This window comes from Gymnoscopelus microlampas (genome assembly GCF_963454915.1).
Source record: "Gymnoscopelus microlampas genome assembly, chromosome: 17".
Classification (NCBI taxonomy): domain Eukaryota; kingdom Metazoa; phylum Chordata; class Actinopteri; order Myctophiformes; family Myctophidae; genus Gymnoscopelus; species Gymnoscopelus microlampas.
Window position 1 is genome coordinate 11,117,121 of NC_139954.1, and position 114,138 is coordinate 11,231,258.

Sequence of the window (114,138 nt, forward strand, 5' to 3'; positions counted from 1 at the left end):
AATATGTGATATGGGCAGAACACTTCAAACATGCTTTTCCATTACTTTCATCCTCAACAGCAGGGGTTCGAAAGGGTCTCAGCGTAGGCTGCTCATCCAGTAGCTGGACTACACACACACACACACACACACACGCGCTTAAGTGGGTCTGTGAGAGTCAAATTTGAAGGCAGTCCAGACATTGGTAAATAGTTAAGTACTGATTATTAGATAACAGAGAGCACCTGAGACTCATTCATTATTGCTCTTGTAGAAGCCCTTTTATTGAACAGCAGCAGAGCGTTGCCATGGAGACATATGGTACACATGACGGCTGTTCCCTGTATCTCGTCATCGCTGACACCCAGAAACACTAATCTTTCATTCCACCAACAACAACATACTGTATGTAACCTGTCTGTCACAACTCTCATCATCAACAGCAGACACAACACAACAAACACATACTGCAGATTCACATCAGCCTTCAATTCCACAGAAACAGCAATGGGCTCTATGCACAGCAGCCACATTGGAAAGAAATTGGGCCTCTTCCTTACTTCCTTCACAGGTCTTACCAATTATTAGCCTGACACTCAGCCTGAACTAACTCCATTATTCAGTCTGAAAGCCCTCTCAGTGCAGCCGTTTTCTGAGATGGGGGGCGAGGCGAAAGTGGGACTCTTTAGCGAGTGATTCATACTGGATTAACCCAATCCCCATTGGGCCGGCCCACCGGTTAGATTTTCAACCGAGAAAACTGCCTTTTACAGCGTCCACAAGACCCTGAATGCGAGGCTAGCGATTTCAGTGGCTGGAGCCAGGCTAACCAATTATAGGCTCTTATTACATTCTGGTCAAACAGAGTCAGGGTGCTTATATTGTTGGCTCATTGGAAAGACATGGATTTTTGAGACTCAAATTGGGTTCCTTGAGGGGGTTCCAAATGCCCCCTTGCGAGTGTGTAACTCTGAGAGTGTACAAATGGAACCAAATGGACCCGGAAGGGTCCATTTGGTTCCATTTGTACACTCTCAGAGTTGTGGGGGTCCTTTAAATTAAAAAGTTTGAGAACCACTGTGCTACACTAAATGGAACAGAGCCTTCATTAGTATCATTGGTGACACCTGTAAAGGATGTAAGGAAGAAGCCCACTTTCTTTCCAATATGGCTGCTGTGCATAGATAGAGCCTATAGAGAAACAGAAAGAAAGAAAAAAAAAAGAACGAAATTCCTACCTTCAGCCATCTTCTTCTTGATTTCATGTTCATCTCTGTAACCATTGTCATTTGGGAGCATATATGGGTGGTACAGTACATCTCCACAGCCAGGAGACAGATGGACTCACATCTCCTACAGGATGAACCAAAAACACATTTTGACTATTATGTAACCTGAGATGTAACACATACAATATCCTGAATCATGAACACAAATCAAGGATTGTTTTTATTTTATTTTTTGAGAGTTGCAATTCCGGCTTTAAAAATCTCCAAGGGAAGCTTGGCTAAATATCTTTGGCTCGCTTCTTGAAGTTTGTAGAGACATTGCGTACCGTTTTTCTAGTCTTTGGTAAGATTCTGCCAGGGATTGAACCTCTCAATCAATGCGAATGCTCTAATGACTTTATGCCGTTGCATTTCTTCTTCACTTCATTTGCCCTCCACGGTTCACAATTCAAATGAAACATAGCTCTATGTTATGTTGTCTGATTAAATACTGAGTATGGTTCTGAGGTATAATCAAGCCACAATTAAAATGTGGCATGTGTGCATGCATGTGCATTTGTGAATGCATGTATACACAATAAAATCCTCAGTGTCATATATATATAGTATATATATATATCCAACCATCCAGAGTATACAAATGCTGCTGTTGTTGTCTTTTTCCATTTGGTTACATTTTACACTCTCAGAGTTAATTTCAAGATGTAAGACATTGGTTCTCAAAGTGGGAACAAAAGTGGGGGGGGTTCCAGGGGGTCCCCAGCTAAATGTGTTAATATAGCGTCACAATAATTTAGACCACTTGAAGTGCCGTGTTATGAGCTTGTAGATCTGCTATTTTTTATATCATTTTGGTCATTTGTGATTTTCCTTTGGCCCTGGCTAAAACCTCTAGGGGGCACCAATAATCCTCTATGCAGGAACAACCCTGATACAGTAGGCCTACTATTGTTTTTACTTACTAAAGTGTTTTACTTTTACTAAAGTAAAAAAGCATTTGTATCAAAATATACTTAAAGTACCAAAAGTAGAAAGTAGTAGTAGAAAGAAGTTTTCAAATGTATAAAATGCATAAAAATATTTTTGAAAATAGCAGATCTACAAGGTCACCCATTGTCTATTCTTTCAAATAGACAAAATTAGGGCTTAAGTGGTTAATGTATGTTCTCTACCAATAATTCAAATCTACAAAGTAACTAATAACTAAAGTTTTCTAATAATTGTACTGGAGTTGAAGTATAATATTTGTCTCTGAGATGGAGTAAAAGTACTGAAAATTGGAAATACTCCAGTAAAGTAATAAATACCTTGGAATTGTACTTGAGTAAATGTACTTAGTTACATACACCACTCGGTTTTGCTTAACCATATTCTCAAAGTAGCTAAAAGAATAGTGAAATGAACCTATACTAAGCAGCTAACAGTAGCCTAGGTAGCTAAGCTAACGCACCTGCATGGGAAATCCATTCAATCAGAAAGAAAACGCCCAATGCAGTTCTTCAATGATGATAATTAACTCCTCTATCAACTGTCACACTGTGCTTTAGTTGTTTTAACTCCCTGACAACATTGTATTAAACTTCCATGTCTTACATATAAGAATCTTACATTCAAGGTTGTTTACTTTTTCTTCCAAACAAGCTTGCAAACAGCAGGTGGGAGTGGGAGGGTAGGATATAGTGTTGCCATAGTCTGCGAGAGAAACAAGCAACCAGGTCTATGAAAACAAGCCCAAAAGAAGCGACGGCTATTTGAAAATAATAATCTGGGGGGGGGGGGGGGGGATAGGTCATTTTGGAACATTTTTTAAACATTTTAATAACACAAATCTTGTATGGAGGGGTCCCTGGCACAAAATACTTTCAGATTGTGGGGTCTGTGGACGCAAACATATTAATTATGTATATAAAAAAAAATATATATATAAAAATATTTAAATGTTAAAAAGTCAAGCATTTTTCAAAATAATTTCCTAAATAAAAAATAAATAAATACAAATTCCATAAATGTCAAATTAATAATAATAATTATAAGAAAAAATAGTGAAAATAGCCGATCTACAAGCTCACATTGTGACACATTGTGAGCTTGGAGATCGACTATTTTCACTAGTTTGTGTAGACTAAGGAGACAGCAAATTCATCTTTTGGGTCACGGGCTATGAAATTTGGGAATGGCGTAGTGTGATGTCACACAATCAAAGACCATCATAAACAAATGTCCTGTTCACAGCGGGCTGTGCTGCAGGAGATAAACAGCGGCCAAATAAACACGGTTCCCTCTGCGCATACAGATGTCATGTGTATCCAACACTGCTCCCATGTGTCACATCTTTCAACAGCCTGCTCCTCCAGTCAAGCTGGGATCAGAGACAACTACCATACAGAGAGAGAGACAGAGACAGAGAGAGACAGACAGACAGACAGACAGACAGACAGACAGACAGACAGACAGAGAGTGTGTGTGGGGGGGGGGGGGTCACTGTGTTCTTTTTGGTAAGAACACTACTAAATAAGGTTTGCTGAACACATTATTTTTAAATTACTCCTACAGATTTTGTCCAAACATCACGCAAATTGGTACACATGATCTCTATAGTCATGTGATCAAGATGGATCTGTCTGATTTTTATTTTTTAGACCTTAGAATCTGGCAAATCCCAGCAGTTCTGAAGTTCAAGCTTCCAGAGTGACAGGTATATCTAATATCAGATAGCATACAATATTAGTTCCTCTCCTCTTGATATTAAATATCCTGAACTAATTCTTAGGTCACTCAGCATGAAAATACTCCATTTATCTTAATGAAATCTGGGTTGTAATAAGGATTGTCAACCATCTTCAAGATCAGGGGATTCAAATGAATTCCAAATCATACAGAATGTATGGAAAACCACAAGATGACCATTTCTCAAGATTCCACAAGTTTCCTGTCATAATATTCTTATAGTTGCCTTGCTAAAAGTCATCTGTCTATCTATAAATTATGCAAATGTGTGTGTGTGTGTGTGTGTGTGTGTGTGTGTGTGTGTGTGTGTGTGTGTGTGTGTGTGTGTGTGTGTGTGTGTGTGTGTGTGTGTGTGTGTGTGAGTGATTGTGTGCGTGTGTGTTCGTGCGTGCGTGCGTGCGTGCGCATGCATGCGCGCGTGTGTGTGTGTATTCAGGCCGCTCTAGCTGGCCAGAATCACTTACAACAAAACAAAAAGTCCAAATAAATATAATTCACCTGAAATCACCCACCGTATGCATGCAATAGCACAGGAGAAAGCAATCAGATGCCCACTGACCAATTTAAATCTCAATGCATTCCATATACATTGTGTATAATAGAGGTAAAATGGGGAATTGGCAATAACAAAAACTAAACAAACTAACAAAAACAGCCACTACTACAGTAACAGAGAGTAAACAGACCTTCCTTTCTCTGAAGCTAGACAACTCTTGCACAATCTTTAAATGCTACAGAGTCTGTAAGTACGCCTTATAAAAGTCACTAACAGGAAGCTGTCATCTGCTCTTCAGACTGGAAGGCTATTCAACCAATCATGACACTGTTCACAAAAATGTACTTAAAAATGTATTTATTTTCTATTTTCCATTTCTGCTAAGTCGCTAGGAGTTATTTACAGGAGTTATTTATACGCGACTGCAAAGGCTAAACGGAAGTGGGAGGCAGGCAGGACATACACTTCTGATGGATGTGTGATGGATGCTTCTGACATACAGGCTGTCTGGCGGAAGCATTTCAAAATTGTGTAAGCCAACAGTCTGCCTCTAGAGACTATCATAATGCAAGAATACTTGGTAATCACACCCAAACCTTTCTTGAACTTGCTCCTCAGAAAAAACTGAATGAAACATTATGCAAACGGCACGTACCCAAAGTTGCAAGCTGCAGCAATTGCTCAGCACCAGGTGCAACAACTTAGGCTACCGGAATGAAAATAAGTGGTTAACACAAGCGGTGAAAGCCTTTATTTACATGCAAGTGAAAAAATCACACCCAGTGTGAAGAGAGAGCCAGTGCCTTTGAAAGTGTAACTGGTTGCATCCGCAACAATCAGCAACAATATGTTGTCACGTGACACGTGACAACATATTGTCACGTGTCACGTGAAGCTTGACCAATCAGCCGTGCTCAAACATACGGACGGACGGACGGACGGACGGACATACGGACACACGGACACACGGACAAAGTCAAATGTAGGAGTGGTTGGCACCACTCAAAAAGAAAAAGGCGCACAAATGAATTGCTTTCTATGCGGAGGATAGCAAGGGAAAGCCATGTATAATCCTCAGGGATACAGCACCTGCACTGCAGTGATGGTGTGTTGAGGATAGGTAGGCCTACTGTAGATGGGGACATCATTCAAGGAACACCGTGTTGAGTGGTGGATGTCTGAATGAGGTCAAAATAGATATTAAGTTCACACTCTTTCCCACTCCCTGCGGCCTTATGGACATTTCATTCAAGACTTTAGTCACTTTTCAAACATGACTCAGAGCTAAATTTGGCGGCCAGCAAACAAGTGCACTCATAGGCTAGCTTACAGGCAGGCCCGGATCCATGGGCCTGTCTCAAGGGACTGTCCTGGGTCAGGGTCAGGGTTTGGGTCTGGGTCAGGGACCCCTCCTCCCCAAGTGTACACTCCACACAACTGCCTGTCTGTTCTTTATAGGAAACCAAACACAATAATATTAATTTATATAATTAATGGCTGTGTAGATGCCGCATCTTACAGGATTTACTAAACACCGATAATTGCAATGGGAATAGACATAAAAAAGAAACACATGTTTTGCATTCAATAAGAATCACACGCACTCAATCATCATAGTAAGTTTATGCTGGGCAGCTCTGCTCGGTGCTTTGCAATCCATATGCCGCTCAGCTCGGCTTCACTTCACAGTGGAAGTCCTTACACACCAGGAGGGTGACGAATAAACAATCCGAAAATGTGTTGCAGAATATTTTGCATCAAACTATTAATTTAGTTACACCTCATTTATTCATTTTATTCATGGTTAATTGATCATTGATCTTTTTTTTTTTGTTTTAAGAAAAAAGAAAGAGCAGTCTGTGTGGATGTACTGATGACACAAACAGCGGTTTAATAAACAGGATAGTCAGAACCACAAAATATAGCTGCAAGCAGCGATAATACGGGGCCAGGAGAGAGAAAGAGAAATGATAATTCCTTTAACAGGTCAGTTCATGAAAGTCCTTGCGGTCTTGTTTCCAATGAGGGCCTGTGTGAGAGAGAGAGAGAGAGAGAGAGAGAGAGAGAGAGAGAGAGAGAGAGAGAGAGAGAGAGAGAGAGAGAGAGAGAGAGAGAGACGGAATAGATTGAAGAGACAGAGAGAGAGACATGGAAACGGAATAGATTGAAGATAGAAACGGAATAGATTGAAGAGACAGAGAGAGAGACATGGAAACGGAATAGATTGAAGATAGAAACGGAATAGATTGAAGAGAGAGAGAGAGCCATGGAAACGGAATAGATTGAGTCATGTTTTTTGCAATTCAACTTAAATGAGTCTGCATCAAGTGAGGCTTGAACCGGCAACCTTGCGATCGTGAGGCACTCTTAGGTAGCTGCAACACTACCTATAGTGCTATAGCTTTGTCCAGACTGTTATTGTCTGTTGAGGATCACAAACTCTTGCCTTCTGTCATGACCCAAGCCCCTGTTTCACTAACACAAAGATCACTCGTTCACAAACCATACCAATGAAGAAGTTGTACATCTCCTCAGAACCAAAACTAGTGAAAGTAGCCGATCTACAAGCTCACAAACCATTAAAAGTTGTCAGATTGTACATCGGCTATTTTCACAATGAAGTATGTTATACATTGAAAAAACATACTCTCATTGCTATCTGAAAAGTTGTGAGATTGTAGATCAGCTATTTTCACAATGAAGTATGTAAAAAACACTCAATTAAGTATTTCATGTTATCTTTAACAATTGCAAATGTATTCATTGATAGTCATGTTGTGTGAAATGCAACTTAGATGAAGTCTGCACCAAGTGAGGCTTGAACCTGTGACCTTGAGGTTGTGAGACATACACTTAAGCGGGACGCTATTGGACCAACAGACAAACCTCTGAAGGGCCAGTGAGAGAGAGACAGACAGACATGGAAACTGGAGAGAGAGAGTAATGGAAACTGAGAGAGAGAGAGAGAGAGAGAGAGAGAGAGAGAGAGAGAGAGAGAGAGAGAGAGAGAGAGAGATGGAAACTGGAGAGAGAGGGAGGGAAAGAGAGAGAGAGAGATGGAAACTGGAGAGAGAGGGAGGGAAAGAGAGAGAGAGAGAGAGAGAGAGAGAGAGAGAGAGAGAGAGAGAGAGAGAGGGAAACTGGAGAGAGAGAGAGAGAGAGAGAGAGAGAGAGAGAGAGAGAGAGAGAGAGAGAGACATGGAAACGGAATAGATTGAAAAGAGACATGGAAACGGAATAGATTGATGAGAGAGAGAGAGATGGAAACAGAATGGATTGATTGGACATCTCAACCTATTGCCATTGACAGGAATCGAATTCTCAACCTTCGGACTAATAGGCTTCAACATTACCTATAGTGCTATAGCTTTGTCCAGGCTGATGTTGTCTGTTGAAGATCATAAACTCTTGCCTTCTGTCATGAACCAAGCCAACACTAAGATCACTCGTTCACAAACCATTTACCAATAGAGAAATTGTATGTCTCCTCGCAACCGAAAACAGTGAAAGCAGCTGATCTACAAGCTCAGAAACACGTTGCTATCTGAAAAGTTTTGAGATTGTAGATCGGCTATTTTCAGAATGAAGTATGTCATACATTGAAAAAGCGTACTCTCAAATAAGCATTTCAGGTTATCTTTACCATTTGCACATGAATTCATTGATACAGTCATGTTGTTTGCAATTCAACTTAAATGAAGTCTGCATCAAGTGAGGCTTGAACTGGCGACCTTGAGATTGTGAGGCACTCATTTAAGGGAGACGCCATTGGACCAACAGATAAGGAACTGTGAAAAAGGAGACCACACAGATGATACAGTTTCACGCAAATAGCTGAAAAATCCATGGGTTTAAGTGATTTTCAAACGTTCAAAATTGCGGACAATCTAAGGGCGGAGCTTACTGGTCAAAGCGATAGATGTGTTCCTCATGAGTCAAGGCACAAGTGTAAGCAAGTTTCACGACTTTCGGCCAAACGAGGCATGACTTTTGCCTGTTTAAAGTTTGCATTTTCAAAAAATTGCTATAGCGCCCCCCTTTGGCCAATTGGAGTGAGATTGGTTTCAGTGATATTTGGAATGACTCTCTACATTACTGCAACGTTTCAAAGAAATGTGAGTCTTGCATGTATGTGTTAGGGGCAGATGAATAATTTTCATAAAACTGCAATAGTTAAAATCTATTTCCTCCTGGGATTTTTGAGTAATCTGCACGAAACATTTTACACATGAACTTAGGACCTTTGCCGACAAAACAAAAGCGGCGGATTTTCCATAAGTGAAAAAATGCAGAAGTTATGAGCCAATGGCTGTTTTTCATATAATTCAAAATGGTGGGCGATCTAAAGGTCAGAGGTCAAAAGTCAGACCACGAAAGTTGTCGGGCATGAAGAGACACATGTGTGTATCAAAGTTTCATGGTTGTAGGTCAAACAGGGCATGAGTTGTACCTGTTCAAAGTTGGCACTTTCAATTGAGTGCTATAGCGCCACCCTTTGACGAATGAGTGTGAGAATTATTTCTTGATAGTTTTTCATGTGCATCTACCATATGGCCGAGTTTCGTAAAAAGCGTATGCACGGTTAAGCCAGAATTGCCAAAAACAAGTATTTTTCAAACTGCTCAAAATTGCGGACAATCTAAGGGCGGAGCTTACTGGTCAAAGCGATACATGTGTTCCTCATGAGTCAAGGCACAAGTGTAAGCAAGTTTCACGACTTTCGGCCAAACGAGGCATGACTTATGCCTGTTTAAAGTTTGCATTTTCAAAGAATTGCTATAGCGCCCCCCTTTGGCCAATTGGAGTAAGATTGAGTGATATTTGGAATGACCCTGTACATTTCTGCAAAGTTTCAAAGAAATGTGAGTCTGCATGTATGTTTTAGGTGCAGATGAATAATTTTCATAAAACTGTAATAGTTAAAATCTATCTACTCCTGGGATTTTTGAGCAATCTGCACGAAACGTTTAACACTTCAACTTTGGACCTCTGCCTACAAAAAATTCCAACGGATTTTCCATAAGTGAAAAAATGCAGAAGTTAGGAGCCAATGACTGTTTTTCATATAATTCAAAATGGTGGGAGATCTAAAGGTCAGAGGTCAAAAGTCAGACCACGAAAGTTGTCGGGCATGAAGAGACACATGTGTGTATCAAAGTTTCATGGTTGTAGGTCAAACAGGGCATGAGTTGTACCTGTTCAAAGTTGGCACTTTCAATTGAGTGCTATAGCGCCACCCTTTGACGAATGAGTGTGAGAATTATTTCTTGATAGTTTTTCATGTGCATCTACCATATGGCCGAGTTTCGTAAAAAGCGTATGCACGGTTAAGCCAGAATTGCCAAAAACAAGTATTTTTCAAACTGCTCAAAATTGCGGACAATCTAAGGGCGGAGCTTAATGGTCAAAGCGATACATGTGTTCCTCATGAGTCAAGGCACAAGTGTAAGCAAGTTTCACGACTTTCGGCCAAACGAGGCATGACTTATGCCTGTTTAAAGTTTGCATTTTCAAAGAATTGCTATAGCGCCCCCCTTTGGCCAATTGGAGTAAGATTGGTTTCAGTGATATTTGGAATGACCCTGTACATTTCTGCAAAGTTTCAAAGAAATGTGAGTCTGCATGTATGTTTTAGGTGCAGATGAATAATTTTCATAAAACTGTAATAGTTAAAATCTATCTACTCCTGGGATTTTTGAGCAATCTGCACGAAACGTTTAACACTTCAACTTTGGACCTCTGCCTACAAAAATGTCCAACGGATTTTCCATAAGTGAAAAAATGCAGAAGTTAGGAGCCAATGACTGTTTTTCATATAATTCAAAATGGTGGGAGATCTAAAGGTCAGAGGTCAAAAGTCAGACGGTGAAAGTTGTTCAGCATGAGGAGACGCATATGTGTATCCAAGTTTCATGGCTGTAGGTCAAACAGGGCATGAGTTGTACCTGTTCAAAGTTGCCATTTTCAATTGAGTGCTATAGCGACACCTTTGGACGAAAGATTGTGAGAATTATTTCTTGATAGGTTTTCATGACCATCTACCATATGGCCGAGTTTCGTAAAAAGCGACTGCACGGTTCAGCCAGAACTGCGAAAAGTGGCAGAAGAAGAAGAAGTGACAGAATACTGCCAATAACAAAACAGGTCCAGAGCTGAGCTCTGGCCCCGTAAATACTTGTTTTCACTTCTTTCTTTTTTTTCGGCCAATTCCCATCAGGGTGCGCCACATCATCTGTTTCCATCTTCTTCTGTTTTCGGCATCTTCCTTGGTCACTCTAGCCACCTGCATGTCGTCTCCCTCCTCATTCATAAACTTCATCTTTGGTCTACCTCTTCTCCTCTTGCCTGGCAGCTCCATCTTCAGCATCCTTCTCCCAATATACCTCTCATCCCTCCTCCGTATATATCCAAACAAACATCCAAACCTCGCCTCTCTTGCTTTATCCCAAAACCTTCTAACCTGGGCTAATCCTCCAATGTAATCATTGGCATCCTCAATTTTGCCACCTCTAGTTCCGCCTCCTGTCTTTTCATCAGTGCCACCATTTCCAAGCCGTACACATCTTCCCTCTCACTCTAGCTGGAACCCTTCTCTCACAAATCACCCCTGACTCCATCAGTTCCACCCTACCTATCGCTTCTTCAGCTCTCTTCCACACTACCCATTACTTTGGACTCAATTCAACTTCACTATATGACTTTTTACTCACGAGAAAAAAGAAAATAAATTCAAAACATTGTGACTTAACTATGCTTTTCACCCAAACACCCCATTATGGGAGATGAAATGTGAAATACATCCACATAAAGATGATAGCCCCAGGTGGGAAAATTCAGTCAAAGGGTATACAGATGACCGAAGTCTCCAGCTCAATACTTACACTTGCTGGTATGTGTTACAGCTGAGGTTCCTGCTGCTGAGGCAGTATAGAAACTCTCCTGATGCAGATGACAGGAACCCTCTCAAACGCCCAGAGAACCACTTCCCAATGACATCACTGTCCCTCAACTGTTCATCAGTCAGAATCGACACTCTCAGCTCTCCAATCACATCCAGAACCGCAGACGCCGATGGACCAGTCATCGTCATGGACTAGGGGAAGGATTACATGGGTCAATGTTTCATTTAAATGTGCATTACGTGTGAGCTCATTTGGTGTAAAGAATAGTGGACAGGGCTTTTCGCTCTACAATAGAGAACTTTCATTCCAAACCTGGGTGGACTTTATGTGGACAAATAACAGCTTCTGGGCAGAAATAATTGATTCTTTATTTTTATTTTGCATTGGTGCATTTTATAATTACTAATTATAAACATAGACTGTAATTATGTGTAGGTCTGAGATGTACTAACTCAGACATCATTGTTCATTTTAATTAGTTTCAGTGATTGGTCATTCTATCTTTGCCATAACACTTAGCAGTTTATTTCAGTGTCTGGTTAGATCTAGTTTTTGTACCGTGTTGGCTAGAAGATCAAGAGCTGCATCCAACACCCCAGAGGCCTTGGAGAGGAACAGCTTCCAGACTGGTCTGGAACCAGTGCAGCTGGGGCACCAGTAGTTCGGTAGGCTTGCGTGCCGCACGTCCGGGGGCCAACATCCTCCGAGACTAGGCAGTGGTACTATTTAACCCATAGTTGGGGGCTGGTTCGTGGGCACCAGTAGTTCGGTAGGCTTGCGTGCCGCACGTCCGGGGGCCAACCTCCTCCGAGACTAGGCAGTGGTACTATTTGTCCCATAGTTGGGGGCTGGTTCGTGGGCACCAGTAGTTCGGTAGGCTTGCGTGCCGCACGTCCGGGGGCCAACCTCCTCCGAGACTAGGCAGTGGTACTATTTAACCCATAGTTGGGGGCTGGTTCGTGGGCACCAGTAGTTCGGTAGGCTTGCGTGCCGCACGTCTGGGGGCCAACCTCCTCCGAGACTAGGCAGTGGTACTATTTAACCCATAGTTGGGGGCTGGTTCGTGGGCACCAGTAGTTCGGTAGGCTTGCGTGCCGCACGTCCGGGGGCCAACCTCCTCCGAGACTAGGCAGTGGTACTATTTGTCCCATAGTTGGGGGCTGGTTCGTGGGCACCAGTAGTTCGGTAGGCTTGCGTGCCGCACGTCTGGGGGCCAACCTCCTCCGAGCATTATAATTGCACAAATTTAATGACCAGAAGTCTAGCGTCACATTTGCGCTTTTTATAGAATTGTCACATCAGAAGACAGACCCTTGCAGCGTAGAGAATAGAGAATAGTTATACCCTTCCAGACAAGAGCCATATCCCGGCGGACACGGACCGTCTTCAAGGCAAGAGTACAGTCAGTGATGCCACATAAACCTTATAGACGCCGGTAGGGAGGGGAAGTATTATTCGCTTATAGATTCCAAGGAACTTGGAATCAACACTCGATTAAAGATAGAACCAATCAACAGATTAATCCTATTGACACACTGTCCCTAAAGGCAAGGCTCCTTTCAGTCAGAGGTGGATATGAGCTTCAGAGCTTGCGCTATCCGGGACAGACATTGCTCCTTCAAGACAGAGCTCTGAATGGAAGGGTAGAACTATTCTTTACATTGCGATGCTCGGTCTTCTGATATGACATTCTATAAAAAGTACACATGTGAAGCTAGAAGTATGGGTATTGAATTCATTGTTATATGGGTATTGAATTCATTGTTATATGGGTATTGAATTCCCATCATATGGGAGCGCCAATGGAGGGGGAAGGCTGCTTCTGTACACGCTCCTCAGCGTCGCAACGTTTTTCCTTCTTTTTAGTATTTTTAAGCCTTTTATTTTTTTACATGTACTTAAAAGACGTATGAAAAAATTGCCTTTCCCTGTTCTCAAGTAAAATATTGATATGCGATTAAAATGTGATTAATTGTGATTAATTCATTACAAAGCCTCTAATTAATTTGATAAATGTTTTTAATCGAGTCCCAGCCCTAGTTCTTATTATATATATTTATAATGTTCTTACCCTTCATCACAGACACCTGTAGCAGAGTCTCCAAACTTTGATCCGGTGTACACAAACTGACCGTTGGAGATTTCCCCAGCAGAGCCACATGACTTCCCTGTGGAAGAGAAAGAAATATCCTTCAATACACTGGTATGAAATATCCAGTGGTGTAAAGTAACTAAGTACATTTACTAAAGTACTGTACTTAAGTACAATTAGAAGGTACTTTTACTTTACTGGAGTATTTCCAATTGTCTATACTTTTACTTACATCTCAGAGGCAAATATTGTACTGTTACTCCACTACAATTATTTGAAAACTACCTCTCCACTGTATATGATGCAGCCTAAGAAAAGAAAAGTGCAGATATTAGGATTTTGTTCATTTCTAAAACACCATGGAAAAGCAAAATAACCAATACAAATAAAATGTAAATGTAACGGCAATGTTTACGTCATGTAGATAGAAGATCTCACCTGGTGGAACGTGATGAGCTAAAGTTAGCTTCACGTATGCGATGGATGATGCCACACTCTGAGGAAGAGTAGGCATGGCCTGGTCCAGTCTGGTGAAACTGAGACCCAACAAGTCAGGGGTTAACATCAGCCAATAATAACGAATGAAATCACATCTACCTGTCTTCAAAAACCATAATACTATATATTGATGGATCTACTTACATTATTTGGTATGATGAGCAGGAAATGTTTCCCTGAAAAGTGGCAAAAATATGTTGTCATTTCAAACCTTAATGTGCATGGTTACATTTTCTATTATCTTTACTTTATGTTTTTTACCGTTCCAGAGAACATAACAAGGTGGGACACAAACTCACTCAGCCAATCCAGTTGGAGATTCAGTCAGGGAGTCAAACACTGCGTTGATGACAACGTCTTTCTCAGCAGGAAGAGGCAACACCACAAGTTCTGCACTCTGCTTTGGAGACAGGAGCCTTACAGCCTCCAGCTGGACAGAAAGACAGTCAAGAAAAGATTATCACCACCACTGGAATTTATTTGATAATAATAAGGTAACTATTTGGTCTAATCATTCTTTAGAGTTTTTTTTATGTGGCAGCGATGAAGTCTTACAGGGGAGAAGCCTGGGTTGAGATTCAGGAATTCTCTGACAGACACAAGGGCTGAGAATGGCCCAAAGTTGTTCTGCAGCCAGTAAGCACTGCTGTTGTAGGGGACAGATCAGAACAAAGTATTAAGGCATTCAAACAGAAAAATGGCTGCAAATACCAGTCAAAACATTTTCCAGTAAAGATATCCCATTCTAATTGAGAATAGAATGGGAATATATTTATTTAGCAAATACATTTGAAAATGAGAGCCAAACTGTTATTGAGATATTGCAGTTAGTCAGTACCTGGCTGTGGTCGGGAGAGGAAAGGGAGGATTAGTTCCTTCAGGCCCAAATGCTGCTGCTGTGAGGTCATGTTGTCAAACTGATGGCTAAACTCCTTCAAACTGGTGAATCAAACACAGAATGAGAAATACTTATTTCTTAGCTTATTGGTGAAGCTAGAGAAAAGGCAACGGAGTCATCAAAATCAAAATCATCCCCCAGGAAGAATGAAGGTGCACAGAAAAGTCTATGGAAATCCAGCAGTCAGAATTGCCACTCTCATCTCTCCAATCACATCCAGAACCACAGACGCTGATGGACCAGTCATGGTCATGGACTAGGGGAAGGATTACATGGGTCAATATTTAATATTATTAAATTTGCATTAATATTACGTGAGGATATTTAATGTATGGAATAGTAGATAAAGATTCTGGCTCTATAATAGAGATATTCTTTCAAATCTTGATAGACTGTTTGCCTGACAGTGAATAGGGAATTTTTATTAGCATTTTTTTTCATTAGCAAATCTTTTTAAGATTATTAAAAACATGAGCTTTAAATTTAAATAATTTCAGAATTCAGATGTGTTACTTTTAATTCGTTTTAGAGATTGTTCATTCTGTCTTCACCATAAAAGTTGTTTTCAGTGTCTGGTTAGAGCTACTTTTTGTACCGTGTTGGCAAGAAGATCCAGAGCTGCATCCAACACCCCAGAGGTCTTAGAGAGGAACAGCTTCCAGACTGGTCTGGAACCAGTGGAGCTGGGGGACTGGTTACACTTCATCACTGCTGCCAGATCCTGTGCTGTCAACATGGACACCTGGGTGGAGATAATGGACAAAGCAGAACAGAAAAAACAGGAAACCTTTAATGAAGTAAAAATTGGAAAATGATAACTGTTGCGTTCAATGTGAGAGACTTAAGTGGCTTACTGAAGCACACGTGTATTCTTCAATGCCAAAGCCACAAAAACGTCCATTCATCTGTCCGTTGTTGAGGAGGAGCTGTAGTGCAGTGCTTTGGTAGCCGAAAAGGAAAACATATCAAATGTTTCTTGAGTTGCAAAACGAAAAGTTTGTTCATTAAATATATTTGAGATATTGTAAGCATTTCCTCAGAACACTCACCTGTTAATTCCAACTCAAATGTCTGTTTCTGTGAAAACATTAATTCATTCATTCATTATGAAAATAAATCACATTAAAATTCATAACAATGAATCAAAACTACTATACACTTACCATTTGCTGAAGTAACATTGCACTTGGGAAAGAAAGAAAGAGTGAAATGTTTTTAATTTGGTGACATTTAGTCAATTAGACTTTAAAATGTGAATATCATTTCAGGTACCTACCTCTCCACTGTAGATAATGCAGCCTAAGTATACACAGAAAAAGTTTTGTTGATTTTAGAAATGCAATGGGAAAAACATAACCACTGCTAATAACATGTGAACATAACAGCATAGTGATACATCACTTTTAACTCAGGTACATACAGTCGAAGATCTCACCTGGTGGAATTTGATGAAGCAAAGTCAGCTTGTTGTATGTGATGGATGATGCTACACTCGGTGGAAGAGTAAACATGGCCAGGTCCAGTCTGGTGAAACTGCTTCACAATTTTACACACAGTAGAGGGATTGAAGTCCATTTTGTCCAGCAGGCAGAGATTATAGTCTGACAGCAATTTCAATTACAAGCTTTGACTCTTGCATGGATCAAACCGTTAAGTGTATGAGTTGGTCAAGTAAATTAAAACACCAGATTGTAGAAGGCAAAAATGATTGTCAGTTAAACAAACAACTTTTGTGTATTATGTTCATATGTGTATGGGCTTAGGCATTAATGAGAGGTTACATTCCAAAGTTTCACTTTTTGTTCAGCTTTAGTAGTGAAGAACCCTTCTGATCGTGAATAGTAATTCCAAAAAAAAAAACACATCTGTATTCATTGTAAATGTTAAATACATGTGACTAAATACATTACCAAACATATAGATTCACTTTTCAAACACAGGGTAAAAAGAATAATAAGTAGAGACAAAGCAGAGCAGATATAGTTTAAAGTATTTATTAACACAATTGTATTATTGGTACCTTTACTGTAAGCAACACCATCAATATATTTGGTATAATGTCCTATCAATTATTGTTATTATAGTTGTTGTTATTGTGATTATATATGTAATAATAGTATGGTTATATTTTATGATTCTATATATAGGTTAATTATAGTTATTAGTGATAATTATACAATTATATATTATGGTAACTATTACAATGCCTGGAAACAGTTTATTATTGACAGATATATTATTGATGCTATAATAATTATTATTACTGTTATTATCCAAAATGATATTCTAAATTTTAAGTAAATTCAGCCAATTTAGGAGTGCACGGGGAAAAAAAATCTTGCACGGAAAATAAATAGAGGATGACTTTTGAAAAGCTCACCATCACAAAAGTCATTAAGATCTTCTCTTGAACAGGAATCACTCTGCAGCATCTCTTTTATATTAGGGTGTTTGTAAATACAATCTAATGTTTTCAAAATTGGGATATAAACAAATTTATCAGTAACAACAGCCGGATCATAGGTTCCAGTAGTCCGATTGTGCAGGGTATCAAATCTTGTACCAAGAACATATTCAACTGGGTCTACCCTTCCCCACTTCTCTTTAAAATATTTCCTTCTCTTAGTTTCAGAATTTAAGACACCAAAAGGATTTTCAATTTTCTTAAAACACTGATCAATTTTACCCTCAACCTCACTTTTAGTCTGGAGGGACAGCGTTTTGGTTTTGAAAGTAGGCCTATAAGAGGAAGGGGCCCCAGATGGAGTAAAACATTTGAGCTGAACCTCTGATCGAGTACTTTATTTTTTCCAATTTTAAAAAGAACATGAGGTCCTGTAACCAAAGTGATATTTTAGGTGGGATGGCTGATTTCCATTCTAGTAAAATTCTCCTATGGGCTAACAAGGACGCAAAGGAAATAGCATTCTTAATTTTTTTCCAAGGTGGAGATTGGACGCCGGCCACCCCAAAAATAGCAACTTCAAAGCTAGGTTGAATATACCTCAAAGGCATCTGAGAGAATTTTAAATACATCTGTCCAAAAAACTAATAAACTGGGGCAGGACCAGAACATGTGAGTCAAGTAAATTGGCTGGGTCATGTTGACATCTCTCACAGCTCCCATCCAGGTCGGGATATATTCTGCTTAGTCTGGCTTTGCTAAAATGGGCACGGTGGAGAACTTTAAACTGTATCAGATTAAGACGGGCACAGGAAGTAATCCCATTCACTGCGCTCATAGCCCGGTCCCATGTGTCTTCCGGTATCACTACACCAAGTTCCCCCTCCCAGTCCCCCTTAATCTTGTAAAGTGAGGCGTCATTAAAAGAGGATATAGAGCTGTAGATGTTTGATATGAGACCTTGAAGTTGAGCAGGGGTCTGTAACAAAATATCAAATTTCAGGTCTGGATCTAAATTAGGAAAGGTTGGGCTTTGGGCTTTAACAAATTTTGTCTAATTTGGAAGTACCGGAATAGATGTGAGCGGGGGAGTTTGAATTTTAGTGAGAGGTCATTGAAAGTGGCAAAAGTCCCGTCTATGTAGAGGTCAGTAAATTTATACAGCCCGGATCTTTTCCAGTGTAAAAAGCTGGCATCCAATTTAGCAGGGAGAAATAAATGGTTGTTGCATATGGGGCCTTCTAAAGAGAAGCCACAAAAATTAAAATGCTGACGGAATTGGGCTAGGTTTAAAAGGCAGCCACTTCTCTCTTCTACAAAGCTAAAACATAAGCCTTAAGTGCAATGTGGTATTCTGTCCACTGCGTGGCACTGTCTATCCAAACTGTTGCTGTAAACCCCAGTATGGAGTCATTTGAATGAGCCTTAGTTCCCATTGCTGGGAGTGCCCATGGTGACGTGATTGGACAGATTGTCGTCATAGAAACCCTGAAAACCCGAGAACCCCATGAAAACCCCAGTATGGAGCTATATGAATGAGCCTTAGTTCCCATGGTTGGGAGTGCCCGTGTGGTGACGTGAATGGACAGATTGTCGTCATAGAAACCCTGAAAACCACTGTAAATGGAAGACGTTTCCCTCAGCCAGCTACGTGATGGATGGATATTTAGTTGTCCCTGTGGCCGTTAGCTGCGGGGATAGTGTCACGGAAAACAAAGTCTACAGTATAGTCATGTTTTAGTAAAAAATAAAACTAGCCTGCTACTGCTGATAATAATAATATTGGTAATAATAATACTGGTAGTAGGCTAGTAGGGCTATACTAATGAACAGCAGCAGTAGCTGCGTCCAGTTCAAACACCCGTGGTTACTTAAAAAAAGTGATAATGTTAATAATAATAATAATATAAACCATAGCTTTGTATTAGAGTGATTTTAGGGTTGGACAATAAAGGCGGCCATAGGTTGTTTTTAACCCAGTTTCAGAGGCTGCTTAAAGTTAGTTTTAGCAGATACAAGCTCAATTTTAACAGACAAGATATAACAAATGCAATGTTGATTAAAAGCTGCATTCTGCGTTGTATAATGAATTGTTATGGACAGGTCGATTGTGACATGAGTTTATGAAAACAAACCAACAGAGTCCTGGGGCCTGAAACAAACCGAACCTGGCGTTTGCACTGAATTCATTTAAGTACCGTACATGTACATAAACGTTCAAATTTCAAATATAAATTTCTTACCTCATGGCCACGGATGTGACAATTCTGTTCGAGCCCTCAGAAGTAACCGTACCTTCAGTATTGTTCAATAAAAAGCATTTTAATCCGATCGGTGGCCATTTTCTCAGCATGTCCGCCGTATGCTTTCAACTGCATTACCCATCGGTTGGTAGGTGTACTGCACTCTGATAGAGTGTGCCAGCTATGAGCAAATGGCCACCGATCGGATTAAGATGCGTTTTTATTGAACAATACGGAAGATACGGCTACTTCTGAGGGCCCGTACATAATTATAACATCCGTGGCCATGGGGTAAAAACTGTGTTTGAAATCTGAACGTTCATGTAGTCCAAAAAAGGCGGGAAAAAATAAAAATAAAGTAATAAAGGCGGGAAAAAAGTATATATCAAGTAATATTACTCACCTCAGACAAAAGACGACGAAATGAAAGTAGATCAGTGATATATGAACCGAAATCAAATAGAAGAGTTTCCATAGTAATCTATCATCGACCGGAGAGACCTCGTATCGAGCGACCTAGCATCCGATGTAAACCTTGAGAAGTGAGCCGGGCACTGCAAGAGCCGCGTAGTTAAGGGGAGGGACAACACAGCAAGGGCTGTGATTGGTCTGACAAGCAGACATGCGTACATGCGAGAGGGCATCCCCGGGAATGCCCTCTCGCGTGTACGCAAGCACAGCCCCCCCCCCGCCCACACACACACACGCTGTTACACGCACGCACATGCGCACGCACCCAAACAACTCTATGACGTGCACACACAAACACGACACGAACACGACACAAGCCCCGCCCCCCTTCCCTACACACACACACACACACACACACACACACACACACACACACACACACACACACACACACACACACACACACACACACACACACACACACTATTACAAGCACGCACATGCGCACGAACCAAAAATAGATACATTTGTTTTCAATGCAAACGTCATTTCACTAATTTAAAAGTTAAAGAGAAGAAGTTAGCGAAATATATAACAGCAATAATAATAAAAAATAATAACAGACATACATTGTAATATTTATTTAACAATGAATATCAATGAATCAGTTATATCAATACTCCAATTGTAGAAACACTCCGTTACAAGTACAATATACTTAAAGTGTGGTAGATTGTTGATAGTATTACATTCTTCTCAGTTAGTAAAGTATGTTAATGGCAGTGGATATGAATGAATGAATATATTAATCTATTATTTGAATAGCTTGAATGCACAACATGGTACGTATGTCTATACATATGAAACACAATGTTATACATTATACCAGGGATCTTCAACAGGGGGTCCGGGACCCCTAGGGGGTCCTCAGAGTTACTACAGGGGGTCCGCCAAATCTTTGTGTGATATGATTTTTCTTTTTTTATATTAACCACTTGAACCCTAGCATCCATTTTCTGAGGAGAATAGTAGATCGGAATGTAGATCGGTTATTTTTTGCAAAGAGTTATAGGTGTAGAGGGAGAAAAGAGCAGCAAAAGCATATCTGAAACACCATTCTATACAATATAGAGGGGGTCCCTGATCATCTCTCTCTCTCTCAGCTAGGGGGTCCTTGGCCTGAAAACGTTGAAGACCCCTGCATTATACAATATATGCTGTACCACCCCCCAACGGGGGTCCCTGGCCTGAAAACGTTTAAGACCCCTATGACTGCCACATTTCTGTGCCCTTGTATTAGGTGTTACAGTGAATAATAAATCTACAGAATGAATATATGCTTCCAAAAAAGATGCACACCTTAAAGGATTTGTCTCTCAATGATCAAGTTATTTGAAACTTGTCCGCCATCTTATCATATAATCATGTAATCATCCAACTATATTACATCTATGGTCTTGTATAAGATCATCCTGAACATTCCTCAAAGCCCCTTTGTTTAACTCATCACCCTATATCGGTTACATTCATCAAACAGGTGGTATACCTAGTTTGTGTAATCTGAATCAGAACAGAAAGTCAAGACTAGTGTATAAATTATGTTAACACACATTGTTAGCACACAATCACACACAAACCTGAAAATAAGTATATTTAAAACCAAATCTTATCAGATGGGGGTCTGTGGACAAATACATGTTAATCTGCGGGTCCTTTTGTCGAAGCAGAAGCAGTACTCCCTGTCATCGTCGAGAAGGTGAAGGTGGCAAACGAAGAAGACTACGTCCTCACACTCTATGGGAAATGAAATCACTGAGTCTGAAGGGACAGCAGTTAAATAAATAATCTTTATTTATATTTCTAATTAAAGTTACAATTGTGTCCTTTCACCAGACTCCCATGAACTACCAAAACACAAAGTACAAAGTAACCAATAACGAAAATCATACCAAACATTAAAAACACTTACAATCAGCCCATCGTAACTGAAATAAAGAAAGTACAAATAGTCAAGGGAACCAATAAACTCTTGTGCTCTGCTGGGGTGCTGGGGGGGAATAGCCGAGAGCTGGCTACAGCTCCTCTTTATAGTGTCAGGCTCTAATCACACATGAGCTGAGAAGGGGAGTGACAGGTGTCTAGCCAAGACCAGGTCAGCATAGACACTAGGACAAATAATCATTAGTGAACACATAAGCATAGAAAGACTGTAGACTGAGGTGTTAATATTTGGAATTAACATATGCTTTATCGAGAGTGAGAGCTACTGTGATACTTCTTAGCTGTTGAATTTGAATCACTCTGCTGGGACGTGCATGACAGATTTCAGTGAAGGCCTCACCCAAGTAATGCCATTTTTTTTAACTTTAGTAACTTTAACCTGGTTACTGTACTTAGGAACTATAATGTATAACAGAGAACAGGAAAACAGTTACTTTAATGCCAGGAAGGTGCTGGCTGTGGATGAAACGGCCTTCAGGTAGTGGTGCGAAAGACAGAGTCGGGTATTGTAAAACAAAATATCTTTTTTTTTTTTAAATTAACAGTTGCTTTATCGAGAGTGAGAGCTAACTGTTGAGTGAGTTTTTAGCTGTTGAATTTGAATCACTCCATCAATAAGAGAAATTGTTCCTCTATGTCTAATATCAGGGATATTTCTTGCTTACAAACTGATGGCTGTGCAAAGCAACTTAAACCATAAGGAATGCAGTAGGACTAAGATTGTATTTTCAGTTTTTCACAGCAGCATAAAGTACGTCAATTGCCAATATCATTTATTTTCCTTGTTTACAAACTGATGGCTGTGCAATTAGGGCAACAATGCAACTTAAACCATAAGGCATGCAGTAGGCCTAAGATTGTATTTTCATTTTTTTCACAGCAGCATTAAGTCTGTCAAGTGCTTAAGTATGCACTATAATCCTGCTTCACCTGTTTTTCACTCCAGAATGTTTGTTCTCAAAGCTTAAACTTGATCTGCTAATGATTTGTGAAATGTCTCAGTTCCAGAACTGAGCCGTCCGAACTGCAGTCCCTGAGGCAGCATGTGGGCGACCTTCTAGATGGAGCTCAAGGCCTGCAATAGGTCACACAGAAAATTCAAGGTGTAGTGTCTGCTACCCAGGAGCTGGTGGAACCACAGGCAAAATGCCAAATAGGCATTTTGCCTGCCTACTCTGCAGAGGTATTGTTTCCATTTTGCATCGGTAACACAGTAATAATCCAATATAGTATTGGAATTAGTGTTGTGACAACTGGCTTGAACGGTTAAAATATATTGACTGTATATAAAATTTTGACGTAAAAGAAAAAAATATGGATTGAGAGACAAGTAAATAAAATGTTAAGACTTTACTTTTCAGGAAATAAAACAAAGAGAATCAAAAATCATTCAACAAATATGAATGGAGTCAGCTATCCATACTAGCATAGATAAATGTCTGATTTTCAAACCCAACTTTTTATCAAACCAAAATTGTATCTATTGATGACATCATGTCACAAGATGGACATTTGTCCACCTAGACTAGTCCACACCAGTTATGGCTGGTGTGGACACTGAAAAATGTGTGTATAATATCAATGATAAAATATAGCTGCAAGCAGCGATAATACGGGGCCAGGAGAGAGAAAGAGAAATGATAATTCCTTTAACAGGTCAGTTCATGAAAGTCCTTGCGGTCTTGTTTCCAATGAGGGCCTGTGAGCAATTAGGGGTTAAGATAGTAGAGTCAAAAATGGAGGTTCCGTGACCATCCTTTGGCAAGGATGGTTTGACGATTGATTTGACCTCTATGGACCCTTTAGAAAAGATTTAGCCCCCAGGTCCCTCCCAAAAATCCTGGCATTTTTTGCTAGACAGCCAAATTCAAAATGGCGCCCGGCGCCATCTCTAAAAATTAACTTTTGATCTGAATGACCTAGAATCATGTATGAAGGCACTTTTCCATACAAGTCAACCATGAGGATTCCAAATCTGACACAATTTTAATTGTAAGACCTCGTTTTGACTCCGAAATTCAAGATGGCCGACATCCAGTAGAGTAAAAACTTATACCCACGGGGCAAAGGGGGGTATGCTGCATTTGCCCTGCCATAAAAGGTTGGCCACCAGAAATAATATCTATGACCCAGTAGGATCACAACCTATATGGACAACCCGGTCACCTTGCTGCTGGAAATCCAATATGGCCGCCTCAATATTATCAGAAAATAGCTTTGGCAATAACTTTTGAACTAGATGGGCTAGAAATAAAAACTTGGTGTCTATGTCATGGTTTCAGAGCATGAGAAACTCAATGGAATACTTATCTTTATGATTGGGTGTGTCTGGACCTTTCATTTGCATATTTCCAAGATGGACGCCACGCGAAAATGAGTTTTCCTATGACTTTTACAGCAAAAAGTCTGCTTTTTAAGCAATATGAACACATTTGGTCAGTTTGAGCTTTAATTTATATGTTGTCAATATGGCTGCAGTCATAAATAATGTATGGCATTACATTTTCCCTCAGATTTATTGATTTATAGATCTATAGTTGTGGGGATGATTGCAGAGAAAATCTGAGAAAAAGCCCACAACGTATCTTATGTATCATTTTAATAAACTAAATACAATATAAACAGACACATGCACACTCCAAGACTTGCCAAAAACTTCAACTTTAGGGCTATACAAATTAACATAGTGGTATGCATTCAAGTAACATAACAAAAGATAGACTACTTAGTGACAAATAGAGTAAAGGCGGAGTTGAGGTTGCCTACAAAAGGTTCATTTTGACCTCTATGGTGCTGTCTTGCCTGCTTCTAAAGCCAATGATACTATGGTACAATGCTATTCACTGTCACTGTTGTCATGTGTTGCACTGATCCTGCTGCATTGTGTCTCCAGTCCCTGGCAACGGCATCCTAAGTAGCATGGAATTGCCTTCTTTGCACGGGAACAGTTTTTTTTTGCAGCCTTTGATACAGCTGCATGATATTGCCTTGTTCATTGACACAGGCCAGGCTGGCTCGGTAGATGCAAGGGGGACTGCATTGCTAGCACTGAGAGACCATCCATACTCTGTGAAAGAAGGAATATCCGGCTTGGCGATATGTGCACATTTATCTATTATGGTTGCTAGAACAGCTCTTCTCAGGTGCAGGTCAAAGGCATTCTCTGTCGGGGGCAGCAGCTTTAAGAGGGTTGATCTATTATTGAGGAACTTGTACACTCTAAGCTTACTCAGGTCAAAATCCTCCTGGTGGTCCGCTTTGGATGTATATACAGCAATTGTGAGGTCTCGTGCCGGATTTATGGACGTCATCTGAGAGGGAATCATAAGAGTTTTCACCAAACTCCTCAAGTGCAGAGATCCAGACGCATGATGGCCTTGAACCATGCCTTCTTCCCAGTGAAGAAGGGATAGCTGGTGGTACAGTATCTCTGCCACTTAAACTATGGATAAAGGGCAGGGCACGACACTGTGCGAGCCCCAGTGCTGATACCATTTGATGGATAGGAAGGTATGAATTTTGCTCTGTTCTCACCCACAGCTCTGGAAGGCATCTGAGATGGGTTGCTGCATAGCAAAGGCACATGATGATGATGTCTGTGTCATTGGCATGGATGACAACTCTGTCAACTTTGTCATTCTGGACGCTGTACAGGGTGTGGAGTATTATTCTTGTATCAGCCTCCTGTTGTGTGGATTCTAGTGCAGGGACATCTTCAATAGACCCCTCATTGATCAACACACTCCTTGTCTCTTCTTTAAACCCCCCACCCAGGTAAAGATGTGTTGGACCAAGGGCCGTCTTAAGTTTCTCATTTTCACACCATTCGTCACAGAGGAAACTCAATAGGTTTGCCTTGTTAGCTGACACAGCAAAAAAACTCCTGAGGATCTGGAGCTGTGTAATGCATACTGACTTCATATTCTTTGGTAGGTTTTGGTCAAGCATATCTGTGTTCTTGCTCAGCTGTCTTAAGACTAGGTCCACTGTACCGGTCAAAACAGAAGTGAATGATCTCTGTGCCAGCAGGCACATCATTCAACAGCAGACGTTGGTATCGTTCAGCGATTGTTCCAAATGCTTCACCTTTCAGGAACGACCAATGGCGCATGGCATACATGGCATCAATAACTACTGCTGTTTTTATGTCTTCTGTAGGCAGGTCAGGGATGCATGCAACTTTGGTCTCCTCTTTCATGACCTTAACAAGGCTTGCCTTGGTACCTGTTCTCATCCTGCCATCTTCCTGGAAGAGGGAAGGGGGGAAGTCACTGCACTCGTGGTTGCCTATAAAGACAAGGTTGAGTTCTCCACCACTGGCTATGATTTGGGTCATGTGCAGGAGGGCAGTAATTTCATTGCTCTTGCCAGGTGCTGAGGTTTTCCCCTTAGATTTTTTAGATGATGTGTTTTGAGTGTAGAAAGTGTTAAGCTTCATTATGCTTGTCTTCTTCTGTTCACTGGACAGTGACTCACACAGTGCCTTCAGACCCAGTTCTTTCACACTCATCAAGTCGTCCTTGACTGTGGAATCAGCACACTGTCCTGTAGATATGTTGATCATGGGTTAGTCTCCACTGCTGCCATGACCTTGACTACCATCTCTGCGTCCCGGATTACACGACTCTGACCAGACTCATGGTGTGGGTCTGCCATATTGACAACATATAAATTAAAGCTCAAACTGACCAAATGTGTTCATATTGCTTAAAAAGCAGACTTGTTGCCATAACAGTCAGCTGTCACTGTAAAAGTCATAGTAAAACTCATTTTCGCGTGGCGTCCATCTTGGAAATATGCAAATGAAAGGTCCAGACACACCTAATCATAAAGATAAGTATTCCATTGAGTTTCTCATGCTCTGAAACCATGAAATAGACACCAAGTTTTTATTTGTAGCCCATCTGGTTCAAAAGTTATTGCCAAAGCTACTTTCTGATAATATTGAGGCGGCCATATTGGATTTCCAGCAGCAAGGTGACCGGGTTGTCCATATAGGTTGTGATCCTACTGGGTCATAGATATTATTTCTGGTGGCCAACCTTTTATGGCAGGGCAAATGCAGCATACCCCCCTTTGCCCCGTGGGTATAAGTTTTTACTCTACTGGATGTCGGCCATCTTGAATTTCGGAGTCAAAACAAGGTCAGATTTGGAATCCTCATGGTTGACTTGTATGGAAAAGTGCCTTCATACATGATTCTAGGTCATTCAGATCAAAAGTTAATTTTTAGAGATGGCGCCGGGCGCCATTTTGAATTTGGCTGTCTAGCAAAAAATGCCAGGATTTTTGGGAGGGACCTGGGGGCTAAATCTTTTCTAAAGGGTCCATAGAGGTCAAATCAATCGTCAAACCATCCTTGCCAAAGGATGGTCACGGAACCTCCATTTTTGACTCTACTTAAGAGTCTTGCTCAGGGACAAATTTAATTTCATCGACACATTTGCTGACCTGGCCTGGAATCGTACCTGGGTCAACCAGAGCCTCTGGCTCCCTAACCACTCAGCTATGGCCGACCCTCAGAGAGAGAGAGAGAGAGAGAGAGAGAGAGAGAGAGAGAGAGAGAGAGAGAGAGAGAGAGAGAGAGAGAGAGAGAGAGAGAGAGAGAGAGAGAGAGAGAGAGAGAGAGAGAGAGAGAGACATGGAAACGGAATAGATTGAAGATAGAAACGGAATAGATTGAAGAGACAGAGACATGGAAACGGAATAGATTGAAGATAGAAACGGAATAGATTGAAGAGAGAGAGAGAGAGCCATGGAAACGGAATAGATTGAGTCATGTTTTTTGCAATTCAACTTAAATGAGTCTGCATCAAGTGAGGCTTGAACCGGCAACCTTGCGATCGTGAGGCACTCTTAGGTAGCTGCAACACTACCTATAGTGCTATAGCTTTGTCCAGACTGTTATTGTCTGTTGAGGATCACAAACTCTTGCCTTCTGTCATGACCCAAGCCCCTGTTTCACTAACACAAAGATCACTCGTTCACAAACCATACCAATGAAGAAGTTGTACATCTCCTCAGAACCAAAACTAGTGAAAGTAGCCGATCTACAAGCTCACAAACCATTAAAAGTTGTCAGATTGTACATCGGCTATTTTCACAATGAAGTATGTTATACATTGAAAAAACATACTCTCATTGCTATCTGAAAAGTTGTGAGATTGTAGATCAGCTATTTTCACAATGAAGTATGTAAAAAACACTCAATTAAGTATTTCATGTTATCTTTAACAATTGCAAATGTATTCATTGATAGTCATGTTGTGTGAAATGCAACTTAGATGAAGTCTGCACCAAGTGAGGCTTGAACCTGTGACCTTGAGGTTGAGAGACATACACTTAAGCGGGACGCTATTGGACCAACAGACAAACCTCTGAAAAAAGAGATCACACTGATCATACAGTTTCACGCAAATAGCTGAAAAATCCTGGGTTTAAGTGTTTTTCAAACTGCTCAAGATTGCGGACAATCTAAGGGCGGTGCTTACTGGTCAACGTGATAGATGTGTTCCTCATTAGTCAAGGCACATGTGTAAGCAGGTCTAATGGCTGTCTGACAAACGAGGCATGACTTTTGCCTGTTTAAAGTTTCAATTTTCAAAAAATTGCTATAGCGCCCCCGTTTGACCAATTGGAGTAAGATTGGTTTCAGTGATATTTGGAATGGCCCTTTACATTTCTGCAAAGTTTCAAAGAATGGTAAGTCTGCATGTATGTGTTAGGGGCAGATGAATAATTGTCATAAAACTGCAATATTCATTGGCTCATTAAAGCTTCATTTTTTCACTTATGGAAAATATTTTGCAAACGTTTTTTGGCATAGGTCCAAAGTTCATGTGTAAAAAGTTTCGTGCAGATTACTCAAAAATCCCAGGAGGAGATAGGTTTTAACTGTTTTTCATATAATTCAAAATGGTGGGAGATCTAAAGGTCAGAGGTCAAAAGTCAGAGTGTGAAAGTTGTTCAGCATGAGGAGACGCATGTGTGCATCGAAGTTTCATGGCTGTAGGTCAAACAGGGCATGAGTTGTACCTGTTCAAAGTTGGCATTTTTCAATTGAGTGCTATAACGCCACCTTTTGACGAAAGATTGTGAGAATTATTTCTTGATCGTTTTTCATGACCATCTATCATATGGCCGAGTTTCATAAAAAGCGACTGCACGGTTCAGCCAGAACTGCCAAAAGTGGCAGAAGAAACGGAATAATCTCAATAACAAAACGGGTCCATGCTGGAAGCCTGGCCCCGTAATTACTGACTGTGAACTGACAGTGAACTGAGAAAAAAGAAAGAAGGAACTGAAATCTCACGTGTACCATACATGAAACTTATCAAGTGCCGTCAGCAGTAATTTAAAAGCCCCATTAATCATTTTTCATTATTGTTTGATGTGCATAACACTTTATTTTCATAATTTCTGTTGCCTTTAGATAAACAAATATTTAAAAAAATAAAATAATAATTTTAAAATAAGTTTGTATACATACATGAAAATAAAAGTCACGGATTGCACCTTTTAAATCCATCTTCCTGTTATGCTGTCTGGCATCCAAGTCCAAACACAAATGATGGTGCTCAAAATTGTGTACCGCTCATAATTCCGACATCCCACTACTCCGACTACGTGGCTTCCGCGTGCGGTTAGGGTTAGGTATAGGCTTAGTAACCGTCGGAAAGGCTCCCCGACATGTAACCCTCAAAATGATATGAACCCTTTGACGAACATCTGAACTTTTACAACTAAACTTTGACATTTCCTATGTCACTCACTGTCAAATCTCTAGCTGGGTTGAAGATGTGCGTCCATGGTGACTTTGTTTCTGAGCGTGGCCATCAGTTGTCTCCGGAAGATCTTACACAGGAATATGTAGATGAGCGGATCCAGACAAACGGTTGTAGTCGACAGCCACAAGGTGGTCTCCTTGGCGATGTAGAGGCCATTCTCTGCTCTGCAGCCGTCTGCTGTGTTTTGGGTTTGGTTCAGCACGTAGGGAACAAGGACAAAATGGAAGGGGGCGAAGCAGATGAAAAACACTGCTACCACCACAAAGACCTTTGCTTTGGTTCTGCGACTGGTCGCTTCAGAGCTGCTCCTGGAGGCCTTGTATGACTTGTACACCGTCCTGCTGATGAAGGTGTAGCAGACCACCATCAGAGCCAGTGTGCCCCAAAACACCACCTGGACACAATACATCAAAAAAAACATTGAAGACCCCTGGTCTAAATGCAACTGATATACTGTATTATTGTTTGCAACATCATATCAGGGGGAAGAAAGCCTTGATACTATTTTAATGCAGGGGTGCACAAACGTTTCAGCAGTGACCCTAGCTCTGCAAAGCTGGACGCCACTCACACTGCTTTTTGTTGCAAACAATAATACAGTATATCAGTTGCATTTAGACCAGGGGTCTTCAATGTTTTTCAGGTCAAGGACACCTTATCTGAGAGAGACATAGCAGGGACCCCCACTGTATATATTGTATAAAATTGTTGTTGTTGGATGTTAAACTTTTCTTTCTTTTTTCTATGCAACCTGATGAGGCTTTCAAAGCTAGCTCTTTACTGTATTTTCTCATCAATGTCTGTTGACTGTTGAGAGATTTGAGACAAGCGTTTAAGTGTTCCACAGGTTTTTCTTTTAAGTGCAGCTTTGATGTCTTCATAAATTCATTTTACAGCACTATCATAAAAAAATATTTTTGTGTACACATATTTGCTAATAATATGCTGGAGTCATGGGTATGGGTAATCATGGGTAATCATGTTTCTATCACTATACATTTGGTGGCCCCCCTTGTAGTAACTCTGAGGACACCCTAGGGGTCCCAGAACCCTTGTCGAAGACCCATGATTTAGACAATTACAGTGCAACGTTTAGATGTGTTACCTGACAGAAGTGTCTGGATACTATATACCAGTTGAGACCAGATTCACTCTTCAGGGACATGCACATCAGTTTGTTTCCAGAGAACTGTGGTTTCTTGTCAGTCAGGATGCTGTTTGGCAGCACTATAGATGACAAAACCACCCAGACAGTTACACTCAGCACCTGACCAACCTTGACCTTCTGCAGAGCATATTTCTTGAATGGCCGGACTATCTTCATGTAGCGGTCCAGGCTGATGAGGCCCAGAAAATAAATGCTCATGTACATGGAGAGGTAGAACAGAATGGCCGAGTATCGACAATAGAAGACACGCAGGCGCCAGGAGTCCAGAAGTTCACTCAGCACTTTCACAGGGATGGTCAGTGTCATAAGCATGTCAGCCACCACCTATTGGTGAAGAATCATATCATTTATCACTGCTCTGTTTTATTTGCACTGACAAAAATATTTCCAGCACAAATGCCTTCACTCACCAAATGTTTTAGATAGACCCTTATTGTGGAGGTATTGGGGATGTTGTAGAAGATCCATGCAGCCAGGCTGTTCAGTGCCAGCGCCACTAGGAAGAGGATCGTATATAGACAGGGTAAAACCACAGTGGTCACTTTGGAATATAGATCACACTTCATGGACTGATTGGATGTTGTGGTGTTCATCTTCACAACCTTGGTCCACCTTTAGAATGGAAGGGGTCCAGAGAGATTAAGAAAAGAAAAGGAAATAATAATAATAACAAACTTTATTTGTATAGCACCTTTCATGACATGAAATGCAGCTCAGAGTGCTTTACAGAGCAAGAATACAATTACAGAAAAAGTACAACTAATTTAACAATAAAGCAAAAAGAAAAGCAAAAGCATAAAACAACATTAAAATAAACAACAATAAAATAGAGAGGAATTAATTTACAGCGTGAGTGAAAAATCTGTAAATGCATGATGGATGGATGGATAAATACATGTTTTCCGACAATAAAGAGTTGTACTTTGTAGGCTGACTCATCTTAAGTCTTGGGTATTGGTTGCTGTTTTTGTTTTGTCTTTTGGAACAAAATATTATAAAATTGCCACCTTTTAGGATGGACTACTTACAATAAATACCTGTTTGCAGTGAAACAACCGTTTAAAATTGAGGCAAGATTTTAACATATTTACAGTAATAAAATGTTAATGAGACTTTACCTGACCCGACGTTGAGAACCTGTGTTGTAACGTATACTAACTGGAACTAAGTCAAAGAGAATAGGGGGGAGGGGGTTATTGTTTGCAGGGTAGCAGAGTGACACTTCTGTTTGCTTCGCTGTGGTTGCTCATTTGCTGACAGGAAGCCACAGGTCTGAGGCTCTAGAAACTGGCACACCATCAAACCCTTTACAATTTACGTTACGTTAAAAGTTAGAGATTATTGCTTTTGCAACACTCTTGGCTAGAAGTAGAATATTACTATCTTGGAAATCTCCAAAACCACCCTCTCACTCAATCTGGCTTAATCAAATCAAATCAAATCAAATCAAAGTTTATTTATATAGCATTTCACATGACAAGAATCAAACAAAGTGCTGTACAGGTAAAAACACACAACAAAGAGCAAGCAATGCAATGTAAACAGACGTAGCATACAAAAAATAAGTGCAAATAAAAATAAAACAAACATTAGCACCGGTCAGTGGAAAGACAGGGTTGATGTGTAAGGGCAAAATATTCCAGAGCCTAGGGGCAGCCACCGCAAAGGCCCGGTCACCCCTGTTGTTTTTTGTGGGTGTTGCCGGCACCTCCAGCAGCAGCTGGTCGGCCGACCTCAAGGCTCTAGGTGGAGAGTGGTTGGAAACTAGATCGGCAAGGGACGGGGGTGCCAACCCATTTCGAATTTTAAAAACAAACATTAAAATTTTTAAATCAATTCGGAAACGGACAGGGAGCCAATGGAGCGAGGTGATGTGTTGTACTTCGTAAACTTAGAAAAAAATAATTTCTAACCACTGAAGGTTTTTTTGAGGCATGAGACCTTTCATTGAATACTTTAATAACCATACCTATCCAGAATAGATGCTCTTTGTGTTTCAAGTGTAGTGGACAGTGGATTTCAGTGTTTCTCCCGCTGGTGTATTGACACAATAACAATTAGAAAAAGTGCTCCTCGGAGCACAGGTCTCCACCAGGTCAGGTAGGTCATTGTGGGCCAGCAATGTTCGGAATTCGCCAATCAGGATGGAATATGAGAAATCGGACGGAACCGTCTTGATCACTTGACTATAGAGATAGTGTGTAACGATTTGCATGATGTTTGGACAAAATCTGTAGGAGCAATGTATTAAAAAAATCTGTTGCAAAAATCTGCCTTCTGGTGGCGCTATTATAGGGCAATGTTAAAAGGGTGGCATTTGTTCCTCATCATAGTGCGAATGTGCGTGCAAAGTTTCATCGCAATCGGATGCTGCATTCATGATTTGCGGCATTTTGTTCAAAACGGGCCACTCCTGCAAACTTTAGATGTCAATCTTTAGCCTCGCGTGGCCAGACTATATCACTGCGCGGATATGAGTCTGGTGCTTCTATCAAGGTAATTAGAAAGGAAGGTAGAGTCAGCCTAGGGGGCGCGCAGAAGCCATTGATGGGGGGGGGGGGGGGGCTACAACATATATTGTATAATTATGTATAAAATTGTTTTTCTTATGTATAAACATACCATGTTATTTTGCATCAATACTAAGCTATTAGAAATAATAGACAGATTAATATAGTCATGCTTTTGTTTTAAACATACATGTACAAGGTACAGTGAGTAGGGTGGCCATACTGCCATTTATAAACAAACCTTATTAACTGAGCTCAACAACAATCTGTCAATTGCACAATAATCACATACAAGCTATTCAAAATGGACATAATCATGATTTATTTTAAACATAAATGTGGAAATGTTTTTTAAAAATATGTGAAGACAAATGGACAAATATATATATATATATATATATAAAAAAATATTTGTATATATATTTATATATTTTTTAATTGTCTAATCAAGCAGCAATTTCACGGACCCCCTGGAGTACCTCCTCGGACCCCCTAGGGGTCGCGGACCCCTGTTGAAGACCTGCACTAGGCCATTATGAGCACTTTAAACCTTTATACTGTGTACATTGAAAATAGCCTATCTACAAGCTTGTAGATCTGCAATTTAAAAAAAAATTGAAATATTTGAGGATTTTTGAAACACTAACAACACAAATCTGGTACGGTGCTCCCTGGCACAAAACATTTTCAGATCAAGGTTACAAATACAAATTCATTTGTGGGTCCATGACATAAACGTTTTTTTTTCTTTTTTTTCTTTTTAATTGTGAAGCAAGCCCAAATAATCAACACTTTAGAAGAAGAAGAAAAAAATGCAACCCTGGGCCCTGATTGGTAACCCCAGACTTCGGGAGCAGGAAATGGATTCACAGCGGAGCGGGGCCAGACCCAAATCACAAAGTGCATTTTTATTTTGCACTGGCAGATTCATCTGGTCCCAGGCTAGCAATCTTAGCCAATCAGGATGGAATATGAAAAATCAAACAGATCTGTCTTGATCACATGACTAGAGATCATGTGTACCGATTTGCCTGAAATTTGGATAAAATCTGAATAATATATATAACATATTTAATTTTTTTTTTTTAAATGTCAAGTGTCATTTCTTCCTCGGCCTAGTGGGAATGTGTGTGCAAAATTTCACGGTAATTGCATGCTGTGTTCATGATTTGAGACATTTTGTTCAAAACAGGGCACTCCTGCAAACTTTGGAAACCAATCTTAGCCAATCAGGATGGAATATGAAAAATCTGAAAGACCTGTTTCGTTTAATGACTATAGAGATACTGTGTACAAATTTGCGAGATTTTTGGACAAAATCTGTAGGAGTACTTTCAAAAAAAAATGTTTTGCACAAACCAGCCTCCTGGTGGCGCTATAACAGGCCCATGTGAAAGATGTGGGGTTCCACTCTGGCATCCAGGGAGTGTGTGTGCACAGTTTGCTGCGATGGGGCCTACGGTGTCAGAGATTAGCTGTTCACAGACGGAAGGACGGATCACACACACGGACTGACGGACTGATGGACAGACGGACGGACAGGGTGCAAAACAGTCTCGGCCATACCTTTCGGCCTGGCGGAGACAATAATCATTAAACGTTGTTAATGAAAACAATGAAAAAAGAGAAACGACATGCACATCCCCAACCCAAACATGGGCAGGTGCTGAGCGACGAACAGTATACAGAGAAAATAAACGCTGTTCCTCAGACTGGGAAAAGTGTTTTGCTCGAAACGTCACAGCTTTCTTTGGTGCAATAAAGCATCTGTCGCATTGGAGCCCTCAGTGTGTGATTGTTTATTATTTTCTCTTTTAATGAAAACAATAAAATATCTTGGAAATTTACAAATGTGGTCTTGTGTGTCTGATTCCTTTTCACCAACAAAGGTAGGTACATTTATGTCACTAAGGCCAATTCAATAAATGTTTTGGCTTGTTTGTGACCATTCATAACCTTGTACTTTATACAGTACACTACACAGCATGCTTTCTTTAACACACGATTAATACAGAAAACACTCTATAAAAGCCAACAGTTCTGTAGAGAAGGAGGAAGAGAGGAAAGAAAACATTCTTGAAGTTTTCATTTAGACTTCCATTTCAGTTAGTTAGTCTCTCTAGTATGTCTAGAGATGATTATTGTTGTGTGATGCTGTGGTATTTCTCTATAAGTGTATATAACTAGCATGGGTGTCTAAATATGCTGCTAGGGGGAATTTACACTGGCATCCACTGTGACTCATGTCACTCACTGTGACATCTCTAGCTGGGTTGAAGATGTGCATCCATGGTGACTTGTGGGGGGCTTTGCTTCTGAGCGTGGCCATCAGTTGTCTCCGGAAGATCTTACACAGTAATATGTAGATAACCGGATCCAGACAAACGTTTGTAGTCGACAGCCACAAGGTGATCTCCTTGGCGATGTAGAGGCCATTCTCTGCTCTGCAGCCGTCTGCTGTGTTTTGGGATTGGGTCAGACTCAGCACATAGGGAACTAGGACAAAGTGGAAGGGGGCGAAGCAGATGAAAAACACTGCTACCACCACAAAGACCTTTGCTTTGGTTTTGCGACTGGTCGCTTCAGAGCTGCTCCTGGAGGCGTTGTATGACTCGTACACCGTCCTGCTGATGAAGGTGTAGCAGAACACCATCAGAGCCAGTGTGCCCCAGAACACCACCTGGACACAATACATCAATAAAAAGCATTACAAAATGTGAGTGTCATCCAGCTGCAGCTTTGCAGAGTCCTGAGAATGGCCAACCCCAGAGAATAGTCAGTGTGTGTTAATTTACTTGTCGACATACGAGGCCATCAGCTGCTTGCCTTGTTGTGATATAAAAAGTAGTGCATTTATTGTAATACCATTACTTATTACTGGAATGTCAAAAGCAACACATAATCTCTGCCTCCTGACCTGCCTGTCAGCCTGACAGACACATACTACAGTAATAGCTAACACGAAAAGTGCATGTGCCGTTTGTCCATCGACGCTTGCTGTCCCACAAATTGCGCCATTTATCCATCAATGTTTCATTCACAAAATGTCCACAAAGTGTCCATCAGTGTCATGAATTAGTCATTGTATGCTCACAGCTTGGCTGCTGTTGCCATGGGATTTTTTTTTAAATCACTTTTATCACTTAACTTCTTTCAGTGCACAAATGCTTTAGACTTTTCTTTAGCTTTTAATTGTTAAAAACATATACACTGCATATATTGTATAAAATTGTTGCATGTTAAACATTTTTTTCCTATACAACTTGATGAGGCTTTCAAAGATAGCTCACCATACTGTAGCTGATTTTCTCATCAATGTCTGTTGAAAAATTTGAGACTAGTATATAAGTTCTCCACATATTTGTCTTTTAAGTGCAGCTTTGATGTCTTCACAAATCAATTTTACAGCACTGTCATCAGTGTTGTGTAAATTAAATGTTTCTGTTTACACATTATCTTCGAGTCATGTTAATGATGTTTCTATCACACATACGGTCTATGAATTGAATACCAAGGCCCTCATTGGAAACAAGTCCGCAAGGACTTTTATGAACGGACCTGTTAGACGAAGTATTTTAAATGTAAATGTGTTGTTTTACATTTTTTGGCCTAATAAAATATTCAATCAATCAATCAATACATTTGGTGGCCCCACTTGTAGTAACTCTGAGGGCCCCTAGGGGTCCCAGAAGTACAGTGCAAAGTTTGTATGTGTTACCTGACAGAAGTAACTGGATGCCTTATGCCAGTTCAGACCAGATTCACTCTTCAGGGAGATGCACATCAGTTTGTCTCCAGAGAACTGTGGTTTCTTGTCAGTCAGGATGGTGTTTGGCAGCACTATAGATGACAAAACCACCCAGACAGTTGCACTCAGCACCTGACCAACCCTGACCTTCTGCAGAGCATATTTCCTGAATGGCCGGACTATCTTCATGTAGCGGTCCAGGCTGATGAGGCCCAGAAAAGAAATGCTCATGTACATGAAGAGGTAGAACAGAATGGCAGAGTATCGACAAAAGAAGACATGCAGGCGCCAGGAGTCCACACCCGCCTCACTCAGCACTCTCACAGGGATGGTCAGTGTCATAAGCATGTCAGCCACCACCTATTGGTGAAGGATCATATCATTTATCACTGGTCTGTTTAATTTGCACTGACAAAAATATTTCCAGCACAAATCCCTTCACTCACCAAATTCTTTAGATAGACCCTTAATGTGGAGGTAGTGGGGATGTTGTAGAAGATAAATGCAGCCAGGCTGTTCAGTGCCAGCGCCACTAGGAAGAGGATCGTATATAGAGAGGGTAAAACCACAGTGGTCACACTGGAATATAGATCACACCTCATGGAGTTATTGGCAGTTGTGGTGTTCATCTTCACAACCTTGGTCCACCTTGAGAATGGAAAGGGGTCCAGAGAGATTAAAAAAAAGAAAGAATGAAAAGGAAATAATAATGATATAATTGTATAGCACCTTTCATGACATGAAATGCAGCTCAAAGTACTTTACAGAGCAAGAATACAATTACAGAAAAAGTACAACTAATTTAACAATAATGCAAAAAGAAAAGCAAAAGCATAAAACAACATAAAAATAAACAACAATAAAATAGAGAGGAATGAATTTACAGCGTGAGTGAAAACTCTGTAAATGCATGATGGATGGATGGATAAATACATGTTTTCCAACAATAATAAAGAGTTGTAGGCCTACCTTGTAGGCCGACTTATCTTAAGTCTTGCGTATTGGTTGTGGTATTTGTTTTGTCTTTGGGACCAAAATATTATAAAATTGCCACCTTTTAGGATGGACTACTTACAATAAATACATGTTTGCAGTGAAACAACCTTTTAAAATGTAGGCAATATTTTAACATATTTACAGTAATAAAATGTTAATAAGACTCTACCTTTTGGACCTGACCCGACGTTGAGAACCAGAGTTGTAACGAATACTATAGCTGCAACTTCGGATAAGCGCACTCATGTATTGGTTTGTATTGGACCAGTGCGCACAGTGCCTTATATCCGAACACACCCTAAGTCAAAGAGAACAGGTGGGGGAGATTGTGGAATAGTTATAGGTCATACAAACATAGCAGAGTGACACTTCCGTTTGCTTCGCTGTGGTTGCTCATTAGCAGAATCGAATAGGCTTTCGTGTGCACGGACACTTCCTTTTGCATGCCTAAGAAGAGGAAGCCACTGTCTGAGGTTCTAGAAACTGCACTGCAGAAATATTTCTATCTTGGAAATCTCCAAAACCACCCTCTCACTCAATCTGGCTTAATGATGTGATGTACTTTGTAAGCTTAGACAAAAAATATTTCTCTCTTGGAGTAACGACTGAAAGCTTTTTTGAGGCATGAGACCTTTCATTGAATACTTTAATGACCATACCTATCCAGAATAGAATGCTCTGTGTGTTTAAAGTGTAGCGAACAGTGGATTTCAGTGTTTCTCCCACTGGTGTATGACACTGGACAAAGTACTCAACCCCAGTACTTGAGTAAAAGTACAGATACTAATGGTGAAATTTACTCCACACTTTTACTAAGTAAAAGTAGCTCAGTCAAATATTAAAATATACTTTATTCAAAAGTACATTAATTGTAAAAGTGCAAGTACAAGCAAAGAAAGGGTAGAAGTACATTCATTCTATATATATATATATATATATATATATATATATATATATATATATATATATATATATATATATATATATATATATATATATATATATATATATATATATTAGGGCTTATCTATGACTCATTATATCATTATATCATATTTGTAATTATATGAAGTATGTACACTTTTACTAGACTGGGTCTATGTTGTTTAACTTATCTGTTGCCTAAATTGCTACTGTCCTTCACACAGTGGGGGTTGGGGGTATAGTTGTGTAGTCTTTCTTATCATCTATATTTGCTAATAGTATGTTGGGTTCGTGCATATTTTCAAACAAAACAAAAACAAGTATCAGAAAATGGGTGGCCCCCCTGAAGTGACTCCGAGGACCGCCTAGGGGTCACGGACCCCCTGTTGAATACCGATGATGTAGATCCCAGTGCAGAGTGTGTACTGTGATTGTGATGGTTTCCTTCTTTGAAGAACACAGTGTATGGCCAATTGCATTTTAGGGAAGAAGGGGGAAAAAAGGGGGAAAAAAGAGCAGCCAACCTAAATGTAACCTGGAGATTTCACAGTTATAAGAAGGGCAGAGGGGCCCCTTTTAATCTACTGGCCTACATACAGGAAATGCAAAACCACAAAAAGCCTCTGCCTGCTGCAAACCTTTGAGTGCATCTCAGCAGTCATTTCAACCAGTCAATATCATATTCTTTCTTTAGGCAAATCAAGTGATAAAATAATTTAAAGCCTATATCCTAAAGTGAGCTGTTCAACATAAATTAATTATCGAGTAAAAATCTGCCTTCTTGTGGCGCTATAATAGGGCAATGTTAAAAGGGTGGCATTTGTTCCTCAACATAGTACAAATGTGCGTGCAAAGTTTCACCGCAATCGGACGCTGTGTTTATGATTTGCGGCATTTTGTTAAAAACGGGCCACTCCTGCAAACTTTAGATGTCAAACTTAAAATCAAATCAAACTTTATTTATATAGCACGTTTACAACAGCTGAACTGACCAAAGGGCTGTACATGGTCAAAACAAAAAACAGTTAAAAGCATACAAACAAAAGAGAAACATCAAAACAATTATTTTGGCTTTGAAAACCCCAATAGACTGGGCAGATCTGATGGGGAGAGGCAAACTATTCCAGAGTTTGGGGGCCGATCTTAGCCAATCAGGATGGAATATGAAAAATCAAACAAATCTGTCTTGATCACATGACTATAGAGTTCATGTGTACCGATTTGCGTGAAATTTGGATAAAATCTGAAGGAGTAATATAAAAGAAATAGTTTTACATAAGTCGGCCTCCTGGTGGCGTTATAAAAGGCAGATGTGAAAAATGCAGAGCGATGTTTTTTCCTTGGCCTCTAGGGAGTGTGCATACAAAGTTTTACACAGATCAAATGTCAAGTGTCATTTCTTCCTCGGCCTAGTGGGATGACTATAGAGATACTGTGTATACCGATTTGTGAGATTTTTGGACAAAATCTGTAGAAGTAGTCAAAAAAAATATTTTGCACAAATGTATTGACAGCTTATTGAAGAACAGAGAATAGGCCTACAGTACATTTGTTGGTTGTGCACTTGAGATCCATCAGAAAATGGTACAAAATTAGACCCATCAGTGGTAAAATGATATATTTGTATAATTAAATTAGTTTTATTTCTTTAATAGTTCAACTAATTTTGTTTAACTTTTACTTCAAAACTTTTAAATTCAAATGATAATCACTTACTATACTAAGCTAAATTGCCTGCAATAAAAGCATATCTAAAATTAAATTTCTGACTTTGTCACTATTTTCTGTACGAGTACTGTCAAAAATTGTTTTGCGCAAATTGGCCTCCTGGTGGCCCATGTGAAAAAGATTTGGGTTTCTGCTCTGGCATCCAGGGAGTGTGTGTGCACAGTTTGCTGCGATGGGGCCTACGGTGCCGGAGATTAGCTGTTCACAGACGGAAGGACGGACACACACACACGGACTGACGGACGGACGGACGGACGGATAGGGTGCAAAACAGTCTCGGCTAAGCATTTCGGCCTGGCGAAGACAATCAATAATCGTTGTTAATGAGAACAATGAAAAAGGGGAAACGACATGCACATCCCCAACCCAAACTTGGGCAGGTGCTGAGCGACGAACAGTGTACAGAGAAAATAAATAAACGCTGTCACCCCTCAGACTGGGAAGAGCGTTTTGCTCGAAACGTCAGCTTTCTTTGGTGCAATAAAGCATCTGTCGCATTGGAGCCCTCAGTGTGTGAGCGTTTATTTATTTTCTCTTTTAATGAAAACAATAAAATATCTTGGAAATTTACAAATGTGGTCTTGTGTGTCTGATTCCTTTTCACCAACAAAGGTAGGTACATTTATGTCACTAAAGCCAATTCAATAAATGTTTTGGCTTGTTTGCGACCATTCATAACCTTGTACTTTATACAGTAGGTACACTACAGCATGCTTTCTTTAACACATTAATACAGAAAACACTCATATAAAAGCCAACAGTTCTGTAGAGAGGGAGGAAGAGAGGAAAGAAAACATTCTTGAAGTTTTAATCTTGACTTCCCTTTTAGTTTTTTTGGTGTGCGATGTTGATGTGGTTATCTAGTATGTCTAGATGACTATTATTGTAGGTGTGTGATGCTGTGGTATATCTCTATAAGTGTATTTAACTAGCGTGGGTGTCTAAATATGATGCTAGGGGGAATTTACACTGGCATCCACCTGTAGGCTCTGTTTCTATATTTAAAAATCACACCCTGTGTGAAGCCACGTGTCACGTGAAGCTTGACCAATCACTTTGTTGACGTACGCACCAGACCAATCAGAACGTTGACGCACACGGACAAAGTCAGGTATAGAGCAGGATCCGTTCTATACCTAAAGGTATAGAGCGGCTAGCGCCGCTAAAAATAAAGTTTGTATACATGCCTAAAAATAAAAGTCACATATTGCACCTTTAAATCTATCTTCCTGTTATGCTGTCTGGCATCCAAGTCCACACACAAATGATGGTGCTCAAAATTGTATAAACCATAATGACGAACATCTGAGCCTTTACAACTACACTTTGACTATTCCTATGTCACTCACTGTGACATCTCTAGCTGGGTTGAAGATGTGCGTCCATGGTGACTTGTGGGGGGGCTTTGCTTCTGAGCGTGGCCATCAGTTGTCTCCGGAAGATCTTACACAGGAATATGTAGATGAGCGGATCCAGACAAACGTTTGTAGTCGACAGCCACAAGGTGGTCTCCTTGGCGATGTAGAGGCCATTCTCTGCTCTGCAGCCGTCATCTGTGCTTTGGGATTGGGTCAGCGTGTAGGGAACAAGGACAAAGTGGAAGGGGGCGAAGCAGATGAAAAACACTGCTACCACCACAAAGACCTTTGCTTTGGTTCTGCGACTGGTCGCTTCAGAGCTGCTCTTGGAGGCGTTGTATGACTCATACACCGTCCTGCTGATGAAGGTATAGCAGACCACCATCAGAGCCAGTGTGCCCCAGAACACCACCTGGACACAATACATCAATAAAAAGCATAACAAAGCATGAGTGGAGTCCAGCTGCAGCTTTGCAGAGTCCTGAGAATGGCCAACCCCAGAGAATAGTCAGTGTGCGTTAAGTCCTGCAGTTGGCTGGGTGGAAGTGACATGCCAGCCAATCTGTTTACATTAAGTATCTAGCTAGCAATCCCTCAAATGTCAAGTACTGTGTCCAATTTTGAAACAGGTGGGCTATTCCGTACACCACGGCTTGCTAACATGGATGGCACACTTGTCGACATGCGAGGCCATCGGCTGCTTGCCTTGTTGTGATATAAAAAGTAATGCACTTATTGTAAAACCATTACTTATTACAAGAATTTCAAAAGTAATATGTAATCTCTGTCAGACACATAGAGTACTACAGCCGTTTGTCCATCGACGCTTTCTGTCCCACACATTGCTGCCTTTATCCATCAATGTTTTCACAAAATGTCCACAAAGTGTCCATCAGTGTCCTGAATTAGTCATTGTATGCCCACAGCTTGGCTGCTGTCACCATGTGAATGTTTTTAAATCACTTTTATCACTTAACTTCTCTCAGTACACAAATACTTTTCTTAAGCTTTTAACTGTTAAAAACATGGTTGTCAGCAGTCATACAATTAATTGACAATTACATTTTATGAATAAATATTGGTTTGGGTCGTGACAAGCAGGGACTGATAGGGTCCCTGATGAAAAGGTTTGTGCACCCCTGCATTAAAAGTATCAAGGCTTTCTTCCCCCTGCTATAATGTTGCAAACAATAATACAGTATATCAGTTGCATTTAGACCAGGGGTTTTCAATGTTTTTCAGGTCAAGGACTCCTTAGCTGAGAGACAGCCAAAGCAGGGACCCCACTGCATAATTGTATAAAATGGTTGCATGTTAAACCTTTCTTTCTTTCTTTCTTTCTTTCTTTCTATGCAACCTGATGAGACTTTCAAAGCTAGCTCACCATATTCACTGTAGGGTTATTATCTTTACATTATCTTCACTAATAATATACTGGAGTCATGTTAATAATGTTTCTATCACACATACATTTGGTGGCCCCCCTTGTAGTAACTCTGAGGACTCCCTAAGGGTCCCAGAGCCCCTGTCGAAGACCTATGATTTAGACAATTACAGTGTAAAATGTGTATGTGTTACCTGACAGGAGTAACTGGATACCTTATACCAGTTCAGACCAGATTCACTCTTCAGGGAGGTACACATCAGTTTGTCTCCAGCGAGCTGTGGTTTCTTGTCAGTCAGGATGGTGTTTGGCAGCACTAGAGATGACAAAACCACCCAGACAGTTGCACTCAGCACCTGACCAACCCTGACCTTCTGCAGAGCATATTTCCTGAACGGCCGGACTATCTTCATGTAGCGGTCCAGGCTTATGAGGCCCAGAAAAAAAATGCTCATGTACATGGAGAGGTAGAACAGCATGGCCGAGTATCGACAATAGAAGACACGCAGGCGCCAGGAGTCCACACCCGCCTCACTTAGCACTCTCACAGGGATGGTCAGTGTCATAAGCATGTCAGCCACCACCTATTGGTGAAGAATCATATCATTTATCACTGGTTTGTTTAATTTGCACTGACACAAATATTTCCAGCACAAATCCCTTCACTTACCAAATTTTTTAGATAGACCCTTAATGTGGAGGTAGTGGGGATGTTGTAGAAGATCCATGCAGCCAGGCTGTTCAGTGCCAGCGCCACTAGGAAGAGGATCGTATATAGACAGGGTAAAACCACAGTGGTCACACTGGAATATAGATCACACTTCATGGACTGATTGGATGTTGTGGTGTTCATCTTCACAGCCTTGGTCCACCTTGAGAGTGGAAAGGGGTTCATAGTGATAAAAAAGAAAAGGAAATAATAATAATAAACTTTTTTTGTATATCACCTTTCATGACATGAAATGCAGCTCAAGGTGCTTTACAGCGCAATAATACAATTACAGAAAAAGTACTAATTTAACAAAGCAAAAAGAAAAGCAAAAGCATAAAACAACATTAAAATAAACAACAATAAAATAGAGAGGAATTAATTTACAGCGTGAGTGAAAAATCTGTAAATTCATGATGGATGGATACATGTTTTCCGACAATAAAGAGTTGTACTTTGTAAGCTGACTCATCAGTCTTGGGTATTGGTTGCTGTATTTGTTTTGTCTTTTGGACCAAAATATTATAAAATGTCCACCTTTTAGGATGGACTATTTACAATAAATACCTGTTTGCAGTGAAACAACCTTTTAAAATTGAGGCAACATTTTAACATATTTACAGTAATAAAATGTTAATAAGACTCTACCTTTTGGACCTGAACCGACGTTGAGAATCAGTGTTGTAACGTATACTAGCTGCAACTAAGTCAAAGAGAACAGGACGGGGTAATACCAACGTAGCAGAGTGACACTTCTGTTTGCTTCACTCAGGTTGCTCATTAGCAGAATCAAATAGGCTTTTGTGTGCACTAACAGGACAAAGTGGTCAGACAAAACTGATCACTTCCTCTCTTATCTGCATGTATAAGAGGAAGCCTAATTACAGTGGTGTAAAGTAACTAAGTACATTTACTCAAGTACTGTACTTAAGTAAAATGTTGAGGTATTTGTACTTTACTTGAGTATTTACACTTTCCAATACTTTTACTTCTACTCCACTACATCTCGGATCCAAATATTGTACTTTTTCTCCCCTACAATTATTTGAAAACTTTAGTTACTAGTTACTTTGTAAATTTTGATTATTATTACAAAACATACATTAACCCTAATTAAACTTTGGCTTTTTGAAAATAGCCAATCTACAAGCTCAGATCTGCTATTTTTAAAAGATTTGTATACGTTTGAAAACTTGAAATGGGACATTCTGCACAATTAGTACTTTTACTTTTGGTACTTTAAGTACATTTTGATGCCATTACCTTTGTACTTTTACTCAAGTCAATTTGTAATTCCGGACTTTTACTTAACGTAGTATTTCAACATCGCAGTATTGATACTTTTACTTTAAGTAAAGAATTTCAGTACTTTTTCCACCACTGCCTAATTATCTCCACCAGACTGAAAGGCTGTCAGGTGGAGATTATGTTTTTTGATGTGAAACCGCTGAGGTTTTTATGGCGTGGCTCTGTAGGAGGCAGAGACTGAGCACAGGAAGTCAGAGATCCACATGGAAGACACACCGTTAGACCCTGTCTTGTCTTATGTGTATTTTATGTCCTTGATATGAATCAGGTTTTGAAAGGTACAGTAGTGGTTATTGCAATACCGGTAATAAGAAGTTATGAGAGTATCTTTTGAATGCATTTAATTAACTTATAATAATAGAGCTGTGGAAACATTGCATGCAGTTTGTACATAGAACTTCCTCAATAGTGTGGACAAAATAACCAGGCAGAGTATTATAGCGGCATGGCTTCCATACGGCCAGTCTGCGACGTCACACGTCAGTCACCTAGTATATGACATTATGCATCTATGATGTACGACTCTGCAATTGAGCCCATCTACTGAAAATGGAGGGCTGGGGTTGACACTGTTCGGTGTAAGGAGCAGCATTGGCCACTATTATACAGTCCTTTACCATACTCAGTACTTTTTGCATTCACATTGTCAGTACATTTGGCTCTAATGGGAACTCAGTCCTCTTTCTGTTCACACCATAGGTCATATTTAGGGTTGGTCGCTGAAATACAGTGGCAAACGGTGAAGCGAACCTGGACAGGTAGCTATATTTTACCCCCAGAGGGTTTGGGGAGGAGGAGCGCTTGTTTTTGTTAACTCAACAAGGCAGGTAGGCACAGTTTTGTTTCAGGTGATAAACGTCCACTATGGCTTGTCAACTCGGACAGCACGCTCATTGACGCACAAGGCCAACGGATGCGTAGGCGCTCGGGTGGCGCTTGGAGTTGTGAGTTCAAATCCACCGTGGTGCATCTGGCTTTGTTGAGTGTCTATATGAACACAATTGGCTTGTGTTCAGGGGATGGAAGACGTATTCCTATGCGGGCTGGTGCGGCACCTGTCAGCAGGGAGTGTTGCACGGGAGTTCTAGGACAAAGGCACTGCGTCCTCCCGGAGGGGGCTCCTTACTGGCAGGTGAGTCAGTAGGATACAACAGCAGTGACAACACACAAAACATGTGTGGGGAAAAGGGGGATGTTTCATTGATATGCATTTGGGCTTTCAGTGATGAGCTGATCTCTACGACGTTAGCTTGTAGATCTGTTCTTTTTGGCAGGCAACCGCCTCCTGCGATGAGGTATAAAGTACCTTCTTTCCTGCACACATTTATGATCCTTAAGGTTTAAGAACCTCATTTTGGCGTTAATCAAAGCACTGAACTTCAGATGGTTTGGGTAACACAGCAGCATGCGCAATACACACCACACATACACTGTATTTAAAACATTGATGAACCTTGTGTCTGTTTCAGTAATAACAAACAGAGCCATTTCAATAACCCCAACAAACTTTCTGCCTCAGCTGTAGAGATAGGCCTATGGTGAAAACACCCACTCAGGTTATCGGCTTAAAGGGATAGTTCACCCCCAAAATGACTTTTTTTTCCTATCGATTAGTCACCCCATGGAGACTTCAATTCATGGATATTTTTTTGTTTTTGTCCCATTCCTAATAAAAGCCAATCATTTGATGACCGGCAGCGGTTCTGGTAGGAGACACAAAGAGTCTCCTTTGTGTCTCGTACCGGAACCACTGCCTACCGTCCCCCTGGTCATCAAATTATTGGCTAATCGATAGAAAAAAAAAAAAATATTTTTTTGGTTAACTATCCCTTTAATCGTCATTAAAGCGTCATCCCTCGGGGGACCCTGTTGCATGACTGTTGGAGTACAATGTCAAGTCCGGGGACCACCAGGGGTCCACCAGGGGTCCAAATGGACCCTTTTAAGCAGTTCCTTTACAGTCTCGTAATGCTTTGCAAATCACAGTATCTTACCACACCTTCGAAAGTCAGTAATGTCCCCACAGAATGATCCCCCCCAGTTCCACTTCAAGGCTTATTCATGCAAGCAGGAATGCGGATTAGACTGGTGGAGGGGAGAGGCCTGGAGGGACGTGTGTACACTGTATAAGTGTTCAAGGTAAGGCTGCAACCATAAATTATTGTCTTTATTTGGTTATTTTATTATTATTGTTTTGATTAAAGGTTCTATGGTATTCATTTTTTTAATGTTTTTTGAGGGGGTTTATGACCTCAATTACACCCAAAAAACCTGAACTTTGAACATTCAGTGGATTTCCTGTGGTCTGGTTTTTTTTTTTTATAATTAGGCTGAAAAGTAATCTGGGATTGGCCCCTTGACTTTGATGTCATAGTCACTTAATCCCTATACATACCGTACTGATGTACTTTATTTAGTAAGACATGAGAACTACAGTATATACTGTAGCATATGAGTAGCACAGCTTGTACTGGGAGCTGATGGTAGGTGTTGTGCTCCACCTCAGCAATCCATCTCCCAGGGGTCCAGCAAATTGTAACAGAGATAGACTCCCTCGTCCTCGGCTGATACCCACTTTTATACTTTCATACAGCAGTGTCACAAAACCAGCAAAAATAGCTGATCTACAAGCTCACAACGCGCCGCGATGTATTAACAGCGATTCTCCACCTTTTGAATTTCAAGGACCCCTATTTTCTGCCAATGTTTACCTCTGAGACCTCAACTCTACATTGTAAAATTCTCAATAATTATTCAACTCTGAGAGTGAACAGATGGAACCAAATGGACCTGTAAGAGTCCATTTGGTTCAATTTGTTCACACTCAGAGTTACAGACCCGTTAGGATTCATTTGGACCCTTCGTGGTCGCTGGAACCGACGCTGAGAGCCAGTGTATTAACAGATTAAATTAATAGCAAAATCTGTTAAATAAAGTAGTGTCAATTATTACTAGCATTCCTGGAGTGGGCTGGAATATAGATGTTATGGTATGGCTCTTAGGAAGCGAGCCACCTGAAAGCCATCATTTGTGTGTCCAAGTGTCCAAGGCTAATCTCGCAAAGAACTGGGCCGATCAGTGCCACATTTCCTGTGCATGCTGCCAGTGGACCAAGAAAGTAAATCCCTGAGTATTTTTCACATAATTGTGAATATTGTTTTTTAAGGTATGGCAATGAAGGGACCCGAGCCATATAGAAGAGGGACCTGTGCTGTCTGTGTGTCCAGGGCTAATCTCATTCAGCACCACATTTCTTGTGCACACTGCAGAAAGAGGCTGCCCAATTCTTTCTCTGTCTTATACTTTTTGAAATATGAAACTTTTTTAAACTTTAATTTATTTATAGTAGCCATTTTACCCCTTTTTTCTCCCAAATGTATTCTAGCCAATTAACCCCCTCCGCAGACATGTCTGTGTTGTCACTGCTGTAGAAATCTACACTTGCTGCCTCGCTCACCTGCCAGTGAGGAGCCCACACTGGGAGGCCGTAGTGCCTTCATTCTAGTCCTCCTGTTCAACATTCCTCGCTGACAGGTGCCACCCCAGCCAGCAGGAGTATGTGCAGCGAACAGGTACTGTACTTTGCACCACCAAAGCGCCCTTTAATTTTAAACTTGGGCTGCGAATCTTCCCAAATATGGAGGTATTAAGACCCCGTCTTGTGATCATATCTAGACCAGGCCTGAAGGCAGGGTTGCATTGCTCATGGGACGGCCTTGCACGCCGTGCAAGAACCTATTTGAACAGGAGCACGCGCAGGCACATGCATAGATTTAAAACAACTTTAAATTCACACCTCAACAAAGTTTACAAAGGCTCCCGACTCACACCAGATGAATTAACATAGGAATGAGCCTAGATGCATATCAATTGTCCATTGTGTGACCTAGTGTAGGTGTTAAGCGACGTGTGCGTCACGTCATTAAAATAGAGTGCAACCACTTTCCGATTCAGCAATGCAACACTGCCTGAAGGCAGTATGTTTTCTCCCCTATTATCTGTGTGTGTCTGCGGCTAATCTCTCAAACCACTGGGCCGATCAACGCCATTTTGTCTTGTGCACGGTGCCAGTAGGCCAAGGAAGGTAAGGTTGTCAAAGTGACTCTGCGACCTTTTCCATAAACCTGCTTTCCAGAAATGCAAGAGACAGTCCTGCGACGGTCCACCGACTGCAGCACGCCAGACAACAGCAGTCCAAAACTAAGTACGAGTCTTTTCTTCATTCGTTTGTTGTTGTCTTGTCTTTTTAGCGGCGCTAGCCGCTCTATACCTTTAGGTATAGAGCGGATATTAGCCCTCTATACCTGGCTTTTGCGTCAACGTTCTGATTGGTCAGGCTCGCCAAGGTTCTGATTGGTCAGGTCCGTCAACGTTCTGATTGGTCAGGCTCGCCAAGGTTCTGATTGGTCAGGTCCGTCAACGTTCTGATTGGTCAGGTTCGCCAAGGTTCTGATTGGTCAGGTCCGTCAACGTTCTGATTGGTCAGGCTCGCCAAGGTTCTGATTGGTCAGGTCCGTCAACGTTCTGATTGGTCAGGCTCGCCAAGGTTCTGATTGGTCAGGTCCGTCAACGTTCTGATTGGTCAGGCTCGCCAAGGTTCTGATTGGTCAGGTCCGTCAACGTTCTGATTGGTCACTATTCATGACATCATAGTGATGTCATGAATAGTAACATAGTGATGTCATGAATAGTGACCAATCAGAACGTTGACGGACCTGACCAATCAGAACCTTGGCGAGCCTGACCAATCAGAACGTTGACGCAAAAGCCAGGTATAGAGGGCTAATATCCGCTCTATACCTAAAGGTATATCTGCTACAAAAAGCTACGAAGATAGAAGCTGATAGAGTGGGTACCTAAAGTTTATTTTTTAGGTACCCACTCTATCAGCTATGACAGATCAGTTTTTGCCACTTACCTTGGAATGCATTTGGTGATTCGCTTCCAATGGCACTATTTAGTGCCACTGGAAGCCTTTTAATATTGTTTCTCTAGTAGAAACACATATCTATGACAAAATATATCAAAGGCGCCGCTACCTTCACACAGGTGTGATTTTTTTATTTCAAACAGGCCACCCAGTCGGTCAAAGGGTGGATATCTGTGTACACTCCTGGCCTTTCTTTTTTTCATGCCAAATAGTTGTAATGGTCTGCCGAGCTCTTGCTTCGCTCGATGTACTCATTGCTGATGAGCACTTCGATGCACTTCTTGATCATGCTGATGCTGGGGTTGAATCTGGCTTTGGACTGGTTGATGACCTCTTGGATTAGGGTGTTGTGCAGCAGTACCCTGCGGGTCTTCATGAGTCTCACTATTGTGGCTTGTAAATACATTTTGCGGTCCGCATCTATGGACCTCCTTGTCTGCTCCATCTCCTGTGGCGCATCTTTCTGCATCGATGGCGCGACCCTGACCTTTGTCCTATTACTGGTGAAGCCCATATTTAATGAATATGGGGAATCGGCTTCCATTTCCCCCTTTTGCGAGTCGTGGTTGAGCAACTTCATGTCCAGCAGGGACTTGATGTTCTTCTGCAGCTCCCTCTCATTCAGCTGGGTAGCGACCTGCAGCTCCTTGTAGGTCACCGCTTGGTTGTTGTTGAAGGCCAGCAGCACAGCCATTTGGTATGTGTTCACCACAACCGTGTAGGCCTTGGACAGGCAGTTTATCTTGACCTCACCTGTGCATAGAGGGTGCAGCCAGTTCAACTTTCTACCATTGAATTGCCCACAATAGAATGACTCAAACATCTGTACGGTGTTTTCTAGCTCCTGAGGGATGGCAAAGGTGTGGGAGGGGACTTGTGAGAGGGGCCAGGCTCCTGCCTGAAATACATAGATTTGGAAGCTGATGCCAAGGTCAACGAAACTCTGCTCCTTGATGTAGTTGTTGAAGTTGTTGTTGAGGCCGTCACTCATGGTTCTGTCCGTATAAATTCTGTGGAGCTTACTTGTGTACTCGTAACCACACTCTTTCTTTAGTCTGCTGATTGCAGCTTCTTCCGAGTCCATAGACAATGACATGCCATGTATGAACCGCTTTGCTAGCATTCTAGCATAATACCTCTGAAAGACATCCTTGTCGTCAATGTACTTGAATATGATAATAGCGTCGTCCAGTTTGCCCTCCACCTTGTTCTCCGGCATACCCTTTGCAGGCTTCCTGAGCAGACTGTCACAGTACTTGGCCAGCATTTCGGGGGCTTTGCAGATGGAATTGGGTTCTGTGTAGTTCACTACGGACGTCAAAGTCTTATCAAGTGCAATCACGAATTGGCGTTCCCCGCTCAGAAGCTTATCAAATTTCCTGCGAATCTCCAGCAAGGACTCAACAAACTGGGTTGGCATAGTTTCCTTAGAGAGGTTAGTAATGGCTCGGAGGGCCTCACCGTGGATATGGTCTTGCAGCTCCTTCGTCATGTGAGGTAAGCCACTGTTCACGGTCTGTAGTAGGTTGGACATGTTGGTGATATCGCCTGGCTTTTCTTGCCGGATGATGTTCTGACACTCCCCGAGGAGGTACTGCAGGTGTTCGCCCACCATCCTATGCTCGCATTCGTGTTTAACTTTGACTTGGAGGCTGTTGCAGTGGTGCAGGTGCTTACGTCGCTCCTCCTCACGTTTCAACCATGCAACAACCTTTTCCATATACTGTGAACAGTTGGGCTCTTGCAGTAGATGGGAGGCTTCCTGTTTGTAATACTCTCCCATTTGTGTCAGAAATGGCCCCTCAAAGATTTCCTCATGAAGCTGTGGATTGAACAACTTCTTGTACTCGTCTAGATGCTTCTTAAATTCGGATGAATTCGTTTTATAGTTATCTACGATTGTGTCAAGCAGCTTCCGGGCAGCTTCGACATTGCTGGCATTGATCATCATATTTTCCCACATTTCTTTTGTCAACTGTCCTATTTCCTTGAATTGATTGGCGGCGCCGTCAGACTTCATCTCAACTATGTGATTGTTGAAATACTTGTAAAGACTGTCCATGTGATCAGCGGCCTTGTTGTGCTTGTTCAGGTATCTGCGGTGCATGCTTTCAGGGTCCTCTTTTGACCCCACAACTTCCTTGGACAACTGGCAGATATGATTTATCAGAAACGTCTCGGTCTCCTTGTATAATTCTTTTGCATATACATCACACAAGTCATAAACGTCAGTCAAGCTCTCATGCCATATAGCTCGCCATTTAGGTCTCTCCAACTTGTCACAGTCACTCATCAGAACAGTGTTGACCGTTGTCTGTAGCTTCTTCCATGTCCTGTCAAAATCCGTCATCTTCAAGGACGTGTAAGGTGTGTTTGTAGATGTATAAAATTCCCTTTAATAGACAAGCCTTAATGTTTCCAAGCTAAAATACTCTGAAAGACCATATGAAAGACTACTCAAAGGAAAGGTCACTACTGGTTATGTAAGTGCAGGACCCGCCGCAGTGGTGTCTTAACCGCGATAAGAACTTAACCGCGATGTGAACCCTGGTGATCAAGAATGAGTATGGAACTAAAGAGCCCTGCACCATGCAGAGGTATTTGGGTATTTGGGTCGATGATATTCAAGGTTCTAGTCTTAAGGATAGTGGTAGACTCGATGTTACGCGGACTGCATCTCATCTCAAGGGGTGAGATATATAGTGCTTGGCTGGATGCTCGTGACATCACACTGATGTCAAAATGTATTTCCACTGGGTGAATCAGAAGATTGTTTTATGCTCAATGGAAATCCCCAACGTCAGCGCAAATCGATAGGAACGGCTACAGCATCACAGCACTAAGTGTGTGGATAATGCGTTGTCACAATACTGACATCATAGCTGAATGACTGACATAATAAAAGACCTGCCTTTCAGAAAATGGTTCTGTTTTTGAGCATAGATATGGGGCACAGACCATCATAATATTCTATTTGGCATCTCAGTATTGATGAGCTCAAACTTGTTTTCACTTGTTTGACCTGACTACATTCTATTTTGAGAAACGCCAGTGTAAAGAACATTCAGGGCATATTTGCCAGTATTAGCCATAGATGGATAACACCGCAAGGTGGAGCATGGCAGGATACCCAGAAACCTATATAAAGGGGATGAATGACTTACTAACCTTGCCATATATGAAGATCCCCATAGATGGAGACAATCAACCTCCCCAAGTCTGACATCATAGAATCTCTCCTAGACGGCTATCCATCGAGATACCTGGCATACCTAGCTCTGACATCAGAGAACCCCTCCTGGAACTCCATGTATGGAGATAACCGAAACGTCCAGGACTGACATCATAGTCCCAGATTTAGGCATAACTGACATAGCCCGCTCCATATATGGATATGCCTGACACTACCTGACATCACCATAATGACACCAGGGCCGCAGCCAAACGTATACGGCAACGGAACTCCCTGCTTAATGGAGTTCCATCCGAAACCCCGAGAGACATTAACTCCTTCCAGAAAGATAAGCATCAATACAACTCATCAGTAGTTAGTTGGTTTCCACAGCCTGAAGCATTACATATCAGTTTTACCTACTTCTCATAGCGGCTCTCGGATCTGGTCAAAGAATCAGCCGATTATCAGTTCAACAGCCAGTCTGTTTTTTAATGTATTTAATACAACAGATACAAGTCTGCACAGATCCTGAAAAATGTTTGTCAGAAACTACCGTAGTCCTGTCTTTTTTGCACGTATTAGATGCTGATGTCAGCGCTTTGAACGGCACAAATATTGTTGAGAACGAAAGATAGCCTAATCTTGTTCTATATGACGGAAAGTTCCAAGGTTCAGTTTCAAGAGCTCAGCTTTGCCGATGTGCCACTCCTCTAAACATTCCTTAGTTTCCTCTCTCCTCATCTCTCCTCTGATGCAACAGGAAACAAGGATTTACTTTATAGACCTGGGATGCTCAAAAGCACCCTTCATAACAGATTAAATTAAAACCCATTTAGACCGGTTAAGTGTCATTTTTAGATTTCTTTGGCTATTCAAAAATAGCAGATCTACAAGCAGATTTACAAGCTCGTAGCGCGTCGCAGCTTGTAAATCTGCTATTCTTGCCAGACCCAGGGGGTCGGCCTACATGAGGCTTTGTCTGTCCCTCTGTCCCTCTTTTCCCCTGCACACACGTCATGCGAAGTCCGGCCATTCAGATTTCAACCATTAGGGGTCTGGCAGTACCAGGTCTCCTGGTTCTAGTTGAAAAATCATTAACATTTTTGCAAATCTTTGAATATATATATATTTTTTTTAAAGCAAACATTTGTAACTCAAATCTTTGCTTCTGGGGACATTTCTACAAATGTCTTCTAAATTCTACAGTTTTTTGGAAAACATGTTCTATATCAGTGGTGCTCAAACTTTTTCATGTCAAGGACCCCCAATTTGATATGTATTTGGCCGTGGACCCCATCTCAAAATGTTTTGTTCCAGGGACCCCCCATGATGCAAAATAGCAATATATATTCAAATATTTGCACAAATGAAAATTTTGACAGATGCTTTCCCGGTCTTAATGGATTGACTCACCGAGAACTGAAGAATAAAAAGGTTGTGAATAATAGTGGCCAACATCACCCATGTATAACAAGAGTTGACAGGTAACATCTGCAACACCAGTCCAGAGTAAGCTCAGCTCTGGCTGAATTCGACTGTAAACCAGCCTGGGTATGAGATGTTCCAGAGGGCAGGGTCTTCATGTCTGTCTCAGACAGGCAAGCAATATCTCTGTCAGGTGGAAACCTCATATGTACAAAACTGTAACTTTTTAAGATTCAAATTCAAAAGTATTAAAGATAGCATATCGACAAGCTCAAAACGCATCGCTTCGCGTCGTGTTTCGGGCTTGCAGATCTTCTATTTTTGGTACTTTTGTGTGACGCTGTAGTATGATCACGTAGGGCATTCATTTAAGAAAGAACACAAGTTAAAATACGGAGAGAAGAGGTTTCTGCCCGACAGCAACATATTTTGGTATATAAAAAAACTAAAACCACCACACAAAGTTTGACTACTCCAACGCACACCCACCAAGTTGGTCTCTAATTTAGAGCTGCAACTATCCACTTTTTTCTCAGCAATTATTCCATTGATACTTTTTTCATTCAATAGAATAACTGAGAAGCGTGTTTTTGACTAAATCAACAGACGCAAAATATTCAGATTTCTTCTATAATTTATTGTCTTTTGCCTTTGTATTGTGTATATTCAATTGAGGGTCAACAGTACTTAAAGGTAGGGTAAGTGATTTGCTTTGGTTAAAATAAGTGTTAAATAGCTCTATATTCTGATAGCACTCATTGCTATAGAGTGTTTGTTCAGTATTAGGAGTCTCCTTGTCTCTCCACCTCTTTATTAAACAGAAAATGCATTTTCGTTTCAGTTTCAGTTTAATTTCCAATTTTATCCAACCAGTACAGAGAACTCAATCAGGATACAGATTAAAGCAATTGGAAGTGATGACACTAAGACATGAGCAGACAAAATTAGAACTGGAAAACTATACAAATTATTACTTTCTCCTGATTGGCTGAGATTTTGACACCTACCGAAAAATGTATTTTCTGTTTATTAAAGAGCTGGAGAGACAGGGAGACATCTGTTACTGAAAAAACACTCTATAGCAATGATTACTATCAGAATATAGTATTTTTAACTTTTAACAAAATACTTTGTTTTAACCAAAACATATCACTTACCCTACCTTTAAGTACTAAAGACTAGTAGAAAGAATTACTAATACACACAAAATGAATCCCCCCATGTTTTATAATGGACAATCCCACCCCGTTGCGTGCAAAGTGACAAGCAACTGAAAAGTTTCATTTCTCCAGACTCTTGATTATAATGGACAATGACAATAAATAATTGTTTATATAAGCTTATATTTCATAAGAAACACCATATATACTCCTGTAAAGTAAAAAAAAATCATATACTATATCTCAACAAGTCGACACAAAGGAATTCAAATCAATGAATTAAGTGTTGCAGCCCTAAATGTATCAACCAAAGCAATCACAAAGCAATCACTCGGGGGAAAAAAACAGCGAAACATTGGTATTCTCTCCATTTATTTCCTTATATTTGGGATGTACCCCTCGAGAGGAGCATAAATATTTTACACAAAAGAGAACAGCGGTTTGCTTATTTACAAGATATAATAAATGACTTACAACTCACAACACGTGACAATCTGTGTTCTGAAGGCTGCTGCAGTAGTAACAGAAGGGAGACAGAGTGAGAGAGACAGAGAGAGAGAGATGGCTCTTTTCAACTACGAAAGGGTGGCCCAGAAGCGTCTATAACCTGAAAGCATGTGGTATATGAGATTGTAGAAAGGCTATTTTCGAAGATTTTTTTAAGTATAAGTTCTGAGTTCCTAGATCCTTATCTGGAACCCGACATTGCGCATTGAAAGCAAATCCAGAACCTGTGAAAAAATGTTTCACGACACAACATGGTTCAGTTATTCTCGTAGTCGAAAATAGCCAAGAGAGAACTACAATCGTTTTACAGTTCTGTTGAGATCACACTGCCTGACCCCCTACTTTCATCAGGTCAACTCTGGACAGACAACTAAAGCTTGATTTGTAATCAGTCGTACGAAGGCGTCAGTCTGCTCCATGTATTTACAGCACGCGATACCGTCGTACGATGAAGTATAAATCAGGCTTAAGACAGAAAATGGTTGGCAGAGCACACACGCGGTAGAGCTATGGAAAAAGAAAACAGTTCAGAAAATGCTGATTCATCACGAAGAGTGCGATTTGATGTCAATCTGGACAACGGCCTTATGCTAGCGCGTACACACTCTACTTATGTAATTACACCCTTGGATATACATTTGTCTTTTAGGAAGGTTTCCATTAAACCACTTAAACCCTCTAAGTTAGTTGACCGGAGTCCCCCAGGGCTCTATGCTAGGCCCCCCCTGCTCTCACTCTATACAAAATAAAGCGAGACCATAAAATCCTCAGAGTTCATTTATCCATTTGTAACTGAGGGTACAAGGTTTAACCAAACCCACTGTTCTCTCAGTTACATATGGACAAGTTAAAAGTGCGGATTTTGCACAGCGGATGGATGTAGATTAGTTGGTAAAGTCCGGTAGCCAGACGATCAGAGATCCCCGCCTATTGAGAAGTCTGGTGGCATCTATATTCAATGGCCTAAAATTGGGTGGATACAATACGGAAATATTAAAAAATAACAGCATTGCGGAACCAACAATACGGCAGTCCTTCATATTGGGACGGTATCAGGATTGGTTTTCAAAGCTTGAAAGGTTTGTTTTCACCGCTGTTCTAGCCCATACTTTGAATTTAGATTCCTCCAGACCAGCGTTTCCCCAACCTCGGGTCCGGGTACCCCTTGGGAGGGGGAGCGTGAGGCCTTTTCTGTTCGGCGGCAATTCAACATTTTAAACACGTTGCACAAAATCGTTGGCTTGGTTTCATCCACTGTCTACCTGTATGGTCTCAATGTGATATCAGTAAAACTTGTCATACAGAATCTATTATCCTGTAACTTTAACATTTAACTAACTTTAACCAACTCCCATGTGTAACATCAGTACAGTAATAACATAACATAACAGTAGGCGGTGATCTCCGTCTGGCTACGCAAGACTAATTAGGTAAATGTTGCGATGTCTGCTCATGTGCATACAAGCAGAGGTGCTTTTCAACCTTGGATGCCGTCGTACCCCTTAAACCGTGATTGAAACAATTCAATGCATTCCATCAATCAACCATTTACAAAAACTCTGATGCCTGCACTGAAAAATTGCTGCTATGAAAGTAAAGCTCAGTGCCAAATATGAACATTGTAGAGTTTTTTAATTATCAAGTTTTATTTATTCAACTCTGCGCACTGTTCTAATGTGTATGAAACCGTTCATCTGAAGGTCAGAAACATGCCGTCACGAAATGTCAGCTCTGGCCTGACCGCCTTGAGCAGGGGTTCCCCTCGGGAAGCTCAACTCCAAAATAAGAGCTGTATAATTCATTGGGCTATCTCCACTGATATCTGCGTAGAATACACTGATTCACATTAACACACCAAAGGGCGCTCCTACTCCTATAGGACCGTATGTACGTGGGTGTGTTTTTTGTGCACCTGGCAGGGTGATGGCATTCGTATGCCAGTGCACTTCATTATCTAATCCTCCGCTTTTATTTCCTGTCAACGGCTACTGTCCATAACGTCAGCCATCTTGAATAACTGCGACACAGAACATACAACAGTTTGAGCTCAAGTTAACAACTCCACCACTAGCTTGGGGAAACGTGTTGACAGTAGTTTAGCTGCGCTTTTGTCTCAAGACTGTAAATAAAAAGATTCTCCCAAAGTGTTTCCCAAAGCAGAGACAGAGTTCAATCCCCCCCTTCCCATCTCCCTCTCCCAAAGAGGAGAGGGGTTGTTGTGCGTATTCCACTTAGTGCTAATGCTTGTATGTTTGAGGGAGAGATGTACGGTGTATGTATGCTGCAAATAGCAAATCCACTGTGACCAGAAGAGGCTATTCTTCCCTCTATTGTAACGCAAAAATACAAAACAGAACCAGTAACACTGCCAGGCTAGCATGAGAGAGTACTGTATGCGTGTGTTTGTGCACGGTGCGTGCACAACTACATAAGTCATGCTACCATGTCACAGGGAGAACGAGAGAGCGGAGAACGGATAGGGACGACAAACAGAAACAGTACTATGAGAAATCTCAGCTTTCCGTCTCAGAGTTTGTCGTCTGTTACGGGGAGGCGGGTGAGGGAGGGGGGGGGGGGGGGGGTGTGTGGGGCGTCCCACAGAGGGTTGGAGGCAGAGGGGTAGGAGGTCACTGTGGGGTCAGAGGGCGTGGCTTAGATGGGAAGCTGGAAGGTGATGTCCACCTGAGCCTCCTTGGCCAGTGACACGATTTCAGACAGCTTTACAACCTGCAGACAGGGAGACAAACAGACAGACAGACGTAGACACACGCAGAGACAGACAGGCGAGAGAGAGACAGACAGAAAAATAAAGAGAGAGCGACAGATACAGACACACAGACAGAGAGAGATAATGTTAGATTTACCTGAAGAGATAGAATGTGAGCAATATACAATTGTCAATAGCGAACTTGAGAGTGAAACGCACAAACATTGTTGGTCCCCAACGTGGCTGAGACTGCCGCTCAAACCCTTTGAATGCCAATCGTCGACTTGTCAGGAGCTAACAAGGGAATTCCTAGACACCGGATCCCAGACATCACGCCTGGATGCGTTTTTGTACAATACCTCCTGGCTCATTATTTTTGTATAGAATTTTTATGCGGCATGCATACATACAAATCACATTTCTTGCATCACTGACTACATTCGGGGAGATGCCGGTCATTTGGGGGAGAGAGAGAGAAAGAGAGACAGAGACACAGAGAGAGAGAGAGAGAACAGGGACCAAAACGAAAGACCAAAAATGAAATAACCGTGTTCTCCACAGAGGAGGAGCTGCGGGAAAAGTTCTGCAAATAAAAAGGAAATGAGTGTTCTCCCGATGTTCAAACAAAGGACGAACTCGAGGAAAGGCCCGTCAGCAAATTAAACCCGCACCGGGCGCTTGAATAGAGAGCGAGGTGGAACACAAAAGGCGATAGTAAGCTCAAGGATGAGGACAGGAAAAGAACAGAGAAAGGAGGGGAAAAAAACTAAACATCCAAGCAAGCCACACGCTTAACAACAGCGAGTGCCAGTACGGCTGTGTCCTTTTGGTCTCGATTACAGAGCAGGGAGGCAGTCGACACACCGTACAGACGGTGAGTACAGTAACAGGCAGCTCATCTCACAAGTCTGGAGGAGAGCTGGCTGGCTGACCGACTGACTGAGGGAGTCGAGGGACAGAGGGATTTCCCATGACTCACTGAGCCTCCTCTCCATCTGTACACGTTCATGTCCCATCAATGCGTGTCACTAACTTGACCTCTTGCCCAGAGTTTTCCCACTTTCTCGTCTCGCAGGTTTCTCCATGGATCATGTTTATACCATAAGACAGTAGAAAGTAAAAAACAGCAATTTCAAATCCACCATCTTTCTATATCGGGTCCCAAAAATGTACACGGATATTAATGCTATTTGTTGGGACCAGAGCGGGGGTGGAGAATTAATGCTATTGGTTGCGTAGCTTGTCAATCAAATCATCACAAGGTAGCCACGCCCCTCCTACAGCATACCCTACTTTATCATCAATTTTAAAATACATGGGACCATAATTTACCAAAACGCATATCATGGTGATTTAAAGAAGACTTTAAACTAGCGACTGGAAGAATATGGTATTTATGACAATGTTTATTATGGTAATAAAATGAAGTGCAAAGTTCGGCTAAAAACCCATCCGCTTGAATGGAGCATAATTGCTTCTGTCACCAGCAGCCATTCATATGACCTGTCACCTCCTATATAGCCTCAATTTACAACTCGGAAGCTGGCCCCTTGGTTTATACATAGGCTGTGGATCAAGGGTTTCCATGGATTATGACTGCGGACAGTTACTATTAGTTAACCACTTATATGACCCTATATACTTTGTTGACCGGAGTCCCGCAGGGCTCTATACTCGGCCACCATCTTTTTTTCCCTCTGCACTAAATATCTTTACCGAAAATAACTGATCTACTAGTACTAAGTAGTTCAGCTATTTTCCATGTGATTTATTGTTAATATTGTTGTTGGTGTCTCCCACTCCCTTCTCTACCCAACCGGTCAAGGGAGATGGCAACCCACAGGGTTCTGCTCGAGGTTTCTTCTTCCCATTAAACGTTTTTTTTCCCCTTGCCACCGTTGCCAAGCGCTTGCTCATAAGGGGAATTGTTGGGTCTCTAAAGTGTTCTATATACAGGTATAAAGTGTCATGAGTCGACTTGCTGTGATTTGGTACATGACATATAAATAAAATTGACTTAAGATTGACTCTGCTACACATGAACGTGCCAAGGCAAGGCTGGGCAAAAGGACTGAGACAGTGGCTCCCCTTGCAGAGATGGAGGAGCTGGAGGCTGGACAGATCAGCTCCATTCAAATCAGGACGGTGACATTTCAAAAGAATAGGAGAGCCGAACATTTTATTTAGATTGACAGAATGCTCTCCTGCTGACAATCTCCCTCAAAGCACAGAGGCATTATTATGCAAGCATATATCATGTATGCACTCATACACACACACACACACTGCAGCAGACTCATCAATAACCCCAAGTATCTTCAAATGGACATTTTAAAATCTTTGCTTTCAGACATACAAACTAGAATAGACTTCCACTATTCAATTTACAGTCTCTGTCTCTCACACACACACACACACACACACACACACGTATGCTTGATGGACAAGATCGGGAGTGCAAACCTAACCTGACACTTTATATCACATTCATACACGCTTGGAAGACACATCAATACAGTACAGACCATGGGGACACAACAACCGTGTGTGTGTGTGTGTGTGTGTGTGTGTGTGTGTGTGTGTGTGTGTGTGTGTGTGTGTGAAGACTGTGACCTTGTGTAACGACGCATCCCCGCATTCTTGTGTTCGTTCATACTCATGTGTGCATCACTGAATTTCCCATGGGATCTATAAAGGTCAATCAATCCATATGTTTCACGTTGCTTGTTTTGGGTATCTATGTGTGTTGTTGCAAGTATATGCTTATGTGCTTACTTGCATATCCCCAGATGTGTACATCTGTGCATGTGTACCTCTGCTCTTGTGTCCACCTCTTATCTGCATGCATGTGTACATTTGTTGCATCGGTCCTCTGGGCCATTAATGTGTGTCTTTCAGTGTGTGTGTGTGTGTACGTCCTGATTTCACCTTCATTGCTTATGTCTCTGTGTGTGTCTGTGTGTGTGTATGTGTGTGTGTGTGTGTGTGTGTGTGTGTGTGTGTGTGTGTGTGTGTGTGTGTGTGTGTGTGTGTGTTTTCGCATGAGCCATTCTGAGAGCTATGTAGCTGTGATTGAGTGGGTGAGTGAGTGAGCGAGCGAGCGAGTGTGCGTGCGTGTGCGTGCATGTGCATACCATTTTAGCAGCTTCATCCAGGTCGTCGCAGGCCAGGATCTTCAATGGACTGGCAGCGATTAGTGCTTTGGCGTCGTCCACTCTCGTCCCTACACACACACACACACACACAAACACACACACAGCGCATGAGCACAACAGGACCGAACGGCACGCAACTACTATTGTTTGTGTATTGGTTGTGTGCGAGTCAGAGACTAATCAGATAAAAGGAGTGCGGTTGACCTTCTCCTCAATCTCCCCCAACCCTACTTCAACAATCTTATACAGTACATAATACACCACTAACTGGATCTGGGTTCGGTTCAGGGGCTTGAGTTGCATGCAAGCGGTGCAACAGTTAATTGAACTAATTGATTTAATCGATTATAAAATAAAGTTTAATAAAATAATGTATTTTCAAAAATTGTGAAAGTAGCAGATGTACAAGCTCACAAAACGTCGTATCGTGGAGCGTTGTGAGCTTGTAGCTCTGCTATAGAATGTGTGTGTTGATTCGTTGATATAAAATTTGTAATGAAAATATCTTGATCCAAAAATAAATTGATAAATGTATCGCTAAGACGATAATCATGACAAATAAAACTGTCCCACTGTTAGTTCATGAGGAGTACATCTTCAGAGGCCGATTCTAAAAATGCCTTCTAAATCAGAAGTTCTCAATATTTTTCAAAAATGTTCTAGAATAGCAGATGAACAAGCTCGGAGCGCGGCACTTGTGAGTTTGTATGTACTATTTTTGAATAACCAACGCAAAAATCTAAAACGACACAGATGCTTTCCCAGTTTTAACAGGTTAATGACTAATTGAGTGGGTTGTCATTCGGTTGAAGTTTCCACGTCTGTCAACGTGAAGAAAAAACTAAAGGGATGATTCTCTTTCGTCTCATAATTTGTTCTCTTTTTTTTTCCAGGAGCCAGACTTTGAAGTGGAGAGAAAACAACAGTCTGTCAGTTCTCCTCTGGCTCCCGTCTGCCGCCTGGAAGATGTTCAGTCAACACTGTCCAACCCTGGCAGGTGTGCATCTCTGTGCGTGTGTGCACGTGCACGCGTGCGTGCATGCGTGTGCACGTAAAGGGTCTGGTGGCCTGCATGGAATGACTGGCAGCTTGGAACGGGGAAGGTTGAAAAAGACAGAGAGGGAGATGACAAGAGAGGGACAGGGTCCAGGGAGGATATAGACTGATTTATACTGTGCTTCTGGGGGTCCCTGGAACAACATATTTTGAGATGGGGGTCCGTGGCCAAATACATATAATTTTGGGGGTCCTTGACATGGAAAAGTTGAAGCACCACTGATGTAGCAACATACCGTTAGGATTTAGGAAACATTTTTAGATATGTATGTGGCCGCGGACCCCCATCTCAAAATGTTTTGTTCCAGGGAACCCCCAGAAGCAAAGATTTGAGTTACACATTTTCACTATTTTTCAAAAATGGCAGATGAGCTTGTATATCTGCTATTTTTGTATAGCCAAAGAAGGCTTGTGTGTCTCCTACCTTGTAACCTCACTACGATGGGTATTTTCAGGTTCAGGTCGGTGACAGCCATGATGATGCCCTGGGCGATGACATCGCACCTCATGATGCCTCCGAAGATGTTCACCAGAATAGCTTGCACCTGCAAACACAAAATGTTTTACATAATGATTATTGTGTTTCTGCTTCATTTGAACAATTCAGTGGAGAACAGAAGGAGAGGATGGGTGACTGTTGCATTCAGGCCGCATATCTGTCATTTTAGATTTCTTTGGCTATTCAAAAATAGCAGATATACAAGCTTGGTGCCGCGCAATGAGCTTGTAGATCTGCTATTTTTGAAAAACCTTGAAAATCTGTGCAAATCTTTGAATATGTATTTTTTAAAGCAAACATTTGTAAAATATTTTTTTCCAGGGACCCCCAGAAGCAAAGATTTCAGTTACAAATGTTCGCTTTTAAAAATATATATTCAAAGATTTATTCATGATTTTTCAAAAATAGCAGCGCTATAAGCTCATAGCGCGGCACTCAGTTTCGCCAATTGTGGACCGACTTGCAGTATCCTCCTGGCCCAGAGGTCGCTGCTCTATGGGAAATCTTGACCCATGAATTAACCCATTAAGACCGCGAAAGCATCTGTAATTTCACATTTTAACCACTTTAACCATTATCTAGCTATTAGAAAATAGCAGATCTACAAACTCATAGCCGCAATTTTCTGAAAAATCATGAACATTTGTGCCAATCTTTGAATATATATATTTTCAAAGCGAACATTTGTAACTCAAATCTTTGCTTCTGGGGGATTCTACAAATGTCATCTAAATCCTATCAGTTTTTTTGAAAAAAACGTATGTTGCTATAATATCAGTGGTTCTCTAACGTTTAGCCAAAGTATAAAATAATGGTTCAAGTGGTTACACAGATGCTTTCCCGGTTTTATAAAAAAAAATTACCCATTTTATTTCATTAGATTATTTTCTTATAATTGATTACATCGATTAGTTCAATTAACTGTACTAGCACTCCTAAATGAAACAATTGAACAGTACTGTAAAGTTCCGACCAAAACAGAGGAAGTATAAAAGAATAATACAAGAAACACAGACTGTTCTGAATCCCCAGGCCAGTCAACCAATCAAAGCTGTGAGACATTAATGACGCTACAAAGTACAAGCCAAGTGGCTCCCAGCCTGTGAGATGTTCCAAATGATGTCGAGGAGGGGTTGTGTTACACTTCAATGTCACAACGCTGCCAGGACGAAGCCCTAGCAGCGTTTTCATTCCGTCGATGCACCATAATTAACCAATGAAATGAAAAGTGAGAGAAAGTATACATGGCCTCTGTCGGGTGGAAACCTCATATGTCCGAAAACTTTTCAGGATTCAAATTCAAAAATAGCAAAAGTAGCAGATCCACAAGCTTGAAACACGGCGCGAAGGGACGCGTTTCGAGCTTGTAGATCTGCTACTTTTGATGCTTTTGTGTGATGCTGTAGTATGATCAAGTAGGGCATTATTTAAATTACGACAAAACACAAAAAGTTAGAATATGGAGATAAGAGGTTTCTGCCCGACAGCAACAATATCCTATGCTATGACAGCCATTTACTTTTTAACTATTCTAACCATTTAATTCAACTCAAATGTTCAATATGGCACATGCGATCACTGTGAACTTCGATAATCGAATCACTTAAACCCTGTATACTTGGTTTACCGGGGTCCCCCAGCAGTCTATATTGGCCCCCTAATTAACACCAAATATCTTCACCGAAAAACACTGAGCCCTCGCAGACCTGAACCAACGTTGCCTGCATGTTCAGGCTGTGACACACCAAGCCCATGTCGGGACGTCGGGGTGCGTGCGATAGGTGCCTGTGGCCGAAAATCAGTTGATCGAGACATCTGCCAGAATGTCTGGTTGTGTACACAGCCATCATAGTGAGGCGTCTGCATAGGCATCATTTTATTCTCCGTCACACAACAATGTCATGCAAAAATTGAGAAAATGGCAGACCTACAAGCTCACGACGAGTCACTATATTTGAAACTTATGGGAACATTTTTGTCTATATCAACAGGCTCAAAATATGTATTGATTATAAATCGAGTAATTGTTAACATTAATAATAATTTCATGAGCGATTAAATCGATTAGTTGGATTAACTGTTGCACCGCTGGTGAATACGGACACCGAGATTGGGCCGGCGACGTCCAGTTGTTCTTACCTTCCTGTCAGAGGTAATGAGCTTGAAGGCTTCCGTCACCTGGTGGGCAGTGGCTCCGCCCCCTACGTCCAGGAAGTTGGCTGGCGTGCCGCCATGCAGCTTAATGATGTCCATGGTAGCCATGGCCAGACCGGCTCCGTTTACTACAAAGTACACATGATTCAGTTAGAGCAGGGGTCTTGAACGTTTTTCAGGCCAAGCCAAGGACCCCTTACTTTGCATTAGAAGACCTAGTATCGGAGCCCTTGGGGAACCCGGTCAATTAAGTACTATAGGGTTTACGTGGTTAACAGTTGAGCATCAAGCTTGAATGAAAATAAAATGGTACTTCATGTATTGTAGAAATCTCTAAAGGTTGGCAACCACGTAGTAAAGTGCTTTGTTTGTGGCTTTTCACACTTGGGAAATTATTGCCTAAAACCCCAAATGACACAAAGGTCACAGTAATCATTCGGCTTTGTGGACTGCATGCACTCAAAAAACAAGGTTAAATCAAAGTAACACTTCAGGAAGTGAGAGGAATTATTTCAATGACATACATCCATGTATCAAAAAGTTGCTTAAAGGGATATTTCACTTTCAAATAAAATAAACATTAAAAACATATATATAAAAGATTTATGAAAAAAGTAATGGAAAAATCACAGCCCCCCCCTCACGCATTAGAAGGACATTCTAATGCGCGAGGGGCCAAGATTTTTCCATTACTTTTTTCATAAATGTTTTATATATTGTTTTAATGTTTACTTTATTTGAAAGTGAAATATTCCTTTGAGGCAAAGAACATTTTTGTTTTAAACTTCGTTATGAGTCATCAAGTCTCTTGCACACCCAGTGGTGAGCTGTGGATTTTTTAACTAAGGGTACTGTATTTTATGGCGTCACGCGCGCGCACGTGCGCGCACATAGCCACTCAGCTCAGTGCTAGTTGAAATACTGTATTCAACATGTGATTATTAATGTAATCATATGTCTTATTATTTTTTTGTATTGTTGCATTGTTAATTTGTTGTTTTTATTTTTGTTTCAAATTAATTATTGTATTTTCCTTTTAATTTTATATAAAATCCCTTTACATAGACTCACCCACACATAAGTAGGCCTACTTAAAATAATCAGACAACTTGTCTTTGTCTTGTCTCAGAGAACTGGGTCCTCTGCTAAGCGATCCTCCCCTTCACACCTTGCAGTGCAGAGATGTTGTCTGTCATTGTGAGAGGAATGTAACACATTCAATTCAAGTCCGTGTCTCTTCTCGAGTAGCCTAATGTTATGCAAAGCAGCCAGGTAGACGCTATTGAGAACGGCTCGCCACTGACGGCGCGAACCTTGAGAGGCTATTGTTTTTAAACTTTAAGGCGTTAAAGACCGCCGCTGACGGTGCGTGCACGCGCGCCCCCAGCTCCCACAGTGTCAGAACTAAGGGTACGCCGTACCCCCCCGTACCCCCTACAGCTCAACCCTGTGCACACCTGAATCAAATCTTTGTGACCAGTGCGTTGGTGGAGTAGACACGTATAATTTAATTCATCAATCATTATAGAGCAAGCGCAGACAGTGTGCGGGTGACAGTGATTCGTTAAATTATACAAATTCTTGTTTGTATTAAATCCGACATAAACGCATTTTACCACCTCTCTGTGTATGCAAACGCGCATTAAAAATACATGTTCTTGTTTTTTTCCTCAGCTTTTTCCTTCCTTTCAGAGCAGCCGTCAGTCACTGCTCAGCATGAGTACTGACCCAGGCAGCCGATGGTGCCGTCCAGTCCGATGTAGTTGAGGTCGGCTTTGGCAGCCTGTTGGTCGCGGGGGTCTTCCTGAGTCCAGTCCTGCATATCAAACACTTTCTTCTGGCGGTACTCGGCGTTGGAGTCAAAGTTGATCTTGGCGTCCATGCACATCACTGTCAGGGAGAACAAAGCAAACTGAAACCAAATCCTTCTTACCTGACACACAAACTAAGGTTAAAACATAAGGAAACCATTGCTGTTCAGGACACACAATTTGACATGATAATAATCCTACTATAAACGAGCAAAAGCTCCGTCCATGTTTCCGTCTGTAGTAATAATAATCAATCATCATCATCATTATAATAATAATAATAATCATAAGTCATAGTTATATATACTGAGAATATTCAATATAGGAAAAGCACACATTATTATAAACATCTCATGCAGCTGATCTATAGTAACAGCTACATTTAATATGTTATGGACCAGTCAAGCTTCGACTCCCTGGTCAGATGTCAAAGATGTCACCCACTTCTGAGAACAAACGCAGAACCAGGCCAATTCTGACACTTCCTACATGTCTCTCGGGAGTAACGACTTAGTAAAGATTTCAGTTTATGGTGCAATTAGCACTTCTAACACCTCAGGCGCCAGAGTCTTGTGGCCTTCAGTCTTCAAGGGAGTGCTTCTCATTGCTCATTAAACTGAGCCATTAAGAGGAGTGAAGTGGAGAAGCCTAACAGAAGAAACATTTTCTTCTGCCATGCAGTTACTATATAGTTTTACAGCACCTATCCACGCTCGCACAGACGTCTCGGACGAATGTTGGTCATCAAGCAGCAAAAATGAAATTGTATTTTAAAAATGTACATCAGACACTGCTGTAAGCAGTATTCCTAGATATTCTTACACAAAAAGTTTAACTTCCAATTTTTATTTTTTTTTTACAAAATTTGCTGTGGGGTGAATTGGCAGCTGATATTATTTTCAAATGGCATAGGCTAGTTATTCTAGACTGGCAAATTACTACTTTTCTGTCTGTCCACCCACAGACACTGAGCTATACATTTAATGACCTGTCATTCAACCATTTACTGTATATCTACAGATAAAATACAATTTAATCCTATTTCAATTTAATGTTAACTGTTTTTATAGTTTCAAGTGTATGCAAATGTATTAAAATGAATAGACCAAACTGGCATTCTTTCTTACATTGAAGTGCGTATTTTGTGTGCATACTATTTGCGTGTGTGAGAGAGAGTTTGTGCATTCGTGCGTGTGTGTGTGTGTGTGTGCGTGCGCGTGTGTACCGATGCCGGAGGAGTCCTCTGCCATGGGGTTGATTTCTACCATGGATGCATCATACTTGATGAAGACATTGTACAGTTTGATCATGTTCTCTGCTGCCTCATTGATCAGTGCTGGAGGGAAGCCCATCTCCGTTGCAACCTGCAAAAGAAAACGGTATGGATCACTCCAAACTCCCAGTAATGGTTCAAATCAAATCAACAGTGCTCATATGAATAGATTCTGACTGTGAAACAAAAGCACATTAATCATTCCAATAACCAGCTCATGTTTAGAGTCTGATTTTGATTATAATGATGTTTAATTTTTTTGATTGGGTGTTAGACAAGTGTCTCCATTTAAAAAAATAATAGCAATCGTACTATAACACTTAAACAATGCATCTGGTTCATCCAATGTGATTGTGATGTCCATGTCAAACATAACAAAACATTACATAATGACATGATCCAAACTCCATTTTGGGACCAACACAGCAGTGCGTCTCTGCAGCAGACCGGGAGAACGTGACCTGGGTACTTAGATTCAATTCAACAAATGCCTTTCAAAAATACATACTCTAACGGCTTGGTTTCAGATAAGGTTCTCAGAATCTAATTTGGGCCTTCCTCAGGCGGTGGTTCTAACCTACAGTACTGGGAACCAAGAAATCAGTACTTATACTTTCACTTTTTTCTAAAATAGTGAACATAGCAGTTGTGAGCTTGTAAATCTGCTATTCTTCTTTTCTATGGCTTACCTCCCCCTTCAGGGGTAGTTCTGGTTATAATGGAAACAAACAATCGAAGAACTTCACGGGTATCTCCTAGGACAGGGGTTCCCAAAGTAGGGGTCGCGGGAGACTGACGTGGGGTCGCGAAATAATTTTGGGTAATTAAAAAAAAAAAAAAACTTTTTTTTTTTTACTTTAAATTCAACAGAATGGATGAAATACCATCCAAAATGATCACAAATGGTACATTTTACCATTTTAATACATTACAAATGCGCACCGAACGTGCACGTTTATGTTTATAAATGACCTCCAGGTTTAGGTGGGGTCGCGAGTCAATTTCCGCCTTATTTTGGGGTCGTGGGCTGAAAAGTTTGGGAACCCATGTCCTAGGATAGTTAATACCCTCACAAAAACATGTAGTAATCCTGGTCGCTATACCGCCTCCCCCATGACAGCCGGGGCGCCTGATGGAGGGGAAAGGAACTGGTTGGAATAACGTGTTCCTTCCACGCGCTACGTCCAACCGGGGAAACTCCCCCCTGTCAGGTGACAAGAAGGTCAGTTGGCTCTCATGCATTGAAGGAGGCATGAGCTCGGCCCTGGGCTCCCTAGGCTGTGGGGAGGAGTGTAGCGCCCAGGATCACTTCGAAAATTGGCACCGGGTGAAAAAAGGGTTACAAAAATCGTGGGATAAAAACAAATTTAGAAAAAAAAGAGAAAAAAAAATCACAGGTTCAGGGAAGTTTCAGGCTTACCCTTTGTAGTCGAAAAAAAGAGCAAAAGTCTAAGAATAACGTTCCATTAAATTCCTCGATGTAGACATGGGAGTAGAGATAACACCAGCCATTTGATTCTGGTGCTCAATTTAAGCTAAAGTAAGGTAATTTCTTACTGACCACTTCCAAGGTGCTTATGTATCATTCTAACAAATCACTTGGGTTGAAAATATTTGCTGGTATGCCACCAGCCACAAAAAGAAATGTCCTGTCCTACATTACATTATTACAGTTGTCGAGTAGGTAGAGTCTGTGTGGTTCTTTATTGAAGTGTGTACCTAAATAGGTTTATGGTAGAGTCTATGTGGTTCCTAATTGAAGTATGTACCAAAACAATAGCTATCAGGCTTAGTGGAGACATCTAGGCTCTTATAAGCTGACACATATCATAATGTATTGTAGAAGTATTATAAGGGATGGTATAATATAAAGGTTAGATATAAGCAGCCATATAACTTCTTCCTCACAGTCATTTAGCAGACGCTTTTATCCAAAGAGACTTACAATAAGTGTATTCAACATAGGTAATATATAAATAATACTGTATGTACGTTTATCATCTCTGTCAGACAGATCTAAAAGTGCTTAACGCATTGTGTGCATGTAGATATAAGGCTATTTTGAAAATGTATGGGCAACAATGTCATATGACAAAGTATTAAATTAAATTATTAGTATGTAGTAAATAGGGTATTCATTTATTAAAAAAAGATTAAAAGAAACATGGATTCAAGGTTTCTGCCCAACAGCAATGATAAATAATATGTATAAGACGTATGACATTAATGACAGATGAACATTTCAACAAAAATTGACAAAAAAGACCTTACTAAACTAATTTAAATGACAGAGAGGATAATAATTCAATGTCATGGCTTTTCTCGAAGCTGTTGTCAAACATGTATCGACATGAGCCATCAAATCATCAAGTTTTCCAGTTTTTAAGCACTTTTAAATCAATAGGGTAGTTGTTGAACCGACTGCTATGGTTCCAAAAGACAGAAAGAACAGAAAATCAATACGACTCCTTCTGTCATACGAACCCCAAGAACGGACCACTTCGGGTCTGTCAAATATATTCCGAAAACAAATGAGTGAGAGAGAAAGAGATGTGAAGGAGATGGTGAAGTTTGGCCTTTGACAGGCACTGTGTCATGTTAAAAGTGAATAGTGACTGGTAGCTAAACTGCTGCAGCCTGTAGCGCTGCAACATGTTGCGTTAGCTTGTAGATCAGCAAGTGACACTGTCCTACGGACAGAGGATTAATTCATATTTTATACTGTCGTATTGACAGTGTCGCATGGAAGTAGAGAGAATAGCCGATCTACAAGCTTTTGAAAATGTTAAACTGTAATGACATGCCCAAAAGAGGGACACCAAGCTGAAAGTGGTTAAGTGTGTCTGTGGGTTAAAAAAAAATGTAACCAACGAAAAGTTGGTTTAACAAGAGCTTGTGACAACAAGGTTTCTGCCCGACAGCGACAAAATCTGTTTGTGTTGTTCTCCAATCAAATGTCCCTTTACCTTGACAGCCTGTTCCATCTTGATGCCCTCCACGATGTCGATCGGCTCCTTGACGATGGCGTCTGGATTCTCCGCTGCCACGTCTTCGATGTTCACCCCGCCCTGAGAGCTACCGATCAACACAGGACCCTGTACGGGAGGCAGGGTGGCAAATGACTTCAAATAGCTGGGGGGGGGGCACAGTTTTGACTATTAGCCTAAACCCGTGGCTGGTTTCATCCGCCTTCTCTGTTCCCCATTTTTTCCCTCCCACTTTCTGCTTGTGTTTTCATTCTTTTACATACATTTATCTTTGCATGTTGTGGAGGAATATTGAATGAAATTGTGATGAAGAGCTGGTTTCACATATGTAGTGTGTTTGCTTCATTCTGATTCAAGGACTAATACAATGTTGCACTTTCCCCTTGGATTGGTTTGTGTTCACGCGCATTTAACAGTGGACCAAACTTGTAAAATGTTCTCTCATTCATCCAGAAATTTTGAAGCTCTTTACTTCATTGGGAAACAAATGTTTTGCTCTGGATAGCAACATGGAGAATCACCAGAAGTTGTTTATCACCGCAGTCATTATTTGTGCCATCTTGCTAGTAGCAGAATGTAACAGAATGCAGAATTTGAATGAACACAATGTGTTTCTTCACATTATGTGAATAAAAGATGATGCATGATGCATTCCAACAGCTGAACATGGTATTGCATAGTGCAGACACACAACAACATGCAAACCTTATGCCTGTTAAAACCAAGAAGTGCCAGGCAACTAGCTTGAAAATCCATACGGGTCCCAGTGGATCGCTTTGTCACCTGCAGCGAACCGCACCAGGGTGTGAACAGAATCTGTCCGAGACCACCTTCTCAAAAGGGTCTTGTGCGGTTGCTTTGGTCCGCACCCGAGTTCGATTGTCGTTTTCACACCTGCCCATTCAAGCCGTTATCAAGGGGGTCAACGCACTCGACTTGACTAAACAAGGCAGGTGTGAAAATGCCCTAAAACGTCTGAAACGAATGTGAGGAACCACATAAAACTGAAAAGGAAAACATCTGAAGAAAGGGGAAGCTGAAACAGAAACATCTTCCATCATAATATGCTGTACTATTACACCACCTAGTGGCTTCCTTCAGCATCTACACAGTGCATATTCCCCATTTCTATTTGTGTGTGTCCATAGACCCCTTAACAGACGACGTCATACTGGCTGCGTGCAGCCAGTATGCGCGCAACGAAACCCATTATATCAGGTCTCGTTAGGACGCGTCTCACTAGCCAACACACACAAGAGGGGGTTGGGGTGTGCTGAAACCAGTGCACCCCGAAACAGGTTGGGAATTGATTGCGTGAAACAATCACCTGTGCGTCCAGGCTCAATGTTAGTAAACAAATAATTGGTCTATAGTGAGTTAGTGCGTACCTGGAAGTTTCTCTCCATGGTAATAGCGAAGTAGTACTCCCTACGTGGGTACCTGCGCTCGCAGACGAACACCTGATTACAGATACGTCCTGCCTCTCCTGTCTGCTTGGTGTACAGCTTCCGGCCGATCATCTGAGACGAGATGTCACGGGCCTCCTCTGGCCTGGTGGGGTTTTTTTTTTTGGGGGGGGGGGTGAGAAAGGAGAATATAGGGGGGGGGGGGGCGAGTTGAGCGGTGAATGATGGAGGAAGACAAAGGTGAAGACAGAAGTAGGCCTGTCACAATTACTGCATAATCGCAATTATTTTTGTATAATCATAATCGTCAAAATCGTTTCCATGATCAAAAATACACTTTCAAATGAGCTGAAATAGCAGATCTACAAGCTTACAACGTGTCGCGAAGTGATGCGTTGTAAGCTTATAGATCAGCTATTTCCGCTATAAAAAAAAATGCAAAGTATAAAATGATTAAAGTTATCTGCCCTGTGCAACATTTGTTTGGCGCTTAAGCTTCGTAATCAAAAGATTATGAAGCTTAACCCATTTATACCTGAGGCAGATTCTAAAAATGCCTTCTAAATCCTGACCTAAGTTTTCTGAAAAGCTTTTTATTCAAAAATTACAACAGACTAGACCATGCCCGGTGAAGTGCGCAGGCGAAAGTAGTTACAAACGTGGGGTTATTGCGTGTCCTGTCGCGCGCACCGTCGCGCCCAAAATGGGTTAAACGCCAAACAGAAATGTAATTTGTATTCATATGCTCCAGTTGTCAACGACAGAAACAATTAAATCGTTAATCGAAATTATTTGTGTGACAATTAATCGTCAACTTAAATTTGTAATCGTGACAGCCCTAGACAGAAGAAGAGAGGAGGCGGATACAATAGGTGTGTTTTATGAAGTACAGATAAAGTATGATCAGACAATGAAAGATGGCTGCCTACGTTTGTGAAAGGCTGAGGAATAAACTGTATTATACGATGGGTGGACGCCTTCATCGTGCAATGTTGTTTTGATAGCCGTCTGGCTTGTCATGGATTATCCCTAACTTAGATTTCATGGGGATTGGATATTGACAACATTAGCATGTATTTCATGTGAGGGTAGGTGTTTCTTGACCCAGACGGGGATACCTACGAGTAGACAATCTTCACGCCTCCCTTCAGGCCGCCCTCGAAGGTTCCCTTACCCCTGCCACCGGCCAACACCTGTGCTTTCACCACCAGATCCTTAGAAGCTGACACACACACACACACACACACACACACACACACACACACAATGTAGTACATCTTGGCTGTGACTGTAGGATTCAGCCACTTAAGCCGTATATACTTCATCGTACTATACATAATCTACGACAAAAGATTTGTACCTTACTGGAGTATTTCCAGTTTTCTATATTTTCACTCCACTACATCAATATTGGTACATTTTGCAGCCCTATTTAAACTTAGGCTGTTTTCAAAAGATTAAAAGGTACATTTTGAATACCGAACAGGGTATTATTTCTACACTGTGGTATTGATACTTTTACTTAAGTAAAAAATGTGAATAATTCTTCCACCACTGCTTGCATGCAATGACTGCAGCACTAAGTTGTTTTCTACCCTTATGAGTTATTGTTCAATTTCATGTCCCAGCCTGCCCATTAGCAGAAGGAATTCCTTAAGGTGCACAAACGCTCTGGGCAGCTTCATTTAGCTAGCTTCACACTGAACTGCTGAGCTCGGAGCACTGCCAAAAGGTCCTAAGCCCGTGAGCTGCACAAATTCTTGCTTTTTTTCCTCTTAACTTTTTTTGTGAATGATAACTTTCATAGTTCTCAATGCGCCGTTAATGTGTCATTACATTGGGATTTGGCCAAATCTCAGAAAATATAATTTTGTCTTTGGGTCCTCACTTTGAATTTCGCTTAGGGCTGGGAGATATGAATTCAAATCAATATCACGATTATTTCAAACTTTTGCCTTCGCTTGAAGAGCGTGTGAGCTTGTAGATTGGCTATTTTCACTATTTTTGTACGCCACCATTGTACAACAAAGTATAACAGTGGTGAGTTGAGTGGTTAACCAAACTAATCACTTTAGTGGACTATAAAAAAAAGAATTCGAATCATTGATATATAAGGGGGGGAAAACTTCTCAATTATTTGATTAACCGGTTATTGGTTCTAAATGTTGGTTTTCGATGACTTTTCAGTTAAATGATCAGCTCTGTAAAATTGGTATCCCAGCCTGAAAATGCCAGTACACCAGCATTTTGTCCAAGGTCTCATGGCCAGCACATTTTAAATGCTTCAAAAGTCCTTGAAAATAACAGCCAGTTACATTATTGTTTGGGATTCTACACAGATATGGGCCAATGTTTAGGATGCTTTCTGCAGCAATGTGAAGATTGTAGTGGTAAATAATGTGATTGTGTTTTCTGCCAAATACAAGAACCCTGTAAGAATGCCGTTCTCATTTAAACTGTCAACAGATGTATATTATCTGCACACCAGTGTCAACTGATACCACTGAACCACACGGTTATGTTTAGACTGTGTGCTATACTGAACAGCTCTGGAACTATTTAAAAAGAATCACACATAGATGTCATACTATGTCAGGAGTAAAGACTCCACCAAATAGACTAACTCCAAAAATATGTATAATGTTAAAGGGAAATCAATGAAATTCGACAGGATATGGGGGCAACATTATCAATAATATAATATTGAGGGGAAGCTATCCCAATAAAAAAAAATAAACAAATGAAATATATACACCTTTTAAATTTGTTATATGGTATCGATCGCAACATCTAGGTCCAGGTCTAGGACCCCCATGTTTATAAACAGTAGGAAATGTTGCAGAATAATAAAAATATAAAAATAAATATGTATGAATTGGTGAAGATGCTGACCATCCACATGCAAAATACTTGAATGTATATATAACTATGCATTTTTATTATTATTTCTGTAGCCGTTTTCTGTTACGTATAGTTATTATCATTATTATTATAATATTTTTTCCACTTTTTATGGAAATAAATAACTGAGGGTATGATGATTTGAGAAAACAAAAGACAAAGAGAGAAGAATAATGAACTTGTATTTGTGCTGGGAGCATGGGGCGTAAGGCATGGGGCAATGAAATGTTTTTAATGTTGAAAATCAAATAAAAACAGAAAAAGGGAAAAAAAAAGAAGTAAAGACTTCACATCATGCAAGTCCTTCTCTTGTTGCTCAAATAAACCACCCAAACCACAGGGTGCAACTAGGCCTACACCCTAGCTTTGTGTAGGAGATCAAATGGAGTAAGATCAAGAGCATAAAATGAATGACGATTCTTAGATGGGATTTAAAGAAGTGAAAGTGAAAGACATTCCACTGGAAGAAAATGGTGTCTCTTGAATAAAACAACATAAGACGAGCTTAAAAAGAGTACAATCACTGCACAGTCCTTCATACCCGAAAGTAATGCTTCTAAGATAGTTTCTCTTTCTGGTGTTTAATTAAATACTTACTTGACTAATGTCCCTCCCCCAAAAAAAACGGTGGTGAAAGAAGTTCTCAAATCTTTGACATAATAAAAGTCTCAATACCACAGTGTAAAAAAATACTTATAAGTAAAGGTAATCCATTCAAACCCTTAATTAAGCCTAAGTACAAACATATTAGCATCAAAATATAATTAAGTAGCAAAAGTCAAAGAAGTCATTATGCAGAATGCCCATTTCATATTACATACTGTATATCATGTTATTGGACTATTGCAGCTGGTACACCTGTACGGTACTTTAGTAAATGCACTTAGATTTTTTTTCAGTGGTGCTAATATAATTATTTGAATTAGCTTTTTTATTTACCGTTAGCTCGGAACCACATTCAGATAGAGTTTAAATGTTTACTGACGTTTACTGACTATCCACTGACGTGTAGCTTACTTATCGTCTTGGCAATGGCGTAGGCCTCGTCCGGAGAACTGGCCACCTGGCCGGCGGGCACAGAAATGCCAGCCTCTTTGAGCAGGCCCAGACTCATGTATTCATGCAGGGAGAGGTTCCTCTGCTGCTGCTGGAGGTGGGGGGGCTGCGGTTGGTTTCCATGGCCACCGAACAGGCCTGGAGAGCCACCTAGCACCTGCAGTGGGACATGTATTGAGTCAGGAGTTGAGTTTGGTTACTTTTGGCGTAAGCACCGAACATTCCTTTTCCAGAGCGGCTGGTGTATTATCAACAACAAAAAAGGCGTTATGTGCAGTGATGCTATGCTCATTTGAGAAGTGGTTGCACTCTCTATTTTAATGACGTGACGCACACGTCGCTTAACACCTACAGTACAGGTCACACAATGGGCAATTGATATGCATATAGGCTAATTCCTATGTTAATGTACCTGGCGTGAGTCGGGAGCCTTTGTAAACTTTGATGAAGTGTGAATTTAAAGTAGTTTTAAATCTATGCGTGTGCCTGCACGTCCCCCTGGCCAAATAAGTGGTTGCACGGCGTGCAACCCCGTCCACTGAGCATTGCACCCCTGGTTATGTGCCGCGCTATGAGCTTGTAGATCTGCTATTTTTGAAAAATGTTGAAGATCTGTGCAAATCTTTGAATAAATACATTTTTTAAAGCGAACATTTGTAACTCAAATCTTTGTTTCTATGTCTTCTAAATGCCAATCTGGGAACCCATCACCAAATGAAAAGGAAAAACAGCGCCCTCCTAACAGTTTATTGAAAAAAACGTATGTTGCTATAAAATATCAGTGGTTCTCAAACTTTTTCATGTCAAGGACCCCCAAAATTATATGTGGCCGCCGACCCCCATCTCAAAATATGTTGTTCCAGGGACCCCCAGAAGCAAACATTTGAATTACAAATGTTCCCTTTAAAAAAGTATATATATATATTCAAATATTTGCACAAAAATAGCAGATCTACAAGCTCATAGCCGCGCTATGAGCTTGTATATCTACTATTTTTTAAAAGCCAAAGTATAAAATATGGATAAAGTGGTTACACAGGCGCGTTCCCGGTCTTAATGGGTTAACCACTCACAACCTGGCATGATTGGCATCCCTAATTTAAAGATTTTCAAAAAGAGTGAAAATAGCTAGGCAATTTTCACCGCACAACAACAATCAAACAACAAAGTTAGCTGGTTAGCAGCCATGGTGCTTGCCTGCAGTGCTAGCTAGAGAAACTAAGAAAGCACGGCCAACTTTTTACAAGCATTTGGATGGTGGTCATTTTCGCAGCCTGTTAGGCTTGTTTACTACATTCATAAATGTCATCACTGTCCATGAGCACACTAACCCTTTTAAGTGTACGTTTGCATAATAGTCAGTCATGTTTTATATCTGAACACAAAACACAGGCATAAGGCCACAGTATAGGTTTAAGGGTAATACTTTACTTAAAGGTCGGGTCTTTACTCTTTAATGCATTATAATGCACTTATAAGGCAACATAACACTTGTTATAAATGTTTATAATCATGTATGACAACTTATAACAATGTTTATAACATTTTATAAGTGCTGGTTATAATGCATCATAAGCTCAGTGGAACAGCAAATTATAACTACCATCATTTTGTCAGTTATAAAGTGTCTGTTATAAGTTACGCATAATTATATACACTTATTATAACGTATTATGAAGCATTATAATTCATTATGATGCATTATAATGCATTATAAATGTTATTATATTAGACCTGACCTTTAAGAAAGGGTTACCTGGTGGTTATAATGGGCTGCACTGAGTTTATAATGCATTATGATCAGCACTTATAAATTATGTTATTATAAGTTGCAATACTTCATAAAACTTGTTATAAGTTGTTATACATAATTATAAACATGTATAACAAGTGTTATAATGCCTTGGCTTATAAGTTCATTGTAATGCATTATGAATGAGGTTATAGTAGCGCATTATAGACCCAACCTTAATATAAAGTCTTACCAAGCCGCAAGTATTACTGAGCTCTCTAAAAGGATTTGCCAAGCAACTTTCGAACAGATTGATATTGATAATAGGATAATAGATAATATTGATGGTACATAGATTCCAGCAAGTGAAAGTCACACGTTAACACAACAAGAGATTAACCAATTTAGACTTGGAAACACCAATATGTTACAATACCTTTAAAACCGGGAACCCCTTTGGTATAGTTGTTGCTGTATACAGTATATACATATAGCAACAACAATATTTTTGGTAGTTTATTTGCAGGAAAATAATGTCCAGGATTTAGAAGGCGTTTTTAGAGATCGGCCTCAGGTCTAAATGGGTTAAGACTAGACTTCTGAACTGCTAATAGATAATATCCTTATGCCTTATGCTGTCAAGCAGTGGAATAGTTTATCAGATCCAATTAAGAGTTTACCAATCAACCAATTCAAACTAAACAAAAGGCATTCTTCTTTGGCTTGCCCTCCTACGGAGTTCTTGTTTGCGTGCGTTTGTTAATCTCGCAAACCACTGGACAGCTCAGTCACAAATTTCTTGTGCACACTGCCAGTAGCCCAACTTTAATACCTCCATTTTTTATTCTCCTATATATATATATTTTTTTTTTTATATTTAATTTCATAATGGATGTCAATGGGGCTCAGACAGGGTTGAAATCTTGACCAAATTTGGTCACCATACACCATAGATGTCACAGACTGTGACCAGTGGCAACATGAGGTCAGAGATCTTCCGACTTCAGAGGTCATGTGGCAAAGTCCACATGAAGTCAGGCCATTATTAGACCCTGTCTCGTTAAAGAATATTTGAAGTAGACAGATTTTCTAAAATGTTCAGTGAAAATAGGCAATCAACCAAGCTCACATTAGTCACGATGCGGCACATTGTGAGATAGTAAATTGGCTATTTTTGTGTGTAAATTAAATGTTTGTTTCATATTAATGTGCATTTGAAGACATTTAAATGTTTTGGTAAATAGACACACAGCTGTGCTGTGTGTATTGTACCAATGTGTGGATGTGTTTTATGCACTCGTTGTAAACTGTATTTATGCTTCTGTCATCTGTATTGAATGTTCAATGTTTATTTTATGCTATGGACTCTTTAGCAGAGAAGTCCAATAGGGATAAAGAAGATCCAAATAAAAAAATAAAAACTCTACTCGTCCCTATAAGCTGACACTGTCACTTGCCTTAAAGAACAGATCGCATCATGCGATCGCACCATGTCACATTGTTGGCTTGTAAATCTGTGTAAATCTGTTCTTTAATCCAGTAGTTCTCAAACTTTTTCATGTCAAGGACCCCCAAATAGATACATATCAGCCCACGGACCCCCATTTTAAAAGATATGCCAGGGACCCCCATAAGAGACAATTTTGAAGGCTATAGCAGTGATTCTGAACCATTTTAATTTCAAGGAACCCAATTTGATATGCATTAGGCTATGGGCCCCCATAGATGGCATTTCCATCTCTAGGACCCCAATATACACTGTAAAATCGATGTTAATCTATGGGGTGCACTGTGAGAGTGTACATGTCCATTTGGTTCCATTTGAATGGAGACTCACTGGAACCCCCTCAAGGACCCCTGGGGGTCCCCAAACCCCACTTTGATCAAACGACAGCTGCTGGAGGTCACTGAGGATAGTGAGGAACTGTTAGCCCTGATTCGAGCAGATCCATTCGGTCCCAAACGTGACAGACACATGGGGGACCCCACGATCTCCCCATGGGACCCCCATGCGATCAAACAATGACTCAACAGCTTTCGTCTCAGGTGTATTTGCCATATAAACCCTGTGACACCAGCCATCGTTGCTAATACGGTTAGCTCCAGTGTTGCCAGGTTAGTGAGAGAAACAAGCAACCATGTTCTATGAAAACAAGCCCAAAAGAAGCAACTATGGCACATGAGCACTTAAAACCTATATGCAGTGACTATTTGAAAATAGCGTGGTGAACTTGTAGATCTGCAATAAAAAGAAAACAATCTTGAAGACAGTGTCAACAAATATGGAATATGTTTTAAACATCTTGTATGAGGGGTCCCTGGCATAAAATGTTTTCAGAAGGGGGTCTGTGGACAAATACATATTAATTTGGGGTCCTTGACTTGAAAATGTTTGAGAACCACTGGTTTAAACAACATTTAGGAAACAAGCAACTTCACTTTAAAGGATCCCCTGCCATGGCTAAAAGCAGTAAAGCACCTTAAATATTTTAGTTATTTTAGAAATAGTTCATCTTTCACTCAATAGGGACACCTCCCGTCGCAAGTTGATGATGTCATTTGTCCATGTGTGGTCCAGCAGCCTATGGAATATGGAATGCATGTGTAACTAAAAAAACAACTAAAAACTTCCTAGGTTAATATGAGCATCAAAGCAATATTTGAAATACTTTTTAGTATATAGAGGGCAATTATGTATTAAGGCATATTAGTCAGGGATTCTTTTAAGAAACAAGCCCAAAAAATACTATATTTTCAAGCAACTTAACAGAAAAACAAGCCCAAGGTCGCTTATAATCAGCGGACATGGCAACACTGGTTAGCTCCGTTAGCTTTAGCTCAACTAAACAGCGATTCAATGGGGGACGAGCTAATGTCAGATTTGACCCTGTCACTTTTCAGTGAGTCCATGGCCGTCAGAAGTCGCACGTCGGCCTATAAACAACACGTCTGCCCGGAGCCTCGGTGCTTGGCTCCCGCCTGGCCCCCTCACTCACCTTGGAAGCAGAGCTAATGGTGCCTCTGGCCCCTGGACTCCACAAACTAGCCGTCAAACGGCCGCAAAACAGGGACGTCGCCATGTCTGTCTCTCTCCCTCCTCTCAAAATACAGGCGATGCATGCGCCTGCGCACCCACTGTGTGCACGAACTTGAACTACAAAGCCATATGCGCATGCGTACTGTGCACGACGATGAACTACAAAGCCATGCGCATGCGTACCATGACCAGCAGTGAAATACACACAGCTTAGTGCAAGTAGTTGCTTTTATTTATTAAAACGGTTTAGATGTATCTATTTTACACATTTTTGACTTTGAGCTTGTAGATTGGCTGATTTATTTTTTTCTATGCTATTCTTCCTTTTCATTTTGAATTTATTATTTTCCTTTTCTCTTTATAATATTAATGCCACTTTTTATGCCAATGTATTGTACTCAAATTTATTTTCATTTTTGGTCAGTAATTGGATTATATGTGTACCCGGTTCATCTTGTATTGAGTACTAGTGTGTGTGGTGTTTTGTAGTTGTTTGTTTTTTGTATGTGTGTATAACCTTTTGGAAAAAAACAATAAAAACATGAATAATAATTTATTAAAACAGTTTCTATAGACCAATTATTTGTTTACTAACATTGAGCCTGGACGCACAGGTGATTGTTTCACGCAATCAATTCCCAACCTGTTTCGGGGTGCACTGGTTTCAGCACACCCCAACCCCCTCTTGTGTGTGTTGGCTAGTGAGACGCGTCCTAACGAGACCTGATATAATGGGTTTCGTTGCGCGCATACTGGCTGCACGCAGCCAGTATGACGTCGTCTGTTAAGGGGTCTATGAGAACATTAATTTCATGTATTTTCTTCATTAATGCATACAAGCACAGCACAGGCACGCATATAGACAGACACACACACACACCACAAGCATAAACGGATAAATGCATTATTATGCAATGCCCAGCAGCACAAAGTAATTATATTCAGCTGCAACATTACAGTGATGAACACATTAATGCATAACTAATTACAAAATCATCGTGAAATGAGCCATTCTGCAGTACTGTTACGTTTGGTACTTGAAGTATATTTTGATGCCAATGCTTTTGTACTTTTACTCAAGTAAAAATTGTAATACAGGACTTCGAACAGTATTTCTACATTGTGGTATAGCGGTAAAAATCTGAGTACCGGTACTTATCCCACGACTGACAAACCTGACAACCTCTGCAATGACTTGGCACAACTTGCCCACGGCTTGTATGAATGTACGAATAAATACAATGCCTGAATGCCATATACTTCAGTCATTCGCAGCGCAAAGCTTTACAGATTATTTTTTAAACTTGTCTTCATTAAGTCGTTTATTGGACAAATCACCCATACAAACAAAATCTATTCCAAAATGTGTTTATTTACAAGGCTGAGTATATACAAATCTATTTACACTGAAATGTGAATTAACAGCATTTATGTTCTTCTCTTTTTTTACCTGACCAGTGACCACTCAACAGAGTCAAACTAGGGACAAAGATAGATGAGGATATTAAAACATACAAAGTCGTCCCACAAATACATTCTCAAATATGGGATGAACATGCCCAATATAAGAGCAGCCAAAATGCTGATTAAAGTAAATGTTGAGTGTGATAAGTAGCACTTAGGTTTATAACAGACACAAAACATGGATGACACTCCCACCCATGAGTGTTGGACTAAATTAATCATATATACTTTACTTTACTTTAGGCTCTTGCTCACAGAAAATATCTACAAACTTGGAAGTTCCAATACAAATCAAAATTTTGGTAAATGGTCTGCATTTTATATAGGCTTGCGTGTTAATACAAAACGCTTTACAATTCAGCGGGGGATCAAACTGGGAACCTTCTGGTTCCCAGACAGCCTCTTGACCTCCTGAACCAGTATAGTTTGCATCTGTGCGTATCAAAACAAAAACAAAGAATGCCTTCAAGCAAGATTAATATCACAGCTGACACAACACATCCAGGCTGGGATTTTGAGGGGATACTTTACTTTGATTAAATATGTACGTTTTTAGTACATATTTTCTACTATGCCCTAGAAACCACAGAACCATCAGATTCCAAGTTTGAATACCGTAAAGAACAATATACTTCCAGTCCTTTTACATACTAGTAACTGTATAGGTAATGATTTTCAAGACATGGTTTAGGCTGAATGTAACAGCAGATCACTGTTGGAATGGAGGCTGACTCCTGCTGAATTTCTATAAAAATGAGTCCTGAAAAGTGAAAATATTAAACCAAAGTAGTGTATCTCAGTCTTCATCTTGAAAACTCTTTAAGACAATAACTTTGGAACAAATGAAATAGAAATTATATTAATCTGACAGACAATTTGACTGAAATGAAACTCACTGAATGCTAAACGTTTCTTAAAACGAGGAAGAGATAATATACTGTACAAAAGAATCCATGCAACAATTATTCCTTCTTTTGGAGCAGACAGGGTTGGACTGGGCTGCACAGGTCTGGTATTGTGCAACAAACCAGTGGTTCCTAAACGGGTGAAGCATATTAGTGTACCTTGCGCAAAAAGGGTGCAGGGGGGGGCACTGTGTATAAAAAAGATAATCAACCTTAAATTAAAATTAAAACAGCTTAATTGACTCTTTTCCTCACAGTTGCTGCAGTTTAAAATAACGTCTGCAGCTGAATGTATTTGCAGACCTTCTAAAGCCTGATTCATACTTTAGTTGTTTATTCATACAACGCGTTCCGGGTGCAGCGCGTAAGCTTTTCGGTTGGCTATTTTCAACGTGTGAGCATAAAATAGGCTGAAGATGGTCATTTCTATATTTACATTTTAGACTGTCAGACACAGTTACCTCTATCTTAGCAACATCTTAGCTGACAGATCTTCAGCGTTTCCCTCGAGGACCCACACAGCGACACACAGTTGTTAAAGGACATAACTGCCGCTCAGATCAAACCTGTGACCTTTCAGACACGACAAGACAGTCACCAGGTCATCCTGCCACCCTTGAAAAAGGCACTGTGTGATGATATCACCATGACATCAATGAATGTGTGTACCGTAGGATTTCAGAGGTTCAATGAAATCCTGCCTCAACAATTTAGAACAAAAGCAATGAATCAAAATAAACAATATGAACGAAACATTGAACTAAGACCATGCAGGTAGAGGCCTAATCAGTTATGGCTCAAAACCTGGGCGTGCGGGGTTGGGGGTGGGGGGGGAATTTGTAGGTAAAATGGCATTGTGACTTGACGGGTTTTGCATCCATAGTACTTCAGGGTACACACTCTGAAAATATTAACACAGTTCCTGAATACGATTCCTCCCCAAACATACAAACACTGACACACACTCACTGACACACACACACTCACCGACACACACACACACGCACACGCACACACACACACACACACACACACACACACACACACACACACACACACACACACACACACACACACACACACACACACACACACACACACGCGCGTTTAGTCCGAGTCACTGCTGCTGCTGGAGGAGTCTGTAGACATGGCCTCCACGTCGTCCTCGTTCTCCTTGTTGTGACCCGGGGGCTCCAAGCCGAAGTCGTTGCCATGGTGAGGCGGCAGCATTCCCACGGACACGTCTGAAGACTGCCATGGGTACTGCGGCGTTAGGACATCTGAGGACGAGGAGGAACACACTGCTTATTAATCCATGTCCAGGGGTGCACATAACTTTTTAGGTCTGGTACGCAGAAGAGCACCTGGACATGTGACTTGGTGCGCATGGCGCCCGTCCCGTTTTGTCAACGGGGGGGGGGGGTTCAGCCCGGACAGTTTTGTCAACGGGGGGGGGGAGGGGGGGTTCAGCACGGTGCCCGCCGGGCGCCGGACAGTTTTGTCAACGGGGGGGGGGGGGCGAGAAAAAAAGGACGCTCTGCTTCTAAATTCCGCCGATTTTCGCCGTTTTTTTCTCATGCTGTTACATAAAGCCCCCAAGGTTGGTGCCCTGTGCTGCTGCGCTGATTTTATCCGCCAGATTGGGACGTTCACGGCATATTTTGCACCATCACGGTGCGTTCATCATCGGTGACGAGTGCCTCTAACAGCCGCTGCTGGCTGCGTGCACGCAGCCAGGCAATGCGAGGCGATGCGAGGCGACGCGAGTCATATCTCTACCCCTCCGCCTAATGGCTGTACATGGGGCCGACGGGTGCTTTAGAGTGATTGTGTGAGTGTGGCTTCAGGAAGTAAATTCCTAGCCTCGATCTCCAGGCTTTTATTTTTTAGTTTTGCTAAAAAATAAAAGCTTGGAAATTCCTGTCCCAGCTGTTGGTGCGCAAAAGCGCCTCGCGTCGCCTGATGTGGTGCACATTTTTTATTTTGGGTGCGCATGCGCACCTGCGCACCAGTTATGTGCACCCCTGTCCATGTCAGTGAAGTGGAGAGTAATTGACAGCTTCAGATGTATGAGAACTAAGGTTCAAGGTTTCTTTACGGTTACATCAGAATCAGCTTTATTGTCACATCACAGGTTTACAGAAGTAAAGATGTGATGTGACAATAAAACTGTTTCGTGCATAGTTCCCATCGTATCGTTACTTCAATTCGTTATTTTCCAGGGAAGAAGAAGAGGGGGCGGGGGGGCAACGGGGAAAGGAGATCAAACAAGATAACAAAAAAAAACTAGTTATCCACATATTTACACATGGTATCTGAGATAAGATATAAAGGTGCGTGAGCATAGCAGCAGATGTGTACTGTGCATGATATACTTATGGACGCTAGTTAAGGTGCTAGAAAAACACGCAAAAAAAAAGACATCAGTCAGTGCGTTGTACATGGGATTAGGTGCAAAATGTCAGTGTGTGTAGACCGTATGATCCACATAAGGTAGACTGACACTGGTATAATCACAGGTAGGTCCAAGGAAGAGCTAAATCCAAGTCCCTGGTATAATCCCTGGTATAATCCACAGGTAGATTATCCTGTACATCGTGTGTACAGGCAGGTACATAAGACTAGCGGTAGGTAACATGGTATATGATTGGACAATGGTAAATGCAGATGAACGGTTGATATTAGCGGTGTACGACGATGAACAATTCCTAATTTGAGGTCAACCTGTTGTTCAAATAACAATGGCCATTTTTAAATCGTCCTCATGCAACAACACAGCAATGGCAAGAGCTTGATCTCTGCGACGCATCTCGGTGTGATTGCCCCCTTACCTGGCAATCTGCCTGCTGCCAGTGCATCCCCTGGGAGATGTCCGTTCACGCCATTGGTGGGCAGGTTAGCCATGTGGCCCAGCATTCCACTGCGCATTTCCAGGTCTGTGGGGTAGGGTCGACGTGGATCACCTGGTAAAAAATAAAAGGTATTTTCAATATAATCTTTCAAAAGTTTGTTTAACACATTTCCCTCTGAGAACAATAACAGCAGCCTATAAGAGTAAACAGTTGGAAATTGCAGTAGTCATGTTTGTGATTTGGATATTTGCAGCTCTACCTGGTACCCAGTTGAGAGGGGCACACACAGCATTGCTGGCACTGATCCTGTGCGCATACTTGATGATTTCTTCTGAAGAAATGCTCCCTGCAAAGACAAAAGCATACACTTTCAGTGTACATTACTAGAAATCATCACCACCATTATCATGACAACAATCTTTGGATGTGACCACTGAGTTGGTCTGCTCTAACCAAGCATTATTATGAGGCTCATTTATATCCTTTCAATAATTTGCGGCATATTTTATTCTAATACATAGTTGCTAAAAGAGATGAAGTGGCTATTGAAAAACAGCAATGAACAACCTCCAGGCTCACATTAATTTCAATGTGATGCAGAGGTACATGCACCTACCTTTCCTGGCTTTATCAATGGATTTGAGTTTCTCTTTTGCCTGGTATACAGCTGTGGCCTAAGAGAGAAAGAGAGAGAAGCGATTGAAATGGGTCCAACTCAAATCACAGACAGCTTCAGATCAACTATGCAGTCAGTTTACACAAGTTTACCACTCACCAAGATGTGTTCAGCCTCCTTCAGCTGCTTCTGGAGTTGCTGGATGTCACTGTCTCTCTTCTCCACCTCCTTTTCCAGGAGCTGCATCTCCTGGTGAACTTTGCCCTGCTCCTGTGCTACATCCATCAACTCCTGGAACTCCTTGTCTCTTTGAACCAGCAGCTCTAAGATCTGAAGAACATGTACCGTATCATACATGGATGACCAGCAACATCACTCTATTCTACTCTACTGAAGAACATGTATCATACATGAATGAACAGCAACATTAGTCTATTCTACTCAACTGAAGAACATGTATCATACATGAATGAACAGCAACATTACTCTATTCTACTCTACGAATGTACTTTAGCAGTGTTTCCTAAAGATAGGGTCGGGCTCGTTTAGGGTCACAAATCAATTTGTATTGTCTGTGAGTAAATATCCTTTTGAACCTTTCCTATAAATACCAAAAGAAATTATTAAAAAAAATATATACAGTATATATATTTTTTGTTTGTTTTTAAGTCACATATGTTCCAAAAATGTAATCATTTACAACAGTGGTTCTCAACATGGGGTCCACGGATCCCCAGCGGTCCTTGAGAGGGCTCCACGGGGTCCCGGGCTAAATGATTGATAGTTAATATTCACCATTGTAGTAAGCACAACTAAATAATATACCAGAATGTCTATTTTAATCACAGTTTCACTGTTATCTGTATACCTACAGTACATAGACAGTAAAGGAACAGTGTAGCAGAATGTCTTACCTGTGTGTCCTCGCCTGCTTGCGGGAGTTTTTGGCTCCTTGACAACGCAAGCATCTCTATTAACTCCCTGTAAGAAAAACACAAACCGTTTAAATGTCTTAACGGGATGCTGAGAAACGCATCGCTTTGTTCAGTTCTAAATCATGCACACCAGTGGTTCTCAGCATGGGGTTCGGGGACCCCCAAGGGTCCTTGACAGGAGGGCCTCAGCTAAATGACTGATAATTAGGAACCAAACAGATCTATAACTCAGGAGGACATGAGTTAAATTTACAGTGTCGATTGGGGTCCAAGATGCGGGTCTGTGGGAGTCAAATGGGGGTCTGCAGCTTAATGCAAACATTCTCACTGGACCCCCAGGGGTCCTTGAGAGGGCCCCCAAGCAAAATGTGTTAAGGTCTAAACTCTCAAGCCATTCGATAACAGCCGATCTACAAGCTCACAGCTATTTTTAACTGACACATCTTCTTTTATGGGGGTCCCTGGCAGTGGTGTGAAACGTTTAAAACATTCTGCATAATGAGTCATTTTGATACCATTACTTTTGTACCTTTACTCAAGTCAATTTTGAATTCCAGACTTTTACTAACAGAGTATTTCTACATTGCAGTGTTGGTAAAATATGTGAGTATTTTTTACACCACAGGTCCCTTGCACACAATCTCTTCAAATGGTAGCCATGGGCCAAATATCCATTTGAGGGTCCTTGACATGGAACCACTGGCCTAATGCATATCAAACTGGGGGTCCTTGAAATAAAAAATAATGATGAGAATCACTGATGGAGCTCCATGTCACTGTAGCTCCATCCACTGATTCATTCAGACAAACACAGCAGTATGTATGAAACATTCCAGACAAAGACAAAAAACACACAACAAGCAATCAGGAAACACTAACAAAGCCTATAACTCCATCTCACCTGGATAGAACCTCTAGATCATCCAGGGTGGACAAGAGACGCTCTTTGGTGGATTTCTCTGCCATCGCCATGTTTGTTGTAATTCTCTCTCTCGCGCAGGACAGGAAACAGCACTGGCCCCGAAGAGAAAGGACATGTAAAAACAGAGTTTTCACCACAGCGACCTCTGCTGGTGAGGAGTTGTCATGATCCCCGTGTGCAAGGAATGTCAAGGTTGCCAGGTTCATTAGAAAACCTCCCAACTAAAATGAAACCCACCCCAAGTCCCAATTTATGATGAATACATAATTAATTCTCTCCGTCTCCACAGTCTAATACCTTTAGTATTGGAACTACAGTTAATTTTTTCACATATTAATTTATACCTTTTAAAATTGCAGTTCTTATTTACAATGATAAACATCTTAAAAATAAAGGACATATTTATATGTACATATTTAATACAATGTAATAATAATTTACACACATATATATGTGTGTGAGTGTGTGTGTGTGTGTGTGTGTGTGTGTGTGTGTGTGTGTGTGTGTGTGTGTGTGTATATATATATATATATATATATATATATATATATATATATATATATATATATATATAATATGTAAATGATTATTAAATTGGGCGCACAACACATGATGTTAATCATTTTTTGCTGAAATAAATGTCATATTATATAGCTCCATTTCTCTCTTGAAAACATGAAAGTGAGGATTTTACTTCCTCAAATGTACCTTCCTTATAATAACTGTCTATCTGCAAAACAAATAAATGCTAGCTATTCTGACGAGCCAACGTGCGGGTTTAAAACCCCTCTAAACCTGGCAACCCTCTCCAAGTTGTGTTCAGCGTTGCCAAGTCTGCTTATTATAAGCGACTTTGTGCTAGTCTTTCTGTTGTTTGTAAATTTGGGCTTGTTGTTGTTTCTAAAGTGTAAAACTGTTTATTTGGGCTTGTTTCCTAATGATGTTTATACACCAGTGGTTCTCAAACATTTTCATGTCAAGGACCCCCAAATTGATATGTATTTGTCCAGACAGACCCCCCCCTGTTGTGCAAAGGACCCCCCTAAGATTTGTGTTGTTAAAATGTTTCCAAAAATGTTCCAAAATAACCATTCCCCCCCCCCCCTTTAAAATAAATAAATAGCCGTAGCCTAGTCGCTTCTGTTGGGCTTACATAATATAAACTGTATTACTTACTTTTCAAAAACAGGTTTACAAAGTGCTTCACATACACAAACAGGAATGATGGAAATTAAAAACAAAGGAACAATACGAAAATAATAAGAACAAATAAGAGTGAAAGCAGCAACTAGCTTTCCATTCCTCCAAGGAAAAAGCCATTCTATAGTAATGAATTTTTAAAAGACTGAAGTGGCCTGTCTAATTTCCAGCTTGTTTTCATACACGCGGTTGCCTGTTTCTCTCGCAGAATCTGGCAACGCTGGTTGTGTTGACTTTTGTGTACGGGTAAGACTGAAAGTGAAGGCAGACGGTAGAAGGAAAGGACGAGAAGAAGAGCCAGAGAGAAGAGACAACGTCTGTCTGTCTGTCTGTCCACTTTGTTCTCCTAGTTTAGTTCATTCCTCTAAAGTTGTTGTTGTTGTTTTATCGTGTATTTGTCACCATGGTGAAGGTTTCTTTCAACTCTGCCCTGGGGCAGAAAGACGTGAAGAAGGATATAGAGACTCTCCTCCCCGAGGACGACGAAGACAAAGTGAGTTAACAAACAAACATTAAAACGGTTGATAAAAGAAGCCACTCGGTGTGTTTTATACGGGTCTCACAGCATGGACGGTGTCGCTGGCCGAAAACAGCTGATATTTTAAGAAAGATTGTTGCATATCGTATCGTCCGATATATATGGCGAAAAGAACTATACTTCAGACGTCACTCCAGGGCTGTGTGTGTGTGTGTGTGTGTGTGTGTGTGTGTGTGTGTGTGTGTGTGTGTGCGCGCGCGCGCGTGCAGTGGAGGAAAAAGTATTTTTTTTTTAACTTTGATACCAAAAAATTGTTAGCATAATGTACTTAAAGTATCAAAAGTAAAAAATACTCGTTACACAGAATGTCCCATTTCACACGTTTTCAAACGTATAAAATGTCTTGAAAATCTTGAAAATAGCAGATCTACAAAGATCGGCTACTTTCATATGGCAGAAAAATGTATAGGGCTGAAGTGGTTCATGTATGTTTTGTAGTAATAATCTAAATCTGCAAAGTAACTATAACTAAAGTGTTTAAATAATTGTAGTGGAGTAAAAGTCTAATATTTGCCTCTGAGATGTAGTGGAGGAGAAGTAAAAGTATTGATAATTGGAAATACTCAACTGAAGTAAAAAAAATATAATGTTCTAGTTACTTTACACCACTGTGTGTGTGTGTGTGTGTGTGTGTGTGTGTGTGTGTGTGTGTGTGTGTGTGTCTCTTCCCCAATGAAAGAAGTACAGACCTGTTCTGGTTGAAAGAGGAAGTTTGTCTTTCTTGACTTCACTTTGAACACACATAAATGAAGGCTGATTTATTCAGTTAAAAGTCATCTTTTTATCTTATTTTAAAGCACGCCATAGAAATGTCACGGCGGAGGACAACAAAACTGAAGGAGAAGTTTATAGATTTAAAAGTTATGAAAGATGGACATAGGCAAGGGACTGTAGGCTTTGTTTAGTGTCTGATGAGGAAGTATGGAACCATTTTGTCCTAGCAGAGACATATGACACCTGTGAGTCAGGCTGATACACCTGTAGGGAAGACCCACAAGTTGGCAGAAATGCTAGTTTAATAGTTATAAAACACAGAAAGAAGCTCTGAAGCTCAGTTGAAATGTTGAGAGAATCACTAGTAATGTTAGAGATTTTCTGTTGCAACCCCTATCACCATTGTGTACTGATGAGATTAAAAAGAAAGAAAGGAGGAAAGAAAACATGGTCTTACAAGCATTATACCCCAAAGAGATAGTGAGAAAGAAAGAATGACAAAGAATGCAAGTTAAAACACAGCTGAATTGGTGTAAATATCCACAGCATGGTCGCCTAAGGCGATCTGGAGTGGAGTACATGTTTGTGAGTGCCAAAGTCCTCCATCTGTCTCATCTCAAGAGAGACGAGCTCCAGTTCTTTATTTGACAACAGTTCTGTACTCCCATTCATGAACTCTGATGTCTGGAAGTAGCCTACTCATGCAAAAATGCAAAGATAAGATCAGTGAATAAACAGAAGCAAAATAAGTTTGCCTCTGGGAAACTGCTTATTTAGACACACAGAACGATGTGTGTAAGACTATTTACAATATCTAGGCCTGTCACGATTATTACATCATCGTCTACTCGCAATTATTTGAGATAATCGCATTTTGTTTTGCATAATGGTCAAAAACATTTAAATGAGGAAAAATACGCTTTCATTTAAAATATAAAAAAGCAGACATAGCATAGCTACAAGCTTATAACGCTGTGACACTTTGTAAGCTTGTAGATCAGGCGATTTTCTCATGCCTCTTTCTTTATGTTTTCTGTTGATACTGTATCTTTGTGACGATTTATATTTGGGTGCAGAAACGTGGTCTATCTTCACTCATTTTAAGTCTTTATCTTGCTACCACAAGCTACCGCAAGATTCTTTTGGTTTTTCACCTACCCACGAAGTTGAAAGCCCTGTGACTGAGTCTCAACGAGATCTATGCTGATAACCAGTGCTTAATGTCTTCCTTCTGGGGTTTGAAGTGGTCTCAAAAGAGCAGATTCTGCACTTATGCATTTCTGCAAGGGGGATTTCCTCTCCTTTTCCAAGTGGTTCCATATGTTGCAATTAGCTCAGAGACCTAGCAAGGCTAGATTTTTGAGCATATGCCTGCTCTCTGCACACTTGATCTAACAGCATAGGGGTGTATTGGCAAGAATCTGGCAACTTACAATACGTACCACGGTACAGGTATGTATTGCCTTGCATTAAGCCAGGGAATATATTCTGGAATATATTATTTTTTTGAATCAAAATTTTGAGAAAGCTATATAAGTATAAATAATTATTAGTATTATTATTATTAATTATTAAAAAGTATTTATCCCTGTGTGTGGGTGTGTGTTTGTTTAGCTCTGTGGGCCTCCTAGTGGTCCCGGACCCCCTGTTGAAGACCCCTGTCCTAGGTAAACAGGCGACAGGAATGTCAATGTTGTGGGGAACATTAATAACAAACACTTCATTCCCTGTCAACAACTTCCCATGAGGACCCCTTGACGAAGATAGTACTCTGCCAGTGGCGTTTGGTGGATTCTAACGTTGACCGGGCCAGAACCGGTTTGACGGCTAAACTGGTTTTTAATGGCCACTCATTAACAATTCGGCCGAATGCAAATGAGCCCCATTTGAAAACAAAGGCGACTTTCTGTGGTCGGCTACAACAGAATAGGGTGAGGGGCTGCTAATGTTGATTTTTAAGCTAATATTTTTTTTACCCTGGCGGATCTTGCCCCTGCACAGGGACAAGCTGGGTTTACAGACCGGCCCATGGCCTCGTTGGCCCCAATGACGATACGCGCCTGTACTCTGCCTGCAGTCTAGTTGGTTAGGTGGGTCCACTACTACTCTACTTATTAGTAGCTCACAGCTGAAGACCACCTAATATTTGTGCCGGGTAGCAGCCATGTGTGAGTGCGTAACTGCATGAGTGTCTTGCCGTTAAATTATTGAGCACCAAAGTGGCAATGCCCTTTGGTTCCCAAGAAGGTGTCACGATAATTCTCTGTCATGAGGGTTTGCACTTTGTTGCACCCTCGGGCCCGCTAGCTGCAGGTTATAGATGATCACAAAACCTTGATATCTGTGGTCAGAATTTTAGATTGGTAAATAAATTGATTGGTATATAAATTAGTTTTTCATGGAGTGTTTGTTGATACTGTGTGAACATTGCAAACGGAGCAGAGAGAGTACATTTTTAAACAGTACAGTTTATAGCTAGTTGATCCAGGGCTGTCCACAAGTTGAGATTCGCTTCGGTGCACCATTGAGGGAGGTTGTTTTCCTCCTTTAAACCATCCCTGGGAAAGGAAGTAGTTTCCCTGCTTTGTCAGATAATGAGACGCTATCTAAGGACTGTGAAGGCTGGTGCAATGGCGCTGATGTATGTATGAAGAGATAGGAGCTCCTCTGCTGTCACTTTGTCTAATTAACCAGTGTAATGTTATAAGCAGTGAGCAGGACAGGACCCAGCTGAGATGTGCATCTGTTTCTCCCACTGTGTCTGCGTAGTGTGTACTGTATGTAGGCATGGGGTGTCTATAGGCGTGCAGATTTCATTAACGTGAGAGACAACGAGCGAATGCAAGATTAAAGTGTGCCGTTTTCTTTGGTCTGTAATAGGATTGCCATTTGAACAGTCTCTGTTACTCATGCAATCTCTACGGGAGGTAATGGTAGGCTATGTACTGCTAAGACCACCTACTATTATTTGTCTGATCTGCTGTCGAGGTGTTTCTCCAGGCTAAACAAAGTCATACCTAAGCTTGTCTGTCTGGCTCAAGACACAACATTTATAGAAACCCAAATTATAGCTGAGCCAACAAGGCTAAGTGTGTGTAGCCTACATGACCAGCTCGCTTCCAGCTTTTGTCTACATTATCCATGACAGGGCTAAGTAATCTTGTGATCTAGGCCCTGTTTCTATTGGGTCCCTCCACAAAGAGAATACCAGTTTGTTTGATATGCTGTAGAACTTCAGACATGAGGCAGACCAAACATTCTTTTGTTTGGTCTGTGTTACAAATCATGTCAAAAATATATGCATATGTTGTATTTCAGTAAACTAAAGTCTTAAGCAATTCATCATTATCCATTAATAATAATCCCAATCGGCTGCATAATTGGCATAACAGTCATAATTCAAAAAAAAGAGTCAAATGACGGCCCATATATCGGTGAGACCAATATATCGGTCTGGCTGTTGACAACATAAACTTTCTAAATGAGTCCAAGTTTACTTCCTGTTGCAGTGGTGAGGAATAGGCTGCTGACAGGAAATAAACTTGTACCCGCTCTCGCTCTCTCCCTCGTTTGCTTCAGTGAAAGGGACAATATTTTACCTTGATTAGGGCTGTCACGATTAGACATTTTACTTGATGATTAATTGTCATTGCGATTAATGATTTTAATTGTGTTTTTGGCATTGAACATTGGAACATATGAATAAAAAATACATTTCTGTTTGGCTTTTAGGCTTTGTAAACAAAAGGTGCACAAGGCAGATATGACAAATAACTTGGATATTTTAATAAAGTTATACTTCGTATGAATAGTGGAAATAGCCAATAGCAGATCTACAAGCACTTTGAGCTTGTAGATCTGCTATTTCCACTATTTTTGAAAATACAACATGGAAATGATTATGACGATTATGCAAAAATAATTGCTCAAATTAATTATCTAAAAAAGAATTGCAATTTGACTAATGTAATAATTGTGACAGGCCTAACCTTGATTTCAAGCTAGATGACTGCATTAAAAGTTTCTACAGCCTGTTTCACCGTCGTTTCTTATGTGCTGTACTTACCATAAGCTGGTTATTAAAGCAAAATTAAGGGTTCTTTAATGCCTTTAAAGCTTAGGATCCAAACGGAATGTTGGCTTCACCCTGGGAGCTAGTATAATGAAATATCACAGAACACTTGGCCACATGAACCCCAGCGTCCGATTGTGGGCATGTGATGATAGGTGAACATTCATTAAAAATAGGTGAAAACATTCAGTGGAAATAGCTGATGTACAGAAGCGCACAACCTGTTGCATTGTGAAGCGTTGTGAGCTTGTAGATAGGCTATTTGACGTAAGACTAAGTATAGAGTTTGAAGTGGTTACGTGGAGACTGGACCGGAGATCGTCGTTTACATTTCTGGCTTGCTTAGTGTTAGTGTGGAGGTATTTTGGGTGTGTTGAAAAAAGGACGCGAGAACTTATTTGCATATGTACTGTAAATAAATAGATGTGTGTGTGTGTGTGTGTGAGGCCTGCCCTACACTCACATTCACAGTGTTATTTTTGTTTCTCCCCAGTATGTGTATGTAATGGTATAACCAGTCTATGGCTTATCAGTCGCTTAATTTTGGCTACTCCCGCCGAGTCCCAGCAGATCATATGGGAGGGAGTGAAGGCATGGTTCTCTTCAGTCAGTGGAAACACGTTTTCATGCGTCAAACTTCTAGTCTCAGGGACAGGGACCAATTTTGCCATTCAGACAATGGTAATAGAATCCAGTAAAATCCAGAGTGTTCAATTAACTAAGAGTGTACTCTTACGGGTCCATTTTTGGGTCCATTTAAATGAACACACAGGATTTTACAGCGAACTGTGTTTCTAATTAAGAAAGGGCCAGTGAATATGCAAAGGGAACACAGACAGGATCACCATTTCGTTGGCTCCACGGGCCACAGCCCTCTTGCTTGATAACGCTGCCATCTGACTGTTGAGTTCTACCAAAGCCATCTGACACATGCGGACCACTTGAAGGAGATTAGGATCCCTAATCGCACTGATACAGGCTCAGCCAGGGGGGACCTTCAGCTGCCTCTCCGTAAGCACTGCTTACTAAAACTCAGGAGGAGGAGAGAGCAGGGGACGACCTAACCCAGAGTGGTGTAAAGAGAGAGTGGCGACATAAGTCCAAAATGCTTGATCGCCACGTCTCATGTCGACTTGAATTAGTTCCCTCCCTGAAGTGCTCTGGTAGCCCATTTGAATGTGTTCTACAGACGTTTGGTGATTACTAGTCAAACGCATCGATTTACAATATTTTATAGCACACTGCATGTCTTAAAAAGAAACATAACATTTGCCAATATCTGAGTGTGAACAGCTTATGTAATGTTATCCGCCTTTTTGACATTGCTGTTGTTTATTGCTTTAAACGTCTCACCTTTTTTTTTAAAGTGTGCCACAAACTGTCTGTTGTGCTGCAACTCTACAGCGCTGCTACTGTTTAGTTTACTGCCTTCTTCCAGGAACTGTAAGCTCTATGATGCAGCTATTGCTGTGAAAAAAATTGGGCCATTGGAGTGAACAGAGTTCTCTCACCACTATATGTCTTTACACCACTACCGCTCACCATGGCACGACACAACTGAGGGCGCCAAGTCACTCACCTCGTCACAGGATCATGACGGCAATGCTGTGACTCTCCTCTGGAGTATGGCATAGCTCCAGTAGTTTATTGTCATGTCAACAGTTTGCCTTGCAAACTGTAATGTCAAAGGTTGCTCTGAATAAACACACTGCATACTACGCAGAGAAGAGAGTTGAAGCACAACAAAGTGAGAAAGGGACTTGAGAGAAACTAATTCCATGACAAAATATGGACAGAAATAACTGTTGTAGGTTTAAAGTGTGATGGATGTGAGGCTGAAAATGAGTGATTGTTGTCACTCAGAGTTTAGGATAAGCATCACTTTCCTTCACAGTTTCCCTGAAATGGAAGCGGAATGCCTTGCTCATTTTGTATTAACGAAGAAGGGGCTAGTAGTCCCTTTCATCTCTGCTCAATAGAAGAGAACAAGTCCAACATGGCTGCTTTTGTAGGTTCCTTATTCCAGCGCAGGATGGGGTTTCACATACAACCCTCGGTTGACTGAAACTGAAACCCTGTCCTCGACACTGATACTCCGCCGCCCCCGCTAGGATTACCGAAACAAAACCTCCTCTGAAGGGGATCGATATACAGGAGAGGATTGGCTGCTCAGTGCTCACTTCTGCTGAATCAACAAGTTTACACAAAGATACAGGTCTCCTAACTTTCCCAAAATGGGTTCATAACCAAAACATAAACATATAGGCCATGGTATGTTACTGGATATGAAGAAAATATTGCCCAAAGCTCTCAAATGTTGAAGAATTGCACTCAGTAAAGTGCAGACCCCCTGGCAACAGTATGCATGATATGCCTTTCCACGTGTGACACTGTAGTGTAATTTTTGACTTTGCCATTGATGGTGACCTTTTTTGCCCCATTTTATGTATTATTAAAGAGCTACAGAGATGTACTGCAGATACTGTAACTGCACCTTTAATCATCTCTTCAGAGTAGCCTATTAATCATTACCACCAAGATTCATGAAATCTGCCCATCTTTTCAATAATTATTTATTTTGCTAACAGACAAAAGTTTGACCCTGATTGTGACCTTGACATTTGAACATTTTGACCCAAAGGTTATTCATCTCTTGAGTGCGGCCTACAGATCATTTCCATCAAGTTTCATGAAACTCTGGCCATCTTATTATTTATATTATAGTTATAGTTATATTACTAACAGAACAATCAAACCGACCAGGTCCGCTGGTGGAGGTAATGATTCTGAACTCTTGACATTGGCTTGTACTTGTAGTGAGAAATGGTTTTGCCTAAACATTTTGGCAGAACAGTTTAAATGAAATGTGAACATTCCCCTCCAGCTTGATCCGCTCAATGGAAAATTGGCCACCCTTAAACAGCAGCAGGGTTAATATGGTGCACATGTGAGAACAGGCAAAGACACACCTGAGGGACCTGCATAATTGTCAGGCAAGGGGGGTGAGGCGTGAGCCAAGATTCAGCCAGGGGAAAGAGACGGGCCCAGCCTCCCTGACGTAACCTGTTCCAGCTCCCCACACACACGGCTCAATACGGGTAGCCAGCGACAGGCCACAACAAGAGGCTTTTATATTGATCTTAATGTTTGAATGAAGCCAAATTTGTTGCTAGACTGCATGGTACATTGTGAACTACTCTGGGACAGAAATGGGAAACGGCTGATGAGAGAAGGTGAAGAAGTTAATTAGACGCTGGCAGTTAATTTGAGTATGGGGAGACGGCTGCACTCACACTTTGATGTGACAATAACTCATGTGAAGGAGAGGGTGAGAAAGAGTGGCTGTAAAGTGCTACACTGTGTCTGACGTCTGTTCTACTGTTCGTGTGTGTTAGGGTTGGGCAACACGTATAATGATATTGAGATATGAGACTGATATCATCTCATTTGTGTGTGTGTGTGTGTGTGTGTGTGTGTGTGTGTGTGTGTGTGTGTGTGTGTGTGTTCTCTCATAGCCATAACATGTTTCGGTGTTGCAGGCATAAAATGCTTGTCTGAGGGCCTGTTGGGTCATGCTTGTGGTGTTTGTACAAAACACAGCAGTCAGACAACAAGCTGGAAGTGTGATGGTAGTTATGCTCTCTCTATCCACCTATTTGCCGTAGATCAGTGGTTCCCAACCTGTTGTTAAGTGGTCAGATGGGTGGGTTGTGTGCATTCTTCAGACATGTTTATTTTAATGAACAATGTGTTTCCACTTGGACCAATGGAACTAACATCTGCTTTAAGCTCCTATTATCAGTTTCACAATGACAACTCTTTTTCAGTTTCACAATGAACTCTTTTTCAAGATTTTAAAGAAAAAAATGCATTGACTTTTTTAAATGTTATATTCATTCAATATATCATTAAAATCTGAATGTCAATAAATCGAGTAACCACGTACGCCCTGTTTTATACTTCGTTGCATAACGGTGTCCTGCAAACGAGCCACATCACAACGCACCGTAAGCTTGTATATCTTGTATATTATTTTTACTTCAGGATTTTGCTGCCACTTGTTATAAACCTTTTTAGGACAAATAGCAGCATTATCTCTCTCACTGTGTGCCTCTTCCACTTCCCCTTTATTTTATGTCACTTGTTTTTGTTTCCTCTTATTCATTTATTTTATTTATGGTTCTCTGTGCCCCCCTTCAACCTAGAGTTTAAAGTGCTTCCTTAAAACATGAAGCAACATTCACAGTGCTTTCGTGTGCCATTTGCTAATTGTGCAAGGTCAGTTTAGGCTGACCAAAACCCCCAGTTTGCACAGTTCCTGTTCACACAAACACAAAGTATCATTTCCTGAGCGTTTTTTTCACATACTAATGGAAACCAAAGGCAGACTAAATTGCGTAAGCAAATATGCAATTTCTTCTTCAAAGCTTTCTCAACCACACTGCCGTCCATTCCATAGTGCTCAAAGACATTCAAGTGGAGTGGAGCAAAGGGAAGCTTAGTAGTGCATAACAACACATCACAAACATTCTGGTTAATAATTGTCCGACTATAATTCCAGACTCTGCTATTAACCTTAAAGTTAACTTGAAAAGGGGGTTTTGCCCAAGTCTGAAAGCCCCTGGTGGGATGATGAGACTGCATGAAAGTCAGTGTTGTAGAAAACATGCCCGTGCTGGTTCCTAAAAGAGTGGAGCCATTATGTGCTTGTCTCTGTAGACTGGCCAGAGTCCATGGAGCTGTGTGAAATCCTGTGTTTGTCTGTTGATAAGCCATGGATCTTGTGTTACAGTTTGTTGTGTTAAACAGTACACTCGCCACTCTCTCATCCTGTCCGTCAGCTCAAAGTCTACAGTAGGTTCTCTTAAAAGAACCATACCTTGACGTCGTCAATTGTCTATGATTGTGCTATGTCGTACATACACAGAACCTTAAACTCTGAAAGTACATTTTCATACTGCACTGAAATGGGATGGAATCCAGTGACTTCCTAAAAAATCATAGTCAATTGGCTAAACTTGCCAGACCACTGGTATGGTCCTTTTTAAAGACTGGTAGACGCACACATAGACAAACAGGCACGGACAGAGACAGACAGACAGTATATTTCAGATAATGGCAAGCTCTAGTCACAACGCATCACGATGAAACACGCTGTAAACTTGTAGTTCTGCTATAAAAAAGAAAAAGAAAACTTTGAATAGGGCTTAATCAGTTAACAGGTCAGTTGTTTAAAAACGAGCTTGCCATCTTGTGTGAATTCACCCTAATACACTCTGATTAATACCTGGGCTTCCTGCCATTTAATTTCTCTGAGGTATTATTATCTATGTGAGCCTCTTGATCTGGATGCTGATCAAAGGAAAAACAACAAAACGTCTATCTGGTAACTAAGGAGTGGAGTCTGTGACGGATAGGTCCTACAGAACATTGTGTAATTAGAAATGAAAGCACGTTAACATCAATGTTACTCATCTAAAACCTTCAAAAGATTCACATTTAGTATATAGCTTTACAGTGTCATAGTATTTTTTGGGTATACAGTATGTTATAATAATATCATGTCGAGGTTGTTCTAGATTCTATAACCTCTATAATTTCTCTTGCTTTGTCTCTTGCACTCTTAGTGTCTATTTGACTTGTTATGAACTAAAAGCACATAATACACTAATACTTTCTGAAGAGGCACATTATGGCATGTTGTAGTATGTTATGATATTGTAATTAACCATGCATTTTTACCAACCATGCAGTCTAAACCCTGTCTACTCGTTGGACACAATGTTATTGTTCCCCACATAAATGCCTTCAGTCTCACTATACACTACGAGATAAAACATGGATTTACTGAACAAAGTATACCAATAAACACTTGAAGAAACTTGTTGGATACATTAAGATTTCAGAGGCATCTAAACAGCGGCAGGTATCATTTCTGTCTCGGAGGTATCGCGAGATTTGGCTGCCAGACAGGAAATGGTGGACAGTCTCTCGATACTTTGGCCGTTCAGAAACATACTTTGTGCCCTTTAGATACCTCTATAAAATTATACAGTGTACACGTCGAAAAGCAACACAGCCGAAAAGGATGTGTGATATGTCTTCTTTTATATTCCTGAACCGATTTATATGACAAAGGTCGCAATCGTTCTGAAATAATGTTTGTTCATGAGCTGGTCCAGCCGGCTCCATCCACTGCAATGTATTTCCTTTCAAAACCTTCCTTGATCCACTGATTCTCTCTAGACCAGATCAGAATACTGCAAAAGGAGTTGCTACCAGTCTAATTGTAATGCTCTAATCACACGGATGTGGTTGTTGTCATCCTTAATTGCTCTCAGAGAGAAATGGCTCTGCCTCCATCTCTCTGTGCCCTTTGTTCTCTCTCCCTCTGATTGGCTCGTGTGATTTGGTGATGAGTTGACGCTGTGACACAGTGTGTCTCTGTGGAGAGCGAAATGGAACATTCATCCTCTCAAAACAAAGCCTTTATTTTGACACACACACGCTCCCTCATCAGCCCACACCGGCCTCCCAGTGCGTCCTCATGTCTGGTTGTTTTGGCATTGGCAAATCACCAGTCCTAGTTGCTACCCAGTTCCCTACTCCATTCTTCGCCACACTGTGCGCTGCGGTAGCAAGGCAATGTATAGGCGTGATTGCTGTGGCACGAACCTGGCGTTAACCACTCGACCTGGTGTCCCTATTTCGGCCATGTCATTCCCTCTATGCTTTAACTGAGTTTTACTTTTTGAAAAAAATAAATAAAGCAATAAAGATAATTGGTAATATGTCCCAGTACAATCTCACATGTCAGCGTTGGGCAGTAGCTAAGCCACCAGCTTAACTACATTTCACAGTAGCTTGTGGCTAGATTCACTACTTTCAGAATGACGTGGCTTTCGAGTAGTTCAGCTACTGTATAGTTTTCCCCTATGAAGCTGAGTAGATTGTCAAAAGCTACATATCTACATTTCCACGGAACAGAACACACACTGAAATACCCATTTCCTATTTTCATAAGAGAAATTTTGCAGAGAAATTATCCTATCAAACATCAAAATGCATGAACGCAGTATGAAACGGACACTAATAAGTCACCATAATGGACATAATCTGTCCATTGTTGTGTCCTCTATAGCACACAACAATGGACAGCAGGCAACTTGTCTTGACGAGAGTGCCAGTTCTCGTGTGATTACGAACAGTCTGGATAAGCCAATATCATGATGATGAGAGACTTACAATTATATTCAGATTTACTATATACCTGGTTGGCAGGAGTCCCCCAGTTTTTTGTGGTTTACTATTGTAAAAAAGTACTTGGTTAATTTACAACACTGATAATATATGAACATGTAAGGAACAAAGATTCCACCATATATCATGCTGATAACTCTCTCTCTTTCGCTGTCTGTCTCTCTCTCTCTTTCTCCCCTGTAGGACCCAGAGGTGGCTCTGCCAGTGCGTCACGCATCCAGGGCCTGGTGTTGGTGCATGTGCCTGGGGCTAGCCCTTATGCTGTCCGGGGTGGTGGTCGGAGGAGCGTACCTGTACCGCTACTACATCCTGGAGGTGAATACACAGGACAACACAGAATACATGACATTGGTTAAGTATTTTATAAAAACTCACAGACAGACATAAGTACTTTAAAACTGGTGTCCCCATTTTGGGCAGTATAGGTGAAAACTAAAGCAGATCTACAAGCTCACGGAGCTCACGGCGCTGTGAGCTTGTATTTCGCGACGCGGTGTAGATTTATGAATGGTTTCTGCCCGAAAGCCACGATGCGTAGTATCAGTGCAGGGACATACAGGTTTGCTGTAAGCAGGTTGGACCTGTTTCTGAGACATTGTCACCTCTCACAGCATGACATGCAAAACGACTCCATTTAAATGCAGGCTGATTTCCATAGGCGTCCATTCATTTACCACCGCTGTAATGAATATGACCAAAACCTCTCTGTCTACATGATGATGATGACCTCCTCATTAACGCTCTGCTGTTCATCTCTCCTTCATCCAATTCTCCCTTCTCATCCATCCCTCTTTCTCCTTTTCTACCCTCTCTCTCTCTCACTCTCTTGCTCTCTCTCTCTCTCTCTCTCTTCTCCCTGTCTATCTTATTCCGTCTGCCTAGTTAGTGCATAAATATTATATATAGAATATAAATATTATGTCAAAATGGATGCGTTTCCAAATGCGTGGGGTTATGAAGGTGTACCTTTTCCCTGTGAAAGACTTGGAAATCACCTTTGTAGATGTATTGGTCCAACTTTATTTTATCTTTTTTTTTGGTTTTGAATGGCAGTCTGTGACTGTCTTTGTTGTAAATTGGTGTAACGGTAAGATCATTTTTGTATGAATAAATGATTGCTCAAAATCTCTTTCTCTCCCCACCGCCCTCCAGGAGAGCCAGGTGTTTGTGTGTGGGGTGAAATACCACGAGGAAGACTTCATGATCCAGGAAGAGGAGGTATGACACAATCACACAATATTAGTCTATTAAGTATGTCTGCTAATAGTTGTACCCACATAAGTCACCGTTTAACAAATGGTGATTAGATTACATTAGAGTCTTAATCGGCACATCGGATCAGAGCCAGTGGAAATGGCCCACCGGCTGTACAGCACGATGGATGGATTCTGCTAAACACATAAACAAAACAACATAGACACATTATGAGCACCACCAGTGACCATTGCATCCAGTTGGCCCTCTGAGCTGCTCTCTGTGGAAAAAATCCCATTAGTTTAATCTAATTATCCATCCAAACATATATGTTTATATTTGTGGCTGTTTCATTGTTCAATAGGTGGCGAATTTCTGTCAAAAGTATTAATATAAATAAGAGTTGAATCAAAATGTATTTAATGAATAGTATAGAACAGTGCATTTATATTGCGCCTTAATCCAACGCGCTTTACATTGTGCATTATATTCACCCATTCACACACCGATGGCAGAGGAAACCTAGGGGTTCTTGCTCAAGGACACTTCGACAGTAACACAGGGGGAGCCTGGGATCGAATCTTCCGATTCCACAGCGGCCTCTCTACCTCCTGAGCCACTGCCGCCCCGATTAACCACTCGAGACATATTTTACACTTGGCACGGCAGTGTCATGCAAAAATAGCCGATCAACAGGCTCAGTGTTGGCCTGTAGCCATGTTAAAAGTAGCTAAATGACTGAGGTTCAGCTGAAGGCAGATTGAGTGAATGGCTGTCAGGTGGAGGTTGATCGGCTGAACTTTGACTGTTGGAACTGGTTCCCAGGTGGAGGTGGAGTTGGAGAGTCCGTCCCAGTATCAGCTCCGTCAGCTGAACGAGAACGTCAAGTTCATCGGCGACGAGGTGGAACTCATCAACATCCCCGTCCCCGAGTTTGAGGATGGTGATCCCGCAGACATCGTCCACGACTTCCAGAAGGTGAGGCGGAAGGCTCCCTTCTCTCTTTCCAGGAAAAGAGTGTTTGGGGTCAAAATATAAGTAATGAATAAAGTCATAAATTGGCCTGAGTCATAAAGTCATAAAAGGGCACAATTAATTGGATACTTAGGAAAAAAAAGAAGTGTTTACTTTTAAAGGCTTCATTACAGTAAAGTGATCCTGTTCTATTATTGGACTGCACCACTTAGTTATTGCATAGGCATTACTGATGATTATTTATCATAAATCTCATTGTGCAAATATCCCCACAATTATATCAATAGTGTGACGATATTGTCACAATGTCAACACAAATAAATATATATTTTTTAATAATCTAATTGACGTTGTCAATATCGCCCAGCCCTAATGTGATGTCTCGTCTGTTCGTCTGTCCCCAGAGACTGACAGCCTACTTGGATCTGAGCCTGAACAAATGCTACGTCATCGCCCTCAACACCTCCATCGTCATGCCTCCCACTGACTTCATGGATCTCCTGATTAAGATGAAGGTAACCACTCATCATTTTGTTTTCATTTCTCTTCTATTTACGTTATGGCTCTGCAGGAGTCTAGCCGTCTGTAAGAGTGTTGGTCTGTGGGCACTGTGTACCATTTTTATAGTCTTTGGTATGACTCGGCTGGGGATTGAACCCTGACCACAGGGCCACTGAGCTGGTAGGCCTCAGAAGTACCTGCACTAATGTTTTTGCTCACATACAGTATGTGGTGTACTTTTTCAAATATTTAACTTTCTTCTTATTGAAAGAAAATTGGGCTCTGATAATGCTGAAAGCTTGCCCAAATTTGGAGTCATCATCATATTATGTCATAGACGACACCGTGGCATCCATATTCTGAGTGGGAATGCCATGGCCGTGCAACGCAACGTTTTTGTATGTCGGCCATTTTCCGAGAAGAGATTTAGTGTAAAGATTGTAAATTCATAAAAATATTGTAAATAGTATATAGGGTTTAAGTGGTTAAAATGGTTCCTTTTGGTCTTCAGACCGGTGCCTACCTGCCCCAGTCCTACCTGATCCACGAGGAGATGGTGGTGACCGAGCGCCTGGAGCACGTGGACGAGCTGGGCTTCTTCATCTACAGCCTGTGTCGCGGCAAGGAGACCTACAAGTTGGCGCACAGGGAGAGGATCCTGGGTAGGAACACTTCATACTGTTCTCAGAACCATGCAGATTAACCGCTTTATTTTATACCTTTTCAAGTTTAAAATAGTAAAATAGTAAAAGGTTTAATGATAATTAGAACGCCAGGTTGAAAGTGCTTACAACACAAGAAAAACATGTAAGGCACTCAAGAGGCTCATGGATTTAAACAGCCTTTAATACCACATGGCTTGAACAAAGTTAACAAAACACACCTTGCCATAACTCCAAATATTGGTGAGATATCTGCAATAGTTGCTCCGTAGATAAAAAATGTTGATATTATAGGGTTTAAGTGGTTATGTCCAGGCATGGATGGCCCACAGAAGGAACCACACAGAAGCCTGGTAATCGTATGGGCAAAACGTCCCATGTATTACACGTGTTCAGCTTGGGTGACAATGTCATGTGGCTGGTTTAGAAACCTCACACCAGACGACGCATTCAGTGACGAGCACACCTCCTTTTACAAACACTGTGACTTCACAGCCTGCCGTTCTGCTCGTTGTTGCAACACTGTTTTTATGTGATTCATACCTGGCCAAAGAATGACGGCGTCAGTAACTCCAACCTGTTTGGACAAGCACCATGGCGCCTGGCCGACGCTTGGTTTGCACATGAGGAGGGGGGGTTGTTGCATAAAATCACAAGCTACACGGGTCACCATTTTACTTTGCGGAAGTCGTAGGAACCACACAGACTAAATCAAACAGATTGATTTATTTATTGAGCCTAATCCAAAGTGAATCTCACTCTGGCGATATAGCCTCTTTTGTAAATATAACAAGAGTTCATACCCAGTCATGTTTCACCTGTGCCCTTCAGGCTAGTTACTCGTTTTTTTTGTAATATATATTTTTCAATTAAATTCAAATTAAATTCACAAGACTTTCATTGTCAGTTTAACCACTTTCACCCGACCTTGATATTTTGGGCATGTCATTATTGTCAAAACCTTTCAAAGACTTGAAAATATTTTCACTTTCTTTTTTTGCGTGTTATGTCGGGTTCCTTGGCATGCAGGGGTTCGGGAACACCTGTGCTAATGTGTGGTTCTTCTCTTCTGTTATTTCAGGCATGCAGAAGCGCGAGGCCCTCAACTGTCGCAAGATCCGCCACTTCGAGAACAAGTTTGTGGTGGAGACCAGCATCTGTTTCTAAGACTCACAGCCTTAGAAACACGTACACTGTAAAATCCTGAGACTATAATTTAAGTCTGAGAGAGTACAAATGGAACCAAATGGTTCCATTTGGTTCCATTTGTGTACTCTGACTCATCAGGATTTGACTGTGTAGGACTGCAGTGAGATTGTCTTTAAATCTGTTTCTTCTGCCTACTTTTTAAACTTCATTCTTTTTTTTGTATTTGTCTTTGACTGTTGTACGTATGAGCGAGTTTCAATGTTAAACTGATCAAGTGAATATACATTTAGAGCGAAGGTTGAAAGAAAACAATGATGTAGAGTTATGTATCGTTCATTCTTCTATGTTTTGGGGGTCGGACTCGGAGGGGGGGGTGCACTTTTTAAGGCCTTTAAAGCGTTGAGGGAATATTTTCTTGGGGTGGGGGGGGCTTATGCTAGCTACAGTAGCTAGTTATTCAGAAAGTCAACTTAATTGAACTGATTTATTTAATTCTATAAATAAGTTTAATGACATTTGTCATGATTATATCTGAAAAGACGTGTATGTGGTTTTGGATTGGGTCTTGGTCAAGTGATATATTTTTTTGTTTTTGTATCTTAATTATCTACTGTAGCTATTAATACACTGCACCTGTTCTATCTTAACTGGAAATGATGTTAGAATAAGAGTGTGAGTGGAAGTTTCTCTCATCGAGCTTTAAAGTTCACATGAATTGGCATTTCGATTTCATGATTTTCTTTCTTCCATATCGTGACGTCTCTTTGGGTGAAACAAGATATGCATGCAGGGGGGGGCGGGACATAAGGTTGAGAGGAACGATTTGAACGTTGAAAAGATTTACGGGAAGAAATAATTTGTACTTAGAATTTTTGATGCATATTGTGAAATAGATGATGAGGATGTGATATAAAGGGGTTAAAAAGGCATTTTTCATTTCATCTCAACGTAAAATAAAAGATTTCAGTTCAAAACGTATTTCTTATGAGAGAGAGTTCACAGGAAAACGCATACTTTAATGTCGGTAATCTTTTTCACACTGTTCATCTGTGAAATTTCTTTGTTCTTTGAATGTATTTTTATTGTACTAATTTGTACTGTATGTATACTGTATATAATCTCTGTGAAGATATGACCAGACCAACACCACAATAAATCTTGGAAAAACATTTTGTTGTTCTTGATTATCATGCTGAGTGCGAGTTTAGGAATGGAACACAATGGGCCCATAAGCGTAAAGAAACGGATGCAGCTTTTTTTTGTTCCATTCTTACACTTGTCTGGGTTAAATTAACATGTTTTCACTGTGTATATTTTTTGTGGAGTTGCTTACATCAGTGATTCTCAACCTTTTTATTTTCAAGGACCCCTCCCCCCAGTTTCGGCCATGGACCCCGGGATTTAACACACATGTTCATCTCTGGGACCACAATCACAAGTATTAATTTAACTGAGAGTTCCATTTGTACACTCTTGAGTTACAGACCCATAAGGGTCCATCTAGACCCCTGATGAGTCCCCCGACCTGATATTGAGAACCAGTGGCTTACATTATATTTGCTCTTGTGGCGCCGTCTCTGCTCTCATAGCTGGGTGTGACAGAGTATCAGGTGTCGCGCTCCGCTGTAAGCCCTGATGTCATCTGATCAGAGTGAAAATGTGTCCTTGATTAAGGTACTAATAACCTGGACCTCGCACAGGGGCATGATGGGAAGCAGGCCAGGTGGGTTTATGTCAGATAACCTTGAGGGCAGAGACCCAAGGGTGCTGTGGTTACTGATAGAAACCTTGTATCTCCATATTCCATAATATATATTTTAGTTTTCCCCGTAAATGAATGCCCTATTTTATACTTCCTCATACATATTGACAGTGTCACGCAAAAGTAGCCAATGTTACAGATTTACAAGATCTACAGGTAAAAGCTTTTTTTAGCTTCTAGACCCCCCCCCCCCCAAAAAAAAAAGATCTGTCGGTGGGTTTTATAAATATTTAACCAATGAAAAACATTAAGCCTTGTGACTATGCACGCTCAATCTTCGTTTGTTTTGGTCATACAAGGTTTCTGCCCGACAGCAACCATCAATATGAGGATATAAGAGATAATATCCTGTCAATATGAGACACATGTACTGTGTATCTATCTACGACAGGCTCATGATCTTCTGGCCACCATGACAACATACAGTATATTCGATATAATATTGTATTAATTTATGCAACAACAGTGGCTTCCCTTCCAGGAAGAGAAAGGCTGTACTTTCTATTAGCTTGAAATCCTCACCAATGATTTCATTGTTAGGCAGGTTTCTGAACTGAGTCGATAGGCTGAAATGGTGCCTTCTTATAATGAGCATTAATGAGGCCCAATTATATGAATATAAGGTTGAAAAAAGGTGAAGTGTTCCCTTACATTTTGGTATATTTATACAAGACCAGACGATATTTACCGGAATCCAATTCTTGGTATTTGCAATGAGATTCATATTTGTTTTCTAATTATATCAATACTGAGCCAGAGGTTTCTTATGTTCTTATATAACATGCATTATCATTATCCATTATTTATCCATAAAGAGAAAGAAACAATCTTTTCCCACTGATAGTGCCATTTAGTCATTTCCCTTTTTATGGAAGCTTTTACATTTCTCAAGATTCATCTTAATATCTTGGTCTTCATCACTATCTGCTTAATAAAAGCTTCTTACAGACAGTCACACTCCCCTGCAGATTAGACATTCACTTAGCAGATCAGATGGTGCGGGCCAGGGCACTGAACCACAGAAATAGTCAAGTTGTCTTGAGACACTTATAGAGAGCAGAGACTCTGTGTTGTCCCCCCCCCCCCCCCTACCCTGAGCAGGCATTTTTGCAACGGTGGCAAGTTGGCAAAAGGTGGCAAGGTGGCAAAAGCTCCCCCTTAACTGGAAGAAACCTCAGGCAGAACCAGGCTCTAGTGTGTGGGCGCCTGGGCGGCCTTCTGCTTTGGCTGTGGTGGGGGGAAAGAGAGAGGGGGAGAGACATGAGAGAGACTGAGAGAGGGAGAGAGAGAGAGATAATAAGCAATAGCAACAATAGTACAAACTATGATGACAGCAGTAACAATAATAGCAGGCATAACAATAGTATAATATAATAATGGCAAGAGAGAGAGACAGAGAAAGAGATACACGCAATAGCAACAATATAATAAAAACTATGATGACAGCAATAAGAATAGCAGGTATAACAATAGTATAATAGAAATAATAGCAAGCATAGCAATAGTGCAAACAATAGGATAAATAGCAGATCTACAACCTAACAATGTGTTGCTATGGGAGGCGTCGTGAGCTTGTAGATCTGCTATTTTAGGCTATTTTCAGCATATCATATTACCTGTCTTCTACATACACACAAGATAAAGACATAACAAAAAGTCTTCTGTCTGCCAAGGCAACGCATTGAGCACAGCAATAGCCTCAGTCTAAAATCTGCAGGCATGTTATGAAGTGTGGAGCCAATTGTATTTAATTTATGTTTTAAGAAAAACTGAATTCATGCTTTTGTTTTTGAGGAATGGCCCCTGGCTGGAATAATAAATTATTAAACTGAAGTCTGAACCAATATATTAATAACTATAACTAACCTCCGGCCCCTTCCTCCATGTGATAATGGATATTTTATGTTTTCAGGGACCCCTTTGCCTGTTTATATGTGACAGTGAGCGACGCCATCCACAAATCAATATTTAGGCTGTTGAGGGGTGCCCATAGAGGTATAATATAACGGGTGCCTGAGGACCGGTACTTCCAGTCTCCGGATCAAGAAACGCTGATTCATAATCAATTCTATTTGGGTTTAATTGCCTGACGTTACTTTTCACACCAGAGCTGATTTACGATGAAGACGCTATTATCAGACACAGGGTTATGAGGGTGAAGAATCTTGTCTCGAATTAGAAGAGTGGTTTTCAAAGTGGGGTCCACGGACCCCCTCAGGGGTCCATGAAGGTATTCCAGGGAGTCCCCAGCCTAATTCATAATGTACTTTTTCACTTAAATGTGGTGGAGTCAAAAGCACAATATTTGTCTTTGAAATGTAGTAGCATAAAAAAATACAAATTCTCAAGTAAGGTACAGATACCCACATTCTTTTTTTTTTTTACTTAAGTACAGCACTCAAGTAAATGTACTTGTTAATGTCCAGCCACTGGCTCTGTGGAGTGGAAGGAGTGTTGACAGACCACACTGAGAGGCTGTTAATGATGGGGATTATAGGGATGCGTCTGGAGACGGGTCACTGATCCCATGGAGTCCTCATGGCTGCTGAGTCCTCCACTACCTAATAAACTAACTTTAGCATCAATACCAATACAGTAGTACTGTATAGGCCTTATAATATCTGCAGGGGAAATGTGGTGGCAATTCAAGGAGTTCAGAATGATCTTTCAGTTTTGATAGATTCTTGGCAGTGTCATTCGTCTGCTTCTTCTTCCTCTTGTTATCATTATTGAATTAATGAATTACAAATCAAGCATTTAATCCCTGGCTGAGAGCCCTGGCCTGTTGTTTAGATTATTCATGATATGTTGTTCGGACTCAGGAGATTTGTAAAATATACCTACAATTTCTTAATTGCAGTTAAGTAAGATTGAATATATGTTTATTCATGTACTCTCTCTCCCTCTCTCTCTCCCCCCCGCCTCCCACACACACACACACACACACACACACACACACACACACACACACACACACACTAGCTGCCTGGCATATCATCCCAGGGTGTGATAGTATAAGTATAAACTGGTGAACAGCAACATGATATGAGGCTGTGAATAAAGCAGCACAATTCTGCTGCCATACCGAGTTTTAAAAAAGTCTCTTTTTCGTTGCACTTGCAAGCAAATGCTTGGAGTTGATTACCAACAGGTGAGAGATAAATAAAGCTGCATTGCGTAATGGATTTCTCACAGCAGGGATGCAGTGGTGGAAAAAGTACTCAATTTTTTTTTACTTAAATAAAAGTATAACAATACTCTGTTACAAGTAAAAGTCCAGAATTGAAAATGTACTTAAGTAAAAGTTCAAAAGACATTTTGGTATCAAAATGTACTACGAGATGTTTCCCTTTTCATCACATTGACAGAAATGAGCTGTAGTCAAACATCACAAACGGACGAGGTGGTTGAACCTATACGAAAATACAAGTCCCAGAATGCCTTGTTCTATATTATTGCTGCTCGCACCACTTTGGGACACTTTCAACCAAGCCACTTCATACATTGTGCCCGTAACCCACTGCCAATGTTCACAATGTGTTTTTGAACAACATCATCACGGGTAAGTAGGAGAAGTTTTCTAATATATATATTTGTCGCTGTAAGGAAATGAAAAAAAGGCACTTTGCTTATCACTCATAAGCATTTATCATGCTAACAAGCTACATGGTAGCAGGTTGTCTGTGTATCTGTCACCATGGCAACAGGCAGTGGTGGAAAAAGTACTCGCATCCTTTACTTAAGTAAAAGTGTACAATACCTCAAAATTGTTCTTAAGTACAGTTCTTGAGAAAATGTACTTAGTTACTTTACACCACTGCTTTTAACACTTATAAGACATATTTTCTAAATGGGTCCAGGTTTATTTCCTGGTGCAGAGTTTGTGAGTATCAGTAGCTGACAGGAAATACATTTGGGCCCATAGCAATGCATGTCCTCTGACTAA

The 114,138-nt window shown here is 40.9% G+C and overlaps 7 protein-coding genes across 8 annotated transcripts; 1 reads left to right on the forward strand and 6 right to left on the reverse strand.

The window, feature by feature from the left end:
- Positions 1–29,362: 29,362 nt before the first annotated feature.
- LOC311064808 (P2Y purinoceptor 13-like) lies at positions 29,363–32,010 on the reverse strand. Its single transcript, XM_084084755.1, has 4 exons — positions 31,954–32,010; positions 31,246–31,447; positions 30,773–31,159; positions 29,363–30,061 (listed from the first exon to the last, which is right to left on the reverse strand). Exons 2-4 carry the CDS (start codon positions 31,426–31,428, stop codon positions 29,663–29,665), a joined length of 969 nt encoding a protein of 322 aa, XP_083940881.1. The 5' UTR covers positions 31,429–31,447; positions 31,954–32,010; the 3' UTR covers positions 29,363–29,662.
- A 3,357-nt stretch (positions 32,011–35,367) lies between these two features.
- On the reverse strand, positions 35,368–37,722 carry LOC311064275 (P2Y purinoceptor 13-like; the record flags this gene model as incomplete). Its single annotated transcript, XM_084084109.1, has 4 exons — positions 35,368–35,385; positions 35,600–36,025; positions 37,064–37,453; positions 37,540–37,722. The coding sequence occupies 4 exons, from the start codon at positions 37,720–37,722 to the stop codon at positions 35,368–35,370; spliced, it is 1,017 nt and encodes a 338-aa protein (XP_083940235.1).
- Positions 37,723–41,911: 4,189 nt separating this feature from the next.
- Positions 41,912–44,931, reverse strand: LOC311064822 (P2Y purinoceptor 13-like). Its single transcript, XM_084084774.1, has 4 exons — positions 44,841–44,931; positions 44,154–44,355; positions 43,678–44,067; positions 41,912–42,511 (listed from the first exon to the last, which is right to left on the reverse strand). Exons 2-4 carry the CDS (start codon positions 44,334–44,336, stop codon positions 42,101–42,103), a joined length of 984 nt encoding a protein of 327 aa, XP_083940900.1. The 5' UTR covers positions 44,337–44,355; positions 44,841–44,931; the 3' UTR covers positions 41,912–42,100.
- A 5,698-nt stretch (positions 44,932–50,629) lies between these two features.
- On the reverse strand, positions 50,630–52,780 carry LOC311064276 (cullin-2-like; the record flags this gene model as incomplete). Its single annotated transcript, XM_084084110.1, has 1 exon — positions 50,630–52,780. The coding sequence occupies one exon, from the start codon at positions 52,778–52,780 to the stop codon at positions 50,630–50,632; it is 2,151 nt and encodes a 716-aa protein (XP_083940236.1).
- A 3,765-nt stretch (positions 52,781–56,545) lies between these two features.
- Positions 56,546–82,551, reverse strand: LOC311064818 (succinate--CoA ligase [ADP-forming] subunit beta, mitochondrial). Its single transcript, XM_084084770.1, has 11 exons — positions 82,431–82,551; positions 77,664–77,859; positions 74,868–74,967; positions 73,728–73,890; positions 72,319–72,447; positions 69,305–69,443; positions 67,997–68,158; positions 66,254–66,396; positions 64,040–64,160; positions 62,539–62,627; positions 56,546–59,424 (listed from the first exon to the last, which is right to left on the reverse strand). The coding sequence occupies exons 1-11, from the start codon at positions 82,512–82,514 to the stop codon at positions 59,350–59,352; spliced, it is 1,401 nt and encodes a 466-aa protein (XP_083940896.1). The 5' UTR covers positions 82,515–82,551; the 3' UTR covers positions 56,546–59,349.
- A 1,273-nt stretch (positions 82,552–83,824) lies between these two features.
- Positions 83,825–91,582, reverse strand: med4 (mediator complex subunit 4). Its single transcript, XM_084084777.1, has 8 exons — positions 91,549–91,582; positions 90,145–90,257; positions 89,223–89,289; positions 88,468–88,638; positions 88,309–88,366; positions 87,952–88,038; positions 87,672–87,803; positions 83,825–86,120 (listed from the first exon to the last, which is right to left on the reverse strand). Exons 2-8 carry the CDS (start codon positions 90,213–90,215, stop codon positions 85,948–85,950), a joined length of 759 nt encoding a protein of 252 aa, XP_083940903.1. The 5' UTR covers positions 90,216–90,257; positions 91,549–91,582; the 3' UTR covers positions 83,825–85,947.
- Positions 91,583–91,614: 32 nt separating this feature from the next.
- LOC311064823 (integral membrane protein 2B-like) lies at positions 91,615–109,599 on the forward strand. Of its 2 annotated transcripts, none has more exons than XM_084084775.1 (7): positions 91,615–91,858; positions 104,133–104,300; positions 105,102–105,167; positions 105,969–106,121; positions 106,523–106,633; positions 107,131–107,281; positions 108,363–109,599. In XM_084084775.1, exons 1-7 carry the CDS (start codon positions 91,769–91,771, stop codon positions 108,446–108,448), a joined length of 825 nt encoding a protein of 274 aa, XP_083940901.1. In that variant the 5' UTR covers positions 91,615–91,768; the 3' UTR covers positions 108,449–109,599. The 2 variants fall into 2 exon arrangements, with proteins under 2 accessions (XP_083940901.1, XP_083940902.1); XM_084084776.1 differs by having other exon boundaries at positions 91,617–91,858; positions 104,133–104,264.
- Positions 109,600–114,138: the final 4,539 nt, after the last annotated feature.

Excerpts from the sequence above, each read along its gene's own strand:
- LOC311064808 (XM_084084755.1), bottom strand. The coding sequence starts at position 31,428 with ATGAACACCACAACATCCAATCAGTCCATGAAGTGTGATCTATATTCC. Across the intron at positions 31,160-31,245 it reads GGGTCTATCTAAAACATTTG|GTGGTGGCTGACATGCTTAT; the intron begins GTGAGTGAAGGC and ends CTTCACCAATAG. Across the intron at positions 30,062-30,772 it reads TATCCAGACACTTCTGTCAG|GTGGTGTTTTGGGGCACACT; the intron begins GTAACACATCTA and ends TATTGTGTCCAG.
- LOC311064822 (XM_084084774.1), bottom strand. The coding sequence starts at position 44,336 with ATGAACACCACAACATCCAATCAGTCCATGAAGTGTGATCTATATTCC. Across the intron at positions 44,068-44,153 it reads GGGTCTATCTAAAAAATTTG|GTGGTGGCTGACATGCTTAT; the intron begins GTAAGTGAAGGG and ends CTTCACCAATAG. Across the intron at positions 42,512-43,677 it reads TATCCAGTTACTCCTGTCAG|GTGGTGTTCTGGGGCACACT; the intron begins GTAACACATACA and ends TATTGTGTCCAG.
- LOC311064818 (XM_084084770.1), bottom strand. The coding sequence starts at position 82,514 with ATGGCGACGTCCCTGTTTTGCGGCCGTTTGACGGCTAGTTTGTGGAGT. Across the intron at positions 68,159-69,304 it reads AGAGGACTCCTCCGGCATCG|TGATGTGCATGGACGCCAAG; the intron begins GTACACACGCGC and ends TCTCCCTGACAG. Across the intron at positions 62,628-64,039 it reads CATCGTAGTGAGGTTACAAG|GGACGAGAGTGGACGACGCC; the intron begins GTAGGAGACACA and ends GTGTGTGTGTAG.
- med4 (XM_084084777.1), bottom strand. The coding sequence starts at position 90,215 with ATGGCGATGGCAGAGAAATCCACCAAAGAGCGTCTCTTGTCCACCCTG. Across the intron at positions 89,290-90,144 it reads GATCTAGAGGTTCTATCCAG|GGAGTTAATAGAGATGCTTG; the intron begins GTGAGATGGAGT and ends TTTTTCTTACAG. Across the intron at positions 88,639-89,222 it reads AAGCAGGCGAGGACACACAG|ATCTTAGAGCTGCTGGTTCA; the intron begins GTAAGACATTCT and ends CATGTTCTTCAG.
- LOC311064823 (XM_084084775.1), top strand. The coding sequence starts at position 91,769 with ATGGTGAAGGTTTCTTTCAACTCTGCCCTGGGGCAGAAAGACGTGAAG. Across the intron at positions 91,859-104,132 it reads CCGAGGACGACGAAGACAAA|GACCCAGAGGTGGCTCTGCC; the intron begins GTGAGTTAACAA and ends TCTCCCCTGTAG. Across the intron at positions 104,301-105,101 it reads ACACAGAATACATGACATTG|GAGAGCCAGGTGTTTGTGTG; the intron begins GTTAAGTATTTT and ends ACCGCCCTCCAG.